The sequence below is a fragment of the Magallana gigas genome, chromosome 6 (genome assembly GCF_963853765.1).
Source record: "Magallana gigas chromosome 6, xbMagGiga1.1, whole genome shotgun sequence".
NCBI lineage: Eukaryota > Metazoa > Mollusca > Bivalvia > Ostreida > Ostreidae > Magallana > Magallana gigas.
Window position 1 is genome coordinate 20,666,186 of NC_088858.1, and position 107,645 is coordinate 20,773,830.

General features: G+C 33.3%; 3 protein-coding genes across 17 annotated transcripts; 1 reads left to right on the forward strand and 2 right to left on the reverse strand.

Annotated features, from left to right (window-relative positions):
* Nucleotides 1–6,423: 6,423 nt before the first annotated feature.
* Nucleotides 6,424–48,578, reverse strand: LOC105346909 (furin-like protease kpc-1). 8 transcript variants are annotated; one of them, XM_034469817.2, is made up of 17 exons: nucleotides 48,168–48,578; nucleotides 44,809–44,907; nucleotides 36,049–36,168; nucleotides 34,889–34,906; nucleotides 27,345–27,473; nucleotides 25,615–25,691; nucleotides 23,270–23,358; nucleotides 21,710–21,882; nucleotides 21,037–21,249; nucleotides 20,526–20,626; nucleotides 19,817–19,920; nucleotides 19,536–19,656; nucleotides 19,030–19,331; nucleotides 16,893–17,270; nucleotides 14,599–14,667; nucleotides 12,109–12,228; nucleotides 6,424–11,624 (listed from the first exon to the last, which is right to left on the reverse strand). In XM_034469817.2, the coding sequence occupies exons 1-17, from the start codon at nucleotides 48,333–48,335 to the stop codon at nucleotides 11,014–11,016; spliced, it is 2,892 nt and encodes a 963-aa protein (XP_034325708.2). In that variant the 5' UTR covers nucleotides 48,336–48,578; the 3' UTR covers nucleotides 6,424–11,013. The 8 variants fall into 8 exon arrangements, with proteins under 8 accessions (XP_034325708.2, XP_011453980.2, XP_034325710.2 ...); XM_011455678.4 differs by having other exon boundaries at nucleotides 17,139–17,270; nucleotides 48,168–48,577; XM_034469819.2 differs by lacking the exon at nucleotides 34,889–34,906 and having other exon boundaries at nucleotides 48,168–48,577.
* Nucleotides 48,579–48,828: 250 nt separating this feature from the next.
* On the forward strand, nucleotides 48,829–77,675 carry LOC105346911 (ankycorbin). Of its 3 annotated transcripts, none has more exons than XM_011455684.4 (23): nucleotides 48,829–48,947; nucleotides 53,571–53,677; nucleotides 55,968–56,098; nucleotides 57,706–57,794; nucleotides 60,229–60,293; nucleotides 60,856–60,984; nucleotides 61,738–61,844; nucleotides 62,252–62,346; nucleotides 62,902–63,006; nucleotides 63,221–63,294; nucleotides 63,930–64,016; nucleotides 64,805–64,900; nucleotides 65,720–65,734; nucleotides 67,024–67,149; nucleotides 67,714–67,749; nucleotides 67,995–68,078; nucleotides 68,371–68,446; nucleotides 68,618–68,715; nucleotides 70,194–70,343; nucleotides 71,127–71,198; nucleotides 71,426–72,472; nucleotides 74,374–74,439; nucleotides 75,717–77,675. In XM_011455684.4, exons 2-23 carry the CDS (start codon nucleotides 53,606–53,608, stop codon nucleotides 75,789–75,791), a joined length of 2,895 nt encoding a protein of 964 aa, XP_011453986.3. In that variant the 5' UTR covers nucleotides 48,829–48,947; nucleotides 53,571–53,605; the 3' UTR covers nucleotides 75,792–77,675. The 3 variants fall into 3 exon arrangements, with proteins under 3 accessions (XP_011453986.3, XP_011453988.3, XP_011453989.3); XM_011455686.4 differs by having other exon boundaries at nucleotides 71,429–72,472; XM_011455687.4 differs by lacking the exon at nucleotides 65,720–65,734.
* A 469-nt stretch (nucleotides 77,676–78,144) lies between these two features.
* Nucleotides 78,145–105,288, reverse strand: LOC105346912 (asparagine-rich protein). 6 transcript variants are annotated; one of them, XM_066088723.1, is made up of 5 exons: nucleotides 105,102–105,288; nucleotides 95,473–95,601; nucleotides 81,966–83,213; nucleotides 81,531–81,632; nucleotides 78,145–80,652 (listed from the first exon to the last, which is right to left on the reverse strand). In XM_066088723.1, the coding sequence occupies exons 2-5, from the start codon at nucleotides 95,536–95,538 to the stop codon at nucleotides 80,467–80,469; spliced, it is 1,602 nt and encodes a 533-aa protein (XP_065944795.1). In that variant the 5' UTR covers nucleotides 95,539–95,601; nucleotides 105,102–105,288; the 3' UTR covers nucleotides 78,145–80,466. The 6 variants fall into 6 exon arrangements, with proteins under 6 accessions (XP_065944795.1, XP_034325706.2, XP_065944794.1 ...); XM_034469815.2 differs by lacking the exon at nucleotides 105,102–105,288 and adding an exon at nucleotides 100,386–100,700; XM_066088722.1 differs by lacking the exons at nucleotides 95,473–95,601; nucleotides 105,102–105,288 and adding an exon at nucleotides 87,954–88,077.
* Between the last annotated feature and the right edge of the window lie 2,357 nt (nucleotides 105,289–107,645).

The following is a 107,645-nucleotide window of genomic DNA, read 5'->3' on the forward strand; positions in this document are numbered from 1 at the left end:
AGTTTGGGATTTTCATTTTCAATTTAAAAAGGAACTCCAATTCCGCATAAGCCAGAGAAATTGGGTTGAAGTTGACAGTGGTAAAAAAAAACGACATGGGTTAATGATACAGTCGAATTGGAGCATTTTTCAAAATGATTTCATACATAAAAGAATGACGGGAAATATTGAATGTGTATTTTGCATAAAATCGAATCCGCGAAGGTGTGATATCGTATAGAAATTCATTACAGTAAATCGTGGCAGAGTGATTGAAAAAAAGAATTAATATGCTGCGGTCACAGGATGAAATACAAGCAGAAAAATGAGATGTTCCTAGCATAGGCACCTGACGTTGTACATTATTCTCATTATAAAAATATATGCCCTATAGTGTATTATTAGATATAGGGTATACATGTATATTTTAATTATAAATATGAGCAAAATTAATAACGGCAGTGCGTGTGGTTCCTAGCGCCATCTTTATACCAGGCTTGGGGCTAATTACAATGTAAATTAATACATTATATTACCATTACTTCATGGATTTGGGCATTAAATTACCATTACTTAATTTTCTTGAAATAATGCATTACATTACCATTACATGACTAAAGTAATGCATTATCATTACCATTACTTTGTGAAAAATTAAGTCAATAATAAGTTTTTAAAAGTAAAGCTAAATAAAGAGTATATGCAAATGTTTCAAATATAAAATACACTTTTTATATCTACAGGTTCATGTTCGTGCCCTATCGGGTGGATATTTAATGAATAATTCAAGATTACTGTTGCACTTTATGATCATCAAAGTTTCATTCTGTCAGTTTGAAATCTTTCTAGCAATATTAAATGAACGTTCAACAGGAGCAGTTGAAGCTGGGACTGAAAGATACTGTGTTCAGGCAATTAAAAATAAAAAAAAAAACCCACAAATAACTCTTGTATTTCCTATCAGTACAAACTTACATATGTCCTGAGGGCATTTTGTGCTGTTGCATATTGAATCAATTAAAGCACAACTAATTGGAGCAAACTTTCCAATCGATTTCAATCTCATAATAACAACACTCTTTTTAATCTTAAGAATCATTTCTTTTTATTTAAAGGGACTTGGACACGATTTGACCTTAAATTTTCAAATTTTATTTTTCCATTTTCAATGTTTATACTGATAAATATAGAAATTTATAATGCTATGTCAAAATTTGAAAGTCAAATATCAAGTTATAAGCAAGATACAGAGTTCATAATTCTTTGTTTTGTAAACAAAGCTCGAATATTGTCATTTTTTACATACGTGTTGTATTGGTGTAAGTTTCAATCAAATGTATCTTTCTTTTGTGATAATAGTATTTAAGAAGATATTGAATTAGTTTTTTACATGTCATTTTGCCTAAGAAATGGTAATTCTCTACATTACATTTTTTGTAAACAACTATAAGACTCGAGCTATGTTTACATAACAATCGATTTTTACCTCTGTATCTCGATTGTAACTTGACTTTAACATTCATTATTTTGGTCAATCATTTAAAATGCACCAATAAACCATTTTATACATAAAAAATAAAAATAAAAGTTAAATTTTTGATCTCAAATCATGTCCAAGTCCCTTTAAACAATATCTTATTATGCAATACATTGTGATCTTTATCGGTGTAACATAATAGCCAACCCAATGTGTTCATGTGGAAGTTTAGAAGATGCACATCACTTGTTCTTCGTTTGTAAAAAATATTCATCATTAAGACAATCATTTATGTATAATCTTTTATCGCTGAACTTTTTGAATATAATTGATGTACATTTGTTACTTTGGGGTGACAACACTTTATCTTATGATGAAAACATAAAAATATTTAAAGAAGTTCATACATTTATACAAAAGTGTGGTAGATTTATCTAAGTTTTTAAATTATTTGCATAACTTTCTTATCCATCCTAATTCTATTTCTAGATTTAAAACTAATGATTTATTTGTATTTCATTACATGTTCTATAACTGTTATCAATGTTAACTGGCATTGTATAGCACTGTAATATATTATGTACAAGGAGAGGACATTCTAAGTTTTTGGAACTTGTGTCCAATCCTTTTGGCATTAGTCAATAAAATATGTTCAACACAACACATGCAATACATCACATAAACGGATGGGATAGCAGGCATTGCCTTTATAAATCCTCTCCAACATTCAAGGTCAAGGTCATATATACAAGATTTAGTGCCATACAATATTGACAATAATATTACAATAGATATTATATTGATAGATAAATGCATATATATGTATACTCAGTATTTGGAATATATGACCAGAAAATGCAATTGGTATAATAATACTTACTGTTATAATATTATAATTTGTAGTAACTAGTAATATTAATAATTAGAAGAAAAAAAAGCGAAAAAAAATACAAACAAATGTTTTATACACAGGTTCAGGTTCTGTGGTATAGGACAATAAGAAGGACTAGAAGGATTAATTCAATCTCTTTGTAAATTTTATAAATTCATGTACATATTTAAATATTGCCATATTTTGTTCATAAGTAAGACTAATGTCACCATTAAGAATGAGATGAACTGAAAAAGGTATCGACAGTCTTAAGGAATCAATAGTTTGGATTAGTAAATGTCTTTGAACACAGTATTTTGAACATTCAATAAAAAAGTGAGAACATGTTTCATTATTGTTTCCATATACATGTCACAACTTGGGTTGTCACTCAGAAAATGATTACTAGCATATAAATCAGCATTTTAATTACTAGCTGACAATAGATTATATTATCCTTTCGAACTATTTATTATTTTTTTTCTTTCTTCTTTAAAATAATTTCAAATCAAAGACAATTTCAGTTATACGATTCAATCATGATTTTAAGAATAAACATTGCAATGCAAAGTAATGCCATGTAATGTCAGCATTACACCAGATTTTGGAAAGTAATGCATTACATTACCATTGCTTGTGATGCTAAATTTGTTGCATTTCACATTACTAGCATTACTTTGAAAACATGTAATGCATTGCAATGCATCAACATTACATTTAGCATTTATACACCATGCCTGCTTTATACCTTTATCTTCTATGAAGGCCGGGCCAAACTGTTAAGTGTTGATACTAGTAAATAAACATTAAAATTAGATCTAGTTAAATGTTAACTATAAGAGCATTTAAGGTCTTGAATCCGGCATATTTATATGAAGTTGTCAGTTTCGTCTCTCTTCATACGTACATGGTATTTATGTGCGTGTAATAAGAATACATAGATTATGGCTGCTAAGACGTATGACTTTGGGGCGTAATGAGATATTTTGTTTGTCATTTTATTATTTTTTGTTTTTTTTGCGTGAAATGGATAGGATATAAGGTTTTGGTTTTTTAAATATGATCCATGATAAACATATTATACCAATATAACGTTATGATCATAAAATTACAGTTTAGAATTTGAGAAAAATAAGTGATGCCAATGTGATAAGTCTCACTTCGTTTAATAATATGACTCGTGTGAAAAGATACTTTTTACGTAAATCTTTTGCTCAGCCCTAAAGTTGCTCATCCCTTGATGTTTCTAGTGATGATGTAAACAGAAACTTTAATAACATTGAAACTATCTGATTTAACAAAAGTCATATAAATCGATTTCAATTCATAATTACGTCAAAGGACACGCATGCGCACATGTATTGGTTATCTATCCTTTTTGCCTCATATATACAACAGTTTTTACTCTGTACTAATTGAAAAATAGGTTCATGTCAAAACTTTATTAAAAAATAAAATTCCAGAAAATATTAATTTGGGCTAATTTGGTTTACAATATGGGCTAAAAGTGTTTGAACAAATGTCAGGTTACAAAATGAGATATTATAGCTTGAAACCAGAAAACCAAATCTTTGATCGGTTTTTCGAAAAAGGATAAATATTTCGAAAAGTAAGGGTTGATATATGCTCTTTAGTAATGTAATAACTAACTTTTTACTCTAAGCCACATTACTCAGAATGCACCGTAATCTTTATGTGTATATATATATATATATATATATATATATATATATATATATATATATATATATATATATATATATATATATATATATATATATATATATATATATATATATATATATAATTTTTATCTACTAGTATGAAACACATTAACCGCTATTTTAAACACTCTCAACCTTTCATATCCAGGATTCTCTGATATATAAAGATATAGATATTAACAAAGGAAAAGCTTTATTCGGTTCAAGTATTATTTTTGCAATGTTCGCATTGATCCTTGTCGGCTGAAAATTAATTTAAACAATAAAAGAACGCGTTTTAATGGTTTCATTAAAATCCTCAACCGATAAGGATCAAAGCTGGAGAATAAAAAAAGTCATTACACTTATTACTATAAACATTAGCCTTGTCGTTATGAATTTTACCATATCGAATTTGAATCACATAATGTCTTATGCCAGCCTGAAACAAAAATAATAAAATGACAATAACATTATACATTTATTGCATGAATGTTTGGGAGATATGAAGATTCATTCCCCCAAGAAAAATCATATTTCCCGAGGGTATAGCCCGAGAATAAATCTTCATATTTCCCAAACATTCATGCAATAAAAGTTTTATTATACCGAACAACAAATGATTATACAACATACGTCGATTTCTAATAATTTTTGGACTTGTCGAAATCAATAACGTCGTGACTTTTGGGCTTTTTTTTTCTGATTGTCTATCTTTGTTTTCATAAATTCGAATCAAATGGAGTAAAATTGATTTTTGTAGCATATAGAGAATTCAAATGATTAAATGTTTTTGATTTCATCATATTTGTCATCATCGTATGCTCATATTGGCTTTTTCATACCTTTGGGATGAAAAAAACCCCCAGATTTCCGAAGAGGTGAGACATGATATTTATTCCCCGGGAGATACGACGTTTTGTCGCCCGGTCACGTGATTTTCTAGAACCAATCAGATGTCGCGTTATATAGAATAATCATATTGAGGTATAACATGGTATAATAATAAGATTTCTGCTTCTTCGTGGTCTCATATAGCATACATATAAGATGGGGACCTAAAATTTTCATATGTTTTATATATGACCCATGTCACATGACATTTTTTGGAAGTATAGGGCCCCAAACAGATATGATAATGTAAAATATAAAATATACTATTAGAATTAATATGTGATGCAGAATTTTCAGACTAGAGGTGACACAAAACATGTCATTTAGTTAGCTTTCGCGACAAAAATATAGTGCCAGAAACTTTGTGGAGAAAATTTTTTTTTTATTATTATTGTTAGGGAGTAGATATTTAAACAATAAAATGCTTACTTTGATGATTCATTCGGGATATGAAGGTAGCGACATTGCAGAAAAAGTATTTAACACGCGTAAGCGGGTTATGTAATTTTTTTCTGCAATGATCGCTACCTTCATAAAGCATTTTATTGTTTATATAAACATCTTTCTGTAACTAAATATTAAATTGATTATAAAAAGTAAGTAAAATTTTAATATACATAAGTACGTTAGCTAAAATATAGACACAGCGAAATCGTCTCCCGTGAGACTTTGAGTCTGACATCATCATGATTATTTCGTGCAGTCCGTGATTTTTTTTTTAGGTCGCTGTAGGTTTCGACCAATCGAAGTTATAGCCGCTGTAGATTTTGTCCAATCGATAAACGGGGCGTGTATATTTCAGTCTGGCTGTTTCTATAGAGCTATGAATTAACTATAAGTTTCCGTAAGAAATAGAGGGAATGATACTCAAAGTAGATGTAAATATAATCAAATAAACTTCCATTGCCTAGAGAAACTTTTCAAAGTGCAGTGAGCCACCTTTAATAAATATTGGTGTCTTGTTTGTTGAATATGCGTGACTTATTTGAGATCGATCGAAACTTTGGCAATATTCAATTTGATAACGCGACTTGCACGGACTGACGTCAGAATTCCTCAGTCGAAGCAGGTTTCAAAATCATTGGAAGAATTGCCTTTTCCTATTAATATTACGTATAGCAGCAGCTAGCCGTATTTTTGTTTCATCCAATAATTTGTTTGTACTAGGCGTGTCCGCTGTGATCTTGATTCAGTATATTTTAAACGAAAATTGACAGTTTATGATCATCGCGTGACGATTTTTACATTTCAACTTTGTAGGGAGTATATTGTACACATGTGCTTTACTTGAGGACGCTGAAGGGGGGGGGGGGGTTCGACATAATTTAATTTTAATTTATCAGATTAACCTCAATATATTTTAAAATGATTTGTTTTGCTCCAAACTATTTTTCAGTAAAAAAAATTTCATGAATTTTAACTTTAAAATTTGACTGCTTTTCTATATTTTTACAAGTAACTCTTCTTCTTAATTAATAAAATACAAAAACACTGCTGAATAATAATTAAAGAACTATTTTTTATTGCTCAACATACTGACCATAGTTATAACATGTAAAAGAAAAAAGAAAAAAAAATTAGCTGAACATGTAAACAGCTAACATTGACAAGTCTCAATTTCATAGAAATTATAAACACCTTACAAAAATCAAATTTACAGGTTTAAATTCATACACAATAGATTTGTTACATACATGTTATGTTTACCAAGCTGCAAACATGAATTTTGTGTCAAAACATAAAACACTAGTTTTCCCCCTTACTTTCATTGCTTTTATTTTCGTCTTTCGTCTTTTTATTCTCAAAAATTTTATTCCTCAATCCTAATGTACAATAATTCTCCTGGTTTTCTTTGACAAACCACGCAATGAAAAAAAAATCCTCAATATGTTTCCTCTTCCTTTGACACTTCATTTAATAACTTTAACCAATTTCTTTCTGCAGAAACTACTCTGATGGAGACGTGAAATTACACAGAAAATGGATTACCCAAGAAGCATATCTCCAATGGTCTGAAATGGGAGATCCTCAGAATGCCAGCTTTCATTTATGAAATATCAGATTATGAAATTTTAATAGCAACCCTTTCAAAGGTCTTGGTGACTAGACACGAATATCTGACGATATTGATACTCTATTCAATTAAATTCATTTCTTTATACCTGCCAACGTTATACTACTACCAATATCATTTGAACTTTTAAACGTCTAAATATACCTCCCCAAAGATTTTTAATGTCAATCGCGTATTTATTAGATAGTGTAAATTTCACTTGAATTTGTGTTAATTAGTTGACAAGAATTAATGAAATATGTTTACATCTCTTAGTTTCAAGGTATGAAGGATATTAAAACATCAGTAAATAAAAAATAAGAAACCTCCAACATGACATATTTATTACAATGAAGTCAATATTGAGCTTCTAAATAATCAACTTTTTCTAAATGTATTATATACACACTTACATACATACAGTGTTATGTTTCAAAGAGCTCAACTTCTAATTGTGTAGAGATTCATATATACTGAAGACAAGAAACAGTTTTTGCTCACATTCAAATCAAATATCAAAGTTAGGACATGAAATGGTAATTTCATCTACTGCAATCAACTTCAAAAATTCTTTCTCCCACTCATCAATTAAATCAAACATTTGAGTTTTCCTTGTGGTTTGTTTTATCAGCTGGCATGGAAGAATATTAGATTTGACTTTTAGTGGGATAACTCCCTAAAGAGCAATATTCAATTTCAAATAAGTATCTTTTCCCCAAGTTTCAAGTAAAAGTGAAGCGAAGTAAAATTTAATTTGTAACATCAACTAATGAAGTGTTTTAAATATTCCTACACTGATGAAGTAGACATCAAACATTAAATTCCAAAAGAATTTAATTTAAGAAAATTATCAATATGTAACGTGTAACACTTTGAAATATTCTACAATTTGAGGCAGATCAATCTACATTGCATGAACAAATTGTCATTACATGTCACTTGTAATTATAAAATACAACACATACATTAATTTTTGTTTCAGGTTCTGTCGTAATGATTTTATCACTCAATGACATACAGAAAAAAAAAATGATTATTGAAAGCTAAGAAAACAAAAAATTATCAAAACTTTACATTCTAGTACTTTATTTCTTCACACAGTTATAATTATTTTAGGTACCATTGATGCAGTTCAATCTAAAAGATGACTATATATACAAGTTTTAAAAATGAGGACCAAAAATGTTTCATAAGCTATTTTACTTTTGATTTTCTTTACCTTTCTTCACATCTTTGAAAGTTCTGTAATTTATTTACATTCATAACCTTTCTGTACTGTTAAGTAGTTCAACAGAATATGAACTTGCTTGGTCACATGATCAAATCCAGAAGATTTGGTCACATGATCAAATCCAGAAGATTTGATCACGTACTAACCAAGTTCATATCCTGGTGAACTTTTTAATTTAATATTGCTGTTTATCATTTATATTTACATTTGGAAAAGGCAAATTGTTCAGAATTGTTAAAATTACTGAGATTTCATGTTTACAAAAATCCAAGTGACAAGCAATAGTCGTGTGCTATGATCATTGTGACATCATGAAAAAGTTCATATAGAATTGAACGTATTCATTAATTTAATAAATTAGTAAAGATATACCAATATTCAGTGGCATCATATTGAAGCACTAGGTTTACAATCAGACAGAGAAGGAAAAAGAAAAAATGGAGCATCATTTCATTCAAATATAACAATCTGACTTTGTTTTAATCAGTTCACCTTAGCTGCATAACTGAATACAGAATATACATGTATCTACATGAAATTCAAGTTAATAAGTCTAAAACTAAAGCAAATTTTTGTTTAATGTAAAGTGCAAGTTTTTTGGGTTTTTTTTTACTTTTTGAAAAAATGTATGTGTTCAACATGTCAACCAGAAATTTCATGTTGAGCCACAATCTGCAGCTGAGTTAAAAATTCATCTATACGAGGAAAATATATGAAATAAGAGGGTAAATAGGGTAAATTGTATGACTGAAAGAAAAAACAAGTAATCAAAAAAACACCTCCAAACATTTCAATTAAGTAATTAATGCTGCATACTGTATCACACAAATGATATGTTTGTGAAACCAATGTAGAAATGAGTCTTTGAAATTTCAAGAAATATAATTAGGAAATCATAAAATAATAAATCAATGCCATCAATTTAAGTGACACTTGCCAAAAATTAAGGAATTGTGCAAGTATGGTAAATAAAAACCCCCATTCAAACTAAAAATGATTTTTTTGTCGTCAATATTACAGCTACACTCCTCTATAAAATTTGAGGACTTTTTCTCCCTACATCTTATCAAGACTTGATATCTATTTACCCCCCCCCCCCCCCCCTCCAAAAATTAAAATGACAAAATTGTACATTTTTGTGTTACATGTATTTATGGCTGCTTCAGACCAATTTTCTACGTACAACTTGTGGATACATGTATTAGATCGTCTCATCCTTGAAATACAAATAGATAATACTTGGAAAATCATAGTTTTCCATAAATAGAGTGGTTACTCTTACATACACACATTTTCTGGTGTTTTTGACCATTGGGTAGAGTAAGGCCACTTTTCAATTGCATGGGTCACTTATTACGTGCCATTCAACACACTGCATATATACCAGAGACAAAGGGTCTTTCACGAACTACATGTATAATTTATCCCTGAAACAAAGATTTATATAACAATAAAAAAAGGTTCCTTGTGAAATATAGGATCCATTTGTGCAAGATATTTCTGTATTATAGACATATGTGAAAAGAATTAAATACATACAATATAAATAATGCCGTCATTTTCCTTCTCCGAAAAACTGTGGTTAAGAAGAGAATTAATACATTTGTGTTTGTTCTGAGTGAAAGGTGGGATTTCATAGATACTACAGGTGAACAGAAAATATTCAAAATCAGACAGGTACATGTACGTAGCCAAGTTTTTCAGAAGGTGTCAAAATTTGCAAATTGAAAAACAGACTGGCCTAAGGGATTAAACCACACACACATACCTACACACTTTCATATGAAACACCACAATACAAATAAACAGATAACTATCATCAAGTGAACACCTGCAAATGAGACTTGGAGTTACAGAAACTCTTAAAATTATGTACATGTATACACAGTACAAATTGTCCATTCACAAAAATTGATACAGGTTTCTTTTGTTGAACATCTGTACATGTAACAATCTCTCTCACCTAGCTAACACTTTTGTATCTCCATTGTCAAACATTTCAGTTTCAAAATGAACTCTAATTTTAAGGTTTTCAGACTTTAAAATCTTCTTTTTTTTTCTCAATTTTTATATTTTTTTAAAGCAAATTTAGGCGATGCTGAAACATTGATGAAGAAGGCAATATCGAACTTCAAGCATCTTTTATAATCAAATACCAATGTTTATTATAAATATTTCATTAACACAGAATAGTCAGTTAATGTTGAAAATGAAGTTGATGAAACATATTATACATGTTATGAGATACTACTGACCAAAGGCCCTAATTTTCAATACTGAGCCACATATTAGCACTGACAAGAAATAGTCTAGCACGACAGACGTATTCTTGGTGCGGTAATTAACATATAACGCAAGAATGGTCCGCAATTGGCCAATAAGTTAAAATAACAAACATTCAAGTCATATTATCATGTGAAAGAAACAAAAAAAATTTCTCATTAACTGTAACAATAAATATCTATACAAAGTATAAAACAGTAAAAAGCATAACTTAATGTGATTGAGACAACCTGACAATTGAAGTTGTTGGATAATATACTCAGCAGAAGAATTGCACAACCCTCACTATGCTAATATGAAGAACCGCCTTCTTTCACAAGGTGCCCTTTCACTATTTAATACATGCGAAAAAACCTGAAAACTGTGCTTGTTCTATAAGCTCAAGTCTGAGAGAACAATTTTTTTTTTTTTGGCATCACACTGATCCACAAAACTGAATCGTTCTTGGCAGTAGGGTTTGATTTCAGCAGACAAATGTGAACACTAGAACATAAACATACAGTGTTCTGATGGTGACACCAGCTAAGTTCTGAATGGATGATAATGTCTTGTGTGGTGGGAAACGGCATGATGGGAAACAGGAAGTGGAGGTAACGGCCTATTTAGCATGAAGTCATTGTCATCGTGCCGGTAATGAACATTCCTGACCACCACATTTAAGTGGTCGCGCTCTTTCTTGCCCTCACCGACTGACTTGACCCCATTGTATTTGCCTTTACCCTCATCCAAATGTCTCTTCTCCTTCCAACACAGAATTCGGTGGTCCCTTGCCTGCAAGATGATGAAGATGACTCCAAACAACAGAATGGCAGAGGTGCATAGGATGATGACCCAGACAAAGAAACTCAACATGTCAGGGTCCAAGAAATTCATGATCAGTTTCTTGCGACACAGATTATCCCGGAGCTCGTAGCCTTTGTTGCACTGAAAGCAGTCCTCTAGATCGGGGCCTTTACATGTATTGCAGGCCTCATTGCAAGGATTGCAAGCCCCTTGTCTGAAAAAAATAGGCTCTTTTTTGGTCTTTCTTGAGGAGTTTCTTCGCGACACAACTGTTTCTATGTCACCGTAAAACTGTTCTGGACAAGTTGCAACGCACTCATCCTTGTGTTTGTAAAATCCTACTTTGCATTCTGAAAGAGATATCAAAGTTCCAATTACAGCAATGTCAATAGATTAACCAGCATTCTATTCATATATAACTAAGTCACAGAAATTTTTTTTAAAAGTTATTCCACCTATCAAAGTCCCATTGTGCATTGCAAACATTACTGTATGTAAGAATAATTATCAAAACTATCTTATTTCCCTTTACTGCAGAACTGTAGCTCTCATCTTAAAACTGTATGATGTACTAAATTAAAAAGCTAAATAATGTTTTCCTCATAAAAAAAACTAACTTTACCATAAAATTCAGTGAAATAAGTGAAAATATCATGGGGCCAATTGAATTCTGCATTTTAGAAAGATATATAATTATATTAGAACCACAAAAACAAAAAAGTTAATCATAAATATAAATGAATTCAGATTACACTTACGTACATGAAATATTTCAATTATTTACAAAAAACGTTAAAAACTAAATAAAGGAAGATGAAAGCAAAAGACACAAACCAAAGCAGGTGCCCTCTGGGCATTTGTTGACGTGCTTGCGGTAGACTGGTTGGGACACATTCTGACTCTGGGGGTGTTTCTCTGTCCCATACATTGTCAGTCTCCAGTCCTTTATCTCAGCTGTAAAAAACGAAAGAGAGAGAGGAATTTTAATACAAGAAATTAATGTTTAGTCAGTTCAAGAATAAGGTTAATTATCATTATGTATCTTAGTTAATATGGAAGAGGATGCAGATGGTCAACTATTGTTCTACATATATGAGAAAAAAAGTGCACTTGTTTATCAATGCTAAAACACTCTACGGTATACCGAAAATCTGGAAATTTTTACGTTATTTAATTTTTGCGAACCCGAGTAATAAAGCTATGGATTAATTTTTACATCGATTAATTTTTTTCGAACCTGAGTCATAAAGCTATGGATTAATTTTTATGTTTTTAATTTTTGCGAATTGTCATCAGCCCTAATAATAAAGAGAACTCAAATATTAAATGTTACCCTTATTGTCATGCACACTGCTATGGTGTCCGGATAGGGCCATTTGCTTTAGCGCGACATCGCGTTCAGGTAAACGAGACATCGCGCAAACACACAACACGCGGTCGCGCTAACGCAACTTTGCATAACACGCCGTCGCGCTAACACACAACACGCCGTCGCGCTAACGCAACTTTGCACAACACGCCGTCGCGCTAACACACAACACGCTGTCGCGCTAACACACAACACGCTGTCGCGCTAACGCAACTTTGCATAGCACGCCGTCGCGCTAACACACAACACGCCGTCGCGCTAACACACAACACATCGTCGCGCTAACACACAACACGCCGTCGCGCTAACGCAACTTTGCACAACACGCCGTCGCGCTAACACACAAGTACATTTTATTTATTTTTCATCCATGCTTGCGTGCATGCCTACATATTTAAGCATGCACAGTCTGATATTTCCGGACACAACTTCCTACTAGACTGTGAAACTTGCAAAGTTGCGTTAGCGCGACGGCGTGTTGTGCAAAGTTGCGTTAACGCGACAGCGTGTTGTGTGTTAGCGCGACGGCGTGTTATGCAAAGTTGTGTTAGCGCGACGGCGTGTTGTGTGTTAGCGCGATGTCTCGTTTACCTGAACGCGATGTCGCGCTAACGCAAATGGCCCTATCCGGACACCATACACTGCAACTAGAAAATCAATTTGATCGCTGGGCATGATCGATGGTCAGATTTTGATTTTAACCAACAAACCTTACAAAGGTGGTGATAATACTTTTAAGAATAAATTGACAATCATTTGAGATGTTAGCAATAACTTTCAAACCACTCCCGACTTTTAAGATTCCAACTAAAAGATATCGATTGTGAGTGCAGCCCTTCTCTACTTGGGGTTATAGGAGGCAATTACCTGGTTAAAAAAAACAGGTTTGGTATAGGACTTTTACTTATGGACTCCTTTGGCAAAATTTTTATTTACATTTTTTTTTATTGTTGATTTTTTCAGGGTTTGACACTAACTTTTTTACTTTCGTGGACTGCAGGTCCACTGGTCAAGAATTTTTGGTGGACCTTCACAAATTCTAGTGGACCTTTATTAATGTTGGAATTTTTGTTGAATCAATTTACTCCATGCTATTCATGTTTATTTAATGCAATTAATTTGAACATAAACATGTGAAATCTTCTTTACTGAATTTATTTCATTTTCCTACATCATCATCATTTCCACTAGCAAGATATATTATATTTAAAATATTTTTACTGGGTCACAATTTTTTGTAGGAAGATTTCTCTTCTCCCCAACAGAAAAATATATAGAAAGAAGTTTGAGAATTAAATCAGGGAGACTTCATTTTATTTATTAAGTTAACAATGATATTCACAAATTCAAACTTGATTTTAAAATATTGTTAAATATCTTGGTACAGACGATACTTAAAATACATGTAAACTGGATTACAATGTAGAAGCATGTCCACAGCAACGAATAAAAAATCATACTATTTTTGGAAAAATAATTAAAAGCTTATCTAATTTGAAATTTGATTTACTTAAGTCTTAATGTATTTATATCTCTAATAAAGATAATATCTCATCATTTTGTAAGCTAAGTGACAAATAAAAGTCTGTCTCTTTACTTCATGCAGTGTATTTATAGGGGTATTAGACTAACCCAATGACCCATTTATCGCCGCTATGTAGAGGATGGCCAACTGGTTAAATTATAATTGTTTTAGTTTGTATTTTGTATTAAAAATGTCTTTTTAATAATCAACTATCATTTTATTGCCAATGAAGGTAATTTACACAATCATGAACTCAGAGGACAGAATAACTTCAACTTCTTTTGATGAGGAAATTCTGGGGAAGTTACCGCAGTCACAAAACTTCAATTATTCATTTTTGGTTGTCAATTTCAATGTAAGAATTTGAATTGATAATCTGATTTTCATAATAAAAGTTTAAAACTTTAGTGGACCGACAGTCCACCAGTACCTGAACTGTTGGTGGACCTTCCCAAATTTTGGTGGACTCGGGCCGCCGGTCTACCGTTAGTGTCGAACCCTGTTTTTGGAAAAAAGTTTTTGAATGCAGAGCACGCACAAATTTGCTAAAAATTTATCTACGTTAAAAATTTCCAGATTTACAGTATACACTACACAGCCAACTCGTATGTACATGTACATTACCACTTAAATCTACATCATATGCAATGTTTATTTCATATAATACATTTAATATGCTTCATCTCTCAGTATTAGATTATCTGGAGTTATTAGTTTTGCTATATATCTAAAATAGGCAATAATATATACAAAAAGAAGAGTGTCATAACATGTCACTATACAATCCGTTCTACAATCTAGTTTGATACAGCTACGTTGCATTTTCTATTGGCACTGGCTGTATACATGTACAAGATAAGAAGGATATCAATAGATGTGTAATTAGAAACAAAGGGGGGTTAATGTTCGCTCATTGATCAGTGATGTATCCATATTCCTACAACAGTACTCCAGACTTGTTAGCGACCATTAGACAGTCTCTGCTTATTAAACAACAGAATATACGCCTGAACAAGTGTATTAAGGTCTCCGACAGCTAGTGCTTGTCGGATGAAGTACCGGCCGATATACGCCACAACGAGTGTATATAGGTCCCAACAGTGGTTGTTGGATCTGACAGCGCTTGTCGGATGAAGTACGGATGTATGACAGAATGAGTGTATATAGGTCTTCAACAGTGCTTGTCGGATGAAGAATCTGTATGTTTCAAGGTGTCTATTACATGTACACTATAGATATCCTTCTTTTTTATAACTTCATGCACAGAATGAGTAGGAGACAGTCAGGAGAGCAATGCACGATGGAGAAACCTCAAACATAAGATACTGGAAATCATACTAAGCCAATCTTCTAGAAATAAACATCGAACAGAGGAGACAAATGAAAAAACCCCCAAAAAACACAGAGAGAAATAAAATCCTTATATGTATGACTCTGACCCCCTTCCTCCGTTCACCCCCCCACCCCTCCCCCCCCCCCCACCAAACCATACTTTCATGTGCAGTAATGCAGTAAATGAATGTAGGGAAAGGATGAACACGACATAGGAAATATATATATCCTCAATTACATTCTGCTCTTTGACGGTGAGAAAACCTGATAAAAATTGAAATTGATGAAGAATTTTCAGTAAATTAAAATGTCTCATTAACCTAGAATCAAGACACGCAGACTTTTTTTTCCCACCCTGGATCTGATTCATGAAAAGGTTATTCGTGCTTACTGGTAATTCACCACATTAACTAAAGCACAGAACCTGCATTTAAAGTATTCTTTATGTCAATATAATCCTGCTTGCTAATCCACTCATCATTAACTGCATTTTAGCTTTATTCTTAATGTACTGTTGTTCAGCCTTTCATAAAAACTACTTTGGGGCAATTCATCTATCTATATGAAGGAATTTTGACCCCCCCCCCCCCCCCCCCCCCCCCAACCTTGAGGGAACTTGTCTACAGTACTGGTATCCATTAAAGCTTCACTGGTAGTTTAAGGGTAAAGCCAGCAGTCTCAATCCTCCTCTTCAATTCCTTTACACGCCCCCCCCCCCCCTTCCCCCAAAAAATCAGCACATCAGCATAGGGTGAGGTTGAAGCTGGGTCAAGATTCTCCTTCTCCCTCAACCCCCCCCCCCCCCCCCATTTAGCAAAGGGCTTGGATATGAGATTCAGAAACTGTCCAGATTTTGTTTTATAATTGCATGTGTACAAAATACAAAACATTGACAATAGTGGTTAGAAAAAGCATATGAATTATTTTTCAATAATTTATATTTCAAACAAAAAATTACACTACTATGAATTCGTCTGAAGATATAAAGCTGATACCTAGAAAAATAATTTTACAAAGATGACATATGTGGTTTGGAAATGCTTACAGACCTATAGTAAAAGAAATAGTAAAAGAATCCAGATTAAACGATGCTCTATACCACTTCATTTAGGTTAATATGACAACTTGTCATGCTCCAAAATGCAGTGGGGTGCCATGCCTTGATGAATAACCCACCCTTGGTCTGACTACAAGAATTCAGAGCGTCTATTAAAGTAAAAGGAATATGTAATATCCGTGAGAAATAAAGAAACATAATCTGAGCAGCAACTAAAAGTTAAGAGCACAGTGAGGTGTATATACATGTACACTGATGTATATACACGGAGACAACAAAACAACACAACATCATTGACGGTGGAATCAGGCATGCAACAGACGAGTTTGGCTTGCCTTCAGATTTAGACAGATTAGATCGCACCATCCGCAAATATTCACCAGTGGACATGTTGTTTTTCTTGGCCAAAGTCTCAAAAATGCAAGTGTGATTTTCATGCGATTGATGGTTGCCATAGTAATTATAATCATCATAGTACTTTGGTTTGGGGTAATTTATGATGCGTTTTGGATAATTATTTGAAATTGGATGTGTCCCTGTTTTAACAACAGGACTTTCAGATGATTCACTACGAGACACACCATCTTCGTGGCGCTTTTTGGGGTTGTTGCGGGAGATGGTGGTGGTCGTGGTGGGCGTGGTGGGCATGTCCTGAGGGTTGGTCTCCGTGCCGTATAATACTAAAACCCAGTCCCTCATTTCAGCATTACTGACTGTAACAAAACATAAATTAGAAAAACAAACACTTCAAAAGGGTTACTATATGGCATTCAAGAATATTGAACTGTCACTATTTTAATACAGAAAAAAGAAATATATGTACATTTTTATCTTTAAAAAATCTAATTTTTTGAATTAAAAGCACATTTTTCACATATTAACCAATAAAGGTTAAATTTTTTATACATTAAAAAAAACCATGTATCAGCTTTATAAAATTCATAACAAATGTTTTTCACAAAGAAAAGTCGATTTCTTTCAAGCAAAACCATAAATTCTAGATGTAACATATTAACTGATAAAAGATTACAGCTAGGCCGAAACACATTATACAATGGATCATATTGATGCCATTGGATGACAATTTGATAGACCATATATAAAGGGATGTATACTATACTGTTTTAATCTTTAATTTTACAATATTGTAAATGATCTGGTTCCTATTTCAAACTCAAATAGTTTCTTACGTGGAATCCTTCATAGGATGTTATAATTGCATATACATACCAGAAATGTACAGAAAATACAAACACAAAAAATGCAAATCTAATGTAATCTACAAATCATATTATAATTTGAAAAATAGAAATTAAAAGTTAACATGAAAAAAAGCAACACAAATAACAAACAGCAAATTTGTTTCTACATGCATCACAGCGCTCAACATATAGCTGTGCCCAGTATATATGTGCTACTTTCATTCCTTCATAGATCTTACAGTTTTCATTTATTTTGTTAATGATTTCATGGGAATCAAGTAACTAGTGTGTAATTTTGTTTACATTTTTGATATAACCATTACATCAATATTTTTACACTCCTTCCCACTAAACATCAGTTTCATACAAGCATAACATTTATAAGGGCAAGTCTTTCTTTTATTTTACAATCATCAAACCCCCATTAAAAAAAAAGGAAAATGGGTTTAATGGTCCCCCTTAGTGATAAGCTATCCTTTGAAATTTGAGATAAAAGAGAGAATCATCTATGACAAAAAAAATCTAAACATGAACTATTTTAACAATAAAATGCTTTTGTTGGTGATTCATGCTGGCATGAAAGTAGCAACACTAAAGAAAAAATACATATCGGTAACCCATGTTAGCGGTTATGTAAATTTTTACTGTAATGATTGCCACCTTCATATACGTATGTAAATTGAATTATCAACAAAAGCATTTTATTGCTCATATTTACATCTTTCTTTTCACACATTATTGAATTGGTCATCATAAAGAGTATAAATTTTTGTTTGTGTAAACTAGTACCTTAGATAAAAGAAATAGCCAAGTCTTAATTCTTATATGGGAATTTGAGTCGGACAACATCATGATTTTTTTTTTGTTCTCATGATGGATATGCAGTTAAATGAAAGGTTGAATCACAAAAGCAGCCTATCAGCTCAATACTTTATACATGAAAACAGTACATGGAAATCATATTTTGATGACAGAGATGATGAAAATAACATAGAAATGAAACCTACATTGTCTCATAATGTCAATTGAAACATATTCAATAATCGTATTTTATTCAAACAGAAGCAAACTCATTAACAAACCAGATGTTAATAACAAAATGAAGTGGTATGTACTTCATGCCACAACAGATCAGAACAATCAAAAATGAAAATATCTAGGTTTCTCCAATCTATATATATACCAGTAACTATAAAAAGAAATTGAAAAAAAAAAACAAGTGTTAAATAAGCTCTGCATACCAAAACACTAATCTAATCATAGAACTCACATGAACTGGCCCCATTCTCAATCTGCAGGAACCATCTGCCTTCGGCCTCCTCCCCCCAGTTATGTGTGGTCATGAAGGCCCAGTTGTTGAACCCCTCCCGGGAGTAATCGCGCTCTCGACGAGCAAGGAGGGTGGATCTCGTGTTACTGGGCGAGGTTAGGTAGATCACAACCTCCCCTCGCCTGTCAGCTGTGAGAGTGATTCGAGCCTGAACGTGCTCGAGATATCTCACATAGTTTGGGGTGCCTTTGCAGCCGTCTGTGTCCAGAGTGATCACCAACTTGCCGTTCATTGGAATTGGCCTAAGGAAAAAGTTTATAGACCTAATCCCAACTGCCTTTATTTAGAATTCACATTATAATCCTTAGAGTTTTAAAAAATTCAAGTTTAATCTTAATATAAATTTTCTTTATTTATTCTAGAACAAAAAAATTCCAAAATTTTCCTCAAATTCTAATTTCCATTTACTTTCTTTTATAAAAACAAGACATTTTTATATAGGTTACTTGTTGCGTTCCTGGGATCCTGCGATCTCACAGATGTGCTGAGGAGGGACAGAGGTCCAGTTACGGGCAAGGCGGACCATAGCACCGGCATCCATTAAGCCAAAACCAAACGAGTGGCTCACTGAAAAAAATCAACATCCAATGTTACTTAGAGTTATTCCCCTTTGACTAAGAAAAAGCCATTGGTCGTCCATCACTGTTACAAAAAAGAACTAGTACTGGTACACAAGAATTCCATTTGATAAAACAGATATCTACCACTGGTTTGTGTCTGTGATTACCTTGTCTTCCCACTCCATTTGTGGTCCAAACACGAGGGTCCAGATTTGCCTTTCTGGCTGTGTTGACGACTATATGCTGCATGTCTCTCCATGTCAATGTCGGACTTCAGAAAGAAAATCAAGTCTTAACATTCCATGAAAGGTAAAAAAAAAATCATTGCATGACAAGTATGACTATCAATTGCCAACTATATGCTCTTTATCTCATTTGGACAAAACCTTTTTTTCTGATAAGAGAATCTACAAGGTGTAAACACTAGAATCATTTACTCAGTATTTCAGTGGTTTAACATGATTTTGTGGAGTTTAATTCATGGTTTCACCAGTTGTTTAACACACAATAAAAAATGATATCTTGGGTACTAGTAGATGCATATGAACTTGTGGGAACAGATACATAAAAGCCATCCATCAACATAAATTTATCTCCAAAATATAAATAATCATGATTTTACACTACACATACCCTGTATCTCGTAATTTTTGCAATGATCTAATTTTTGCTTTTATCGCTTTTTATCTTTTTTAAATCGCAAATTATTGAATATGCAGAAATTACATCCTGTATCATTTTCTATAAGAAACTTTTTAAATGCCAAAAAATGACTGAAGGAAATTAAAAATGTTTCACAAATTTTGTGACATGCAAAAAACCCCCGGATATAACATATTGTATGACAAAAGAACTTGAGCATCTACGTGTACATACTTAGCCTCCAGGGCCAGGGCACAAATCCCTGCAGCCAGGGGGGCACTAGCTGAGGTCCCTGTGTGATTGACCGTGCAGATCTTCCTTAGGTCTGTGGTTACCTACAATGAGTTCATTGATGTATGACTGCATGGAATCAAAAGTGTCAGAAAGATGAATAGACTTTTGAATGCAGCATAAATAAACAGTTGTCTTGTTCCTACGGGGTTCTTGGGGACATGAAATTTTGTTTCTTTATAAATGAGATTTGTTTTATCATATTAATTTCCATGTAAGAATATGGATATGGGGAGATGATTACTCCAGCTATATCAAAACAAAGCTGACTCTATGATATTGGTAACTCACATAATGAACAATTGAATTTGATTAAAATTTTTCCCAGATAACTACTACAATCCGATATTTCAAGCGAGCAAATAAGAATGCTACTTCAGATAAATTGTCAAATGTAAGCACTTAAAATTAATCCGACACCACCAGAGTGAAGTGGTCAGCGAGCAAGACTTACGATCTGTCTCTCGCCCCCAGAGCCACTGCTGTAGGTGGTAGCCAGGGTGGAGGAGCACGCCTCGGAATACCAGGGGATGTTGCCGTTTTCTGTGGCACTGCTGATGGACAGTGTGTAGATACTGTTGGTGTAGCCGTCACAATTACAGCTGTCCCCGTCCCGACCCCCGTTGCCTGACGCCCACACGAAGATCGACCCCCGACCACCACGACCCTATAAGAATTAAAGCACAGAGTTAGATATTTTTTATTTGTCTTTTTTAAGAAACAAATTTCACAAACATACCTTTAACTGACAAATATTTAAACTTCTTTAAGTTAGTAGACAAGAAGAAGCAGTGCTTAGGGCATTAAAAATTATTGCAAGTTAATTATTTTACTTTTAATGTATTCAGATCAGGAGGATATTAATTGAGTATTAAATGGCTTATGATTCATAGTGTACTTCTAGCATGGATTAAAAAAAACTATATGAAATACAAACACGTGAAAAAAAAAAAAAATCTAAAAAGATTGGTGATGGGATGAGATCTTACAACCAACATAACTTGTGTATTTCTTTTCCCTCACTCAAGATTCAGGGATAGAAACACACAAAACTCAGAAACAAATCATATCCCATCACATGCACTGCAGAACTTATACATCAGAGAGTAGATGCTCATGTTGACAACCTTGGTGATTCCGTCGTAGAAGGCTTTCCTGGCCAGTGTGGCAGGCCCATCCACTGTGCGTCCGTCGTCGTCCGGCCCCCAGGAGGCGCTGTAAATATCTATATGGTTGTTCCTGAGACTGAGGGACTGAGCCTCCACTGAATCTGTTACATCACCGTCCAACATCCGCACACCTGCACAGGTAAATACAAACATGTGTGTTGTCATTGGTGTGTAAAGGTGTAAAATTGTTTAAAATTTCGTTAAGAATGAAAACTGTTACAATTTCTGTTAAAATATATATCAACCTAATCACCTTATCATATTGTGGGAAAAACAAAATGAAATTAATTTTCAAACAGATGACTATGTCTTCAATATACATGTTTATATTGGTACTTTCCCATTAGGATTTGTCAATCGAAAAAAAGACTGCTATGGAAAATTAACTCATGGAAGGGCCCCATAGATACTCTCAAATAATTTGGTGTAAGTTGACAGAATTAGGGTATGCAACAATGGCAACCATCCAAATACACTATCTTATCAACTATCATTTCCTACTTTCTACAATTTAGTAGCTTATTTTGGTTTTGTTTTGTTTTTGTATGTTTGGTTTTTTTTTTTGCATGTGCCATTGTTATCAGGTGTCTACTGGCTTTATACTGTGCCAATCAGAAACCCTAACCCACTTCATATGTGTTAAACTTTGGTGTTCTTTCATAACTTTTTAGGTTTTGGTTATTGTCTTACCCCTAATCTTAGCATTGTAAGCTACCCCCACACCACAGATATTGTTGTTGTCTTACCCCTAATCCTAGCGTTATAAGCTACCCCCACACCACAGATATTGTTGTTGCCTTACCACCAATCCTAGCGTTGTAAGCTACCCCCACACCACAGATATTGTTGTTGCCTTACCACCAATCCTAGCATTATAAGCTACCCCCACACCACAGATATTGTTGTTGCCTTACCACCAATCCTAGCGTTGTAAGCTACCCCCACACCACAGATATTGTTGTTGCCTTACCACCAATCCTAGCGTTGTAAGCTACCCCCACACCACAGATATTGTTGTTGCCTTACCACCAATCCTAGCATTATAAGCTACCCCCACACCACAGATATTGTTGTTGCCTTACCACCAATCCTAGCGTTGTAAGCTACCCCCACACCACAGATATTGTTGTTGCCTTACCACCAATCCTAGCGTTGTAAGCTACCCCCACACCACAGATATTGTTGTTGCCTTGCCACCAATCCTAGCGTTGTAAGCTACCCCCACACCACAGATATTGTTGTTGCCTTACCACTGATTCTAGCATTATAAGCTACCCCCACACCACAGATATTGTTGTTGCCTTACCACTGATTCTAGCATTGTAAGCTACCCCCACACCACAGATATTGTTGCTGCTAGTGTTGTAAGCTACCCCCACACCACAGACATTGTTGTTGCCTTACCACCAATCCTAGCATTATATAAGCTACCCCCACACCACAGACATTGTTGTTGCCTTACCACCAATCCTAGCGTTATAAGCTACCCCCACACTACAGATATCGTTGTTGCCTTACCACCAATCCTAGCGTTGTAAGCTACCCCCACACCACAGACATTGTTGTTGGCTTTGGCAGCTACCTCTCCTGCACACCTTGTTCCATGCCTGAAGTCACAAAGAGAAATTTGTTAGCATTGATTCAATCATATGTCAATAGTTCTGTATGTTACATGTAAAGGGAATTAAGTCATCTCTGCATGTATGTTCGACAAATCTAGATTTTCTCTGCATTTCATGTCCATTTGATTTTAAATAAAAATTTCTCTAAGATTGATACTAGTACAATGTACTCTCTTCTTAAATACATGTTATATCATAGTTACAATGCACTGCTCCTTAATTGGTATGTGCTTCTATATTAAGGGATGTATGTCCATTTATCGTCAGTTGTGTAATTACATGTACATGTACTACTATATTTATTGATATACATGTATCTACTTTTTATTTCTTTTCCTCTTACAGAGGAAAACTTTGAATTTGTACATTATATTCGCTTCCTACTGAAAACAGTGGAACAAGTGTGAGTTCAGAGTTTCCAAGTTACATTTCATGAAGTAGTAATTTCAGGGGCTGATAAATACCATTTCCTAACGCCTGAGGCTACTGATTTTTCTGATTGCCACTGTATCAGTAAGAATTCTGAGTTTAGATTGTAAACCTCATTCCTGACCTAACCCAATTGAATTTGAGGTCATGCATCAAAGAAAAAAAAAATGATCCGGAACTTATCAGGAAAACAATCCAGAAAATAAATAAAAGTCATTTGGTCTTGTAGATCTATAAATTATTAATATACCTACATATGGCTACTAGTTTATACAAGATAAAAACAGCAAAATGCCACAGTGAAAAATTCCAAATTCTCTACATATATCTATTTGCCTCCTCATAAAATGCAAAAGTTTCCCTACATTTCCCAAATCTCAGATTATCTATTAATAAAAAACCACTTTGTGACCTTCACCCAACAAGAATTAAAAAAAGAAGTTTCTCAGTCCTAAACTATGACTATTTTCAAAGGTGTTGAGGCTGCTTTCCAATATCCCCTATAACCATCAAGTTCGGGGTATAGAGACATGGAGCAGTGGGGCTGTTTGTCTGTACTGAGAGCTCCGAGATAGGGACGGGTTCATCCTCTTATTTCAGGAGGAAATAGATCAGACATTATCAGATAAAATAGGATTCTCCTCTCCTGCTGTTACCAAATGTATGTTTTAACTGCATTTGATTCTAGGGCAAGATATATATCTCCCTCTCTCGCTAGCTTCTCCAAAAAATGTTTACTTCCATAGGCTCTGATGTGACGTCTGTGTTTTTCAGCATTTTTTCTTTTCCTTTTTCTCGTCAAAGCCTACCTGAATTTAGAATCAGCAGGCAGTCGCAAGGCATCAAAACAAAAGTTTTTAAATTGTTCAGAATTTTGTTCGTAGTAAAAGCTGATAAAAGATCGTAGTCTGTAATATTGTTTCTTCTCATTCTGGGTCAAATATTTTGGATGAAATGTAGTAATGATTTATGATCAGTCTGCCACTTTGTCATGGCAAGAATTCAGATGAATTAGCTTTCACTACGAGATAGTGAGAATTCATATTTCTTCATCTCTTTTGCACACAAAAGTTGAATGTGTTATAATTTTTTTTATGATCAATATATGGCATGCCAACAGCCTTGCATAAAATGTTCTACTTTTGTAATAACTTCTTAAAGGAGAAAATAATTCTTGCAGATTAAAAATCACACATCTAATATAATTCACCCTCCTACTGGGTTTTAGCAATAATTCCTTGGGAGAATACAGAAACAAAAAAAAAAATATTAATTCCTCTCCTCTAATCTAATACTGAATCCAACGAATAAAAGTCTTCTTGGACAATTTATAGAGAGAGACAAGAGACCATTTCAGAGTCTTGTTGAACAAATTAAGACAGGAGATAGTTGGTCAAATCAATACCAGCCCAGGCCTCGCTCATCACTGAAAGACACTGAAGCAGCCATTACTGTAAATGGAGTTACCGTAGTCTGGTCAAATTTGTGTAGAAATAGTATCAATGGCAGACGTAGCAGTTCCTACATCTGAAATTGACCTTCCAAGTCTCTTAACCAGACATGATAATAGTCAGTCTACCATGGGGCAAGCACCAGAGACATGAGTCCTTCCTGACTTTAATATTCCTATCTTGTCATCCATGATCAAATTGACATTTCCACTTTTGACTTATATAGGTTGAGATTATAATTTCCACTTCTATTCAACTGAATATCAGCTGAACCTTAGCATTCTGAGGACAGCTAGAAGCTGATTGTTCGCTGTGACCTTCATGTTTTCATTTTTTTATTCAAAGAAGAAATTGTCGTCACCTGTTTTCATTGGTGTAGTCATAATGAGGCTGAGGGTCTTTATCATGAGAGTTCACATCAAAGCTTGCGTCAGGGTCCTGAAATGTAGTAAGAAAATATATAATCCACAAACGTCTCACATTATATTTGAACATGCAAAATACAGGTACACGGAATTCTCAGATACTTCAAATCAAAAATATATTTTGTATGAGGTTCCAAAAAACCTAAAATTTTGACATTTAATCAGTTCAATATCCAATTTTATTTTCCTACCCTATATAATTCAAAATTAGTTGAAATTGGTCATGGTGAAAATTTTCCTAAAAAAGTTTCCAAATTTTATCAAAATAATCCTACTTTGAAAATGCCCTTAAATATGGAAATAATATATATATAAAGGTTGACTTGAATTATTCCTTTTTTAATTAAAGTCTCAATTGTCACACAGTAAACTTATAAACATCAACTTTATCTCTTCACCTAATTCATAAAACTATGTGAAGGTCTAAGAGGACATCTTAGAAAATTATTTAAATATTTCATAAATTTGAAAGTTCAAGTACTGCAAAACAAGAGAGGTCCTAGCTTTTATTGGGAACTTAAAAATACTATACAGAACTTCATATCTTCTTTCATATGCTCAAAGTCTCCCACATTTAGATAAAAAAGAAGAAGACTTCAATAACTAAGATTTTTAATTAAAGGGAGAGCTTGAAAAGTACAGGTAATCACTCCTTTAATCATTACACACTTTGATGTGTAACAGGAGTTCCAACAAAGATGAAGGTGACGTTATCAGAAGGTCTTATAAGCCACGTATCATGCTTATTATCCGTTTACTCATGTATCGTGATGGGATTTATTTTTTTGATTCCACAGAGAAGAAAAAGGTATAAATAGCATGAAAATAAAATATCCAACAAGGGCTTTTCCTGATACTAATGCAATATGGCACACTATACGTACAACAAAAGGCCAAGGTGGCAAATGAGTATGTAGGTGTCACTGCGAGGCCAATATCATGTATGTTTAATGAACAGAGAAAACCTTTTGGTTCTGATGTACTAAGGTTCTTGATTAATAAACTACCTGCCTCTTTCCCCCTCTATATCCAAAACTATCCCCAATTTCTCAAAGGAATTCACTGCTATTCCCCAAACTCTAGAAAATTGGTGCCATGAGGTACAGATGTGTTGTAATGGACACCCCCCCCCCAAATTAAACTGATCTGTGGTGGAGTAAATAATGTGTGTATGGTGCTAATTAGATTAAACCATTAATTAGACCACAAGAACAAGAAAAAGAAGTAGACCCTGGTTTTCTTTTCTATTTTTAATATCAATGAATCAAGGTATCTTTTCCTGTACATCTCGTAAACCGATGGCTATTTAACGTGGTCTTCCCTTGTAAACAGAAGATAAATCAACTGGGGCGGATCAATATAGGATCATGTATCTTAATGATTAACAATCAGAAAAATAGCTCTTAATCCAATCAAAACTTTTCTCAGGATTAATTTTGATAAACTTGCTTTTTTATCAGGTTGGAACAGTAATTGGTAAATATTATATACCATTCTAACTACAATGGGGAAATTTTCAAGAAAAACAATGTACTGTATGAATTTGAAAAAAAAATATGCAAAATTGACAAAAATATTTATTCAATTCAGTGAATTAATAGGAATATAATTATTTTGGATACCAATAAACCAGTATACATCTCTCTCTCTCTCTCTCAGTACGTACATAGTTGTCCATGAGATCTGGGTGGTCCTTCTCTATGCCATCGTCCAGTATAGTGACCACCACCCTCTTCCCTGTCACCCCCTGCTCCCAGGCACCCATTACATTCATGTCCAGCCCACTTCCTCTCTTCTGTTAAAGATAAAAAAACAAAAACAGTTACAATCCAGTTAGTTATTTTCATCCTAAACCAATGTTACACTTAGTCTTTCATAAATCACATTCATTTCCATGGTATGCAAAAATTCTCTGACATAGAGGAATGGGGAGGCCATTGTAAATGTCAGACGAGTCTGAAATGACCTGTGACAAAAAATATCAAGATGTGTTAAAGTCACTAAAAGTGCATTAATTCATGGCAAAATATTTGCAGAAATATGGGAGTTTGCCAAGAGCAAGGTCTGCCCTAAGTAGCAAACCATTACATGTACCGATACTAGCAAAGAACAACGGTCCAGTTTTTTAGATGAAAAGTCTACATAGTCATTACAATGAATCCTCATCAGAAAAATCCCTTGCCTTCTGCTTGCACTCTTAGTGTAGTCCTACTGTAACTCAAACCTTAGATTTTATAATCCCCAAGCTTAATATGACAGGACAGACAAATAAAAGATCATAAAAGATAATTATCATTCAGGTTCATATTTTGTATATTATCTCCATTTTTTGTATCAACATAAATGTCTATTTCACAAAAATGTCATTGGGAAGTGAGAGCTGAATGGAAACCTAAACCCTGCAATGTACTTCTACAAATAAAAAAAAAGCGGACCCAATCATACTTAGTCTGTGTGTACTCTGTAGATGAATTGGTTTCGCATCTCCATTCATTATCTAGTGTGTGGAACAATGGTTTTCCATTAATATGATTAGGCCAATTAGGAAAAAAATACACATCACACTTATCTTCTGGACTGAGAATGTCAAAAATAAATTTACGTATACCTTGGTATTTCAGGGAATGATATATTATACAAGTATGCCTTCAAGAAAAAAATATGATATTGGTGTCTGCCAGGCGAAAAAAACTGTCAAATTCACCTTAATTAATATTTTCGGTATGATTTTTCTAGGCATAATAGCTTAATCATTTAGTGAAGAAAAAATCAAATTTAAATTAGCTTTAAAATTAGACTTAAAGAAAGTCTAATTTTAAAGCTAATTTAAATTTGATTTTTTCGGTATGATTTTTCTAGGCATAATAGCTTAATCATTTAGTGAAGAAAAAATCAAATTTAAATTAGCTTTAAAATTAGACTTAAAGAAAGTCTAATTTTAAAGCTAATTTAAATTTGATTTTTTCTTCACTAAATGATTAAGCTATTATGCCTAGAAAAATCATACCGAAAATATTAATTAAGGTGAATTTGACAGTTTTTTTCGCCTGGCAGACACCAATATCATATTTTTTTCCTACACAGCTGAAATACAAGTACATATGTATGGCATTCTTAAAGACGCTATAAACTATCACAACAGTTCTCGTGTCTTCACCGACTTTTTTTTCCCCTTCATGGCGTTCATGCAAATGTTTCTTTTATGCTAGAATCGATACAAGTATAGATTTGTTGAGGTTAATACAAGTGTCTAATTCCCCTGGCAATCAAAATGTTCTGTGCTGTAATTGATTTTTCATATTGTCCTGATTATTCAATGGACACTATTTACTGATATTCAAGTCAAGAAACAAAAACACTGAAGCAATAAAAAATCTGTTTTCTGAACAGACCAAAAACTACCAGTAACTAGGTGAACTGTTCATTGAAGGTTCAGGACTTCTGCTCAGCTTGGTATGAAAATTGTTCATATGACATATCTAAGATGATGTGTACAGTTTTTCAATTTTTGATAAATGCATATGTTACAAAAAAAATTTCATTTAATAGAACAAATTTATTTGGCATAATACAGCATAGGTTTATTTTCTTGGCACGACATCCAGCTATATATTTTGCAAAATCGTATATATTTAGGGAAAAAAAATACATAATTATCAGGGATGGGAATATTCAATAAATGCCTTAAATAAACATAAAAGTACCTTAAAAAATTGCAAGCTCTAACCATTTAAAATTAATTGTCAGTGGTAATTAAGCCACCAAGATTCCACATCGAATGACATTAGTGAACTCAGTCTGCCTCAGTCTACATGTAGCTTCTTTATATGTTTGCTTTTTATCTACCCACCACCATCCACCCAGACAAAATATAAAATTGGGGCCATTATCTTGCAAGTTTCCACTCTAATCGGCATGCCTCCAACCAATGGCTCAGACAATGGTTGTAAACTTCTAAAGTAGCCCTCGTAATAAATATGGTAATAAATAGGATCTGCACCAAGGCCATCCGAGCCAGCGATCATCAGCTGACGTATGACCCGACATATCTATGGTTTTTTAGACCCGATCACCGGATATTAGATAAAGTTCATTTGACAGTAGATTTCCTGGAGCAAAAGTTAAATCGTCAGAAATGTGCGGATTGCACTTTTTCGATACAATTTTGCTTCAATTAAGGTGTCATTAGAAAGCAATCCCGATGCTCCGACAACATCCAGGCGCATATTTGTGGAGATCCACATATTTATGTTGAAATAACAGGGAAAAAATAGTGTGTATTTGGATCAATAGAAGAATGTCACCAATATCATTGTCTGCTATTAACTGTAATGTCCAGTCTGTTGCTTTACACAATAGGAAGGGTCAACTCTCTCATTTTCAATTTCTGTCTCTTTGTCTCAAATCCATTACTGTTAATACAATTGAGCATTTAATGGAATTTTCCAACATTTAACTCTGACAAGAGCTATGGTGAATTAACAAGAGAGCTGTAGTAAGCAGATCTATTTTTTTGCAAGGAATGTTTATGATATTATATAACACTGAGGTTAATTTTGGTAGAAATTCATTTTGCGAGAACAACTTTTCTATCAAAAGTCAATACTTATTAAATTTCAGCTGCCTGCATTGAAGAATTTAATGGAAAACAATAGCCAATTTTGAAAAGTTTTAAAATTTGATTTGGAAAGAACTTGAATTTTATGCCATTTTTGAGACAAAACAGCTCCTTAAAGACGAATAATATTATTTCTGAACATTACTTCCTCCTATAATTCTGATATAACTGCCATTTTTCTTCCAAATATCTTGGAATAGGATTTCAAGGTTAACCGTTGCTAAATTGAACAGAAGTTTCAACAATAACTCTTTTCCTGCATTCCTCTAGTTGTAAATAAACATCCACAGGAACTCACAGAATTCTTTTAGCTATGCATACGTATAATTGAGAAGGCTGAGAAACTCTAGTTTATTCAAAATAAAGAGAAAAAAATCTAAACAAATTTTGCTAAAGTACTTGCAACACATTTAAGCTTATAGGTTCAACTCAGTCCACAGCATATGTTCAAGAAAAAAAAACCAAAACAAAAAAATTTGAAAATATTATCTCTTTATATCTTCGATAATTTACACAACCTGACCACTTGGTAACACATCTGAAGAAAGGGGCTCTGAGATTTTGAACATCCATATCAACACACAGAGTTGCCAAAATCATCTCCCCCCAGGAACCGGCAGTGGTTGATAAGAGATTCGTGTTAACCTTCAGAGCCCCCCTTCCAGCGAGGATTATCAACCATGTGCAGGCTATGAAGGTAGGACAGTGCCAAAGTCAAAGCCCACCGGGGCCTCTCTCTCTCTCTCTCCCCCATCACAGAAATACAGACTCTACCTACCTTTTACACACCAATTTATTGCAGGGCCCTGATAAGATGAACATCACTGAAACGTTTTCTTGGCTGCTGATTGTGCCATTTATCATACAGTACTTCAGTTAATCTGTTTACGGCTGCTTTTTCTGATAGATTTACAGCCCCTTCTGCTACACTTTGGAAGACATTCTCCTCTTACAGGTTGTTGTTGGTGAAATATTGGCAACTTTTGTTACTAAAAATAGTTGTGGTTTATGGCCATCACATGAAAATGTAGCATTGTTGTTTAAAATTAGCAATGCACACATTTTTTTTAAAACAGGTCTCATCCTTTGTTAAATAATTTTTTCCCCTGGATCTTATTTTGGGTTAACTTCAACACGACTATGATAGCTAGTGTAACTTATGTAGATGCCAAGGAAGATAATTGGAGACTCCTCTGACATCCTCACTTGTCTTCTTTTATAATGCACCTCATATTACTTTAAAAAAAGTGTAAACAAAAATAGGGTATAAGCACCATAAAAGTCACAGAATTAGAAATTTTAATAGAGAAGTATAATTAAAAAGACAGGTGTAAGAGTCGGAGTAGGGAAAATAGAGAAGTACAATATTTGAATAAGACCTTGTCAAGAACTGAAGCTGTAGCATGTACTCGGAGTGACCTTGCTATCTGATTGAAGTCTGGTCCCTGTGCATTATCTACACATTAAAGGATAAAACACACCTTTTGTCTGCACTCCATACCTTTCATCTCATTTCCAAAGGATTGTATCAATATCAAACTTGTGTTTGAAGGTCAAGCATCAAATGTTGGCAATATCTGTCATGATGCCCTAAGACACTTTATATTTTCATTTTTGAGAGAGAGAGAGAGAGAGAGACAGAGACAGAGAGAGAGACTGAGAGAGAGAGAGAGAGAGAGAGAGAGAGAGAGAGAGAGAGAGAGAGAGAGAGAATTTTCATTTTCCATCAGCATGGTTAGTTTACTACTTCTTGTGTACATATAGTGACCTAGCCATCATTTCTTCTTGCCAAGGTCAAAACATTTTTGGAAAACATTTACCAATCAGAGGCATCTTCCTTCTCAATCAGCCAACATCAACAAATTACATCGTAGTTCTGCTACTAACAGAATACCACGCTAGTACCTGGAGCCAATCTGCAATAAACTGCCGAACTGTCCCTATAAACAAGATAGTAACTTCCTGGGAACCACCAGCTCTGCACCCAGCAAGCTTGCAGCCCTCTGAATTTCACTATCTCCCCCCTTCAATACAAAGACATGGCAACAGTAATAATATAACTAAAGTAAATCAAATCTGACAACTGAATGATGGTTATCTATTTGTTTATATTGGTCATAAACTGTATCTAGCTACCACCCATCTAGACAGAATACAAAAAGTAGCTCAAGTTACTGTTAGCCCTCAAAGCTCAACGGTTCCATCTCTCTGCAAGCTGAAGGCATTGTTAGAAAATACAGTCTTGACATTAAAAAGTAACATTACAAAGACAAAACTGTGTTTTTAATGTACCTGTATCTAAATCCTTTAGAGATTGGAATTAAAAAAAAATTTTCCTTTGATTTTTTTCTAAGCAGTCATTGGTTACTGGGGTGGCTTGATTTTGTCTGGGTATCTGAAGGGTTACCAAGCTCAGGTGGCTTACAATTAAGTCCCTTAAATGCTTCTGAATTGTGTCATATGGTCCTCTCTGTCTTTGTCCTAATCCTGTAACTTTCCTATTGCCATGTTTTCCCCTGATCCTGCGACTGATACAGTACTGTACAAAAAAACCCTACAGTCTTGTGTCACAAGACAGAGGCGCTGCCTACAGAGGCTGCCAATTTCTCCATTATGATTTATGTCTTTGGAAATGACATTAATTTTTCCTGAGGGGTCTCGTATTCAAAAGCATGCAAAGTTGCATTGTTAGCATTTTGCTTTGGAATCAATACGAGGAATATTTCCTCTTGGAAACGATCACAAAAGAGAGATGCGGTTCTCTCAGAATATCAATGATAATGTCAGACTTCTCTGGTGAGGCAGTTTTTGCTCTTTATGTTACAATTATCTTGCCAACATGTCTACCGTAAAAGGAATTTTGCTTCACTTTACACTGAACATAATACCAAATCTTGTTTAATATTCAACCAGAAAAATCATGCCGTTTCCAACAAACGACCAAATTAGAATTTCTTTGGAAGCACAAAAAGAACATGGACGGATTCTGGCTATCCAAGACAATTAATACAGTACAACATCACATAATATTCTTATAATAAGCCAGATGGCTGAATACTAGTTTCATATTACCAAAACTATGAGCCTATGGAGGGGTAATTTGTTCGGCAAGAGCTTGATTCCCTGTTTGTTAAAAAAAAGAAAGAATTCCAGTCAGTGTATAAAATTCTGTTCTCCTGGACTGTGAAAATGGGTAATTAGAAATCCCCTGAGGACCTTTAATAGTTTTCCATTCCAGTCCGTTCCCTTTATCGTGGATTTTTATTTTCAAGGAAATAATGACTTTCGTAATTTTCCGTCTCAATGTGATGCTCCAAGAGGATTTAAAATGTCACTCTAAGGCTTCAACACAGTTGAGATGACTTCTTACTAGTTTCTATTCAACCCATAGTTTTTGAGTTATAAGCTGAATTTTCTTGAAATTACAATATCAAGGGAGTTCAATGGTTGAGTGAAGGTTCTAAAATTTCTATAAAATTTCAGTACATTAAACTCAAGTGATTACCAGTTACCAATAAAACTTTGAGACAAAAAGAAACGCCCTTTTATAACATCTCTAGGAAATATACTTTTGATATATTTATAAACACAGCATGAAATTTATCTGTTTATCCAGATTCATTACTTCATTGCAGTATCTTTTCGATGCAATATTTTCTGTGGGATTTTAAGAGGAATATCTCCATGCAAACTTCTTTGGATTCAGAGCTACATGTTGGCATTAGCCAAGCTTATATTGTTTTTAATTTGAATTCTCTATTTTGAACAATTTTATGGACTAAAATTATCTTTTATTTTGCTCATTTGTTTTACTCTTGTTTACATAAAGTTTTCATCTAACATTAATCTTTTCAATTGGCCTCCCCAACAACAAACTCCAAAATTTGACAATTCCAGGATATACCTACGTATAAAAACAATAACAGATCTACAAGCGTATTTCTTTTGGCAAGCAAATTCAATTTATTTCTTCACAGAATATCTCAGCCCCTCAATAGAAATGTGTAAGTTTCAAAGCAAAAACAGTAATTAGTTGGCAGCTGGGGAAACTATCCCACTCTCAATGTTTCTGTTGCAGGCACTGTCAGTTTAATTACAGGTTAATTACTAGAAATGTGTGGTAAATTAAAAGAAAATAATATAAATTGTGACCTATTCTCATTATCACAACAGTTAACTCTGGCAGCTACAAATGGATGCTGATGAGCCACACAACAGATGCAAAAATCGAAATTTAGCGCAAACAAATTTCGGAAGGCGTCTTCGCGGGAAGCCACTTGTTGGAAAACGTCAATACCGCCAATATACGCAAGTTTTCAACTTGAAAGATTCCCTTATCAGTTTAGAATTTCTGATTCATATCATGAATTTTTTTTTACAATATGAATGAAGAAAGAAGATCAAACCAATTAACACTGGAATTTGGATAAAAAAATCTATATTGATATTTTCAATTTAAAAAAAAAAGTATGAGTTTCGCATAGTATAAATCGGATGGTTGCGAACCATACTTAAAACAAGTGCCAAGAACCTCCAGAAATTAGTTTTTTCTTCAATGGCAGTATCATTTTCTAGCTCAATATAAATCCTACCTTTAGATCCTCGCCATGCTTTTTAAATAAAAAAAATATCTGATTTTAAAAATAAACCCTAATAATTCAAAACTCTAAGATTAATCAAGTTTTTAGCCTTGATAAATTTCCTTTGAGCGTTATCGGAGGCATCTCAGTGCACAAATCATTTTTCAAAATAACCATTTTCCTTGCATGAGGCTCAGTAAAAAAAGCACACCTAGATTTTTAAGAGTACAAATAATGTTATGCTGGAATCTTTCCATTGATCAAGAGATGAAACTGATTATATAATTGTCAATGCCTATTTCTAATCCTTATCTCAAACTGGATTTTTTTAGTGCTGGAATTTCCCCCTTTGGAATACCATGGCATTTTTAAATAGAAATACAGACTTTGTGTATGTATATGAAATGTTTTATGTAAAGCAGACGATAACTTGAGGACCACTGTGCTTTTGGTTTCATAAAATTCATAGAGTTATATTTCATAAACAGTGAGAGTAAACTGAACACGTTGAAAATTTGAAATCTAATTATTTGACACATTCACTCACATGTACAGTTTATATAACATCAGCCAAATTTTGGTACATATAAGTGTGTATATAAAGTTAGTTGTAGCTCTACACGTACCAGTTGATCTACACGTTCAAATGCTTAACCTCTCTAATGAGTCAAAACAAAGACCCTCATCATTAAACTGTTGATATAAATTAATTAATTAGCAAACTCAAATTTAGCCAAAACTCAATATTCAAATGAACTGCCTGATAATTAACAAGGGCATTTACTGCCATCTAGGACTAAGCTTCTAAAAGTATCTACTGTGGAATCATTTATAAACATGGTGATTTCATAGTAGATTTCATGGGTACACCAAATTAACATTTTCAAAGAATCATGCAGTGCAGTTTTTATTCATCATAGTGACATAGTAGCAAATCCACAAAATATCATCCAACAAACCCTTAAGGAACTGAAGATCCATGAAAATTGGCCCCCACAAATTTAAACGATTTCAATGTATTTGAATTGATTGGCATTTACTTTAATTATGAAACAAGAAGCAATGCTGAAGGTGCCGATTCTAGGTGTTTGATTTCTCCCAAATAAGGCAAGTTCACAGAATTTAATCAGCTTTTTTCCCCCCAGAAGCATCCAGTGCTGATGGAGACTTACCAGATACCACATATCCTTCCACTTGGGGTCGTTGAAATTTCTATTGAAGTTTTGGCTGCTTGTATAATATCGGTCCCGTTTTACCCGTTTCTTCACAACTTGCTGTTCCAGCCATTTCACCTAAAACCAGAAAAGCAAAGAATTGTTTAGCACTTTGACTATTAAAGTCCATGTACAAACAGCTTATACAAAATGCATATTGGTCATCACACAGGGTAATCAACAGTTTGCTTTTTTTAATGAAGATTTTTATTAAATACTTGGCAATGCTTACTATTTCTCACAATGTGTGTAGGACATTAAAATTGCACTTTAATTCAAATGTAAATGCTCTGTGTAAAAGGATATTTTTGCACTTCTCCATTTGTGAAATAAAAATGGTTAAAATAAAGGGCAGAACACAAGTTTAAAGTGCAAAGAAGTGAAAAAGAGCTGTTTCATTTTCTAATTTTAAATTCACTTCACAAATATATAAGAGGGATTCCTATAAAATTTATTTTCTATTATTCTAACTTTTAAAAGTTGCAAAACAGATCAAAAACAAACTGACAAGAATCTCTTAAAAATTGATCCACTTTAACAATTTATCCAGACTTGAAGCTGTTATTTTGCAAAAGAGCATTGCATGTATTTTAGTATCAACATCTTACAAAGTTGTAAACATCATTTCGTGTGAGTGTATACACTCTATAAGACTCAGGTGAACGTCTCCCAATGAATCCCAAGCTAACAGATGGAGCTGGCCTGGGAATGTGATGGAGAGTTGATTGTTTAAGCCTTTATCTCTCAGTGTTTCTGTAATTCTTACACAAACAGAGGAGTGAGAGGGGGGTATACCTTCTGTACCACATTCCTCCCTATCCTAATCATTCGTCAGTTGTCATCACTGCAAGATACTGCTCTCTCTCAATATCAAACCTTGCCCCTTTTTTGCAAGGTACATTTACACCTCTAATCTATGCGCAAAGATTGTTTCAATAGCACAAAACCAGGGTGACTGTATCTGTGAAATTCTAGATTGTTTGAATCACAATGAAAACAATTTTTTTTTTTTTTTGATCTTTGAAGACCTTTTTTCCATAATAAGTATTTTTTGGAATATCAATGAATGAGTAATTTATCGTTTGAAAATAATTAAAAATGTTCATTAACTTTCTCCACTCTTGCTTCACCAAAGGTATCTTTCTGAACGTGCAGTTCCACAGATAATCCAATCTTTCAATAAACTTAAGGTGTGGTCTGTGCATGATATATTGTTCCTGTCCCCAGGATAATTTGAAAATAAATCAATTCTTGCTCACTTAAACACTGAATAAATACAAAGAGATAATTTGGGACATGCTTCATGATTCTTGAGCTGATTAAACAGCAAATGGAAGAGCTCAATAAGAAAAGAGGCACCCTCTCTAAATAGCTCATCGTTCATCACTAATGATAAGCGATATTGAACTTCTTTATCTTGTATATAAATAAATTGCCAAACTCTCTGCATCCTTCATCCCATTTAACATTCTAAGAATGTTTTAAATGGTGAGGAAGCAGATAGTTCTTTGCATCCTGTGTGTATATATAGAGACTAGTGAGTAATCCTGTTGAAAAATCAAAAAAAAAAAAAGGTTCAATGAAATTTGAGAGAACTGTCTTGAAGGATATTTTCTTGTACATTTAATTCCACAGTAATGGAAAACAAGAATTTAAACTGTACTATGCCAAACCGATCATTAACAGTGACATCTGCTAAACACCAAACATTGGGCAGCTTTACCAATTAGCTTTTGCAAGAGTACCAAAGAAGCTACATTTCCTTGACGGATCTAAAAAGTTACAACTATGGTTCAATTCCATGCATACATTGAAGACACTAAAATCAATAGAAACTTTTAATATATACAGTTGAAATTTGATATCTCGAACACTGTTATCTTGAATACAATGGATTTGTCGAAGTGATTTGTAAGTCCCAACCACATATTTTTAAAGTATTTTACCCTCGATATCTCGGAGTTTTTAAACAGTTCCATCTAGTTTGAGAAAATGAAGTTTGACTGAATGTATATTCTTTTCTATAGAGAAATTCAAAGGTCACAGTGCTGTTATATGAACACATAAAATGTATGAAAGAATATTTGCAAAAGAATATTTTACTGAATCATTTGAAGCGTAAATTTTTTTAATTACCCATCTTTCAGATTAAACAGGAGCACTAGGAGTTTGCATACACGTAAAATTTACATCTCCCTTGCGTGATCCTCATATCATGGTTAATAAAAACATTTTATTCTGATACAACCCTCTCACAGACTCAAAAACAACATCTTGATCTACCTGGGAGATCTAATAATAAAAGAATTTCAAGTAATAATAATGGCACTTATTTCAGAAGCAGTGGGCTTTCAGACTTGGCAGTGTCTTCAAAACATCAGCTATTTTAGCCATAAAAAACTGCACACTTTTGAGCTTTCATAATGAAATGGACTTTAAAAAGAGAATATTTCGCACCTCTACGCCACCCAACTGCATATTTCTAGAAGAGGGAGGGCATTGTGCAATCATCGCCAATTACATGCAGACATCTTTAAACTAATGAAATGTCTTAATACATTTCATTATTTCAAGACCATGATAAAAGGAAATTTAAAATGTATTCTTACACTAAGTGGCGAGTTTTTAAGAAGGGTCGGGCATTCTTCAAGCAGGAAGAACTGAGTCCTAAATTAATTCTCATATCTTACAATCATCAAGCTCTGACAGTAAGTTGAGAAGTTAAATAAAACTTTGTGGGTCTTGTAGTGAAGTACATTATGGGTTTGTCACCAAAATAATAAACACACGTCGTAATAAAAATACATCAGGTTTTACAGAGAAATTTTTTCATTCATTGATACTTTGTTCATAATAACAAATACTACACAACTACAGAAAATTAGGTAATTTACAGCATATGTACCAGTACTGAGAAACTTTATCAAATCTGAAACGACTTCAATCAGAGTCCTCGTAACTCAGGGACACAGTTGACAGTCTGCTTCCTATTCTCTTTTGAGAAGTGGACAGGCATAGTGGATGTAGGCTATGCCTGTCCACTTCTCAAAAGAGAATATCTGCTTCCGTGTATAATTTCAAACTCCACGAAGAGGCCTCAAACGTTTCCCACACTACATTTGAACAAAGCATAACCGATAATACCCATAATACCCATATTCAAAACGCTATACTCTTTCATCATCCTTTCAAAATGAAACTTAATTACAACATCCTACACCCATTGAACACAAAAAAACATGGAAGTTTTTTTAAGTTCACTGACACCAGTTAAAAGCAGGACTCCCTGCTTGTCGTTGGCTTATGTGGAATCTATCAATGGGGGAGAGAATCCTATACCTTAAGGGGACATTTAAAGGAGAAACAAACACAGCACTCCCCTTTGACTTTCAGATTTTCCGTGATCAAACGTTATAACGAGCTGAGGTCAGAATGTTCCTGTGACGGTGTTTATAAATATCGCCTATGACAATCATCCCAGTGAGCATGGTCTCTCTCTCTCGAAACTCTATAGCAGGTGTTTGAGGAGGGCAGTTTCAGGTGAAAGATGGTAATCTAACAGTTCTACAAGACACCGAAGAACAACACAACTCTTATACCTTGGGGCCCTTGAAAGATGACTTTCTTTTGTTGCTCTGAAGGTTTTAATTTTTAGCTTAATGAGGTTTGTTGAAATGACTAGGGAAAGTGTTTTTCTTTTCTCCCCTAAATGAGAATTCCTAAATGGGAGGTAATTGGATTCTCTGACTTACAGGGAACAATGCAAAATACCTGGGATATGAGTCAATGGATTTGTCAATTCAAGGTTTAGGAAAGAGAAAAGTTGGCTCTAAAAATTCTTTAGAATAACTCTATGTCACTTGATCAGTGATAAAACTTAACCAAGGCAAAATCACCTAGATCATATTGGCAAAATCAAAATCTACTTTAAATTATGTAATGGGAGGAGGGGAGGCAGAAGAGAAAATTATTTGAAATCTGAATTGAGCTGGAAACAAGGAAAGAATATGTTGAAGCCTGCAATGGCAGATGGATGGTAGATCTACACATCTGGTGAGAGATTGGAGACTGTAGTAAGCAATTAATGTCACTAATTAGATTGTGTCTGAAACCCAGAAAACCACGATGGCTCCTGTGTCTTCTTGGATCAATTAGAGCAAAAAACCCTTGATACACCTTCTAACTCCCCTGATGCCCTTTTGTAAGGTTCTGTCATCTGGTTCATCCATCATTATCTTCTAAAGTACAGCTAGCAAAAGTCAAAGAACCTGCCGATCAAACTTCAGAAAAAAATCTTATTGGGAACATTCAACCCATTTACAGTTCTTTTATTGCTTTTTGGATCATGAAATAAAATTAATTATTCTCCCTTCTCTCTTTCAAAACAAAAAAATGGTTTCCATTTGATTCCACATACACTCCCACCTTCTAGAGATTTTGTTCTCCTTTCTTGAGACTGATAACAAGGTTATAAGCAAACTTTGCCATCAAGGTGTTTGTGGTGTGCTTGCATCATAAGAAAACCAAAAAACTCAAATGATTAAAAGTCACTATGCCTCAAAGCATGGCTCAATGCAAAAGGTATTACTATACAAGCCAAGTCCAAAAAAAAAAAACCATTTTGATTTTTCTTTTCATGTGATTCCAGGGAGGGGTAGCCCTATTTCCTCAGAGAGATAAAGTTTGCCAACACTTTGAAAGATGAGCCCGAACACTGGATGAAGTAAAAAGAAACTGGCATTATCAAAACTTTATTGCTTGCTTTTATTTCTTCTCGACACCCAGATCTCAAGTCGGTTTGATTCATTCAGCTGATTATGATAATCTGAGTGAATCTTCCTCCCTTGTAAAAGTCAGAAAAAAAGGGAGAAAAAGAGTGTCTGGTTTGACAGCGCTGCAGATCGGGATGCAGGGGTATATAAGAAGACGTAAGTAGAGTGAGGGAGATAGGGATCTTAATGGAAGTGCTAATCTCTATCTGGCCCCTCAGAGCAGACCAGCTGGAGATTTTAGCGGCAGCATCTCCCTCCCTGTGTACAGTATTGTTGGGTGCAAGATCTAATCACTGGTGATTTATCTGACCTCATCTTCATAGTATAAACATCACCAAATTCTCATTGGGAGCAGAGTATTGTTTTTATAACATGAAGGATGGTAAAAAAAAAATATATATGAATTATCTTTTTAATGGGTCGAAAACAAACTACACCAATAGATGATCGTATGCATTTTAGAAATTGTTCACTTATAATCACTTAAAGAAAAACCAAGAGAAATTGATGCATTATCAATACAAGTACATGTATTAACAAATTTAGCCTATTTCGAGTTCAGCTCAAAGTCTTGAAAAAAGATTGCAAAGACCCGGTCGAGTCACAAGTTCTAGAAGTCTTGAAAAAAGATTGCAAAGACCCGGTCGAGTCACAAGTTCTAGAAGTCTTGAAAAAAGATTGCAAAGACCCGGTCGAGTCACAAGTTCTACAACCAAATTATTCAAGCCATCTTCAAAGACCTCCCTAAATTCAACATGACTGCTGCGATTACAGAGTACACAAGAACTATGATACTACACTAAATCAGTACAAAGTTGCCTGACAATATCAATAAAATCTCGATTACAGTCCGTTAAGAAGGAATCCTGGATTGGCCATCCCAAGGATATGATTTGGAGCGATGCTAGATTTGCATCCCAGTATTGACTCCAGCCAAATAATAAGCCTGAAGAAGGTCCAGATGAGAATTTATGGGCATAACTTCAGATCTGCCTAGACAGCCATAATTAACCATTTTGTCAATCAAAATGATGCTGACTTACACAACTTGTACATATTTACTGCAGACCAGTCTCCAGAGATAGCAGTTTTATGCAGGGAAGGAATGCATGCCTATGGATTTTCTGCCTTGTATTCGCATACCAATTTCTCCCCCTTCAGATCTGTACATATCATGAATATTAGAGTAATGGTCTGATATGTACTGTACATGGCCTATAATTTGCCTTGCACTGGATATATTGCAGAACAAGGCAAATATTATTAGATTTGGACTCTATGTAGCTATTGAACCCATTTTAAACAAAACTTGTTTTCAATGCTGTAAAATGATCTTATTTTAACAGTTATATATCTTTTTTAGTACAGTTTTAGTTCTGACAATTTAATACACTATAAACCAAATACATATTTGGTATTTGCATGCTACATGTATTCAATTTTACAAATTCTGGATTTTATCAAATTACATTTACAGCATTGCTTTTGGAAAAATCCTGTAAATCATTTACGAAGTTCTCAATTTATTTTTCTAAAACAAACAATCATATACTTGAGTATGATTCCCACTAGCAGACGGTATATCTGTATTTTTTCCAAATTTATTTTCGTTCCTTAAAAATCTATTACACGTACTTCCATGCAGTAAAAGAAGAGAATTATTTCACATAATATTATGTCATCTACCGGCATATCAGTTTTTGTTGAGGTGAAAATTTAACGGTTACAAATAGGAGAAAACCAGTTTGTTACCTTTGGATTTCATGGTAATTTTAAATGTTACACACTATTTAACCATTTCATTCATATTTTTGAGGAGATAATGAAAATTTTGCTCACTATGAATATTGAAGGTTTTGGAAGTTTTTGTAAAATCAAGCCCATTTTGAACCTTTGTTCTCTGAACCTCCATCGAAGTGTTGTCAAGATTGATTAATGTGTCATAATCTGTGTTTTAGGGAGCATGAATTTGGTTGGTGACACACACAGTGATTCATGCTCTTCCTGTATTCCACATTTGAGTTCTTCCACACACCCCCCCCCCCCCTCTTCCACCCCAACTCTAATACACGAATATCAAAGCTTTCCTCTAAGATGACAAAGCCTTCCAGTTCGTTCCTTACCTGCCTTGGCAGACATAAAACTCCCATACAATGTGCTCTGTTTAATTGTGGTTTTTCTTTCTTTAATAAGAGAAACACAGTCCACGGCCTCCATACTCAAACAAGAGGCAACAGCACTGTTTCAAGTGTTTACATTACAGATGACATTATTTGATAGCCATATTTTCTTTTCCTCGGATCAGACTAATGATTCAAAATCGAACAAAAATCAAAAACGTTGAGCATATTATTCTTTTGAGATGCCACCTCAATTCTATTTGGGTGTTGCATTATACTTGCTTAAATCCCCCACCTGCAATTTCAATTCTCAAATCTTTGCATAGTCATTGAAGAGTTCAAGACTCTCTTTACAATATCAAAACCAACCTAAAAACCTCAACGCCTGAAAATTAATTCTTAAAGGCAATGAACAAATGTAATAAAACTTCTAAAAGTACATACAAAATATTCATATATCATGAAATGAAATTTTCTGGATTGAGACTGTAGCAATGAATGTCTTAGCCGAGACTTCCCAAAATCATTTTCTATTTCTAGAGGACCACACACAGTTTATGATTTTTAAAAGTGAAGGAAAATGACATCAGGATGAATTTATTACTGTCAAAGTTATCCACTTACATCGAGAAATAAAGGTCTTTTTATTCTGAAACATGAAAAACACCTGTTTTGGGGTCAATGCAAAGTTTTTGATCTAATGCATGTTTTGAATGGATTTTACAGGTGATGTCAGTTTAACCAAAAAAATGAAATGATCATATCAAAAACATGATCTCAATTTTCAATACATGGCATTGTCAGCATACCTAATAATATTTAATATTTTTTACAGCTCAATTTTTTTTTTTTAATTTTCCAAAGCAATTTTCCATATCATTAAAAAAATATGGATAAATGGGTATATATTATATATATGAAACTATAGTTATTACAGCATTAATGGAATGTTTAATTCTCTGTGAAAAGTTTGTTTACTTGAACTCTTATACTGTTAATTAAATATGTTGTCTATATTGCATAAGCGTTTCCTTTGAAGGTCTTTACGGCCTCGGTAAACACGGTCTCCTTGAAATAATCCACAGCACAACTGCTAGAATCCTCATGGTTATTTCATTTTTGTTTAAACTTCATTAAAGTACCGATACCTGTTATGATTGTTCCTTAAAATTTCAATTTACCTCAACATATTTTAGCTCGACCTTTGGTTTTTGAAAGGGATGGAAATGGTACCTTGATCAAAACTGACATGTATGAACATTTGAGTTTACCTCAACCATCATATAAAGGTGCATGTAAATACATGCAACTCTAATAACTGGAATGGTTTTCATGTCTGTTTTACAGTTTTGGTATTGTTTTGTTGCTTTTCGCATTGGCAAGAGGACGAGAACCAATATACATACACACAGACAGACAGATGGTGTAATCCCCTAATGCCTGATGCGAAAAATACCACTGTTACAGATGAATAATAAATAAGATAGATATTGATCTACGTCATCAGATAGCTAGGATATTGAATACTGGTACATACTGTAGAATCATATAAATTCATAGGGGCAAATTTTCGTGGATTGTCAGTTATGTATATCTTACAAATTTGTTGGGACATGGTTTTGTAGATTTTCATTATTGAATAATGTTTATAAGACCATGTTTCATACTTTCTTCAAGATGTAAATTTTTTAGGGATTATTACAGTAGCTACCAAATCCCGGAAAAATTGAGCCTGTGATCACAAACTTTAATGAACCTACAGTAAATGAGTAAATATTTGCTGTGTTTCTTATTATAGATCAACTTAGAGACTTGAGAGTACTTACATTAGCTTCTTGGACTATAGAACGGTGATGATAAGAACTTGGGTAAATTGACCGCTTTGCTACCTTTCTGTGTTGAAATGCATAATAATCTGGCATAATCTGAAAAAAAAAAAGATTAACTCATTTTACTTCATATACATTAAACTGATAAGTGATATTACTCATTTCTGGTTTATATTATAAGGAGTTGCTACTTGTACTTTTTTTTTTTTTTTACAACAATTCATTTCACACAATTTTATTATGTACAGTACATTGCGTGTAAAAGAAAGTAAATTTCATCATATCTTTGTATCTATTTCTTCAATGGAAACCCAAATGAAAACCTTTCCATATTGCTTTTTAATCTTAATAATTCAAGTATAACATATTTCAATGCAAAAAGTGGATTTTTTTTTTTTAAATTACATCTTCTCATATGGATTGCATAATTTTTCAATATCATCCTTTTTACAGCTTGACGGGAGCTAGTAGATTTAAACAAATACCCCAAATCTTCAAAGAAAAAGAGGACAATTTTTATATAACTTGGTTTCAGCAAACATTGGGAATACTGAAGGACCAGACAGAGGCCAATTGATTAGGCCAATCAATAGAATCCTTGCCCTAACAGTCAACATTATTCCATATACTGTGTCGAGGCCAACATTGATTTCAAATAAATCCTGGTCTGCAAAATGTTTGTCCATTCTTGAGCTTCTAGCTAGTCTGAATTGCATTCAATAGGAATAATGGCCACACATGCATTTATGCTTTGTGTGCAATCAGGGCACCATGGGAGTTCAATCATATCAGCTTCCATACAAGATCAATGGAACGTTTCGGATTTATAAATTATTAAGCCAGTGTCATTAGGATTAAAGACATAGAAAAATTCTATAAAAGTAAATAAGGTGGTCGATGCACCATTTATTATAACTGTTGCTACATTTTCCGATACATTAATAAACAGTTAAGAATTTTTCATGTTTAATAGCTTGAAAAAAACTTCTGTACACATACCACATGAAATTATATCAGCTAATTAATGATCACGCTATATTGATAAAGTTGAGCTGATGGAGAACCTTATTTTTTGCGATTTTTTTCTCTCTCTCTCTTTTCATCCATAGAATATACACTTCATTCCCACCCATACAAGGTCAAAGCAAAATGTTCACATACCAAAAAAAACCCTCTTTTACTGAAAATGTCACAAACCGTACAACAATGTCAATGGCAAAAATAATCAATGGGGAAAAAAGGGAACCCTAAAACCCATCAATGAAAATCTCATTAATTATACCAAAGAACGTTTCTCTATTCCAGGTGACAACTATTTGATAAGAAGCTTCCGACATTTCTATGAACATGGCTACAACTTTGTTTTGTCATCAAAACATGTTAACCCCATTTTCATAAAAAAACGGGGAAAATGTGTGTGTTGCATTGGCCTTCATTGACGTATTACATTGTTAAACAATACAGAAAAAGCGCCTTAATTGCTGCAAAGTTGCTCTGTAGCAGAAATGCTATCGAGTACAATAAGTACCAGGTTACAAATGTTATAATTTATATCAAATAAACCATTATCAGCACATCAAGAAAAAAAATAGTTGGAGCAGAGACACTCGAGGACAATTCTTTGATTTACCGTAGATCTAAGAGATTTGTTTTTCAAGGACTTATGCCGCACTGTTTCTAATCACAACAGTTTATATATGTAAATCATCATGAGCTACTTCCGAAAAAACAGCAATTCTATTATTTTTTCATAGAAAACCGCAAGTTCCCTTTAAATTTTAACAATAAAGAAGTTATATCTCTTTCCAATGATAAAGTGTTTTCCAACATGCTCATGCTACATTCTTACTGGATGGACCATCTGTTTTATGCATGCACATATATGAAAACCACAAAACTTTTATTTGCAATGTTGTTACAAGATCACCGGCACTTTATAAACATGTCTGTTTTAGTGTGTTTTCTTCTGGTGAAAACACACAAAAGATTTACTTAAATTTTCTCTCCATGCAGGAGAGAGATTGGGTCCATTTCCCATTCACCTGGTTAATTGGATTCTTGTTTTATTCAGAATTCAGGTGCACTGGTTCCATTAGTAGGGTTACAAGGCCATTTTTTTTTAAACTGAGGAGGAGTAAACATGACCAACATTTACATATATGTGTAACCCCCCCCCCCCAAAAAAAAAAATAATTAATAAATAAAGATCAAGGTTTCAAGGTTTTTGCATTTGGTTATTTGATCTCTCTCTCTCTCTCTCTCTCTCTCTCTCTCTCTCCCCACCCCTTTTTCTCTCATCTATACAATTTAAGGAAATTGTAAAAAAAAAAAAAAAAAAAAAAAAACACACAAAAAAAACCCACCAGAAAACAGAAAATCAGAAAACTAGAATAAATTTATCATTTATTATTCATATCACTGTAAAAACTCCGGGTTTAGATAAGATTAGATTTCCAATCCACACCCAAGTGTCATATGGATTTCTTTGTAAATAATGCATGGGAAATATTGGAAAATTACCTCTGTACTCCTAATCAACTAAACATGCAATTCAATTTTATTGTTACTTTATTGTTAAAAAATGTGTATGCTTAAAAAAAAAAGTATCAAAGATAAAATTAGAATTATCCAATCACTATGTGCCTGAAAAAGCTATATTAAACACAGTTGTGGACGGCATGTGCACAGAAGAATAGTTTAGTAAATATAATGATCTATTGTAACAATAAAATAACACTATTATTTTTTCATTCTTTTGATATCTTAAAATCATTTTACATGTTGTAATATTTATCAAATTTAATGCTTTGAACGATCCATAAGACTTTTAAAAAAACCCCACAATGTCTTCATAAATAAATTTCATGCCTAAATTGTATTATAAGATGGCAACATTTTATTAAGATACAGTTAAGAAACATGCAGTGAGCAAAGTGGTTGAGAAGATGGAAGAATCTACCAAAACCAACTGCTTATCTGTATCAAGTTTCCATGGAAATTCTTGAGCTATCAAAATTTTACAGTTCTATACACATGTGTACCTGCATGAATACATTTCTTTTTTTTATACTGAAGAGTCTTGGCTTAAAATTTCATTGAAATAATATTCTATACATGTAAATAAATATTTTCTTGGTTAATAAACATTCTTATGCTACTATACATATTTTCTTCTCTTATTTTTTTTTAATGTACACAGTAAATAAATTTTTATTATTTTATTATTTGATCATTTGATAGTATCATCAAATGAATATGGGTTGTACTAGGAATAAATATTTTTATTATATTGCTAAACATGATGGAAAAATAATAAAAAATGATAGAAACACTATAAAACTTCTTTTTTTTCTTACCTGGTCTACATAAATAAAGCCATGCTTTCGAGCCAAGGATCTTGCGACTGCCTCACCTCCTTCAATATGTAAAGCCCAAGTATTTGTGTATTTGTTTGAACGAACATAGTCAATCAGGACAAAACCTAGTATTGAGATTTGAATAATGAACCTGCCATGAAGCCTCATGGCTAGATTATTGGAATGGTCGATGAGTCGTCCAGTATCAGCACCAATATCAGTTTACAGCGGATGAAAATTAACAGAAACCTTTTCAATTTTCTATATATATTCCTAAATTAACGAAATTCCAAGTCATTCTGAATTATTCAACCGTATTCCATTCTAGAGAAAGTACTTTTAGTGTATCCAATACAACTGTCCGACCAATGTGGATCTGTAGCACTAACTGATGGAAAATCGTCGTTCAACTTCGATTTTACACAGCGAGGAAGTGACGTTTGAAGGGGCTGTTTCAACAATAATAAATAAGAAATTGGATCATTATGAAAAGGTGAATGGTTGAATAAGACAAAGACATGTATGAATTTCATAATACGAAATAAAGTTTAACTTTTTAAAAGATATAAAATAGGTTATAATAGAGATAAATAATCTTCATTTTAAATATGACTTTTGACATGTTCCTTTTATGACGGAAAAGGAAATGAAATGTCAGGCACGCGCATTCCTTATCACAGAAGTTGAGGCAGTGTTTCCAGAGTTTGATGGCTTTTTCATTTTTCATTTCTTTGCCCTCAAAGACTGTCTAGGGTTCTGATAACATCAAGAATGTGACAGGTAATGTAAATTTTTTATCTGCTGTTTCTAACCCCAATGCTTCTACGTTGAAATAACATTTACCTGCATATTGACAGGTGGGAAAACATTAAAGGCGAGACAACTCCCTCAGTGAATCAATGTGTCACTAAATGCTATTGGTTCTAGATATTTTAAGGATAGAAATTACTTAGCACTTTACATGTTTTAAGAACAATATGTGTTTTTGGTAAGGTTATCTATATTATGATGAAATAACTTTTTCTGATCAGAATCGTGGTAGAGTGTAGACTTTTGCTTTGTCAGAGTTGATTGTTCAGTCAGGACAACACACCATTAGGACTGCTGTCTCAGGAATGATACTTAGTCAAATTGGATGTATGGCCTTGCTTGACTTAATCCTCCTTTACTTGTTTTAGTCCTTAGGTGTTCATCATTGTTGCTAGATTCACACATTCAGATATCAGGCCTCAAACGTTAAATGCATGGTCTCAAAAGTATTTGAATCTCGATCAACAACAGTATATGTGATTAGGTTTTTGTTCATTTTGTAAGGATGTTGGATTACAAAGGAATACTTTAACTGGTTTTATCTCAGTGTCATATTTAATCAAAATCATCAAATGATCTTGATAATATATCATGGCATTCAACTTTTGTCAAAAACACTTTCCTTTTCACGCCGCATAATTCATTGCAAGTAAAATAGCTATTTATAGCTCTAGTATTACTTGCATGGGAATCGGATTCAGGGTCATACTGTTTTTAGTGATGTGTGTTTAACATTAGTTGTTCATTCATAGTTCATATCCCATCTACATTTTAAGACCCAATAAATTTTTACTTGATAGTCATATAGAAATTGTACCCATCTGAAAGTAACTAGCAAATTTGCAACAAGACATACAGAAAAAAAGTCAAGGAATTACATGATTAGTATAAATAATAAGATTGATAATTACTCAGATTTTAGTCTCATTTATTCCATGTTTTGCAGTATTAGTGTTTTTATTGACTTAATTAAAAAATGATGAGAACTGCCAAATTGTAAATTTATAATGATAAACTTGTACATTATGTTAGAATGTTTCAACAAAAACCTATTGTACTTTTTGCTTTTAAACCAAATTTGGTTTTAATTAGTGGCACATTAGTGGTCCTTCCCTTGTAGCAGGTCTATTTGTTTATAAAAATTCCTCCAGTATTGTTACTGCTGGAATTCATTGAATTTTCCTACAAGTAGGTCATATTTAAATTCCTAAGAGGGCCTTTAATGGATTTTTTTTAATGGTTAAATAAATGAGACTCTTGCATGATTGATATTTGTTGTGCAAGGCAATGACATTTATCTTATAAAAAAAACTATATGAAGTGAAAAAGCTAATTGTGAATTTGTCTATTTTATGGTAAATAGTTTAAGGAGAAAGAGAAAAAAACCCGAATTGCCAATTTTTGCTCTGGCCATAAAGTTTAAAAAGGGGCACCACATTTACGAATTACGAATAAAAATAATGTGAACATCAATTCAAGTAATGACTTAATACAGACATTGCTATTACTGTTGTGCACTTGGCGTCATATGTATCAGAAAAAGATGGCAAATGCAGAAAGTTGGATGCACAAGAACTTGTTTGAAATTTATCAGTGTCGGTATAAATGTCACATGCAATATTTACCCAGTCCTTAGATATAGGTAATTAATTCTTAAATGTCTAAGCTTCATTCCCATTTCTTTCATTGTTTTTCAAGATAACACCAACACACAAAATGGAAATAAAAATTCCTGAAGATGGGATGAAACCAGAGCTGTTTTTTTTTTTTTTGCAATGGAAAATGGTGTTTCTTTTATGCCTTTCTCTCTTCCTTTGAAATCTCCTTGCAGCAGTAAATCTATTGACATTTCTTCCAGAGATAAGTCTAATAAATATTGACGCATGTACCTGTGCTGATGGCACAACGATTATTTACCTGTGGTAATATCTTCGTACTATTTCTCACCTGACCAGTGAATCTCCCTTAATTGTTGTACTTCATGTGTCGACCACATCTTGGGGCTATTTGTCCCACATTCCAGTCTGGTGTCAGTATTTTTTTTTTCCACTTCTTGATCTCTTCGATTTGTTCGATTGACTATTTTTGTGCTTAATTTATTTTGAACAGTTCAGCAAACATAAACCTTTTGCTTTTTTCTCCCCTTTATGGACTTGTGTTCAATGCTTTCATTGTGATTTCAAAAAGATACTTGTGTGAAGAAGTTTTTTAGGACCCTTACAGAGAAAAATCACTAAAAGGTAAGGGAGCTAGTATATGAACTTTGCATTGATGAATCAAGATTATTTTTACGTAGGTATGTTAATTCTAGTTCATTTTACTAGTTTTTTATGAGCTGATCTGATTAGTTTGGGGGGGAAAAATATGCATGTGATAAAAATTCTTAGCTAAATAGGCAAATTAATTATATTTATATATGTATCATCAGTAGAGATAAGTTAACAGTCACAGTCTCGTGGAGTTATTGTATGCATAAGATTATATAATTTATATTTGGACAAAAAAGCTTGTCATGTAAAATGAGGAAATTTTCCATCTAGTATCCCTTATAATATATGGCAGCTATAGTGCTAAACTCTTATAAAAATCACCTGATAATATTTGTATGACTTAATGTGTATTGATATGGTAATATCAATCTAATTTATTAGAAAATATGAACAATTCTAAGAATATATATAAGCGTAAAGTGCACAGTTCTTTTCTCACCATGCAGCAAGCTTTCTCTGAATGAAATAGTTCTGTAATCCCCCACCGTTTCACGAGAGACTATACATCAAGATAATGTCACCATAAAAGCAGTGGAGACATGCAATAATGCAGTGGTGCATTAATATTGCACGCTATGCATAGCAGAGGGTTTGATGCATAGTCCTGGCACTCAAAGGGGGTTTATGGTTGCAAAATGGATTGTTAGGTAAATGATCATGATTAACATATTCAAATGTAATATGAGAAATAAGATTAGATCTTTGTTTTTCACATAATTTTGTAAGCTTTAGATTATAATTGCAGGCATATTTCAAAGTGCTGCACTTCTGCACACTTTGGATATCATTAGTATTGAAATTTTTAAAAATTCAAACACTGATTAAGAAATTCTATCCTTCCTGTGGCTTTCAAGTTCAGTGTTGCACAGTAATTTAGGAGGCAAAAAAGTGGTCAGGCACATGGGTGGTAGGTTTAAACCTGTCAAGCATTCATCGTAGATACAGCTTTATTGACATTTTTGTGGAATATATGATACAGAAGTGTTAGATAGTGCAGTTGGGAATCATATGACACATTTTGCATGATTTCATGACCCTATCTGATGATGATCATGCTAGTCATATTTAAAACCCCTTCATGTAATATAGTACCGGAACACATTGGCAAACATGAATGATTGGAAAATTCATTACTTCATCAAGCTTACCTCCAACCTCTAAACTTCAAAGCAGGGTCCGAGGTTTAACCTACCCCAAAACGCCTTCCCAGGGCTTCACCCTCCCCTCCCTTCACTTGTTCTTCTCATCTTTACCTCAACATTTTGTTAGAAATAGAATCTCGAAGTGTATTGAAATTATGGTATAATTTAAAAATAATTCTGTATAGCCTGATATTGTAGTCATTGACATTCTTTTGTTGTAAGGTTCTGCACAAATATAAAAAAAAAACTTTTTACAATGATATATGAGGAATGGCAGTTAGTGTAATTTATGAGATTGCTGACATTCTTAAGATAAAGTTTAGGCACCATTGGACCACAAAACTGACCGAGGGGGTTATTTCTGTGATGGGACGAAGTGACATTTTCACATGTTAATAAAACAAATCAACAGTGCTCAATCATGACAAAAATGTCTGTTGACCAACAATGTCCTCTTTGTAGATGATTGGTGGTTAAAACTCTTGGCAGTAATATTGGTCAATTCCCATTATTTGTGCTTGGATGAGTGTAGATTTTTACACACGAGTCTAATCATCCGTTGTCTTTGAAAACCTGAAGTACTGGCATGGCATTCCATTCAGGCGACTTTTGTAAGATTAAAAAGAGAACAAATGAAGAATAAGAATATGGTTTGAATTATTCATGATGTGCATTTTTGACCTTGAGTAATACAACGAGGACACAATCCATGAGAAAATAAAGGACTTTTGTGCACAAATACATTTAATGATGCGATACACAAGTTCTAGTCACTACGGTATGACAGTAATTATCAGAAAAACATTGTCAGAAATGAAAGGGACACTTGTATTCTAGCGGTACTAACAGGCCAGAGATGTTCATGTATGTTAGCGGTAGAGTTATTGTCAATGTTGATATGGTCAGAAAGTCAGTCAACAAGTTTTAAAGTTACGGTACTTCATTATTCTTGATGCTTATAATTTCCATGATTTATCACAGAAATACCAACACCTGGTTTGTCTGCTTGAATGTCACTTGCTATTTCAAGGGGAAAAGTGGTTAATTAGGGCTAGCTACTATTATGATACATGCTGTCATATGGTACATAAGTTTAGCCAACTTATTCTAAATTGTTTATGTGATGCAAGATATCAAAATGAAGTCAAATTAATAGTGTCAATTTGCCTTTTCTTTTGTAGATGTGAAAAAAATGTGATTTCCTAAGCACCAAGACATGTCGAAATTAATTGCAAAGAACAAGAGCAAAAAGCTTGGCCTGTTCAAGTTTCGGAAAAGTACAACTGATGTAAGTATTGATGCTGATTTTTTATCATTCAAAGTGCCGCAATCTTGAATAAAATTTACTTTAGAGGAACAAACTTTAAGGTTGTTAATAGAGGAAAATGGTTGTAAACTTGTTAGAGTTCAAAAAGGAAGAGAAAACAAAATTTCCCTGGTCTTATCACAGATAAATAAATAAACAATTAACTAAGGTCTAGGATTATTTGCATTTTTTTCAGCTTAGAGCACCTTGTCCCAAGCTCATTTTCTGACTAAAATCATGCACATACTGTTATCATGAAATTGGACATGGGGAAAGATAATTTTCCGATCAAATTACATGTACTTGAAATTAAAGCTAGGATGTCTCATAACTTAATTATTCATTTATTCTTATCTATTTTGATGAAAAGAAAATGAAAGTTTTTTTTTGTTAAATTCTCTAGTATTGAGTTCCGCTATAATATTTCAAGATCTCTGAACCGGGTTTTTCATGTTGCGCGACTAATTAAAGTTTGATTATCCGCAGCATGGGTTCTTGTCGTAGATCAAACACAGCTCAAATGCAGTAATGAAGAAACGGATAAAAAAGTGATATATCCCCACATAACCATTAGGTTTCTATCTGGCTGTTGATGGGGAAATCAGCAAGGGGTGCACAAACAAAGAAATAACTCATTGAATTGGAGGCTCTGCATAGATCATTAGGTTGTTAAGAAATGAGAGGAGTTGTAAATAAGGGGTAGGAGATATTCGTAGTTTCTGTCTTTGCCTTATCATGGTGATGATGGACTTTAATAAATAAATCTTAAAATTTCTTTAATCAAGTTGTTATCATCTTCAAAGAACTAATATGCAAAAAAAAAATTCAGGATATAAAAGCTATGAAATCCAGCATTAGAAGTTTATATCTATATCAAGTCATTTTTAACAAAAATCTAATTTAAAAAAAAAAAAAAATTATCGGTATGTACAAGTACCAGTAAATACATTTTTTTGATTTGCATGTTTTGTCTATGAATTTCCATAATTACTAAGATGAGCATTATAGCTTATCCTAAACCAGCATTAACTAAACCTGCTTTGAAATTGATTGTGTTTGGTGTGAAGAGGGAACAAATGTACATAAAGTGTTAGACTATGGAAAGATTTATGTTCAGTTCATGTACATTTATATTTCATTTCTTTATGCTAGCTATCATTGATACAAGTATTCCACTTTCAAAAGGTACAAACTCAATCATTGAATTGTGGAGGGTAGGCACATTTATAGAGACAAGGTATTATTGTAATAATAATGCAGAAGATCTGATGTTCTGCGTAATTTTTTGTATGGAAATGCATATATATTTTCTCAGCAAAATGGGGAAGTGTCAAGATGATACTAGCTATCTGCCGTCTGATAGATATATCTAATACTGTAATCTTCCTGTGTCATGATGCGTGTTCAGGTTTCAGGGAGGGAGCATTCACTGGCACAGCTTTTCTGTTACATTTAGATGAAATGACATTAATATATTGCATATATATGTAATATGTGTAAGCAGCAATCAGGAACATTGCACTCAATAAAGATAAGGGGATGGGTTAATAACAATTCCATAACACTGAATGATTATCTCTGTGGAAATGCCCTGGTACACTTATTTACTATTATATTGGGTCAATAAATTCAGCATATGCAAGAAAGTTTTGGATAGATTCAATTTTTTCCCCATAAATGCACTGCATGCAGTTTTTCCCGTGTAAGAGCAAATTTTGCTGGATGCCCTGTAGTATGTTAGGGATGCTAGTGCAAGGTAATTATCACTTAACAATGGCAGGAAGTAGCAAGTTGTAAGGATGGAGATAATGGCGAGGATAAAAAAGATAGCGCTTTATCAGATAAGTCCCGTGTTTTATGGAGGGTGTGCATGTGCTTATGCCAGTAAGACATTTTGCTTATCACAAACAACTTCCTCCAAAACCAAACATTTCCATGGGGGAATATAACAGCTAATACCTTCACAAGACTGTTTTAAAGGTTGAATTCATATTTTCCCATCAAATTTCCACCGTGATATAGATTTTATTGGGAAAAAAAGCTCTTTTTTTTTAAAGCTCTGAGAGAAAGCTTTAACAGCTGTACATAGAAAAGATGAAGATATAGGTGTCAATATATCTTTGTTGTTGGCCCTGGCACTGGTTGCATGATTAAAAAACATATTTCATAACCACTTGACACGAGAACAAATGGACATGTTTTCTCTCTAGTTGTCTTTCTCCTCATCTTCTGCTGCCGCTGCATTGCTGACAATTACGTTTTATATTTCTAGCTATCCGAGTGGAACAAGAATGATGAGAAGCTACTGAAGGCCATTGAAATAGGGGATGTAGACAAGGTCCAGTCCCTGCTACAAAAGAAGACCCTGGTCCCCACCAAACTTGGACCCCGGGGACTGTCTGTGTGAGTCATATCTAGCTGTTCACTGCAGTAAAAGACAACTTTATACTGTAGTATATTTCAACAAGTTTATTAGAATGTATCGGTATTATTGGGGAATGAAAAGAGGTGGTAGTGAAATTTTCATTGAAAGTACATGTATATATTTTGATAACATTTTAGAGCAATGGTTAATGATTTTTTTATTAGATAATATCTAATAAAAAAATCATATACAGGTACATTTATGTTAAATGAAAGTTCAAAAATTGTGCAAGCCAGTAACACATCTGCAATTTTGTTGAAATTATAGTTATTTTAATGTCAAATGTAGGTTTTCAAAGTTATTGACACACACAGAGTACGCTAACCTAGCTTACAAAGAAATGTTATGTGCACTATATACTATCAAGGAATGTATGAACTTTTTATTACCCTTCATGTTTACACTTCCAAGATAATCAGTGTCGGTGTGTGTGTTTTGTTTTGTTTCTTTTTTTTATCAACTGGTCAAGTAGGAATACCCCCTTAAACATATCCACTGATTGGAAACCAAGTAAATTCCAAACAGATTTGTGCCTTGTGTGTCCCATTAAATGAGAAACCTGGTGAGAGAAATAAACAAACATCCTGACCCCTGGGTCATCTGTTTTGTGTTAGTGGGGACCCAGAAACATGGAGATGTAAGCATCTGGGTTCATGCTCAAGCAGGGAATGTGAAATTGGTACATTTAATTATGGGCTTGTTGATGAAAACAGGGCCTAGTGTTTGTGCGGTGGCTTAGGGAAAAGAGGGGGTCAAACGGTGTTGTCTGACAATTTAGATTATTATGTTGCTATCAGGCATTTCACAGAATCTTGGCTCCTTTTGCAAAATGGTGTCTTGCTCCCCCTGCAATAAAAAATACACAAAAAAGCCATTTCAAACCATGTGCCACACAATGAGATGAAATGTTTAGTTTGAAGGGAATATTTTTGTCCGTGTTGGAGAAACGAAAGCGAGAGCGACATTGGTATGGAATTTGTAGGGAGCAGCCAGTAGACTTGTGTGGGTCACTGCCTTGAATCCCCAGTGTGAGGTTGAGTATGATCGACTTTAGTACACAGACATCTCATTCATCATGACCCTCAAAATCCCCCCAATTATGACATAAAACCAGCATATCATCACCTGTTTCCTACTCTTCAGTGTACAACGACTACAGCCTCGTGATAACGGTGCTCTGCTTCTGTGACGCCACTTGATGTCTTGTTGAACTGATAGATAGAGATTTTTAGAAGAGTTTTATGACCCGAATAAATATCTGAATCATTTTTCATATCCCAGCTGGTGTTTGTATTGCATTCTTTAGGAAAATGAATATGACCTGATATCTTTTGGTGGTTGAATATTTTATGAGATTTGCGACCCTCGAAATCGGAATCGTCTGATGGTGGGCTCCCGCCTGCCAAATCTTGTCATCAGATATTGACATTCAATGGCCAAAACATAAATATAATATCCTGATGAATTAAAAAAGAAAGGTCTTATGGTCGGGGTACTGTTGTTTTTCTGGATTTCAATGAAGCTATAAATGTGAGAAATTTTGATGAGTCTGTTTGATGTTTGAGTTTTTATTATGTTTTGACAGATTCCATGTTGCCTGTGCCTCGGGACAGATAAAGATTGTAGACCAGTTACTACAGTATGGAGCGGAACCCAATGTACTCACTATTCAAGGTAATTACCAGGGGCTGGTGTCTTTCAATAGTACTTTGACACATGAGCATGCAGTACTGGTACTTAAAGCAATGATATAGAAAAATCAACAGATTCTTCTTTTGCCTGTTGATGATTATGACGATCGAAGAAACAAGCACAATATTCATACTGAAATGGAAACCTAACAATGCCCAGTGACCAGTTCAGTGGAAATCATTCACCTGACTGGAGTCATTATAGCACGTTACCGAAGCTAACATTGACTTTTTCTAATCACACAAAGACTTAGTTAGTTTTGAGTTCATTCCTGTTTTGTTTGTCAGAATTGGATCACCCAGTTTTCCTTCCATCAGAATCAGAGATCAAATCTTGGCTTTCATTAATAACACTGCTGGAGAAAAAGTTTCAAGTTTTAATCTGATTTGCTTATCTCATTTTTATAAAGTTTGATATAATTCTTCTGAAAAATCACTATATGTTATTCAAAATTATAGTTGAAGAGTTGTTTTTCTATTTATATATATACAAGTAACAAAAGTGCACAAGTTTTAAATGAATAAGGGCTTAACAACATGCTTTACTGAATATGAATGGCCAATTGGTAGTAAATTTTTCTCATGGGCTTTAATTCAAATTAAAAGGAGTTACTTTGTTGTGTGTTCAAGGCAGTTGTGTAAAAAATAGAGAGCAGAACTCAAAATCAATAGATAGTTGAAACGAATTTCATGTTTGCTTTAAATTTTGTGTGTATTTCCCTAGCCACCTGCAGCGTAAATTTCCTACTATAGTTGCAGGCTACGTGAATTTGATCCAACTAAGTTTCTACTTTTCATGTTCAGATCAGGTGTTTAATCTCTGGAAATGTTTGAAATATGAATTTATCACTGTCATTCCAACAATGCCTGATTAGATCAACTTTTTCATGCTTTTAGTTTTCAAATGTTAGTTCCATTCCACAAGACCGATAAGTGCTCGCTTTTTATCTGGAGAATTAAATTCCCCTTAATGACTTTGAAAAAAAAATGGCATGTTATTAGGATAGATACACATATATCTTAATTCAAATTTAATGAGATTTCGCTATCTCAAGCATAAGAATGTAGGTTTTTGATGCCAGGTTTAAAAAGATTTCATTCGTATACTGCGTGGCCTGTGTTTGTTAATGTGTGAATAAGTGTCTTGTTAGGTCAAGGAAAATGATAATACATTTAAAGAGTTATTATTTTCCAAAGAAAGATAAAGACCCAAGGATTTCTGTCAAACATCAAATTCCTCTGAACACTTTATTGTCGCGGAATTTTAAACTTCGACGGTGCAGATTATCATATCTATCATAATTATGGAGTCAAAGGATTTAAAAAATAATGCAAAGTAGATATTTAAGGTATTTACTTGATAAGTTGACGATCAACACAAAAAATGCAAATGACATAAATATGGTCTGCCACAGTGCGGAAAGCAGTTTTTTTATGTAGATTATCCTTAGTCCCCTGTCTTCCGGCAATGTTATACTTGACTTGTCTACAATGGTCCTAGTTCATCAAAACAACTGAAAATCAATGTTTCCACCATTTGGCTCAGAAGCTGAGGATCTACAAAATATTTATTTACGACAATTTCCATTAGAGGTGGCCTACTTGACAAGACCAGATAATGTGGCAGCGCAATTTTGGAGTAACTTGGTCATGGGCCGAGTACAATGAGTGCGGAATCAAGAAAAATTGTGTCGATTTAACAAGCAAATGTGTTTTCGTTAATGGTGTTTTTTGATAAAACAATGTAGTTTTTGTAATCCCTGCAATTTTTTAATCGTAAAATGGTTGAGAAAAGATTGTATGAGTGTTTTTTTAACATGATTCCAGTGCAGTAGATATAGTTGGTTTCTGAAGTTAGAACTTGATAACATGTATTACCACCGGTTTTTTCCCTTTAGTATTTATAGTCATATATTTTGAAATTATGTCATCTAACTTTTAATTAAATACTGGGGTTTTACCAATGTTTGTGAATACCGGTACCTATTTTCGTGTATTATGTTGTTCAGTTGATCAACAAATTGATCATTAACCATTCATATAAACACAAAGTTTTCATATCCTTGAAATAGTGATTTTCACATAATCCATGAATTCAAAATTGATGCCAACAAATATTAAGGTATTATAGTATGTATATCTATAGATTTATAGAGGACGACTTTTATGGGATCAGAAAATAAAGTTGTTATACAGATCATTCAAATTAAACAACTGAACAATAAATAACTAGAAAAAAAGGATGGCTTTTCAATTTTCATAGCTTTTATGATATATGAGAGATAGGCTTTGGGCCATGCACTGCCTGTACTCTGATAAGTAAAATTGTCCACAGATAATGAAACTGTGACATCCGTGTGTCTGCATCAGTCGATCATCAACATTTTTTTTATCCTACTTGTTCTCTGTTTGTACAGGTTGCACTGCCCTCCAGCTTGCTGCCAGCAATGGGTGGCCCCAGGTGGTCCACAAACTGGTCCAGGTGAGTGAATTACCATGACCAACACCTCCCAGAGCTGTACAGATGTATACGCACCTTACAGGTGTACGCACCTTACAGATAAATGCACCCAACAGATATATGCCCCTTACATCTGTATATATGCACCTTACCGTAATTATAGATGTATATGTACCTAACAAATGTATGCACATCTTATTTATGACATAATGTTTAAACTTAAATTAGGATGTGTGTTTAAAGAACAAATATTGATTCTAATTACCGGTAGTGCTAGCAATTTTATTTTAAGATGTACAAATGATGTGCCCCTCTTTTCCATCTCAGTAAAATTGACCCCAATTCCAATATTCTTGTCCATAGTAGAAATAAATTTTCGCACATATATTCACAGTGCTGTTTAGGATCACTTTAAATTAATTTGCCCTCATTTATTCAACCATAAGCAGAATCAAAATAAAATTAGTTTTACTACAGTCAAATCTTAATTGTTATCTCAAGCTCCATGGGACTGAAAGAAAATTCTGTGTTATTCCTGTTTGAAATATCTGAGTTTGAATGAGTTTATTTTGTGTCATTTCAGATTGGAGCGGTTGTGGACCACAAGGATGGTAATAACCTGACGGCGCTCCACCACGCCTGTATGGACGCCAAGTACGAGTGTGTCCAGGTCCTGCTCCGAAGCGGCGCCGACATCAACATCAAGGACAAGGTCAGATCTATTTGTGTTCTTAGCTTTGAGGTCAAGGTCACATGTTATCCACATGGAAACTTAACATCATGGTCAAAACTCTCTCTATAAACTCTATTATTGCCAATTTCAAGGTCACCATGATTTTTTTGTCAATATTATTCATTACATTTTTGGAGCCAGCTAATTAAACTAATATGATTACCTGGAAAAAGTCTAACAGAATCTAAATACAGAAAAAATTAAGCATCAATTATGCATCAAAATGCATGATGATGATTTAAAAAGTTTGTATTCAAGATACAGGATATTGTGTTTCTTTAAGAAATGACATTTGATACATAAGTCATTTTGAGGGGTGTGAATAAATTCTTTCAGTTTATGTAGTGTAAATTATCTCCAAAAGGATATTTCATATTTTAATTTCATTATTCACAAGACAGATGTGTGATAGCACAGTTAACAGTGATGATTTTTTTCTCTAAATTGTAGTTACTCTCTTAAGAAAAGATGATATTTTTGACATGTTTACAAGTTTTGATTTTAAAATTCTGGAAAATACATTTCAAATATTTGCTTAAGAATTTATAATTAGAATATATTTTAAGATTTTTAATAATTAGTATTTATGAAGATAATTAAAATTCTGAGCAATATTTTTTTTTATGACATTTCTGAAAATCTCCATAAATTTTCTCTAACACTGGGAAATATTCTTTATGATCTATGGTTATTGTTATGACCATTTATCCATGATCCCTGATTATCTTTCAGACGGGGAAGACCTGCCTCTTCTATGCTGCACACTGTGGAGATTTCAACATTTGTAAGGAGCTCCTGGACAAAGGAGCAGACGTCAACACTTTTGACAATCATAAAGTGTAAGTTCTCTCTCTCTCTCTCTCTCTCTCTCTCGCTCTCTCTCTCATTTTTTCAGCTGATTTAACTGTTGAGAAGAAAACCTTAGAGTTCTATTTTAGTAATGAACTTTAAATGTAAATCAAAGCAATACTAGTTTTCAAGGTTATTTTGAGAAATTATAAGGTTTTGGAAATATTTTGTCTGAATTTTGAAAGAATTTATGAAGGAGAAATTCCCTAAGGCTTTTAAAATTCATACCATTAAAGCATATTACAGTTTTTAAAAGAACTCTGGTACCAGAAAATGACATAAACATTTGAATTTTTAAGTTAATATTTTTGAGGCGATATCAAAAAAAAATGTACTGATATGTACATTGTAATTTCAGTCTCTGTGGAGTCCTTATAATAATTTTCATTTTTTCTAGAACGCCTTTAATGGCTGCCGCCAAGAAAGGTCGCACAGACGTCTGCGAGTGGCTACTGAAAAAAGGAGCCGACCGAAATTTTACTGACGTTCAAGGTATTAAACAATAAACTTCCTTACCGGTACCTCATTACCCCGCTGATATCAAGTAGCTTTAGGCAAAGTACATGTACTAATATAAAGATGTTTTGTGAAAGGTCACATAGGCTCCATGATAGGTGGTGTCATTATATAATTGGGACAAGCATTTCTTTGGAATCCTAATCCTTATATTAGTTCCATAAACATAAAGATATTGATTTATCAATTTTTGAGGGGGGGGGGGGGGGGGGGGAGGTGATCAAGGGAAAAAATTGTGATATTTATTTATTTAAACTGATGTAGACAACAATGGACCAATTTGTGATTAAGTTTATGAAATGCATTTGGAAAAAATAAAAGTTTTTTTTTTTAATTGATTATTTATTAATTAAGTAGTGAGGGTTTATAATGAATTTCAGTCAGTGTTCAGCATGATGTTAACAAACCGATAAACCCAAGTTATCTCAATTAATTTTGGGAATTCAAAAGATTTATTAATTTTTTTGCATTCTTGGGATGTAGAAACATGACCCTTTAGATCATGAACTGATAATGATTTTTTTTTCCTAGGTCGGAAAGCATTGGACTATGCAATGGATGAAGGCCATAATGAGATCAAAAGAATCTTTGAAAAAGCCCCCACTAGGGCCTCTTGGGACTTACAAAATGATATTGGTAATCTGTATTACATTAATGTCATTTATAATTCTTGTTAACATTTCTTGAATATTGATACTTGTAGCTCATGGGCATTTTTTTTTATTTTTCTCCTTTGTGCACTATAAATTGACTCAAAGAAAGTCACTTTGATGAAATGAATACTGACATCCATAATCCACCAATATATCATACTTGCACTGTTGTCTAGTGGAGTAATTTTGTATTTCAGGTAAATCGAAACCAATGCAAGGGGCCGAGGGTGGATATAATGTCGTCGCAGATGAAATGGTGCACCCAGACCAGGTAATGGGAGCCCACTGCATTACATGTGTGGTCAACCGGATAAATGCATGGTCACTTTATTGAATTTGTGGTCAACTTCATAAATGCATGGCCACTTTATTAAACAGGCAGTCTTATCATTGAATATACACTACAAAACAATTATTAAATGAACGGGTTCTTAATGAAATGGGTGATGGGGTTAATTTTAATCAGACTGCCCCTCTTTCTTAGTTTATATATATACCAGCACTTAGAAGGGTACACAAAACATTTATCATAATACATGTACCTCCAAAAAAAAAAATCATTGGAACTGCAGGTGAAAAATAATGTGTAATTAAATTCATGTGAGAGTACATTATTACTTAAATATTTATTGAAATGATGCCAATTAACTACTGTAAGTGTATTATATTTACCATGTTCGATATTTGGAAGAAAAAGATTTTATAACAAGTTATCGTGGATTTGAATTAGCATATTTCTGAATGTGCTTATTCTTATAGTAATGACATTTAATGATGTACATGATCCTTATGATTTAGCTAAAGCAGCTTTTCGCGAAAAACGCTGGAAAGAATACACAGCCAAATGTGATATGTTTACAGTAAACAGAGTTTGTCATACTCAGTTTCTACCAATGTTTTTTACAGGCTGATGTGGTCGAGTTTGTACAGGAACCCTCCCCAAAACCCTCCCCCAAACTAGAACACAGGAACGTGGTCGAAGAGGAATCATCAGTGAGTTTACTACTGTAAATTCTTAATTAATTGTGAGGAATTATTATCCGCGTAAAATCGCGAGAAGCATATCTTGCAGATTTTGAAATCTCGCTATTATTTTTCGGACAGATGTAAACTATTTGGAATTGTGATAAAAATTTGGCGTTCGCGATTTTATATTCTCGCTATTTGATGCAAAACAGTTGAATTGCAGAATTAAGTACTCATATAAAATAAGGAATCTACAGTATGCAAAGAAAATTTTTAACAAAAATACATTCAATCATTACATACACACTAATCATTACTGTAAGGACACAGTTCTGCATGGTAATTGGTAACAACTGTACAAAAAAGGAGATTTAGTCAACAGATGAATGATTTGTTCTGAAATGACATGCATTGAAAGTATGGTATTAAACTGATAAGAAAATATATGCATGACTGTAGATTAAATGAAAGAGGAAACCTTTTAAGTGAAGGGGAAAAAAAAAAAAATCAATATCGAGTTTGGAATGTGCACTTGATTGTCTCCAAGATTGGTGTATGCTGGAGTTTTTATTTTTGGGCATAAGTTTTGGTAAATTAAGTTATAATCACAGTTCGAGGATAAATGAATTTAAAGCCAATGATCTTATGAATAGAATATGTACCATCAGAAATTGTACTTTAATGACCTTTTAATTTTTTTGGATCAACTCTGCAACTAAATTCAGGAAATGTTGTGTTCAATGAATATTGATGAAACCATGGTGTTTAAAAGCTTGATGTTATGATGTTATATGTAAGAGCTTGATCTGTTGTAGCTGAAGACCCTGTCAGTGGCCAGTTCTTCGACACAGAGCTCATCTGAGCAACAGCAGCAGCAACTTCAGCAACAGAGGGCAATGGAGGCCTACAAGGTACTGCATGACCACAGGGTACTGCTGGGGCTGTGGGGATAATTCACAGAATAAATGACAGTCTGTTCTGTGCAGAGTCAAATTTTAATGTAAAGTCTGTGTCAACATCCCATTTATAGCTTTGCATTTGGGGGTTGGGTGGATAATGTTGAAATCAGAAGTAGATTTGTAAAGAAGGGGCTGATTTTGTGTTTGAATGAATTTTAAAGAAAAATCTGTGTCAATGTTCATTTGTAGCTTAGCATGAGGGGGAAAATTTGGGGTTGGGGTTGTGGGCGTTAGAATAAGAACCAACAAATGGATAGAACTATATATAAAGAGATTTGTAAATCATTGGTCCACAAATATTCTTACCCAGCCCTCTTTGACATACACTTGTATTTGAAATTGTAAAGCATTTACATTGTAATCCGACTTTGAAACACCAGTAATGGCAATGAATTGTTCAGATACAGTGTGCACAGAACAGACTGGTTTGGGGGGATATTTTATTTAAAATAGTCTAATGGGAAATGGTTGTTAAAATGTAAGACAATAGTTTTGTTTGTATGTTTGTTTGGTTTTGTAGATATTTTATTGAATTTTAAAACATCATATTTTTTTTTTCATTAGTTTGTTTTTGTCTTTTTTTTTTTTTTTTGCTTTTTTTGTTTTATTTTTGTATTTGTTTGACTTTACTGTTACAATCAAGAAACTTGTTGAGAATTTCCTAAAAACTTGTTATTTACATTATGCATGTGCATTTTTTTCAGCATTTATGAAAACATAGAAACATTTTCAGTTTTTATCTTGTTTTGTGTTAATTTTCTTGTTTCAAAGGCATGTAGTACACAGGTAAGATAAGCTAGCGAATTTCTACCATCCCCCCAGATATTCTACTGGCCTGGCGTGACAGTCTGCATGGGTGCTGGCACACAATCTGTTCCCTTTCCTCACTTATCATTGGGGGTCATCTCATTGTCAGTAAAAAAAAAAAGAAGGGAACCATATATTGGTAGTTTTCATGTTCAAATTGTTTTGTGTATGTTTAGATTATTTTAGCCTTTATTTTTAATGACTTCATATGATTTCATTGCAAGGAAATCGAAAGGGCTCTTTTTATTTGCCAGATTTGTTATGATGCTCAGAAACTATGGTATTTATGCCATTAAAGAAACTGAAAAGGATTTTTTTAATACTTTTCTTTGTGAAAGTCATGTTAAGTTAGATTTTATGTACATGAATATTCTGTACTAAGGAAAAAGGTTGTGTTACACTATAGAGCTAGAAAGTAAAGATTGAGCTATTTTGATGATTTTTGTTTGCATTTAGCAATAGATTTTATAAAATCATTTTTAACATTAGGTCGATTCTTTTCACAGGGTACATTGATTTTGTCCCTTGATCTTATTTCTGAGGTGCTTAATATGATAATTTGTATTGTTCAGCAAAAGTTTATAATGCTTTAAGTTTTTAAACCAATCTTTTATTGTTTGAAAGTAGTTACTGCTAAGTAAATTAATGTACACATTTATTGCAGTAATATCCATTTTAACATGCAGATGGCGAAAATTTTGGCACTTCAATCTCATGTTTGGCTTACACTCTTTTAATATTTTCTTTCGTTTTTGATTTAGAAGTGAAAATCACAAGGACAGACTTGTTCAGTTTGTCTTATTTTGACACAGCTTAATTCTTCAGCAAAATTTGTAACTGCCCAAAAAAAAATTTATGACATTCTAATTTTTTTTTCTTTCTGAAAATAGCAATTCAGGGTGTTGTTTATTTCCTATGCTGAGACTTTTTGTGAATCATGATTTCCCTTTCCAATTACCTTATTAATTAATTTATCCATTTGTTTATTATGTGAAATGAAATTAATTCCCCTATGAAAACTCATTTGAAGAAAAAAAATCCTAAATTTAAAAAATGTTTGCTTTCAAATGCATGTACTTTTATGTTTTTAAAATATCCCTGTCCTTATTTCCTTTTTACCTACTGGTAAGTTGAATCTGAATACCCGTATTATAGCTAGCATCCTTTGTTTGTAAGTGTTATGCACTAAATCTAGACGATTCACTTTTAATACATTTTATTAATATTAAGATAATTTGATTGGAACTTCATTTAATTTTATTTTTTAGGAATTAGAAGAAGAACATGAACAACTGAATGAGGACTTAAACAAGTTAACTCTTCAGAACAGAAAGTTACAAGATGAAGTTGCTCAACTCAGAAATCAACTGGAGCAAAAGGAATCTAATATACTTGTAAGGAATTAAGGAATAAGGAATCATTCTTTAAGTATTATGAGGTGATAATTTTGGTTGGGGTGTGATCAAATCCAATGAAGTCTGAAGGGCTTTATGATAGATTTGATCACGCCCCGACCGAAATTATCACCTCATAATATTCAAAGAATGATTCCTTATTACTCATATTTATACACTTTTAAGCCATTGTACGATTAAATGTTTAATTATAAATAAGCAAACCCTGCTGGCGCCCCAATTATATGTCATTTGAAGTTATGGGTTATATAGTACAGACAAAATCGATACGTAGTGTTATCACAGGCAAACACACTGGAAAATGTAAATATTATTGGTTTTATGACCTTATCCCCTTTATAAGGGAGGTCAAATTAAATAAAGAATTTTTATCATCTGTGGGTATGAGCATCATATTTTAATTTGAATACATCAGTAAACTATCTGTTAATTACATATATTGGCTTCCCCAATGATTTATATTGTTTGTAGATTTTAAATGCATAATAAAGGAATATTTCTTAATATGAGTATAAATTGCAATGCACTTCGTTTCTTTTCTAGCCTGCAAATGATAAACTTGAGAAGATGCAAGAACAAGTAAGTTTTTTTTTAGACAATAATTTTAAGTAAATGATAAATATTTGAAATACAAATGTTCCTTTGAACAAATGCATTAATTAAAACAAAAATTTCATAAATGCTATTTGAAAATTAAAAAATTGATTGGTTTTTAGAAATGCTTTTTGATAATTTATATTTTGTGAGGAGTCAAAATCTTATTTTTTATATTATTACAAACTGTAAAGGTAATTAGAAAATGTATCTGAAATAATCGGTTGCAGATTGAAATACTTGAGGATGCATTGTCTGTAGAAAAAGAGAAGAACCAGGAATTACAGGAGAGACTCTCGGCCAATGAAAAACAGGTTAGAGCGGTGGAAATGGTAAATGTAAATGCATGTATATGATGGGGTATATCATTTTAAAACTTATTGCTGCAAATTTGATCAACTTGTTTGGGGTCAAAGCTTTCCCTGTAGATAAATCACGACCAGGAATAACTGGAGAGATTTAGTCAATAAAAAACAGCTACAAGTTGTTGAATTAGTATAGTATACCATTTGTAGATGTGTATGTGGGGAAGAGGGAAATATCATTGTGAAACATTGATGCAAGTTTGAATTGGATGGTTATGAGGATTACTTACTATTATTTCAGGGTGCTAACAAGGAAGACAGTGGAAACACAGCCGACACTTGGAATGATAATGAGGAAGAACTTTTTGACACCCTAGGTACACAGAAAAATAGGAAAAATATCAATTATCAGGATTTTTAGGACAATATTTTCCAAAAAAAATTTCAAAGAAGAAAAAAATGTATATACATGTATTATCAACTATCTTTATGTACCCAAAAATATAAGAATATTCCAAGTTGAATACTCATGTGATTTATGTTTATAGAAAGGAAACCTAAGACAGAAGACAAGCAAACAATAGCAATGCTAAGGAGCAAGATTTATACCCTTGAACAAGAACTGGAGCAGCAGAAAAACCAAAAGGTTTGTAGAGGAGTTCCAAACTGTTTGGATGATACCATTTCTCAGTGATGTTTCCTATTAGGTCTTAAATGAATAAATTTTGCTGAAAGAGGTAGGTGTCAAATAGATGAAGAGTTTTAACAGACATCTGCACCTTAAAATATGTTTACAAGATCCCCTAATATCTTATGTTGTTAATCCTGTTGTGTTTCCATATGGGGACTGCAAATACTATAAACCTACATTTATTCGCGAACAAGAAAATTTCACGAGGTCCACGAGAGCCTCATTGTCATGAAAATTTCTAGCCACGAACCAGCCCTTGTCGTATTGTAATATCAGCATGGATCTAGATGCGGCTTATTCGCGAAAATTAGTCATTGCAAAACAATTTATATCCAATAAATTACGAAGTAGTGTCGCCGCAAATAAAAGTTGGTCTACTGTACTGTTTTACTATTCTCTTCTTGGAAGTACAAGAGAGTAAACAATTGTGTTCAGAGTTTATTTTCTTCTCAACATATATGGGTTGTGAAATAATTTTAACAAAATCAAAATTTGTCCACTGAAACCATGAAATGATTGCTTTTCAGAAGACTTTGCAGAAGACATGGTGATTAGAGAAAAAAATTGGGGTATTGCATGATTGATTTTTATATTGAAAGAACACCTCTAAAACTGTTCATTTATGATGCACAAAAGTCGACGGCATGAGTTGTTTAGTTCTGATGTATTGGCATTGATGCATTCTTTGAGTTTTTGTTTCCCTCAATTTATTTCTTTCTTACTAATTTTTTATGTAAGGCTTGGATGAGATTTATTTCACTCTTTTCTCAATTGGGCATATTTTTAGAGCAAGATTGTGTTAGGTCTCTCTCTTGCTTTATAACTTAATTGGCATATAATTGTAGGGGTGGGTTATGAATATGGCTTACTACTAGGATCGAAACAACTACATGTAGTAGTAAATGAACTACGGTATAACAAAAAAATTCTAAAACCTGGCCCCCGGGACAATAAAAGTTAGACAAGCTCACCTTTGATCTCGTCTCACTTTTACAAAATGAAAAAGTAATGGAAAAAGTTAGACTGAGATCAAATGTGAGCTCGTTAAACTTTTATGGCCGCGGGTGCCTGAAGTATGAGCGATGTACCGGTAGATGAACAATAGACAGAAGTATTATATCACTGTTAATTTATTCTTTTCTGCCAGTCTACTACTACTACTAATAAGCCATCAATCATCACAGTATTTGATACTCATACCATGTACACACTTGTTATTTATTTTGCCAGTGACTGAAAGCATGGTCCAAAGGAAAAAGCATGTCAATTGACGTACCCATTGTTATTGTATTTATTACACTAACATGTTTCTTACAGAACTTATAAAAAAATTTTACACACCAGAATTTGCTGAATATCTTTTCTTTTTAACTGCTGGATGATTGAAACAAAAAGTACATTTTTTGTGAAAGGAATATTTTGAAATTTTCTAGGAAGAGGAGAAACCACAGACAAACAGCGTGAACGACTCTGTGGAGGACGAGTCTCTGGATCAGGTGTCACAGTTAAAGGTGGAGCTGGAGGAGATGCAGGAACGGGTCGACGCGCTGGAGGAGGAAAACAAGGCCCTGTCTGATCAAGTGGTCAGTCTAACACTGATATCACTCATTCTGTACAGTACCGATCAGACCCAACTTAACAGAAAGTAAACCCAGACTAAACCATGGGTGTACTTTCAGGGTTTACTCTGGATTTACTAGAGTGGACCCAGAGTAAACCTAGAGTAAACCCAAAGTAAACCCTGAGAGTAAACCCCAATCAAAAGTAGACCCCTAAGGCAGATGCTGCATGTGTATTTGGAATATACAAGGGGTGATATTACAGGCAGTAATATGATAAGATAAAACACAGGTCTGCTTCACATTTCAAAGTTTAAAGAGGACCCCAAAAGCAAACCGTGAGTAAACTCAAATAAACCCCTAGTGGACCCAAAGTAAACCCCAAGTGGACACAAATTTTCAGAAAGTAAACCCAAAAAGTAAACCCAGGGTTTAGTTGGGGTTGACTCTGGTGTTAGGTTGGGTCTGATTGGTACTTTACACTCTTATTGATGCATTATGCTGCAAGGATAGGCCAACAAAAATCATGTGTATTCTTGTTCAAATGCTGCAGCATTGCTTAATTTTATTGCCATATTAAAAAGGGGAATATATCAAGTTAGAATATGAAAATAAAGTTAATAATCTTTGCTAATCATGCAATGAAAATAAAAAACATGTCTGTTATATTAATGATTTTAAATTTTTGGTCTGAGAATCAAATAGTTAATTTTTTGGATGGGAATATTAAACAACAAAAATTTGAACCAATCTATGCTATTGAACTGTATATGTTCTGTAGTCTATGTTTTATATTGTGTGTTTTAGCTAAGTCAGCAAGCTGAAGTTTTGAAGAAGATGAGAGCAGAAGAGAACAAGAAGGAGGAGAAATTGAAAAAGGTGACTAGGCTTTGTACACAACCTAATACCTGTAACATTGGTATTGTATTAGCTTTATGTGCAGTGATGTGCCGTTTGTTTTTTAAATTGACAGTAAGTTCAGTGATAGCAAAGTTGACTTGCTTTAACGTTATGTTCCTTCAATTTCCATAGAGGAACAAAAGAGAAAGTGATGGAAGATGTTATTTTTAGTTTGTTTTAATCCAGTTACACTGTACTTATTTTAGCAGGGAATGGTAAATGGGGTTGAAGGCTTGGAAGGAAGTCCAGACACAGATGTAGTTCAAGAACTTTCGGAGGAAAACGAGAAACTGGCAGAGGAGCGTGACACCCTTAAACAGGATTTAGAAAACCTAAGAGACACATACGACAAACTAGTGCAAGCAGGGGACAACCTTCAGGATATGTATGACCAGTTGTTGATGGAGAAAGACCAGCAGTTCGAGGAGTTTGAGAAACTTATGCAAGAGAAGGAAGAAATTGTGAAGGAAAATGAGTTTCTTTTGTCAGATGGCAATGCCATGCATGATGACTTGGAGAAGCTTGTTAATGAGCTGGAAAAGCTCCAAACAAAGTTAAAGGAAGTGTCGGACGAAAAGGAGGACTTAGAGAGGAAGCTCAGTGCTACAAACGTTTCTGGGAAAGCCAGTGAGATGGCTAAAGTCATGGAAGAGAGAGACAAGCTCAAGACGGAGAATGAGGAATTACAAGCTGAGAATGAGCGTCTGAAACATGACCACGATGTGGTGTTGGAGGAAGTTCAGAACCTTCAGGAACAAAACCAGATCCTGCAGAAAGAACAGGACCAAATACAGGCAGACTTCGAGGACGCTCAGAACGAGTTTGACCAGCTCACTCAGAATCATGAAACTCTGCAGCAGGACTATAACCAGCTGGAGCAGGATTATTCTGAACTGCTCCAGGATAAGGACAAACTGGAACAGGAGTTCTTGGAAGTCCAGACAGCCAGTGTTCAAGTGGAGCAGCGTAACCCCATCTTGCAGGAGGAGAAAGAACAGTTGCAGCAAGAATATGAAATCCTGTCCTACGAGAAGGAGCAGCTAGAAATGACAATCAAGGAGCTATCCAAGAGTAATGCTCTTCTGGAGGAGGAGAATTCGAAGGTTCAGAAAGAGCTGTCCAGCACCAAGGAACGACTACAGAAAGAAACGGCAGCCAACAACCATGTGCAATCCGACCCCTCGGCAGCAGACAAAGAGAAGCAGATCAAGTCGCTCCAAGTCCAAGTCGCCCGTCTCCAACAACAACTCGCTGTAGGTTTCTAATCTCTAAGAGAGAATAATATTACTCTGAAATCCAAATCCTTTTAAGTCGTGACTGAGAGAGTCGTAGTCCTTTGACAGTTCAGGCCCCGGTGGATAATTTTTAATGTCTATGGTTGTCGAAATGATATTTATTTTATCTAGTCTTGTGTTGAGGGTGTTTTATATATAAATCGGTTCATTATTACGGTTCCAATTGTGTTCAGTGTAAGATAGAATAGTTGTGTGTGAAATGATAGCAGAGCATCAAATTGCATGTGACGGTGGACATTTCTTGCATCTGTGTACTTTCTTGCATCTTTGTGTCCCATTGTATCATGGCCCCCACACATGCTTCTGGACACTGCCAAGCTGGCTGGCTTTTTTTTTCTCTCCCATTTTTACAGGCATTCAGTGAGCCATTTTTACCACAAGGGGGCGTTCAGGTAATCCTATTTTGACTGATTGGCTGCCATTTTAATCTGGATCTTGTGTTGCGCTTCTAATGTCACCCTGCTTCAAAGATTTCTTCTCCTAACATCCTGTTTGGAGCACAGTTAATTAGGTCACTAATATCCACAGCTTTTGTTTAAGAAGAAGAAGAAAATTTTGTATATATTTATAATCATATCCAAGATTTTAGACTGAATTTTTTTTTTTTGTCAATATCGAGCTTCAGATCTCTTTATCATAAAAGTCAACAAGCAGTTAATATTGTAACATGGAAGAAACTAAATCTTTTGCATTTTTATTTTTATTTTGAATATCTCTGTTCAGTGAAGTGGCTTTAGAAGTATATTTTTTAATCATTTTTAGAACATTCTGTTATTTTTTTGTTGTTGTTTATTTGTTTGTGAGTGAGTGCATTTTCTGTTGTCTTCATCGATTTGTGGCTTTGTTTTGCACGGTTGCATTCCTGGAATGATGAAAAAAAAATGTACTTCTTAGAGGATGCATTTTTAAAATATCATCTCTTCTGTTTTCATTTGTGTAGCTATTTTATCTGCCTCAAACATTGATAAAATTTCATTCATTTAGCAGGACATTTTGTGTACATTAGCAACATTATCATAATTTGTCATGCTGCCAAAGATTAATTATATTCATTTGAACATGTTTGTTTATATTACAATATTAGTAATTTTTTGCTTCTGAACGTTTATAATGATTGGGGTTAATTAGATCTGGATAATAGGCACATTCTTAAAGTTAAAGAGTGAACAGTCAAGAGTCGCAAAGTCAAACTGTCTTTCTGGTCCCTCGTTAAGTCAGTTTTTGTGATTAATTAATATACTCTATTTACTCAGCGGTAACATCCTCTGATCAAATGTTTACCAAATTTTTCTTGGACTGTTCAGATTTGACCACTGTTTAACCCCAATTCGATCTGAACCTAGCACTTATTAAATAAGAGAAATTAGTACTAGAATTTTTGAAAACTAGTCTAGTAAAATTTACATTTAGAATCACTAAAGTAAAAAAGATTTGGATATCAGTTAAATTTGTTAAGCAGTGCAATCAGAATGTTAAAATGTCATCAAGATTTTAGGTTGACTCCTTGTCGATGTATAAACATAAATTATAAACTTGCTATAACCACTGAATACATGTACTAGTTAAGACATGAATTTAAAAAGCAGCCCGTCTTGAACTCAACTCTGATGTGTAAACTGCACATTTCACACACAAAATGTCTAATAATAATGTACAGATTATATATCTAACAGAATTTGTGTAATCATTTTTAATCAGTCCACTTCCATATCTGCTTTAAGAAAGCTGTATTCAGGAATCATTTTAGATTGATTATGTTTGATAAATTGATGAGAAATAATATCATAGTAGGTGATTAATTAACGTGTTCTTTGTTAGAGTGGTGTACCAGTAATTGATTTTGCCAATTTTTTTTTTAGGAAACTGATCGCCACCACATGGACGTCATTAACACTTACAGAACTCACCTGATCAGTGCTGTACAGGTAAGCAGACCATCGTGTAGAAACCGGTCAGGCAATATGCTAGTCATCTATCTGATTTCAGTTTTCAACTCAAACTCGCCTCTGATAGTCGTTAAAGCACCATCACCAGCCTCGTGAAGAGAAGTGGTGCAGTTTGTTTACATGTAAAAATAATGACTCCCGATCTCGATGTGAATTTAACATACCTCATTTTCCGAGATCGATAGCATGTTCCGTAGAAAGTCTGAGTCAAGTAAAGAGATGATATCAGTAGTAAATTGCATGAAGAATTTAATGGTACTAATTTTTACCACAGAATTTGCGTTTAAATAAGTTTAATCAGTCCTGAACTAGTTCATGTTCTTGTGCGCTACAAATACACAATTTTTATACAGTAGGCGGCATTGTAGCTCTGAGGTCATCCATTCGATTTTTTTCAGACCGGGAGGTACAGACCTGCAGCTACAAATTTTCAGCCTCAAAGCTGAGGTTTTACTTCAATTTTATGTATTCTGGCCCCACCGTCACCAAAATTTTCAAATCACTCAACTCAGTCCTCAACTCAAATCCTTAATAGAAAAGTGCATAAATTTGAGGTCAATATTCATACTAGAGGCTGAGTATTGACTTGAGGAAAGTTGGTGAGGCTGGGGCCTGACTTGTCGTTTAAGGATTTGAGTTGACATGCTGGTGACACAGAGCCTGTTTTTCTCTAAGAATTGTACATGATGGTGAAACTGTCCTCTTTATTTTCCAAATTGAACATCAGATTTTATCGAAGCAAAAACAAAAATGCAATAAAAATTGGGGTAAAGCAGCTAAGTTTAGAGGAACACAACTTTCTTTTCTCAAAGATATTGGTTCTTTAATTATTATACCCCCGCTTCCAGGGGGATGGTGGTAAACTGTTTTACCCTAGTATGTTTGCTGTCTGTCTGTAACAAATATCTGTCGCATTATTCTCGGCAACTATTATCGCAGATGCTTGAAATTTTGAAACAATTATTGTTTAGGCACGTTAATGGTTGGATTTATTTTTCTACCAATCAGACATCGATCATTTTGTATTTTCACATCAGAGCAGAGAGGTATCACTAGTGAGCATCATTGGAACACAGATATCTTGTTGATGAGTTTTTCAGAAAATAATGTATTTTATACACAGTTTTGTAGTAATTTCCCTCAAGGTAAATTAATTTGTTTCTGTTTGAAACAAAGTAGGAGTTAGCAAAGGAGCTTTTCCTTTTAAAGAAATTCCTGCCGAAAAAGTTAAACAATAAGTTTTATTTTGTTTTCAGGGGCACATGGACCCAGATGTCCAACAAGCTTTATACAACATCATAGAGTTGCGCAGCATGGAGGAATACTGCTGATGGAAACTAGGAGAATACTACCAAACTTAATGTACCAAACAAGATTCTCAAGTGTGACGACCAGAGGGAGCTGCGCCACTTTTTTGTGTTGGAGGGACATTAAATGGGGGAAGTGAATTATTCTCTGTTTAAAAGAGATGTTTCAACTTCGGAAATGCTTGCCATGGAAAAGTTCTTTTTTTTTTTAAATTTTAAATTTTCTAATCTCAGTTATTTTATTGATGTAAAATTTTAGAGTTTTGCAAATAGATGATTTTTTTTTCCATCATACTTCAGACTACACGAATTTTGAGTGTTATGTACTGGTATAACAATTCATTATAGAATTTTTATTGATGATCAATTTAAGAATATTTAGTTTGTTCAAGTGATGTACTATATTAGACGGGACAATCCAAGGTTGTTCAGAATCGCAATAAACTCAGGAAACTATTGCAAACTCATACTCATTCCCCCATGCTTTATATATTTTCATACACTGACCGTTTTAATACCATATTTTGTACAACAGTTTTTTATTGTATGCTTGGTTGTAAACATATACAGTAAATGGACTGAGAAGGTGATTAATTTAAGTGTTTGAAGATTTTTTAATTGGTTGTTTATATCCCAATGAAGCAAAGGTGCTGGGTTTGTTAAATATATTAATTAAGCAAGTTTTCAGTTTTATGAAAGATCCATTGAAATGTATTTTTTACACATTTGGAACAAAAGTTTATTTAGCATAATGGTGTACACTTTAAGTTCATCTAGTTCACTTTCAACATAGGGTATCGGTATGTGTTATTTTCCCTTTGGAAAAATACTAAAAAAACATCTGAAATTCAGATTAACAGAAATCTCTGCTTACTTTTATTGGGAAAATTTATGCAAATGAATTATCACTTCATTCTTTGTTTTATATATATATATGAATTGTTTAGAGTATTTGATAAGTTACAAATTGTGTCTTCCCATGTATATGTACATGTAATAAGTTTATTATCTATACCAGGATTAAGGAGGCCTTTTTATCTTTTACATACTTGTTTTGATGATAATTAATATGAATTTAAGGGTAAAAATACACCATTTTATCAGTGTTATACAGCAAAAATGAAATAATTTCATAAAAAATCAGAACAATAGTTTACTGTAACAGTGATTAAATCTGCTTTTAATTTTCATCTTGGCTGCAGCAAAAATTTGTTCCTTATTTGATTGTTGTAACTTAAAGGTAGTTTAAATTGAATTTGTTTTCTTTGTATGAACTCCACATTCCAGTTACCATGTATATGTCAATGAATTTGTCTTTCATGTATACATGGATTAACATTTTTAGATTATTATTTATGTTATTTTTTTTTAAGGGGAAAAGGGCGGGTTAAAATGACTAGCAAGTAGGCTATACAGAGAAATCATGGTTCCAGAATTGGATTGTTGAGTTGTTTTCTACTTCTTCTATAGGAATGTTTAGATTAAAGATTTCATATGCAACGAGCTTTAAGTACGAGTACTAGGAAAATGTACTGGTATTCATTGCCCTATAAACCATGCATAAAATGGCATGCACATAGATTTGATTGTTCTTGGCTGTGATAAGAGAACTGAACAAAAAAAAGGCATTCCAAATGTGTACACTAATGCTTTGAACAAATTATAACATATCAAGAGAGAGTACTTTTTCATTCCACATATTTACATTCTTGAAATGTTGGCCAGAGTCAATCAACTTGCATATGTAGCAAATTATTTGTGTGTTGGTTAATATATGTAATACTATCTATATTGCAATATAAAAGTATATTTTTACACCTAAAACTTGGTTAATGAATACATGTTTAAATTTGTATTATTTAACAATGTATGAATTTCAAAATAATCCTGAAGTAAACAGGAAAATGATATAGACTTGGTTTTTCTTTTTTTATTAGTTATCCTCTGCCTGGGTACAAACACTTTACTTTTCTGAAATTGTCGCAGGTAGTTCAGAAGGGGAAATATTAGAAACAGACAATTTTTTTTAAAGCTATAAATCTGCAACTACCCTATGTATTATATCCATGCTTATGCATATTTATGTGTGAAATGTGAATCTGAAAGATGTATAAATTTGGAAAGCTATATTTATTTTGAAATTTTTTCAGTTAATTAATATAATTTTTATGAACCTCGGATATACAGCTCTCCAAGTCTAGAGACCACATAACCCAGTCAGAGATGTAAATCTTCTCAAAGTAACCCCAAATTTTCAAAAATTTAGATGTCAGATGTCCCATCTTCACAATACATTTCCAACTTTACTTATTATATCGACAACAGAAAAAAAAAACAGACCTTGGCCTAACAGATTAGGTTCATATAAAGAAGAGAATTTTTTTCTTTTCATGATTTTATTAGATAAATAATATTGGACAGGGTATAAAGAACAAATATATAAACATATATCAATATACAATAGTTTGGATTTGCAAATCAAACAGTTGACATGAATCAATGATACATTACTGTCAAAAAATGTTTTTCTCAATGGTGTAAATGTTTTCGCACACGAGTAAGTGTACCAGTTAATGCACACCAAAAACATAGTATACATTGCACAGATTTGATATCACTGAACTAGCACCTTATCTTTCAGAGAATTCCTGATAAACTTGATCGCCACATGAAAAATCAATAATTTTATACCATTTTCAAATATTAACAGATATTTGTTTTTAATATGGGTTTTGGTTTTTTTTTTTTTGGGGGGGGGTCCTTAAAACATTGTGCATCTTTATATTGATAACTTAGAGTTTTTGTGTTATACTGAGAGAAAATAAATCAAAATTAATCTATTTTGGAGGGGATGGGGATCGTTTATTTTCTTTATGACATTATATATGTTACATGCAGTCAGAAATAAATACCAGTACATGTTCCTTGCTAAGCCAAAAAAAAATCAATTAACTTTTTGAAATTAAGGAAAATAATCCTTAACAACTTTTCTTTTTACAATGCATAAAAATGATTACTTCCTAAGCAGTGATTCGGTATATCGGGTAGATTTTCATCAATACAAATTGTCTCCAACAGGTATCTAACAATGGAACATAAGGAATTCAATTTCCTCATAGTAATCACTCATCACTAATGATTTCCTTAGTATTAAAAAGGATTTCCTTCGAAATACAAACAAGGCAACTTGAGAGATATAAAGTAAAGTTTGTATCAATGATTTAAGAAACACATTTTTAATGGATTGGTACATTTTTCTTCATTTTTTTTGTAAATCAAACTGAGTAACAAAATTTCAAAATGCTATTTACCATTATATATTTTTTTAATCTGAAATTATAACAACAATTGGTATAAAAAAAAAAAGATAATTTTTTTTTTTTTTTTTTTTTAAATCCTGATTCCGGTTTCCCCATGATTTTTCTGTTAGAGATCATTTATCACAACCATTCAAAGTTAATCTGAACTGGTGAAGACAGTAAAATGAATTCAAAAACCCTCATACAATATTTTAACACCTCAGCTAATACATTGCATACAATATTGCAAAATGCAAGAATCTCGTATGAATTCTATGAATATGTTTTATTACATGAAAAGAGTACTTGCATGTCGAATTTCAATTAAAATGAATTACAGTTACTGTATATGAATATACTATTTTCAAAAAGAATTTTGCAAAAATCAAAATACTAATTCATGTGATAAGTATGCAAAGTAAAATTCACATGAAAATTTCATATGAATGTAATTCTTTTTATAGAGGTTCACTTGGCCAAGATATTTCAGGTTTAACAGTACGACCTGCATGAAATGTAACCTATTTTATCTGAAAGACTCAATTATCACCTTTTTCTGAGCCATGGCATACATCAAATGCTTATAAATACACATACCCTATTTTTCTTTGTGTAGTAATGCATATAACAAGTCTAGATCTGGTGCATTTATAATAATGTGAAAATGCTAAGTATTGTTATTAACAAAGTTGAAAAATACAAAAACCACCCTTAGCAGCTCTGATCTTAGATCCCAAAATAGCTGCAGGTCTGTAGCTCCCGGTCTGAAAAAATTCGGATGGACGACCCAGGTCCACTGTGCAGCTAATCTCTTAAAACTGCTTTATAATGACATTAAATAATTGAAACAAAACTTGACAAAAATCTTGAAAATCTGTAAAATTTAATTTTTGTTATCAAGATAACACTCTAATTTTTTGACAATTTCTTTATAATTGTTTTTCTCTTTCTTTATATATTTTGATATTAGAAAACCCGTGTTATTTTGATATGTAAAATCCATTGCACTTTAATTCAAAATAAATTCTACTATACTGCCTTTCTCCATGAAGAATTCCTGATTTAACTGTTGATTTTTCATACCTCTGCAAAATCTCTTTGCAAGTGTTATGTTGCATTATATATTTTTCTTGACATATAAAAAACTTTTAATATCAAAAATTGAGTTCATGGCTCGAACATCAAAAAGAATTAATGCATATTTACAACTATCAGATTCAACAATGAAGATGAACGTACATACAATACAAAAAGATTGGAATGACATTCAATTTGTAAGACACATGTACAGTTAACAAGGTTATATATATGTACATCTTATAAATAATACCCAATGAAATCCTCAGTTTGTTGTATACTTTGAAGTTCTATTACCATGCAGTCTCCCATTAGTTTTTGCATCAACTCTGGGCATGGGGCTTGCCGAAATAGACCACCAGTAACACAACAACCCCGATAACCATAAGAAAGACAAAACAAGCCAGCACCAATCGGATCACTTTGTTTCTGTGCCGTTTGGCCATGGCGCGGTCAATGTCTCGGTAGGAACTGTCGGTCGTGATGGTGTCCAGGTCCTCAACACCTTGCTGTAACACAGAGGTTGAATTTTTTGTTAAACTTTCTGCTATAAATCATGAGATATAAATAGACAAAATATACATATATATATATATATATATATATATATATATATATACAGTTGAACTTGGATATCTCAATGATATCTCGAATACAATGGATATGTCAAAGTGATTTGTAAGTCCCAACTTCTTATTTTTTAAGTATTTTACTCTCGATATCTCGAATACTCAGATATCTTGAAGTTTTTAAACAGTCCCATCTAGTTCGAGATTACAAAGTTTGACTGTAGATGTTTGGGTTAAGATCCTCATCCACAACAATATTTTTCGATGCAATTGATCTTCTTGTATTGCAAGGCATTAGAAGTGAAAGTTTTTCTATATGAACATGAATTGTCTTTGGCTGCATGTACTAAAATTTATATATATTTTTAGGGGCTGAAGGGGAAGGGTTCAAAGGTCTTTTCTCTGCTGCCAGTTAAGACTGTTATTAATGACCCTCATCAACATGCAAACAAAAGGTAAGATTGATGCTCTGGCTCCCTAAGCACTTCTGACATTTGACAGTTGTGGTGAAATATTCTTGTAGAGATGTAAAACAACAAGAACTCTAGATAGCTTTCTGGATTTATTCCCAGTCTCCCGAGTCATAAATATCATTTCCAAGCTTTTAATATACACTGTATTAAATTTTTAAGACATCCTAAAGACAATCTTAATCCGAAATATTCAAACCATTTACAGTAAGGATTGTTCAGACTCCAGATATACAAAGACAAGACAAGACAATTGTTATAAAGTTTTGGAAGGGGGGGGGGGGGTGGAGGGGGAAGGGGAAGGGGCAATGTGAGAGAGGCGGGAACACTTATATAGACACTACTCACCAGTTTGGCTCGGGATAGAGGTGCATGAGCAGTGGCGGGAGGGAGGTCTCCTGATTCTATCACATACTCCTTCATGTAACCAGGGATATTCAGTTCACTCAACTACAGATAGACCACAATGTTCAAACCATTACAGAGTACAATCATATAAAAAAATCATAATTTTACTTTGAAATCTTGATACGTTGTAAATTTCAGGAACAATAGAAATTGCTTTTGATGAATTTAATTTTTTTCTCACTAAGATGATACTTCAATTTCTATTTTTTTCTTTGCTATATTTTAAAAGTAATGTCCCTGCATATCTAGAAAGCATGTTTTGACTTAGCATGATGATCAGTAAAAATCCCACTACACAATTAGACCAACTGAATCTAGTAAACTCTCGACAACCTAAAGATACCTCTTGTAGATAACATCAAACCATGGCCTTACCTGACTATTGGTATCACTGTTATTAGAAAAATGAAGGACTTTTTCATCATCTGTCAAACTGATTTCGAAGCCATTATCATCTACGAACACAGGGTTTGAGTTAACGGTCCCATTATTCCGTGTGGGGTCTTTGACCTTCTCCTTCCGATATTTATTGGGTTTGTTATCATTGAACACAGTGTCTTTGGAAAATTTCACACTCTTCTGCTCAGTTATAGAAGAGTTTGTTCGATTTGCATCAGAGCATGAGCTTGTAGTTGCATCAGATAAAGCCGGAACCAAGATAGGTTTCTTGGGTTTCATGGAAAGGGAGTTCAAAATATGATCAGGCAGGGAGTTTTTCCTCTCTCTCACTTTCTTTTTGCTAGAATTTTTCTTTGATTTTTTGGATTTCTTGGATTCTTCCTCTTCAACCAACTGACTGACAATTACATTATGTTGCACACTGCCATTTGGAATTTTTCCATTCACATGGAGTCCATTTGAGTCCGTTTTCCCATTGGAAACAACACCATTCATTTTTTCATGAGGTAACGATTCATTCTTTTCCTTCAAAGATTCAGTCTCACTTGATTTCTGACACTCACACTGACCGGTATTATTAGACCCCGTCCCATTGGATACAACTAAATCATCAATATTCGGCCAATCAGAATTCTCCTTATGATTCAAATTTCCATTCATCTTCGCAGGCTTCCCATTATGTCCATTCCACAAGTGTTTTCTTTCATTTTCATTCTCACCCTGCAAGTTTTCCAACTTGATCTCCTCTAATTCCTGTTTCAACAACGTTGCTTTCTCTTTCTGATTCAAGTTCTCCACATTGTTGTTGTCACTCAGGTTCTCACACAGATTCTCTCCCTTTGCCATCTTCTCTAACTCCGATATCACATCCTCTTCGTTCAGTGAAATATTTTTGTAGTCAGTCTCAATGATTATATCACCTACCACAACATCCCCAACCCTGGAGACTTTCAAATTTTCATGCTGCATTTCTTCCTTTTGAGTCGAATTAGTAATTTCAGAATTAGAACTGTAGTTAGGGTTTTCTTCACCTGAAGGTAAAAAAGGTGGCTCTCCAATATCTACATTTCTTTGTCTTTTCAGAGGAAAACTGTTGTACACGGTAATGTTATAGTCGTTTGCAGTGACATCTGCTGAGTCGGCACTTTTTTGTTTGTCATGGTAAATCGGGTTACTTTTTACTCCTTCAGTTCTTTTACCAGATATGTGTCCTTGAAACAAAGCCTATAATAAAAAATAAAATCAAAGAACTTCATAATATATAAATAATTACTTTCTACTGCATTTTATGAACAATAATTTTTTCTTTGCAGTACATCGATCTATTTTATAGATATCTCAGTCAACACATGTGTTAATCGGTGCAGTTCATTCTTTACCAAAAAAATCTCATGAAATAAAATAGAATACTAAGATATTAACCAGCACCATTTAAAAGAACAGTTGTTTAAAATCTGCATGAGCAAAGTCGGTCAATCCTTGCTTTTGCCCATTGTATCTTAAGTTTGCATTGTGTATAGGGCCAATTCTCTCAATATTTTAAAACAAACTCCCAGCTGTGCATAAACAGCTAGGATAAATCCTCATTGATGTTTTTATCAAGCAATTTTATTCATCTTTATGGAAAAGTTCAAAAGCAAGCACAATACATGTATATGTTCACCACATATTGTATAACACAAAATGTTAATCCCTAGCACACATAAATTCATTCTTTCTTTTTTTTTTTGGTCATTTCAAAGGATTTTGTATTTCCATGAACAACAATCAATAATATATATATCAAAGGTGACAAATATATATAAACATATATAAACAGGATTAATGCTTTTTTCAGATTTTTTTTTCTAAAATATGGCCATAACAAAATATATGTTCAGCTGGTGCACCAACACTATTTCATTTAAACAATTAATGCATAAATGGTCTTTGCACACATGCAACTTATATGATATGGTTCATTTTCTTCTTCTTTACAAACACGTTTCTAGAAAATATATATTACACAATCCTCATTGCATGTATATTAATTAAAAGAGAATCTTTACCTCATTGTTATGAACTGGCTTGGAAGAATTATAAACATAGTAATATACTGGAGGCATGGCTACAAGTTCATTCTCTCTCCAAACTCCTTTTTTTAATGTCTTATGAAGAAATTATCTGACAAACTAGTGCTTTACATATAAAATCACTTGTTTTTACCAATATCCCCCAACAAAACATCAATTATCTCTGATGAATTCTTCAGATAATTGTACACACACACACAACAAAATCCATTAAGATCATGTAGATGCCAATCGTCTTTGACCATGAAGATCAGAGATCGAAAGATCATGGCATTGAGTAAAATGACCTCAGGACATAAAGTTCAAAAGATCAAAGTGTCAAGTATTGATCGATCTGATTGGCTGGACACCAATTAACACTTTTGTATTGTTCCTTTTGATTGAGCTTTAACTTCACTCAACACAAGTTTATTTTTCTACACTGTATTTATAAGATTTATAACTGCATGGTGTCAAACAGTGAGTAGTGCTTTGCTATCACATGACTCACAGTACCATTGCCAAAGAGTTCAGGTGACCAAGTATTTTATTAAGGCGGTATGGGACACCTGTTGATATCACTGTGCATAAAAGTACATTATATAATCAAGGTTTAAAATTTTCAAATTTTACAAAATTTGATTAAAAAAAATATGAAATTATAGAGGCCTCACAGGGATTTAAACCTATGACTTACATATTCATTGTTAACGATCTAACCCACTGCGCTACACTATAAGGTAACATTTGAAAGAAAAAATATATAAAATTATACTTGAGTTAATAGAATGTATGTTATAATACTGGAAGTGTCCCATACCACCTAAATCATTAAAAATGGGCTGGCCAGTGGTAGATTGCTTGGTCACTACACTCCTTTAATTTTTCATCAAATAGTCAAGAATTTTTTATTGAATTAATAGTTATTGGTTATTATACTGAACACTGTGCCTTTAAGTTTTTTTTTAATTTTAATTATTCAATTCTTATTATCTATTAATAAGTGATATTTTTGCTGTAAAAAAAGACTCTGAAGGTAAATATATAATATTCAACTATATATGGTACATGTTTTCTTTAATATGTTAAAAATATTCAATTTTCAGTTATCTTATAAAAACAAGTTCAAATTTATTTATCCATTTAATGAATATTCAGACTGAGACTGCTGGCATGAGAGAGAGAGAGAGAGAGAGAGAGAGAGAGAGAGAGAGAGAGAGAGAGAGAGAGAGAGAGGAGAGAGAGAGAGAGAGAGAAAAATTTCAACATCTAGCAACTCCCATAGAAATCATTTTGAATCAAATGATTTGCATGAGCAATTTTGATGATGATTTTCTATACACATCTTTAGAGTTGAAATTGTTTTTATATCACAAATATTTTATCACTCTATAAATAAAATTTTCGTAACAAATATGCAGCTAAAAAAACCAAATAGGGCTAGGTGCTAGCATGCACTTGTAAATGTAACAGTCACTTTAACTAGAAAACATTTTACTGGCAGAATAATTATATGTTGTGACATTGTTCAATTTTTGGATATATATATGGAATAATTGTCCATCCGTCTATTATCTTATATATAACTACCATCTGTGCCTCTGTACTTTTACCCAACAACCACCTGCATTCGTGTTCGCTGTGTATAATTCCATAATTTTTGCAACCACAACCTTTATGAGTGGACCAAAAACCTTCCAGGCAAGCAAAGATGCAATTATGTTATTATGTTTATGCTGGCACCTTTACAAGTAATAATTCAATTTTTGCTTAAACAATATTTTTACCCAAATTCAATTTAAAATCACCATATTAACAGAATTTGCAATGGATCAATAAAAAAAAGGATTATATCCACAAAAGAACTATGCAAAAGCAATATCCCACACCCGTACATTTCATTTCTTAAATTACCAGTACTTAAAATTACGGTACATATTACATAGAAAGCTTTCTTTTTTTTAATTTAATTAGTATGGTACATATTATATTTATGATAAATTTAAAAGCCGTGAAAGATATAAAAATTATTTATTAAATAGAAGAAGGGAGTTGAATAAAATTTCAAATATTTCAATTGTAATAACATTTGAAAAACAGAAGATTTGACTTCATAGTATTACATATGTTGTACCTATAAAGAACAAAATCAAAGAAACTGAAGGAAGCACACCATCAAACTACAGAGAAATTCAAGTACATGTATTTATAAATCTGATATCCCTTGTAATACATGGTCACACCCTTTTCCAGTTTTCACTCATATGACATATAATTCATACCAAAAGACAGGTATATACAAGGGAAAAAACATATATAAGCTAGAATGACCATTCTTCAGGAAAACACTAATGAAAACTAGGAAAACCACCAAGTTTTATATTTTACTTACAGTTTTGTAGTACAATCACCATATTAAGAAAAATCTCAAATGTCATCCCCTTTTCAACCAATTTTGAAAACACTTGCAATTTTACAGGTAAAACAAGATCTATTGATTGAAAAAGGGCAGGAAAAGCCTTCACATCACCTACCTTGCTCTTGTCGTGTTGCCATGGAAATCCTAACTGTCGTTTTATGCCACGGATCTCTGCATTGAATATTGACATTTCGAGAGAACTGCCTTGTGTGGCAGAAGGGGGGCTCAGATTTTGGTTACATGGCTACCTTAATTTTTTCATTAACCTCCACAGACTCAACTTTTAGGCTACTGTCTGAATCTTTCTGTCAATGGCTTTTATTTTCTGCGTAGATAGGCGTTTTTGGTTTTTTTTATTATCCTGACCTCCCATAAATTACAATCTGATTCAATTTGACTCTTATCCTCTGAACTTGGCTAATGTCCGTCAACAGTAACGCAAATTATCCATTTTCAACAATTCTATATCATGTGATTTAGCTTCTTCTCAAAATTTAAGAAAGTGTAACTACCGTAAGTGTAAATACCAATATATCATCACATATCCTCACAAACTCCAGCTACCGGTAGATCAAAATTACATCAAACCGTGATCCTCCAGTCATTGCTTAAAATCCAGATTTAATAATTTCAAATCAAATGAAAATTGCACTAAGGTATTAAAATAGTTAAACAAATAAAAATGAAAAAAATACAGCATGAAAAACATATTTCCGAAATTCGAAGTTCCTGTTGAAAAAAAGGGAATAGCAAACAGACGCAAGATTGTAATGGATGCATGTACATCCCCGGTGATTCAGTCTCTGATTTAATTGATGGGCTTTTAATTGGTCAACTTCAGGTGAACAATATGGAGACAGGTAAATTAACCCCCTGCCTAAGACATTGAAATCCTCCGCTACCCAGCGCTCCAGTAATGATGTTTAACTTTCGTGAGAATTTCTATTCATTTGACTTCATCACTGTCTGAATATTACAGAGTTAACGTAATCTTTCGTACATGCCACTGGATAAATGCAATTTACTTGATATTGTAATTTCAGCCCTAGAATGCAAGTTTTAACCAAGCAAGTCTGGCCGTCACTAATTTTCAATTTCATCTGAAATTTTAATTGCATGTTAATCTTTTTTTTTAAGTAACTGCTGGTAAAGAATTTATAGGATCAACTTTAATATAAAAGGATTTAAGCAAAAATTTTAATAAGATACTGGACTCTAATTTTAATTATTTTCCACATATCCAATAATGTTTGACCCTCCTTTTTTATCATCATTAAGCCACTGTAATCATGCATTTTGTCACATTAATCCTTAGTTCATACTCTCTTACATGAGAAATGACGTAGCAAAACACATATTAATCTTTTACAAAGCAGGCAATTTCTTCGCGTCAAATTTACAAAACACTTATTAAAAAAATAAATTGTCACATTTCATCATGACCATTCAGAAATGAAAATCGGCTTAAAAAATCAATCAAGAGAAGTGACATACCCTACGTTGTGAAGCACTGACTTTCCATAAGTGCCGATGCTGCTTCGACTGCATGTTTGATTCAGAAGCGACAATACTATGACTATGTTCCATAGATATCCATCCTATTTAGCTTATACATGTATTGATAGCGGAGATATCATCGGTGTAAAGGGACTTGCGTTTCAGTCTTCTAGATTGCTCCACCCTGAATCAGGTGTACTAAAGAAACCTTGTGGTTGTAACAATGGCTCTTAAATTGTTGTTAAACTTCAAACAATTCATATATCAAATAATCTTGTGTCAAAAATATAATTAATTTTTTTTTATTAAGAGAGGGGGTTTTGGATTTGATGCAAGCTCTGAAGAGTACTGTTTTATTGATTTGGGGTAAATGGAGGATTCAATATTTTCATCTAAAAAATCAAAATGCTTTTCTGAAAATTCTGGAATTCACTAACACCTAAACCCAATTATGATTGAGAATATTGCACTAACACCTAAACCCAATTATGATTAAGAATATTGCACAAGTAATAGATTTCCTAAAAGCTTACCTGACTAAACAAAATTATTCCAAAGGAAGCATGTATCAATTTGGCTATTTTATAAGAAATATTTAGTATTTAATAATTCTTGGGTTATCTTTTTTATGAAATATATGATATTGCAAGCTCCCATTGCCTGTGTTTCTGAGAAGGCAACTTTCAAACCTTAGATTATTATGCCTGATGTCATGATATCAGGCAATAAGGAACATTGTTTAAGAAAACTATGTTCCTTGCTTCATAAATTGTTTCAAGCTTTATCAAACTTTAACCAATGGGAAAACATTTCTCTATACGTGGGTACAGGTGGGTGCAATTGTAAGAGAAAGAGAACGAGCTTCAAAGAGGCGATTAAGTTTTCATATAATTCTACATGTATTAATTATACTTTTTTGCTTCTAGAATTGTTTTTGGTCTTTGCAAAAAAATTTCATGTCAAACGTGGCCAACTTTCCAGTTTTAAACCTAAGAAAACTATAAGTGCACATATTCCAGAAAAGATTAATTCGGCAAAGTGTCCAGCAGAAACATGCAATAACAAAGTTGCCATAGAAGCTCAAAAATGCCTTACTGAATATATACCCCAATCTTTGATGTTTGGTTCTTGATGTCCGATAGACATGTACACACGGAGATAATGAGAAGCGGAAAGTCCCCCATTAAGGCTGTGTTTGGAGAGGTCTATCATTAGCAATAATCAGATAATAAGCTCTCAAGGGTCTGCTGCCTGAACAACAAGGCCAATTAATGGATGCTGATATGGCATGGAGGTGTGCTAATTGGCCAAGATACATACAGTTGTTATTGATGAGATGCTTACCTTGAAAAGTTACCTGTACCCAAATATGTAGGCGACATTAGGTACACCATAGGGGTTAAAAAATGGGGGGTTTTTCATGGTTTTGCAGACATTTGACATTTTAAACCATAAAGGAAACCCAAATTTTAATTTTAATATATATATGTACCAATTGCATATTAATTTTATATTTGTTTTCAGATCCATGATTTTTTATATGGTAAGGGGGGGGGGGGCAATTTAATGTGTTGTTATCATCATAAGCTTTAAAACTTTCAAAAGGGGAGATGGATCGAGGCAAAGTTATAAACATTTTTCCTGAAAAATGATATTTGTAGTATACTGTATATGCTGGGGTTTTTTTAGTTTGAATAATGTGTACACTAGTACTTGTACTAGCATTACTAAGATTCATCAAAGTAAAATTTATGCCAAATTTCTTCTGCAGTCCTAAATAATAAAGTGGAGGTTAAAATTCCACTAATAGCTAATGCAATACCAAGTGAGCACATTTGTACAACAATATGCTCCGACTTCATTGTTATATATGTTCCCACACATTACAACCTTTGCAAACTACTCGTAATGGACTATTTTTGCAGTCTGTACAACACAAAAAACTGATAGCTGCCGATGGGTGGTCAACAAAATGATAAATGTTTAAGTCATCCATCACAGACACCATTTCAAAGCATCCATTCGTATCTTTCACCTTACATTGATATGAGGGCTGTGATTACAAGTAGTGTACCATGATGTGACCAAAAACCCCGCCTAAGAGGGGCCCCTGTATCCAACTAGTAGTTAAGTTATACATTACAGACAGTCACAGCAAATTTTCACCACAGGTATAGGTAAATTCAAGGAGAATGCTAACTACCAGTATGCAAATACTATACTTTACAACCAAAAATGTCAGCCAGGTTATTTAATATCAGTCAGCCAACCCTTGTAATTTATTTACTATATATATAGCTACAATACATGTACCAAAATGGCAGAACTGCAAGACTACTTTGTGCAAGTTGTTCAAATTGAATTCTATGTGAAAAGTCTTACTCAATAGCTGATCTTCAAAATAAAAATCCTTCAAGGGAGGACAATCAAAATATTTAAACAAGTGTTGTTTTTTTCCCTAAACATTAATAAAATCACAAGTACAGTAAGTATTCAAGTTACATGTAGACTTCTTTTTCTTTTCTGTACATAGTTAGAAAAAATATAGTATCATCAGGAATAAATTTGTTAGCGTATCTGTATAGTATATCTGTATATAAATATATAAAGATAAATAGAAACTGTATTAATTGGAACATTTTAAGTTTTTAAATGCAAAGCATTTTATGAAGTTAAGTGTAGAATGTTTCAACCAAATTTTCAGAGTCAGTCAGCAAACAAATTTAACTGCATTTCATTGAATTTATTCCAGTTTATATATTATCAGGTGAATTATGACTTTAACCACAATAAAAAGATATTTCATGGGCACAATTATCTCCTACACTTTGTTTCTCTATAATCCATCAGTAGATACCGGTAAATATGATAGATTACAATAATAAATGAGAGGGCATCGTTCTAATCGAAAGCAAATCATGTTTTTTTTTTATCATGTACACATATTTACTCACGACATTCTGTCATAAAATAAACTATATACAGTTGAACTTCGGTATCTCGATCACTGATATTGTGAATACAATGGATATGTCAAAGTTAATTTTAGGTCCCAAACACTTTAACTTTAAGTATTGTACCCTTGATATCTCCAATACTTGAATATCTCGAAGTTTTTAACCAGTCCCATCTAGTTCGAGATACTGTAAATTCCTAATTAAATGCGAGGAATTAATATCCGCATAAAATCGCGAGAAGCCCGTCTCGCGAATTTTAAAATCTCGCTTTTAATTTTCAAACATATGTAAACTACATGAAACTATGAAATTTTTTTCGACATTTGCGATTTTATGTTCTCGCGGTTTGATGGACAACCGTTGAATCGCGGAATTAAGTACTCGCGTAAAATAAGGATTCTACAGGATTCTATATTACTGTATATATATGATTTTGAAATATCCATTTTTGACTGCATCCATCCAGTTTTTAATTATCATCACAATATTAACATTTGCCAACCAGGGTATATGTCTCTTATTGAAAGGCTCAATTATGAAGTCAATTGCGAAGTCAAAGAAATAAAAATCCAAAATCTGGTAATTAACGTAACACAATTTTTAAAACAAAAATCTTCTACATATTTGAATTTAGACTCTGATTTTTAATGTTTTGCTGCAAGTAATATATAGCCAAACATTTAATTTCCATCATGTTTTTTTTTTATATAAATGTACAATGAACAGATCAATAAAAAGAGTCCAAAAAATGACTTTTAAGGGAGTAATTTCAACAGGTAAGATCATAACTAGAGCAGAAAAGCAATTAGTGTGATTCCATTGTTTGCTAATTGATCACCAAACCCTTTGTATCCGACTTCTGTACAACTATAGTACACTTTACACAGGTAAATTATGTACTGTACAATTCCGTTTAATGTTTAAAGTAATTTTCATATACTTGCTGGCAATATTTTCAAATTTTTGGGAAAATTTATAGAGCGAAGCTTTTTAAAATTAAATATCATTAAAATAAGCTTATAAGATTTTTTAAAATCACTTTGACAATATAAATCTACTCAATGCAGGATTATAATCACTTTGCAAATATAAACCTTGAAGGATTTTTTTTTTACAAGAAATTAAGAGAAGAGTGTATCTTATAAAATTCAGTCACACCTCACAAGATAACTAGATCTTCTCTGAATGTCCAAAGGATCATCCTTTCTATTCCCTTTCTCATTTAGCAATATTTGCTAAAATATGATGATCAAAATGAGGTTCTTTCCATGCAGCTGAAAGTTTCGAGCATGTTCAAAACTTGAGAGAGGACACTCTTAGCATGATTTTTCTGAATAAAAAAAAAAATGCAGTACCTATGAGCTTGCCTGGTTTTTGTTGGGAACTCAGGCAATTCTTTTGCAGGATATATAAACTGTCCATTTTGACTGGTCTGTTATGAAAATGATAAACCAAGCTTGCACTGTTTAAATCCAATTTTGTCAATTTCTTGGTCCATTACTGCTGATGTCTGTTGGCAACAAGTCACATGTGATCAGAACAACTATATACTAGCCATGAAAATGATAAACCAAATTTGCACTGTTTAGTCCATTTTGTCAATCTCTTGACCAATACATAATTGTTAGTATTCTTTTGAATTTTGTTCAAAATAATTTAGTCTGATGATTGTGTTTTGCGCATTTAAAATGTTCCGCCTTGTACATGTACTTATTTGTTACTCAGATGATGTAGTCTTTTTGTTGACAGTTACATGATCGGAGAATTTCAGGAATGAGTTGTTGTCGAGATGTTATCCATTTAGTATGCATCAAACTCTAATTCAAAGAGCCTCCAACAGTGGCTGGAATGCCTTTCATCGACAAACATCAAACAGGAGATTGTGTTTTATCCCTGTTAGACCTACCCATAATTGTGTCATCTGGCAAGATGTGGTTTGGACAAATGGAGAGACTGTAGCACAGTCTAACTTCTGATACAAATATGACAGTTAAATACATTATTAAGGACATTATATCTAAAAATGGAGTTCTTGGCTCAGTGGTATGCCAGTGAATAAAAGGTCGCTGGTTCAAGATGGTCACTGACATGCTATGGTCACTTGATGTTGTGCGCTGTATCCTTAGAATTTAGGCACTTTATCTATATTATTATAGTCCACTCTGCTGCAATAGGGTACCAGCTTAGCCTGGGGATAAGACTGCGATAGATTAAGTGTCCCATCCACATGGAGTCGATGACTCTCATCCACTTAACACCACAAAAACTGGAGATATTAGAACTTCCCCTATGCACCTGATACTGAAAACCATAATTCAAAAGGGGGGGGGGGGGGGGGTCCACATCCTGCTATCAACTTATACCTTATCAAATGAATGTCTTTTTTTTGGTGAAAGGTGAAAGAGGGTCATGATGTCTTCCATTATGAAAATCTGGCCGACTAGATCTGCACATGTATACTTTGATTCATCATTAATACATGCATGCATTAAGTAAACACTAATATCAAAGAAGGGACTAGATCGAACATTTACAGCTGGGGTTCAATCCCTTCCATTAACAGTTCTTTGGTCTAATGGAAGAAAGCCATTAATTGTGGTCTGTTTTAAAATCAATGCCCATATTAGATGATAATTCACTTGAGATAGAGTCAATTAAGAATTTGCCTGCAAAATCTAGTAAAATCTTCCAGCAAAGTCAATTTATAGCAATCCATGTATATGAACCAACTTCTTTGAGACATTAATAGTGCTACTTCAAAATTACCAGTTCATCCTCTTTTGCTAAAATTATTTCATTCAAATGCATGAGTTTACTCTCTCTCTCTCTCTCTCTCTCTCTCTCTCTCTCTCTCTCTTTAAATTTGCTATGGATGATGCTAACTTAGTTGTTTTGTTCCATAAAAAGCATGTAATTAGGATGTTTTTCCAGCATTAAAAAAAACGCACAAGTGCACTGAATCTGTGACTGGACAAACACAGGGATTAAGGTACTACATAGCAACCATACAATGTAAACAGTCAGGAACTAAACTGGGAGACCTAAATACGAAAACACTTCATAAACCTAAGCGACCTTCAGGACTAAGCAATAACCTTAAGGAAGATTTTTTTTTCTGTCTACTATGTCTGGCTTTGCATAAGTCACATCCAATAAACAGTTTCTAATTTCCTCTAATTAAAACTGAAAGACTTGTGAAACTAGATACAGATTTAACGGCCAGGGTTCAAACAGCGGTAACATTTATTTCAAAGATTTTAACATACAGGGTTTTCTGTAAGAATTTGTATGCATTCAGGTACATGAATTGATATTTTTTTTTCCATAAACTGCAGTTTACACCTTGAGGCTTGATGAATCAAACAGGTATTAAATACACAAATGATCATTTGACGTTTCAAAAGACGCTGTAGCTAATAATATCATAAAATTCATCATCAAAGAATATGAAAATATAATTTACAAGTGATTGAAGAAAATCCTGTTCAAATAAATTACAGTCAAACTTTGTTATCTCAAACTAGATGGAACTGTTTAAAAACTTTGAGATATCCAAGTATTCGAGGTATCGAGAGTGAAATACTTTGAAAATAAGTGGTTGGGACTTAAAAATCCCTTTGACATATCCATGGTATTCGAGACATCAATGTATGAGATATGGAAGTTCAACTGTATACAGTTTCAACATGTTTTCAAGGATTTTTTTTTTTCAAGACATGTAAAATCGTGATTACGTCTGCACTGCTTCATTTCAGTTTAAGACATGATGAGAGGTGAAACATAAGACTTCGTAATTATATACCTATACATTTATTTACAGAGGATCATGACTAAATTTTAATTTCCCTGTCATGGAACATTCCCATTCAGTGTCAGGTTTCCTTCAATGATTCAAATCTTAGTACATTGTAAGATGGCATTCAGACTCCATTAAAAGATCTGATGATCAAGTCATTAGATAAAAAATTGTGTAGGTACTGTAAAGATGTTTAACAAAACCAGATTCCAATTTACTTTTCCAATAAATGCACCATTGGAATACATGCTTTTGCTGCATATGACTATTTGCTCTGATATAAAGATTCACATAGTGCAGTTTATCCATTTTGCTCCTAATAAGTGAAAAGTCCTTTACCTCTAAATCAATAACAAGCTAGCTAGACTATAATAACATGAAATAAATCTATGCAATGTTTAGTACCATCTCTCTCTCTCTCTCTCTTTCTCTCTCTCCACAAAACCAACACTGCAGGCATCCCTATCTGTGTGCTTACATAAGACAAACTCATAGTTCACACCAGACATCATCTATCATGATGGCATGCGATTTTGTTTACTTAAACTGAATCATTCACTATTCCTTAATGAAAATTGCTTGACAGATTAAATTCTTTAGCAGAGTTATTCCATTTTTTTAATTTTTGATTATCTCCCTTTATACACCCTTGCATCCTGATATGTGATGATAAATCCATAAAATATTGAATGAAAAATCTTTGCCAAACTCAAATTTGTGAACATACATATACACTGTTATGGGTAAAAAAAAAGACATTTACCTCGAGATCAATATCCGATCCTCGTCTGCATTGACTGATTTGTTCGACTGTCAGTCGACAGGACATGGTTGATGCTTCGGTTCCAGCCCCTTATCCCATGATGCCAAGGACAAGATGTCCAGGGTGAAACTGGAATATTTTGAACTTGAGATTACCAAAAAATGGAATGTTTAAAAATTAATTTTACCAAAAACTGCAAACAATCAGTTATCATGAACACTGCAAAATGAAAATAACATGAATATCAAATATGCATTCTTAGATATATAAATATGTATTATGTCTTGAAATTTTGGGTTTTTTTTTGTCCAATTAAGATGAAAAAAAAAAATTATACATGTATAGATTTTGAATTTTTATGTTAACTCCTTCAAAATTCACAACCAACTTTGTAATATTTTAAGTTTCTTTAATAATCATTGTTTTTTGCCTAAAAGGAGTTGAATTATGTAAAATATGCATATCTAAATTCAAAAGTTCTAATCGATCTCTCATCCAAGAAATATCAAATTCATTTCTTGTTCATAATTTGCAATTTCATCACACCCTTAAGTTGCAAAGTAAATAATTATTCTTTTTTTTTCTTTAATTTACTTCTGATCATGACACCCACATCTAACATAATATTAAAATCCCACTCACACCTACCGGTACATAACGTCTGAGAATGCCAAATATTTAGATAAATTAAATATTGCGGTGAGAATATCATAATGCTTAAGACCTTCATTAAACAAAATCTCCACTAGTGACTTGATCAACTAGTTTCAATGGTTGAATTAGAATTGTCACTCAGAAAGTGAATTAGTGACAGTGACATATGGAGAGCAAAATCACCGAGAGAAGAATCTCAGAACCCTCGAAAGCAGCATCAATTAGCTTGAAACTAACTACCTGTGCCACAAACCTTAATGATAGGTACTAGAGGAAAAATCTATAAAATCTACAATGGTAGATGTTCAGAAATTAGCAGTATATGGGTAAATTGGTGTCAAGTTTTTGTCTCTGGGAGTCACGATCTCCAATACAATAGTTGACTGTGATTTCTACTGTACACACTGTTTATGAATGGTCATAATGACCATTAAATATGGATGAAATTTACTCCCTTTACTTCAAATTGTTCGTCAGATGCCATGATGTAATTGATATAAATATCCCATATACATACGGACACAATAGCGACATTTTTCGTGTAAAAGGCAGGTTCTGATATCTCATTTGCAGACATAATCTTAAACTTAGCATTATTATAGGTTATAGTAGCATTTTAATTAATAGATGTAAGATAGGGATATCAGTGATCAGTTCCTTTATTCAAACAATTTCATTCCGAACCAATCTAATGAAATTCTAAAGAGTAATTATACTGTGAGCATCTACTAAGATAGATGAATCAACAATCATTATGTTAGAATACAACAGAGAGAGAGAGAGAGAGAGAGAGAGAGAGAGAGAGAGAGAGAGAGACTGAAATGAAATGGAAATTCATGTTTTCTACCAAACTACTTTAAAACAAGAGAGTGAGAGAGAGAGAGAGAGAGAGAGAGAGAGAGAGAGAGAGAGACTGAAATGAAATGGAAATTCATGTTTTCTACCAAACTACTTTAAAACAAGAGAGAGAGAGAGAGAGAGAGAGAGAGAGAGAGAGAGATGAAATGGAAATTCATGTTTTCTACCAAACTACTTTAAAACAAGAGAGAGAGAGAGAGAGAGAGAGAGAGAGAGAGAGAGAGAGACTGAAATGAAATGGAAATTCATGTTTTCTACCAAACTACTTTAAAACAAGAGAGAGAGAGAGAGAGAGAGAGAGACTGAAATGATATGGAAATTCATGTTTTCTACCAAACTAATTTTAAACAAGAGAGAGAGAGAGACAGAGAGTAAGAGAGACAGAGAGACACAACTACCAAACTACTTTAAAACGAGAGAGAGAGAGAGAAAGAGAGACAGAGAGACAGAATTGATTTGATGCTAAATTTGTTTTGCATCAAATAGAAATTTTTTGTACTGGTAACAGTGAAATGTAAGGACTCCAATGTTTAATACTGGTCTGATCCATCAAGACAGGGCAATCTGCAACACTGGAAATTCTATTCAATGTATCGTTTTTTATTGTTTTTTTTCAAATCTATATAAAGAGTCCTTGACAAATTTTGGTTGGGTCAGATTAAGGTTATATATTTAAAGCAATGGGACACTGTCTCACACACCCCTACTCCTTCACTGTCCTAGTAATGCAACTAATGTTCACAGTGATCCAACAGTATTGTACTGCACAGTGGGGGGAACACCAAAATCAGCCTGCTTACCTCCCCTGATTATCACAGCCCACAATGCTGAGCCCTCTTGATCGGGCACTTTGCTACAACCACAAGTGTCAGAATAAAGCTCTCTCCTGCTGGCAAAGACGAGAGGGTCTCTAATACATAGAATTACATGGATCGTCAAAAACACCTAATTGGAGTCTATTCCTTTTTTTTTTATTTGAAGAGTTTTATGAATCTAACAGGAGAATTTTCTTTAAAATTTTTCTTAGAAAAATAAGTCAACAGAAAACTTTTTTTTAATGAATGTAATAACAAAATGCTTACTAATGACTGCAGAATAATATAAATATGCATTTTGCACATGGTTTAATTACCGTTAACATATTATAAAACCTAATATATGTAACTGCTCTGATTTAATCACTTATATTACATTTCATTCCCCCATTTCTTTTTTAGTTGCCTCAGAAAAAATATCTTAGCAAAAGATCCTAGGAGCAATGAAGTTCAAAATAAAATTAAAGTTACACAAACACATCAATGATCACCATATCTGAAATTTAAACAGGCAATGCTTATTTTGACTCAAAGTATACAAAACAATATCTCCATTTCCATTGCAACTCTGTTATTCTGGATGCTCATTTTTGTGGGGTTTTTTTCACTGCTATTAAAGACACTGTGAAATATAAACGAAATGCCATGTTCTTCCAAAAAGTAATGCGATTCTCAACTTTGCTAGCGAGTATAAATACATGTACTGGTACATGTAATTAATCAAAGAATGAAAAAAATATGGGAGAATATGCAGAGTTAAAGAGGGTTTCAATTTTTTTAAAAGGTGGTATGGGACACCAAACATCATAATCAAAATAAAATAACCATTTTAGAATTTTAAGAATTTAAAATGCATTTCAAAATATCTGAATAAGGAAATAAAAGTTCAAGGGGGTTGCAGAGGTATATGGCCTGGAGATCAATGACTGAAGATTTATACAAACCTATTGCCCAGTTATACTACGCCACATCAAAAAAGTGACGAAATATGGAAGATAATTTCAAAAGAAAGAACATTGCAATTTTGAGGTGCCCAATACCTCCTGAAGAAGCTCTGCAGGTAGGAGGTTTTGCTGACACTATTGACTATTGTAAAGAAAGACAACTACCGGTACTTAACACCCTTAGTCTGGACTAACAAACTACACACGATTATTCAAGAGGTACTTAAGCTGTTTGAGTTACTAGGATATAGGTAACAGGTACTGATATAAGTAATAGGTACTTATTCTTAGACTGGTTGAGAGCATAACAACTGATTGAAGAGTCCCGCCTATTCCATCATAAGTAGTCAATCTAATTTTCCACACGGACAGTCAGGGAATTAAGGAGCCATATACCTGTCAAATACCTGTCCCACCTCAAAGGCCATGACATAATGTCTCAACACCTAGACCAGAAAAAAAACAGCTCCTCAGATTTAAACAAAACGAGTGGGAAGGGGGGGGGGGGGTTACATAAACAATCATCGTAGTATTTAACATTGACAGTTTTATAAACATTTTGAAAAGTTTTGGATCACAGCTACAATGTAGATGACTTTGAAATCAAAATAAAAAATACACCTTGTATTAAGTTAATTTAATTAGAAATGTATTTTGATTAAGGATTAAGGCAGCCGTGGTATGTTGATCAAAAGAGACACATTTACATGACTTTCAAATCTGAATAGAAAATATAACTGTGGTATTAAGTTAAATTAGAAATGTTTTCTAATTAAGGATTAAATCAGAGAGGGTATTTGTTGCTTCAAAGATTGACACATAGGTACATGCAGATACAGATATATAGAACTTGTATACAGGGTTATTTATCCTATCAGGGGAGATGTTTAACCTACAGCTTAGGACGAAATAAGCTTAGCAAACTTCAAGTATTTTTAAAAGGTTGTCTTCATTCATGTTTAACAAGTACGGCAAAAATTCCTAATGCAGATTTCATTAATTAAAGCTCATGTTCTGTGTGCATAATCTTTAAAATACATAAACATATTTGATAAATACACAGACTTAATGCTACATGTGCACTAAGTTTAGAACTGCACCAATACATTTCAATCTATCAAAAGAATCTTCTACTGTGAATCTGATATGTAATAAAACAATTTTTTGGGATCAAAATCAGCATGTCAACAACCTCCGAAGAATTGTTAATGATAATTTGTATGAATATGACTCTTCGGATATTCACACTTTAAAGTTCGGATGTGGGAAATTTCTTCTCCTTGATTTATTGAAAAAAAAAAAAAAACCTGATATACCTCATTAACCTGGCAATAAAAGGGAAATATTGATTATTGTTGCTACTTTAAAATACTGGAGTACCTATATTCTTGTAGAATTGCAAATGTATTGCTGCATGCCTCCAAGTAATTATAATCTAATATAAGAACTGCATGTACCCAATGATGACTAGATGGTCGTTTCATCAGAGAAAGTACAATTTTACAATTAAAAATGGAAAAAAAATAATCAAACCTGCCTTCTTTTAAAAAGGAATCAATCAAAATATGCAAAAATTCTTCACAAAGTATAATAAACTAAAAGGGTTTAATTGCAAAAACCATAGAGCTAAATTGCAACCAACCTTTTAGGGTGAACAAAAATTCCCTTGAGTGTTGATTAGCTTCACTTTCTAGCCTAGTATTTACTTGACGCTCAAGTAAAAGTTTGATGATAATGTAATCCTCATTCCAAACAAGTAAAGCAACCGCAAAGTTGAAGAAAAATTTGTCCTCGCAAGATAAACATCAGAATCAATAACGAAGGTACATTATTCATTATCTCATGACAAACTCCGCCAGGACTTTAGAGGATTATTTCACTACAAAACGGAACAAAAGGATGTCTCTTTGTTCCAATTTTAACACTTCACTGAAGGCTAGCTGGTCAATTTCACTACAGTACGTCCGACGTATACATAGAGTATGTACACAATGTATTACAGAAAAAATATTAAAATCCCAATACTTCCAAGGCTATTTAAATACATGTTGGCCGGACATTTCCAGCATGAAATTTTATCGTGTTGGCTGTCCAGAGGAAAGTGGTAGTCAATTATTTGCTATGCTACAATGGACAAAGAAAATGGGTTCCGGCCATCAATTTTTTTTCTCGTTTTTTTTCTTCGTCTTCTTTGGCTTGAAATTGATTGAAAGCAAATAAATTAGTGGAACATTAAGCTCTTGTTGAATAATATCAGTGATTAAACACTGCAAGTTCAAGCCCCTGCGTCATTAATTAAAGTCGCTGTAACAGCTGCTTCGAATGCAGGGATGTCAACCCTTTCATGGAATCGAAAAGTAATCACATCGGCTCTATCAACTAAATCCTCAACTTGCAAGAGTTCTTTTGTGAAGGTGTCCCTTAAGTGTTTAAGAAAAACTTTCTCCGAAAGGGCATGATTGATTTAAATGTATATAAAAGTTCTGCTTTAATTGTAATAAAGGGCTCTGTCACTGCTAGAGTCAACTCAAACACTATTGTCAAATACTTTTAAAAGGTTTCTGATTCTATTTCAAAAGTTTTGAGTATACATAGCTGATCTTATTTTTAACATTGAATATACAAAACGTTTTTATATGTAGTTAATTTGAATTTGGCTGCAGATTTATAATTTTGTGGAAAGCAGTTAAACATCAATTAAAACTGCATGTAGTTGACTCAAACTACAAACTTGCATATTGCCATAGTTAAAATCATCAACTTAAACCATTTGTGACTTTCTTCATTACACAAAAGGGAGGTTTTTATAATTCACTTTTACAAGATAACATGTGTTAAATTATCTTAAGAGGGGATCTATCATCATACATTGCAATCCATTTAAAAAAAAAATACATGTGGAGTTAAAAGAAAACCATGCAATTAATCATGATGATCCAGCCCACTTCTTCTTTTATGGAAACATACAGTAAATATATATAAGTATAGAATATAGCGGCTACTTAAGGAAAAAAATGATGGTGAAAAAAATCATTGCTTTCTTAAAAATAATTCTTTTTAACCCCATAATGATTCAAACACTAATTACTGGATTTAATTTTAAACTCGGTTTAAAAGGACTAGCAAAATGGAGATAACAGTGGTAGGTGTGATACCAAGAATTTAATCAATCGAACCACTTATCTGAGACAGTGAAAAAATAACTACTGTCAGGGCTCTCAAATTGGTAACTGTCCACAGAGCCAGGTCTTACATCAAACAACTAATTGTTGGTCAGGATTCAAACCTGCAACCACTTATTGAGTTACTGTCCACAGAGCCAGGTCTTACATCAAACAACTAATTGTTGGTCAGGATTCAAACCTGCAACCACTTACAGTAAAACACGGTTATAGCGAACACGCTTATAATGAATTGACGCTTACAGCGAAGTGAATTTCATTCCCCAAGTCTCTATTTCATGTTGTAAACTTGACGGATATAACGAATTACGCTTATAACGAAGTTAAATTGGCCGTCCCTGGGACTTCGTTATAAGCGTGTTTTACTGTATTGAGTTACTGTTCACAGAACCAGGTCTTACATCAAACAACTAATTGTTGGCAAGGATTCAAACCTGCAACCACTTATTGAGTTACTGTCCACAAAGCCAGATCTTACATCAAACGTTACTAATTGTTGGTCAGGATTCAAACCTGCAGCAATGCACTTACTTACGGTAGTTACTATCCACTAAGCCAGACCTAAAATATCAATAAATTGTTCTTGGGGATTCAAACCAGTCCCTTATCAGTTACTTGTCTAATTAGCCAAGCTATATACATGTATAAAAACAGCAAAGATGGGTATTGATTTAAAGTAACCAAATGGCTTCTGTACAAACAATTGCTCAAATTAACATTTCATATGACTAATTGATAGAATATACTGTTTTTTTTGTTATACATTAGGCACTTCTAGTCATGATGTCCTGCTGTTACAGTGTTCTCTGCAGATATATCATCCAACAGTACAAATTAATGTTCACCTCAATTTTCTCACATAACACCATTATTCATCTTTGTTCACCATTCATTATCAAATACTTTTTATTACAAAAAAACTAAACAAAACAATGTGAATAAGTCTGCGTAGGCGAGAGAAGAATTTCTATATATTTTACTTCTCATTGATTATAGGGTGGCTCACATACGTACATTATCTGATCCAATGAATCCGTGAATTACAGACTGAGAAAAATCATTGAGAAACTTTATCAGTATATATAATGATAAAATTTGGGCTATAAATAATTAAGGATTCGAGTCAACCAACCGTAAAACAATTTTTCCATTGATGCTCATGATGTTGCAGACCCTCTCATACCATCATTGATTGTAAGATACAATTATTACACATCTGTAGACTTTTCAGCATGCACTCCCTCTTTCAAAAGAGCATGCTGAATTGCCCCTATTTTTCTGTTACAGAAATACATCTCGAGTACATCCGACCCTGCATTTTATAATGGTGAGCCATACACAAGCCATACATCATCACCCTCTTCTTCTTTTGGATAAAATTGGGGATCCAAAAGGACATCAACATGCATGTATTCAAAAATAGTCACCATTAGTCAAACAGATCATGGCAGCAGTATTTTCTTACCTACCGGTAATCATATGGTAATAAGAAATTAGTAAAATAGTAAATATCTGAATTTTTCCTTTTATTGTAGGAGTGCTTTGTTGCAGTTTAGCCACAGGTTTTGTGTCCATTCTACTTCCTATGTATGGGTGACCAGACTGGGGATTTGTAGATCAATCTATTCTCATTCATAAAACTTAATAACAACATTTTTACACAAAACTATACATGTATTATGCATCTGATGTCGTTTGTTTATTATACACCCACACCCCCATAATGTTTTAAAGATAGTAAAATATCCTTAATTCATTTTAGATCTTCTTACATCTTACATCAATCCATGCATCATTTAAACAATAAATTGCTTTCTTGGTGATTCATAAGGGTATGAAGGTAGTGACATTGCAGAAAAAATGTATAACCCGCATTAGCGAATTATGTTATTTTTTTCTGCAATGATTGCTACCTTCATACCCAGCATGATTCATCAAAGGAAGCATTTTAATGTTTATGTTTACATCTTTCCTAACAAATGAATGAAGTGATCCTAAAGAGGAAGTAAAAGTAACTAAATTGTTGTTGATGTACATCATTCAGTCAACATAAGATAAAAGTCTTCTCATATGGGAGTTTGAGTCTGTTTATTTCAAGCAGTCCTTGATTTTTTCTAAGTTGCTGATTAAGGTTTCAACCAATTGATAAACTGGTTAGAAATGGGTTGTAGATTTTAGCTCTGTCAGTTTCTATAGAGCCATGTCAATCACAATCGGTTTTCTAAAGAAACAGAAGAGAAAATACCCAGCTAAGTCATGTAAATATAATGCACCAAAATACATTTTTATTGAATCCTCACTGGCCTACTTAAGTTTATTATTTTCAGGTGACCATTTAGGTACATGGGCCTCTTGTTTACCATTGATTCTCCAATCAGTCTTCATTACTTAATAGATGAAGATACGGATTACCCAAGATCTTGTTATAATTAATCAAGTGACAGTATACACAGTGTGAGTTGTAAGGTGTCTGGTATGGGAACTAACTAAACATTGCACGGCGCCTACTGAGGAAACAACCATATATTTCCATGATTGTCAGAGTTCCAGATCTAATTATCAATATTAAATTAATATGTAATCAGGGAGTGTGAAACACCAATCATGATGTATATAATTAAAGATCATTAGACAGTACAAATTGATATTTTAGCATACAATGTATATTTAAGTGTTGCTACGTACATACACCTAAGCAAGCTACCTACATGTATAGCATAATTAAGTAATATCATTACCATAGATATATATATATAATATACATTTATAAATTTGAAATTTGCTCATAATGCCTCTTCCCTCTATTCTCGTTCTACATCAAGGCATGCAGCCATTTCAGTTCCTGTTATTTAAAAAAATTAATGGAAAACTTTCCAGTCTCTCGAATGAGTGTCATCAGCAATTCAAATGATGCTCTCTTGTCGCATAAATATAATATAACATGTGAATTACATTCAATCATGTCCCGTAAAACACTGCCTAATCAATGGGAGGAAAAAACAAGTGTAATACATGTACAAGATATCCAACACACCACATTGAGAATGCCTGACTAATTAATGCCACCTATCTAAAGGCTTCCTTCTACCTGCCATTAACATTACCGTGGTACATTATCTATTGGTAGCTGTTAACTGATCAGTGATCGGGCGCTGGCCAATACCTGTAGAACTCACCTGTCGATAGATGATCCATGGCTGCTGTTGTTACTGTGTTGTGTTCAGTCAGTGGTAGTCCACAGGGGCCATATATTCTGTAGCACTCCCCTTACTATTAAGCCTTAATGATCCAGTGTCTCTAGAGAACTCCCTGCATGCCTGCTCACTCAATTCCAAAAGCTGTGTAGTTGTCTGGAAGAATCTGGTCCAATAAACTCTACAATTATCAAGGGTTGTTTGATTCCATATATCATTCTATATACCTTTATTCAACTAGATGTACAGGTATCAAACACACATGTATATATCATTTCCTAGTTTCCCTCATGTAAACATCAGTTCGTTATAAAGCCGGCCATAATCATGGCAACCCCTGACCTAATTGGACATCATTTTTACACACCATTGCATCACTAATTTGTCTATCATAGCTATCTGTGCGTATAAATCAAATAGCTCTGTATACGGAGCTACAGAGCTATATACAGACCACAGAGCGTGGTAAACACTCCATAGTTTATCACTTAACCGCTAATATTAAATGTGGCATATATTATTACATATAATAGAATTATACTATTTTAACTTTCAATACTTAAGTAAGTCTTAATTATAAAATAAAACTGAATTCAAAATAACCCTGATTAAACAATTATTAATTAAGATTACACATGAATATACAGATACACATCTCAGTTCAGTTCAGTTCAGTTTATTTTCACTCAACACCATATAATGGTACAAGAGGTACATAAGAAGAACAAACATATTTACATATATACAATATAGTTGTAAAGTTCAAGAAAGTAAGTGGGGTGAACGAACAATATGATTAATTTTTGAAATAAAGAAACACAGTTTTCTTAATGTGATATAATCGACTGATGACATGATTTCATAAAACTTTTTAGTGTTAGGAGAAGAACAGTAATATGTATCTAAAAACTGACTTCGTAATTTACTTAATGCCTTGCATTCTAATATAACATGAAATTCATCACCAATTTTGTTACAATTACACAAATTACAATAACGTTTACTTCTTTCAACAATACCCCACCTTCCTATTTCAACCGGAAGATGATGATTTGTAGTTCTAAACTTAACTAATATTTTTCTTAATTTACTGGGTAACAAGAGTAAGTAGCGTTCACATTCAAAATTTGTTTTATAAATTCTATATATAACACCCTTAGTCGATTCCTGAATATCGTTATGCCATTTTTGTAAAAATTGATCTCTTAACCTTTGGTTAATAGTTGTCTTAATCCAACTGGAGTTATAATGGTACGATTCATGATCACACCATAAATTTGAAAGCCCACATTTATCTAAAACATTTTTTATAGAGCATAGCCATGGATTTAATATTTGTCCCTTATCAAAAAGAATACGTACATACATATATATGATTTTGCTTAACTTGTTTTCACTGCTATTGATTATGTTGGCCCAGAATGAAATCATTCTAGTAAAAATGGTTATATACAGAGGAAATCGTCCAGTTTCGCCATATACCATATAACTAGGTGTACAACTTTTCAGATTAAGTATATGTTTCAAATATTTTAAATGGACACGTTCAATAATCTCAATATTTTCATAACCCCAGACTTCGCATGCATACAATAAAACTGGTACAACAATTTTATCAAATAAATCTAATTGACACTCAATAGGTAAATTAAAAGTTCTTATCTTCCTTATAACTCCATACATTGATTTCTGTGCTTGCTCACATAGCCGTTTTTTTGCTTTAAAAAATGAACCTGTTCTTGAGAAAATTACACCGAGATAATTAAATTCCTTAACTATTTCAATAGGTAAACCATTATATGAAAAGACATATTTGGGTTGACGACCTTTAGAAAATACAACAATTTTTGTTTTACAAATATTAACAGTAAGTTTCCACGTATCACAGTATCTATAGAATTCATTAAGGGCAAACTGTAAATCGTTTGCAGACTCAGCTAAAATAACAGTATCGTCTGCATAAAACAGGATAAACATTTTTAAATATAAAAAAAGTTCCTTTTCAATTCCCTCAGTAATTGTAGACAATCCAGTTATGTTTTTATCTAACAAATAATCTTCTAGATCATTTATATACAAGGAAAACAAGAATGGAGATAAGCTTTCTCCTTGTCGTACACCGACATTACAAGTAAAAAGATCAGATGAAAAACCATTAATACATATTTTTGATTTTATACCTTTGTACATGTTTTTTATGTATGTAAAACATTTACCATTTATTCCACTTTTAAGAAGTTTGTACCAGAGCCCATCCCTCCATACTGTATCAAAAGCTTGTTTGAAATCTACAAATGCACAGAATAATTTCTTTTTACTGTTGATCTCACTTACCATATATACATCAAAATTCCAACAGCGGTTTTATTTTCATCAAATACACAAGGAATCAAAACCTATAATGTCCGAGGTTATAACTTTTAAGGTATGTGCCTGCACATACATTCCATATATCAATAAAAGAAAATGTCAAAAAGATCTCATTAAAACTTAAAATAACCAGGTTGGCACATTCAACCGCCCACT

Coding starts and splice junctions, on each gene's coding strand:
- LOC105346911 (XM_011455684.4), top strand. CDS start 53,606: ATGTCGAAATTAATTGCAAAGAACAAGAGCAAAAAGCTTGGCCTGTTC. Junction 63,007..63,220: donor GGACTTACAAAATGATATTG/GTAATCTGTATT, acceptor TTTGTATTTCAG/GTAAATCGAAACCAATGCAA. Junction 64,017..64,804: donor TGGTCGAAGAGGAATCATCA/GTGAGTTTACTA, acceptor GATCTGTTGTAG/CTGAAGACCCTGTCAGTGGC.
- LOC105346912 (XM_066088722.1), bottom strand. CDS start 88,046: ATGGAACATAGTCATAGTATTGTCGCTTCTGAATCAAACATGCAGTCG. Junction 81,633..81,965: donor ACAGTGATACCAATAGTCAG/GTAAGGCCATGG, acceptor GTCTATCTGTAG/TTGAGTGAACTGAATATCCC. Junction 80,653..81,530: donor CTCTATCCCGAGCCAAACTG/GTGAGTAGTGTC, acceptor TCTGTGTTACAG/CAAGGTGTTGAGGACCTGGA.
- LOC105346909 (XM_034469817.2), bottom strand. CDS start 48,335: ATGAGGCTTCATGGCAGGTTCATTATTCAAATCTCAATACTAGGTTTT. Junction 21,883..23,269: donor TTACAACGCTAGGATTGGTG/GTAAGGCAACAA, acceptor TTACCTGTGCAG/GTGTGCGGATGTTGGACGGT. Junction 14,668..16,892: donor TAATCTGTCTAAATCTGAAG/GCAAGCCAAACT, acceptor TTCCAAAAACAG/GGTTCGACACTAACGGTAGA.